The following is a 142,412-nucleotide window of genomic DNA, read 5'->3' as shown; positions in this document are numbered from 1 at the left end:
CAGCTGTCCTCAATGACACCTTCACACCTTCAAAACTAGTACTGTCTGTGTTACACATATGCACATTATCAATTCCAACCACAGCAAAAAAGTACTACTGTGGTTATCTCTGGAACACAGCCTCTGTACTCACAGAAAACACTTCCCAGAAGATTTCAGCTCAGTGGTGCTGGGCTCTTCTTAATCACTGCTAATTTCTTAGTTCCAGCGAAGGAGCCATGAATAGTCCAAGTAATGCAAAAGGTTTTCCTTTAATAGTTCTATTATCTTGTTAATCTCAGCTGATTCTTCAACCCCAGCTAACCAAAATCACAGAATCTTCACAATCAAAACAGCAAAAGCCCTGAAAAGAATCTTAAATTTTCCTTCTGAAATTTCACGACCATCATTTTCTGAACTGCTCTCAACATATTATCATACAAGCTCCTACAGAAAATTCCACAGAGCTCTTAACAACCAATGCCTCTTCTAACCCAAAGTTCCAAACTCTTTGCACAGTCCTGCCCAAAACAATGGCCCAGGTTGTTACAGGGATACCCCACTACACTGGTACAAATTTCTCTTAGTCAGGGTTTCTATTCCTGCACAAACATCATGGCGAAGAAGCAAGTTGGGGAGGAAAGGGTTTGTTGAGTGTATACTTCCATACATCGGTTCATTACCAAAGGAGGTCAGGATTGGTACTCAAGCAGGTCAGGATGCAGGAGCTGATGCAGAGGCCATGGAGGGATCTTTCTTTGTGGATTGTTTCCCCTGGCTTCCTCAGCCTGCTCTCTTATATAACCTAAGACTACCAGCCCAGGGATGGCACCACCCAAAATGGGCCCTCTCCCCTTGATCACTAATTGAGAAAATGCCCCACAGTTGGATCCCATGGATGCACTTCCCCAACTGAAGCACCTTTCTCTGTGATAACTCCAGTCTGTGTCATGTTGACACACAAAACCAGCCAGTACACTCTTTCACTCACTTGGCTGTCTTGTCTAAATTCAGTAAGAGAGCTATGCCTAACCATGCAGAGAGTTGAAATTTCATAGGTGTTTGATACACCAGTGGTACTCATGCTTCTTAAGAGATACAGGAGTTAGGGATGAAAGCCTGTGTAAGGTGGAAAAGAGAGATGGGAGAAAGTGGGATTTAAATCAAATGAATAAATAATAAATAAATAAATAAATAAATAAATAAATTAGTGGGGAAGTGACAATCAAATACATATAAATAGAATGAAAATTAAGAAATCAGCCCATTATTTTTAAAATTTACCCCACTCTATATTCATGTATAAGACAAGGAAAAAGGATTTTTGGCAAAATATCACACAAATGAACTCTCACTAAAATTTAAAGTTTCTGTAATTTTAGTTCCCTGTTTAGTTTTAGCCAGAGAACATAGATATGCTATGTTCTCAATTTTCTCTGGCTGCATACTGTCAAGACTTCCATCTTCCAGGTCCTATGAGAAAAAATTATTAAATAGCCTCTACAGATTTCTATGACTTTCACCATCTCAATTTCTGTTATATTCCATATTCCTTCAAAAGAGAACATAGATTCTGTCCAGCAGCAAAATCATATATTGATACCATTTGTTGTTGCTGTTCAAACTTGCTATTCTGCTTCTGTGATGGAATCCTGTGCGCAAAAGGATCTCAGGTAATAAATGGTTGTTGTGGATGCTTCTGTCAGACCACAGTTCACCACTTTGGGTGCTTAGTGTAGAAACTGAAGCTACAAGCTGAAGGTCAAAGCATGGACAAACATTGTCTCCTGGCTTGCTGTCCTGCTTGGTCAGTGTTCCATGCACAGGTAACTCTCTCATGCAGCCCAGACCCACTTGTTTATGAATATTGTCACCCTCAGTGGAAGAGCCTTCCCACATCAATCATCACCACTATCTCACACAGATAGAGGAACCAGCAATTATGACAAAGGCACATCTTCAACTGAGGCCCGTTCAGGTGACTGTAGCTCTGGAATATTGAAATGTTGGCAGCTTCACCTCTCTCCTGACTACATCTCCATGTGGATTGCTAAGATTATGTCTTATTGCCAACCTCCTATCCTAGCTTTCAACATTGGCCAGCATTCCCTCTTGAACATACCCAACAAACAGAGCAGTAAAAGGGGCAACACTCAGTCAACACTCTCTGATAATCTAGACAGCAAACTATAAACCAGGAATAACTTCTCATCCAAACTAGACAAACTGACAAACCTTACCTAACCTAAAATAACCATACATGCTGATGCCTAGACACCAGCACAGAAAGATAAGTTATTCCAGCCAGGAAAATAATTCAACATCCTCCGATTTTTAATACTCTGCCTTGCTTCATACAACCTCTTTTGCATCAGTTAGTTTAGTTTAGTTTCTCAAGAAATACTAGGGAAGGAGCAGGAGAAGGAGAAGGAGAAAGGAGATGAGGAGGAGGAGAAGGAGGAAGAGAAGAAGAAGAAGAAGAAGAAGAAGAAGAAGAAGAAGAAGAAGAAGAAGAAGAAGAAGAAGAAGAAGAAGAAGAAGAAGAAGAAGAAGAAGAAGAAGGGGAAGGAGGAGGAGGAGGAGTAGAAGGAGAAAGAGAAGAAGGAGAAGGAGAAGGAGAAGGAGAAGGAGAAGGAGAAGGAGAAGAAGAAGAAGAAGAAGAAGAAGAAGAAGAAGAAGAAGAAGAAGAAGAAGAAGAAGAAGAAGAAGAAGAAGAAGAAGAAAAGAAGGAGGAGGAGGAGGAGGAGGAGGAGAAGGAGAAGGAGAAGGAGAATGAGAAGAAGAAGAAGAAGAAGAAAAAGAAGAAGAAGAAGAAGAAGAAGAAGAAGAAGAAGAAGAAGAAGAAGAAGAAGAAGAAGATCAATAAACATAAAAGTCTAGAAAATAATTCCACAGAAATCATAAATGAAAACTTTCCTAAACTAAAGAAGATGACTGTTAATGTACAAGAAGCATTGAAAATACCAAACAGATTGGGAAAGTGTCTCTTTGCAACAATCAAAACACTAAAGAAAATTTAAAGAAATAAAAAAAAAAAAACTACAGGAGAAAAAAATAAACTAAAAAAAATAAAAATAATTAATGTATGAAATCAGAACTATTAGATTCATATCCATCTTCTTTTTTTAAGGATTGAATTCATTATTTATACAAAGTTGTCAGTACATGTATTCCTGCAGGCCAGAAGAGGGCACAAGACCCCATTACATATAGTTATGAGCCACCATGTGGTTGGTAAGAGTTGAACTCATGGCCTGTTTAAGAATAGCCAGAGATCTTAACCTTTGAGCCATCTCTCCAGCCCTAACCCTGTCTTCTTAATGTATATTATAAAAGACAAAAAGGTTTGGACCCAGGTCCTGCATAGTAACAGAAAGCACTCATGCTGCTACAGGAAAGCAACTGGTCCAGATGTTCTGGACAGAATTACAATCAACCATGATACTTAAGTTATTTATATTTCATGGCCTGAATTAGCAGCTAAGAAGCAGCAATAGAAACCTCACAGGAAGTCACATCTTATTGATGCTTCTGATCCAACCCCATAGAGGATCCACAACCCCAGCACCCACTGCTCAGCCGCCTGTCCCTACCCACTGTGGGCAGATATTGTGTACTCACCATGTCTTGATTTCAGAGCTTCCCTGAGGTCCCCTCACAGCACACAACAGCAGAACTCAGAGCAGGACACAGAGAAGCATTCAAGCTGCACAGCCACAGGGAACACCTCAGAAGGAGAAGATGAGGGCGAGAGTAAAGAAGATCAATCAGCATAAATGTCTAGAAAACATTTCCAATAAAATCCTAAATGAAAATTTCCTAAACTAAAGAAGGTGCCTGTGTAAGAATAGCCAGAGTTATTATAAATATATAGCCAGAGTTAATGTAAAAGCATGCAAAATACCAAAGAGATTGGGGAAAAGTCCCTTTACTGCACAATAATTGAAACACTAAGCATCTAAAGTAAAGCAATAAAAAAAACTACTACAGAAATTTAAAAAACTAACAAACAAAAAACAAACAAACAAACAAACAAAAATCAAGTTACCCTGGGTCTTAGCCCCGCCCATCCCACGGCCCTTCACCCCAGCCAGCTGCAACTTGATCATTAATGTTCCTTGGGAAAGCGCCAGCCCAGACCTCTGTAAACTCTACCAGGTCTTTGTCGTTTCACAGCCCAGCCTGTGTTATTAAGGATGAGGATGCAGTTTATTGGCCTTTAAATTCCCTTCTTGTCTCACCAGCTCACAGCCAGAAGCCAGGGCCGGGCACACAGCCCAGAGATCCATGGCAGCCAGGCTCAGCTCAATCTTCATTATTCACAATTAAAATAATAGATCATCAATAACCAAGAAACATTTCTTTCCTTTAGAAAAAAAAATAACAGTCTTACATATAGCTTCAAGAGCATAAACAGGAAGGCAAAGCCTGTTCCCCATGACATAAACAATCCATTGTCTGAACAGTCTAGTGTATCCTGGAGAGCTCTGGCATCCCCTGTGATGTCACCAGTGATGTCACAACACCCACTTCTCTCAGGGCCTTCAATTAGTCCCTAGAGAGTTCACCCATATTTATGTCTGCAAGATGGAGGAGGAGTGTACTTGAGAGTGAGAATGGGGAGCTTAGAGAAATGAGAGAGAGGCCAAAGGAAGCTGGATTTCCATCTCACTGTAAACCAGTGAGGAAGATGTGGTCCTGGAAAAGGCACAGTGAGTCATGGAAAGGTGATGTGAAAATTTCTCGAGTAGGCACAGTTGAGCTTGGCTTCCCAGGAGTGGCAATTGTGCCACTGTTAAGCTAATGAACTTTCCTGCTTAACATAATTCCTGAATGGTGAGGATTCTACTACATTTGTTTGTCCATCCCCAAAGACAGGAGATGGCTAGTCCAAAGCTATTCTGCAGTGAATTTTTGTGTTTCCCTGATAATGGCCATTGGGGTGTAACATGCGGACATAAGGAGACCATAAAGAGTCAGGTAGGAAATATTTCCCAGTTTATATCAGTTCAACACTTTACTCTCAGTTTGTTGTTCTAGGTACAGTGGCTATCAGACTATAGCAACTCAGAGCAAAATATTATTTTGACACCTTACATTCTCTTCTGAGAACCATGTCTGTGAGAATGATACCCTGTAAGCTTCCTGAATCAGCAGATTGGGTGTCAAACATATCTCTAATTCACCCAAACACTGTCAGGATCACGGACTGGGTATTTTTTCCAACTCAGGATTGTTTTAGTCTTTCAGTTGGATGAATTGTTCAGTCTTTTGATGATGGTTTGCAATAGACAACTATGTAATCCACAGTCATGAGCCTAGAATTCATGACAGGGCATCTGATTATGAACACTGCATATGAGTGCTTGGGGACTGTGCCATTTTTCCTGTTTTCTGTAGCTGCATGATTGGGGGCTCCTACGACACGTTGTACCCTGTGCAGTTGTTAACAAGCCTGGCCAGGCCATCTTTGATGTTACCATAAGCCTGTATAGGTAGGCAGACAAAATATCTAGCTGCTTACATGCCCAAATCTCTACAAGATAATGGGAGAGCTGAGATCCAGGGAGCAGAAATTTCAAGCATTTCCCAAAATCTTTGATGTCTCACTGGATTGAAGGCATTCTCTCTTTTTTTGGTCCTCAGCCTTGTCTGTGCATTCTTATGCCTTCTAACTCTGCCAGTTGACTTGTGTTCCTCTACCTACAGAGGCTGGGGTAGTCCCCTAACCTCCTCCCTCCAACTATTATATCAAGAAGTAGGAAAGAAATCAGAGAGTCTGCCCACTCACCTGATGCCCAGTGAGAGAAATGACCTGCAAGATTGACTGGTATTTATTACTGATGGATTATTGGAATATAGCTATTCATTGTTTCAAATCTTGACTTAAGAACAGGTGCCCCTTTAATTCAACATTCAGTGTTCTCATGAGGATTAGGTGTGCTGACACACCCATTAACACACTCTTTGATGCCTAGATTATTTTGGGTAAATTTTTCTTCTTTCCCTACATCGTTTCCTCACAAAATTCTGGTACATAGTACTTTATCGTTTCTATCATTTCCTTTTTTGTCCATATAGTGTTCCACGAACTTATTTGTAGAAGGTCTATATTGCTTAGGATCCTTGTCCACACACAATCTGAGTTGTTGCCAAGTGTGTTGCTTAACATGAATCTCTATATCTTGAATTCACTGTCCCAGGTACCCACATCTGCTCCAGTTTCTTTCCTTTTTGCCATCTGCTCCATATAACAGACCCACAAAACCTCACTGCACATCCACTGCTTCCAGACTTCTGGTGAGTGTGATCCATGGGGAACCTGAGAATGAGAGAAAAAAGGAAAGTCAGCTAAAGAAGGTGGTGTTTCTTCTGATTTCTTCCCAGCAAATGCATGCATGCTCACATGTGCACACACAAACACAAACTCACACACAAGCACACACAGAAACGCAGACACAAATGCACATACACACATACAAACACACATAAAAATACACACACAAACACACACAAACATACACACAAAAACACACACAAACACACACACACAAACACATACAAACACACACAAAAACACACACACAAACACATACAAACACATACTAACACACAAAAAACAACACACTCACACACAGACACACACACACGCGAGCAGGGAAGTCCCTTAGCTAAAGGTCCTTTCAGGTGGACTTCCCACAAGTATGCACTGAAAGCTTGCCATGATGATTGTGTTGTGAGGAACGGATCTGGTAACACAGCGGCTGCCCCTGAACCACAAATTATTGTTTCATCCTGTGTGGCCCCGATCCCACACCTTTCTAAACAGCCTCACTCGGGGGCGGGAAGGGGGGGGCCTCCTCAACAAATCTTCTCACAGCATCTGCTTTCTGTACACACCCCGATGGAAACGCAGGCACAAGGTGTGTCCTTGATAAATATTTGTCAGCAGAGAGGCCTCAAGATTCACACATCTCCTGAGTGTGAAGTCCCACAGCAAGACTGTGGTCAGAGTGCTTTGAGTGACAGTCATTCTGCACACACAATGTACACACATACACACTTGGAATGGGACTTACTCGTTACATTGTGACCACGTTCCCCTCCTGCAGAAGGAAGGTCCCTGCTGCCACACAGGCTTGACCCTTGGCCGACCTTAAAGCACAGTTCAGTCAGCAACACTGCCTGGTCTGCTCCAAGGTGGGAATAGAGTGCATCCCAGAACTCAAGGCCCTGGCATGATCAGTCGGACAGCTCTCAGTCAAGTGCTGCTTTGCTGAGGCTGTGTCCCAAGGCCGTCGCCAACACCTCCAACAACACCCATAAGTGTGGAGAAATCCTAGCAGGGCAGAGAGTGGCGGGAGACCAGTCCAAGCCTGTCGTCATGGTGACAGCCATGTCTGAAACACCACCAGTTCCGGAGCAACTCCTGGGACATAGGAGACCCTCACACAGTCTAGGAATGGATGGGTTGTTCTGGAACAGGAATAGACAGGCCAGGGATCGGGCCTGCTGAGCTTTTGAAATTAAAAACTGAGCTCTGGGTGGGAAGGCTTGAGTGTATAATAAACGTCTACGGCCAGGCCTGGTGGCGCTTGATTTTGATTTCCGCATTCTTGAGATAGAGGCAGATACATCTGTGGTCTACATAATGAGTTCTAGGACAGCCAGAGCCACATAGACACTGTCTCAAAAAATAAAATAAAATAAAATAAAAATACAATAAAATAAATAAAATAAAAATACAATAAAATAAATAAAATAAAATAAAATAATAAAATAAAATATCACACACACACACACACACACACACACACACACACACACACACAAGGAGAGTATAATAACCCTCTATGGCCAGGCCTGCTGGCACTTGCCTTTAATGTCAGCAATCTTGAGACAGAGGCAGATAGATCTGTGGTCTACATAATGAGTTCCAGGACAGCCACAGCCATTATAGACTCTGTATCAAAAATAAAATAAAATAAAATAAAATAAAATAAAATAAAATAAAATAAATAAAATAAAATAAAACAAAAAAAGTAACCTCTACAGCCCTAACAAATATTTTTGAACATTTACGGTAAACCAGATGTTAAAGTGTTCACCTAAGATTCCCATTTAATTAATATTTATGAATTCCCTACTGTTAGACAGGAATTATGTTTTTCCATACATTTTGATTTAGGGGATTCATGTTCCCTGAATCTGCTTTCCGATATGGTTCTTGAGGATACTTTATACACAGCCTCAAACCACAGAGACCATTCCTTCCATGAAACCATTTCAGCTCAGTGACAGAGGTGTGGACAGAGCAGGGTCAGAGGTCATGAGATTATAGTTAATGTTAATAACTGTAGAGAAGCAGAGTCCGGCCATGACAATGTGGAGAGAGGGGGGAGGGGAGAGGAAGGGAGGGGAGCCCAAGAAGGGACAAGAGAGAAGCTGAGAGTGAGGGAATAAGAGAGGGGGAGGGGCAGGCAGCCCCTTTTATAGTGCACCAGACCTACCTGGCTGTTGCCAGGTAACAGTGGGGAGGGGCATAGATGGCTGTTGCCAGGTAACTGTGGGGTAGAGCTTAGACAGAATCCTAACAAGGGGGAGGTGCCTCAGGGCGTGGCTGTAAGGGACAGCCTTGGTTATCTTAACTGGTGTGGGAAGCCCCACCCACTGTGGGCGGCACCATTCCCTAGCTAGGATCCCGGACATTATATTTTTATATATTTTATATTATATATTCATGTTTATATTTATATTTTATTTACATTTTAAATGCTGTCCCCTTTCCTTGTTCCCCCTCTGAAATCCCTCTATCCCATCCCTCTTCCCCGTGCTCACTCACCTACCCACTCCTGCTTCCCTGACCTGCTATTCCCCTACCCTGGGGCAATGAGCTTTCACGGGTCTAATGGCCTCTCCTCTCATGGATGTCCGACCAGGCCATCCTCTGCTACCCATGTGGCTGGAGCCATGGGTCCCTCCATATGTAATCTTTGGTTGGTGGTTTAGTCCCTGGGAGCTCTGAGGTTACTAATTGGTTAAAATTATTGATTCTCCGATACAAATGATGTGGGAAGATCCAGCCTTGATAGTAATGATATTCAGAGGTCACCATCTTAATTAGCAAGTAAGAAGCATCACTAGAAACCACACAGGTAGTCACATCTAGCTGATGTTTCCCATCCAACCACTGATAGGAGCCTGCACCTCAGCACCCTCTGATCAGCCACCTGTTCCTCCCCATTGTGGGAAGATATACTGTGCTTACCATGTTCAGATTTCAGGGCTTCCCCGACGTCCCCTCACAGCACAACACAGAACAGCAGAGCTCAGATCAGGAAACAGTGAACTATCCTGGTCTGCAAAGCCACTGGGAACTTGAAGAAAGGTACCCGGAAGGTCCCGCCTCTTTCTTTGAATGGCAGGTCTGGCTTGAGTTCTGGATTGGCCAGTAAGCCTTACCACTCCTTACAGTTAAATTGTGCCTCTAGTCCAGGGTGAATTTTTTACAGATCTTAGGAGTGGATTGCACTCACTTAGCATTTGTGCCCTGTCTTGCAAGAGGACTTTCACACCATCCAGCCCTATGGAAGGACCCCGCAATTCCACCTCAGGCTATTCAGCTGCCTGCTTCTCTTCTTGTTAGCAATGACCCTGCACTTGACAGGACCTAAATTCAGACCTTGCTTGAACTTTCCTCAGAGCACTTGCCTTCCCCTTCCTGTAATCAAGGTTAATAAGTTGCATAGCCCATTCCTCAGGTGCACTGAAGATATCAATCTGACTCACAAGGGGAAGGGTGCCCAGGCTATTAACTTTAAGTAGTGACTTTAGGAAACAAGAGTTTTCTTTTCTGGCTTCATGCTGGGCTCAGGGAAATTGCAGCTCCCTTTCACTGGAAGAAAAGTCCTTGATTTTGAAGTTTCCCTTGGCCTTGGCAGACAGTCATTGTTAGAAGAAGAGGACAACTGTCTCTGAGACTCATCTGCCTTCCTAGTCCTCTTTTTCATAATATCAAAATCTTCTTTCCAGCCCCCAGTGAAAGTAGAAAGTGAGTTATCCGCATAGGCAGAATTCCCAGATGGGAAATATCATTACGTCATCATGGGGCCCAGTTCACATACAACAGAAGAGTACGTATGACTCCCAACATCAGCTTTCCCAAGCTCACAGACACACTGCACCTAAAAAAATTATTATGTTTTTTTTGTTGTTGTTTGTTTTTTGTTTTTTTGTTTTTTGAGACAGGGTTTCTCTGTGTAGTCCTGGCTGTCCTGGAGCTCACTCTGTAGACCAGGCTGGCCTCAAACTCAGAAATCTGCCTGCCTCTGCCTCCCAAGTGCTGGGATTACAGGCGTGCGCCACCACGCCTGGCTAATTATTATGTTTTTTAAAGAATAGCAGTAAATGTCCTTGATATTAGTTAGTCATTGCAATCAATTTATTACCTACTCTGAGGTCAGGACACAGCTCATCCCTCCCCAGTCTCTGAAGAGCTTCTTTAAAAGCATCAACCTAGATAGGTGAGGCATGCATACACTGCCACCACGACACACACATCACTGGGCACTTGTAAACCAGGAGTCTGTAGTGAGCTCCAGCCAACCTAGAAGACGTAGTGAGTTCTAGGGCAGCCCTAGACTACACAGCAGGATCCTGTCTCAAAACTCTCAAGTTAATAAACATCACATACTACATGTGTGCTACTCAAACGACTCTAGTTTGAGAACAAAGATTGCAGGCAACATTTAGAAATTACAGCAAGTTACTTCAATGCAGCCACCTCTGGATCCAGGGCTTGGACACCTTTATCAGAGGGAATATTAAATAACACTGGGCGACATTACTGCTTTACACTGATAACTGCAAACACAGTCAATAAAAAATATGGGCAAAAAGTTTAGCCCCTGAGCTAATGGCTTGGGTGCTGAAGTTACCACCCTTCCAAACCCCTCTCGAATCCCTTCCTTTTCAACAAAACAGTAGGACAGCAAGAGCAGGTTTTGCACTTAGCAGTTGCCATGTATTCTCAGGTCTCAGGTGGCTCTCACTGTTGGTCTACATCATACCATATTTAAAAAGAACATGGACAACCAAGCAGTGGTGGAATACACCTTTAATCCGAGCACGTGGGGGGGGGGGGGGAAACAGGCAGATATCTTGTGAGTTCGAGTCCAGACTGGTCTACAAAACTATATCTAGGGACATCTAGGGCTACTGATGAAACCGTGTCTCAAAAAAAAAAAAAAATAAATAAAAATAAAAAACCAAGCAAACAATCCAAAACCCTTGGAAAGCATGCAAAATGTCCCACCTATCTCAAACGTGCTCCAAGTTCATCCCCTTACCCATCCATGGAGGACCCATCCAGATCATCTTCCCCCACAGCCTCATCTCACCCTGACAAGTCAACAGCACTTTAATTCCCAGCAAGCTCACTGCCTGATGCCTTAAGACTGAGCCTCAGGAGTCACGCTTCTGCATTTGATTGCAAGGTAAATCCCACTTCCAAATGTGTTTTTTTTTAATAAAAATTAAGGTTTTAGTTTGCAAATCAAAACCTATTTATTGCTTGTCTATTGCGGAGGGCTATAAGGGGGAAAATCAAAACTTATACATCATTGTCTTTTCTAGACATCTGAGACATTCACTTATTATTATTAATATTTTATGTTAGTTCTCAATGTTGAGAGGAGAGGCTCGCCTAATTCCTGTAAAAAATTTAATTTTGGGGTCTGTCTACATTTTAAACGCACTGCTGTTATTTTTAAAATATATGCATGCATACTTGAATAAGGCTCAGCCTAAGCTTTCCATATAACCATGCCATGAGCACTCCATAACTGATTAGATGCCAGGCTCCCTGTCGAACACATCAACTCCACTATCTCATTTGTTTAACAAATAAACTCTCATCATCTCTGCCACGCCAGGCATAAGCTGCAGCCATGACAGTTATCAAAGTGATATCTGTACTGGATACTGGTGCTGTGTGGAATCCCTAATGCCTAACACACACGTGTGATGCAGCTCAGCCCATGTTGCTGTCAGCACGGTCTCCATCAGCAATGTGGGGGGAGCTGCTGTGTCTGCCATCTGTGGTAGCACAACAGGGAAAGCCATGATTAAGTGAAGTCAACTCACATTCCTTTCTACAGGGAGATGAACAATATCTTAGCCACCCAGAGACTTAATTCCCATCATAAATGCAAATTAAATTTCCCCAAACATGATGATCAGCATGTCACCAAAAGAGTGACAACTCTACATAGAGATGTGAAGAAGTCAACAGTGGGAGTCACTGTGGGGGACAGAGTGGAGGTTGAGGCCATTTTTGCTCACAGTGGCAATGCCATCTGGGGAACCCAAGTCACCCACACAGTCCTTAGGGAGCCATGTTTCCCTAGCAGGGCTGCCCCCAGGTGCTCCCTCCACCCACGAGTCAGTTCTTGAGTCTTTGTCCTTGTTCTCATCTGTGGAGTGGGAGGGGTCATCCTAGGCTAACTAGCAATTTGCTCTTCGCAGACCAAGGGGTGAAACTGAGGTAAAGCTTATGAAGAGCTTTGATATATGTGGAACAAAGCCACTGGGCAGCCATATTAATTACAGTAATGAAGGAAAATACTACCCCTGGTGAGGAGGGAAATGAGAGGGGAGCAAGGGGCAGAATATGTAGGAGTCTCTAGCCCTGGTTTGTACCCACCCAGCCCCTTAACTTTTGAACTTCTATTTGGTCAGGCACAGTCACACAATACATGTAAGATCTGGTGGAAAAGCTAGTGCATGCACAAATTCCAATAAATAGATTTTAGAAATATAAAATATTTTAATATAAAATCTATTATTTATATTATTAATTATGTATATTATATATTATAATATATTATATATCATTATATATTATTATATATTATAATTAATCTGAGAAAATGATTTCATATACTCTTGCAAGGCAAGACAGAGGACCCCAGTGTCTAGATAAATAGACCAAGCTTCAAAGCCACCATGATGGTTAACCTCAATTGTCTACTTGATAAGATCTAGAGTGGTCAGGGTTATTGTGGTCATAAAAAGAGAAAGAGGTGAGAGACTATGTTCTAATGGTGGTGTGGGGGAAGGGCATGCCTCAGTGGGCCCATGCCAAGGCATTGCTTCCTCCTGAGGTTACCAGACACAAGACAAGTTATAGTACAGAATAGAGTTTATTCAGGACATGGAGAGGGGAGTTAAGAGGGAAGTAGAGGCAGAGAGAGGCAGAGAGAGGGAGAGAGTAGAGAAGCAGAGGCGGCCATGACCATGTGGAGAGATGGGGGAGGGGAGAGGAAGGGAGGGGACCCCAAGAAGGGACAAGAGAGAAGATGAGAATGAGAGAATAAAAGAGGGGGTAGGGGCAAGCAGCCCCTTTATAGTGCACCAGACCTATCTGGCTGTTGCTAGGTAACGGTGGGGGGGGGGAAAGCAGGCTGTTGCCAGGTAACTGTGGGTGGAGCTTAGACAGAATCCTAACAAGGGGGAGGAGCCTTGGGGCGTGGCTGTAAGGGACGGCCTTGGTTATCTTAACTGGTGTGGGAAGCCACACCCACTGTGGGCGGCACCATTCCCTGGCTAGGATCCCGGGCAGTGTGTGGAAAGGGGCTGAGCAGCAGCAGGCGTTCATTGCTCTTGGCGTCCTGATTATTTACACACCTGATGTGAGTGAGCAGCTGCTTCACACTTCAGAGTGGCATTGCCCACCATGAGGGACTATACTGTGAACCGTGAGCTGGAATAAACCAGTTCTCCTGACAGAGTGTTTTATCAAAGCAACAGCAGTGATTAAGATACTTGTGAATTGACCTTTATCCATTCAAGGTGGTCGCAATGAGAGGTAATGTTGTGATTTGTTTAAAGAATTTTTTATTCGATATTTTCTTATTTACATTTATTTTTTTGTTTTTCTTTTTTTTTTTTTTTTGAGACAGGGTTTCTCTGTGTAGTCCTGGCTGTCCTGGAACTTACTCTGTAGATCAGGCTGTCCTCAAACTCAGAAATCCACCTGCCTCTGCTTCCCAAGTGTTTTTTTTTTTTTTTTTTTTTTTTAATTTTTTTAAATTTTTATATTTATTTATATTTTTATATATTTTTATATTATATATTCATATGTTTATATTGATATTTTATTTACATTTCAAATGTTGTCCCCTTTCCTCATTTCCCCTCTGAAATCCCTCTAGCCCATCCCCCCTCCCCATGCTCATTCACCCACCCACTCCTGCTTCCCTGACCTGGTATTCCCTTACCCTGGGGCAATGAGCCTTCACGGGTCCAAGGGCCTCTCCTCTCATGGATATCTGACCAGGCCATCCTCTGCTACCCATGTGGCTGGTACCATGGGTCCCTCCATGTGTGCTCTTTGGTTGGTGGTTTAGTCCCTGGGAGCTCTGGGGGTACTGCTTGGTTCATATTGTTGCTCCTCCTGTGGCGCTGCAAACCCCTTCAGGTCCTTGGGTCCTTTCTCTAGTTCCTCAATTTATGACCCTGTGCTCAGTTCAATTGTTGACTGAATGCCAAACCTCCATGTTTTTCGGGTACTGGCAGTGACCCTCAGGTGACAGCTATATCAGGCTCCTGTCAGCAAACATTTGTTGGCATCCACAATAGTGTCTGGGTTTGGTACATGAGCTGGTTACTGGCCCCAATATGCTTGCTTTACCCTAACTCACCCAAACTGTTATTGCAACAACACTGAAGGTAAGAGGAGGCCCTTTGTCCGTAGGCCGGCTATGCTGGCAGGTCTCAAGGTAGCCACAAGATGGCTCACAAATTTGGCCAGAGTGTATGAAAAAATAAAAGAGAGAAAATAAAAGCCCTACAGCTTTTTTAGATTGTGTCATGGAGACATTTTTGACAATACACGCCCATGGACCCTGAATCACCAGAAGCAAAGACAGCAGTGGCTTGAGATTTTGTCAATCAGGGAACACCAGCTATGAAGACAAAGCCCCAGAGGGTGGAGTACTTAGGAAAGAGTTGTCTAAGAGATTTAAGGACAGTGGCAAAGAGAGTATTTAATGGAGGACAGACTGCAGAGGAGACGCAGATGAGAGGACAGAAGCTACAGACTGGAGCCTCAATAAAGGAGATGAGGGGGGCCCTGAGAATCAAAAGTGCCCCCACCACAAGATCAGGGTCACCCTAAAAGTGAAATGTAAACCCACCAGTTTTTGTTGATAAAATTCAACATTCCATTTTGCTAAAACAGACAGATAGAATTTCCTCACCAGTTTACAAGTGACTTCCCAGTGGCTACAGAAACAAAACAAGCATGGAATACTTCGTAGATGCCTTAAAAATTCAGACTATTTAAGACTCTGCTAAAAAAAAAAAAGCCTTACTCTGCCAACTTCAGGTGACCTTTGTAGACCTGTGGACTGCATACTCAGACCAGGGTCCTGGCATTAGACAATGTCCAATTTGTAACCAATGGCACAAGCTAACAACCACTCTATTTACACCTCAGTCACAATGGTTTCTGGGTAAAAATTATACCAGAAGGACTCATTACTAGCCACCCTTCTTGAATCTCCCCAGAGTATCTACTCAGCTGCCTTGCTGTCAGAACCTGACCTCACTGGATGGGCCTCTGTATGACGGCTCACATAGATGTAGGGGTAACGGGGTTCACCAATGGCAACTGTCTCTTTCAGGATGGACAGGGGTATGCTGGGGCAGCGGTGGTATCAAATACCGAAGGCACATGTGGAGGACCACACCTGGCAGGAATGACAGCCCAGGAAGTTAAACTGGCAGCTCTGAAATGTCATTTGAGCGAAGAAAGGACATTAAAGTCATTAGCGCCACTTCCTGTGGTGTAGCAACACTTCCTATTATGTTACAGTCACTTCGTATCAAGCCACAGCCACTTCCTGTGACAGTGACGTTCACTTCCGGTCATAGAATGGGCACTTTCTCTAAAACTTGAGATAATTCCTGTGATATACACTCACTTTCGGTTAGGGCCAGTCCATTCCTGTGACATCACAACCACTTCTGGGTGTGGCATGAACACTTCCTGTTCTTCAAATGGTCACTTCCGGTTCTGATGTGTCTACTTCCTGTGGGTTCATAGACTTAGGCATGCCTTTTTCACTGTGGTAAGGTTATCTTTTCCCCAGGGTCAAGACACAGAGGGCTGGTGTGCCATTGCTACCTCTCATTTCCATGGGACCATTTATAAGGAGAGGTGTTTTCTGATGAGCAAGGACTAAACTCCATCCCAGAGAGCAACAAGATAGCCCAGGGGGTGGCCCCCAGAAATTGAGTTCCTCATGTCCTTGATTGCACCAGACCCAGGAGACCACACACTCTCTGATGAGAAAAAAAATGTATGATCTGGGCCAAAAACCCGTTGATGTCTCAGTGTTGAAAGAGATGAGGGAGGACAGCTAACTGACTACAAACTAATGTTTGAGAGAAAATGGTTCTACACAGAAATAAAGGAAGAAATCAGAGACTTTCTAGAGTTCATGGGAAATGAATGTGCAACATGCATAATCTCAAAGAACACAAAGAAAATGAAAGTGGAGCTAAGAGAAAGTTCACAGCACAAAATGCCTACAAAAAAAATTGGAGAACTCCCATGCTGGCAATTTAACAGCATGCTTTAAAGGCTAAAAAAGAAAGAAGTGAGGGAGCAAAGAAAACGAGGAGGAGACATCAAGAAATTTTCAGGTTGGGGGATGAAATTGATAAAATAGAAAGAGAACAATTCAACTAATTAATGAGACATGGAGTTGGTCTTTTGATCCTTTTATTAGACAAGATAAACAAACCCCTATTAAAAGATAAAGAATATACAAATTAATGAAATCTAAAATGAAATGGGGGATTAATTAACAGGTAATGAAGAAATCCAGAGAGTCATAAAGACATAGTTTAAAAAGGGTGCATTCCACCAACTTGGAAATTCTAAAAGAAATAGCTAACTTCCTCAATAGATCCACATCCCAAAATTAAACTAGAGAAAAAGAACTTAAACTGACATAATCATGAAGGAAAACAGACTTCATTAAAAATATGTCCACAATATGAGCCCACGTCTATGCGTTTTAGGGTAGAGTCCTACCGAACTTTCAAAGAGGATTTAACAAGAATTCAGTGTGTTCAACAATATAGAAACAAAACAAATATTAGTCAATTTATTTTCTGAACCCCTGATTACTCATATATCCAGTCAGGAAAGGCTGAGTGATAAAAAGAGAATTACAGACCAATTATACCTAAAACCACAGATTCAAAAATACTTAAAAGATAAAACAAATAAAATAAATTATAAAACACATCAAAAGATCATCCACCATTAACAATGAGGAAGGCTTCATTCTAGAAAAAGTGATGGTTCAACAAAATGGGATTAAAGTGTAAGAAAAACCAAGAACTGATCATCTCATGAGGTAATGTAAAATTCTCTGACAATATTCAACACCACTTCATGATAAAATTCTCGGAGTTCTGATGCTTACTGGGGCTGGAAATACGGCTCCTTCTATTCCATTATCAGCAGCTTTCAATATGTCAAATATATCACTGCCTAATCTTGGCTTTCCTGGAACTTACTTAGAGATCTACCTTGATCTCAAAGATCTGCATGACTCTGACTCATGAATGGTGGGTTAAAAAGCATGTAACACCATGCCTTGAACTAAGCCTTTCTGCTTATATTTTAAATTCAGAACCCAGAATGCAAATCTATCTCTTGGCAATTTGTTACATAATTGTATCTTCATGTGTCTACATCAAAACAGTAACCAGGTAATAATAATTCCTAACATGATACAGTTCACTTTCATACAACTGCAAACCCATATGTTTAGCAGAATGTATTCTTGTCCTAATGTAACCATTCCTTTAATGCCATTGAATATCCTTGATCACAAGATTAAACTTCATTCAACTTCTTGATGATGCCTTGTATTTTGAACCTTTCTTTTTTTATTTTTCCTTTCTTAGTTTCTATGCTTGTTAAAAACTTTCAGGCCAAATTCTAGGCGGTGATTTTCATGATTTAGTTTGTCAATACAATTAATGTAAACATCTTTACCTTAACCTCAAAGAAACTCTTCAGATGAGGGCAGCAAACTTCTTTGCAAAAACATAAAAAAAAAAAAAATAAAAAAAAATAAAACATCTCCAGAGTGGAAACAATCCCAAGCACCCATGTCTATCATATCCTACTATGATACCCTCCTAATTCCCATTTAATTCATGATCATTTTCATTATGTTTCTATCCAGCACACAGAATTTGGAGACTTATCCCTAGTGAAAACACTTTACCACATTGATTACATTAATAAGTTTTCTGTCAGATGTGTGTTCTTTTATGATACTGGAGATAACTGGGTCTTGTAAAGGCTTTACCACATTGATTACATTCATAAGGTTTCTCTCCAGTATGTGTTCTTTTATGATATTGGAGATCACTGTGCTGTGCAAATGCTTTACCACATTGTTTACATTCATAAGGTTTCTCTCCAGTATGTGTTCTTTTATGATATTGGAGAGTACTGCGCTGTGCAAAGGCTATACCACATTGATGGCACTCATAAGGTTTCTCTCCAGTATGTGTTCTTTTATGATATTGAAAATTACTGCGCTGTGCAAAGGCTTTACCACATTGATTGCATTCATAAGGTTTCTCTCCAGTATGTGTTCTTTTATGAATTTGGAGATGACTGTGCTGTCCAAAGACTTTACCACATTGATTACATTTATAAGGTTTCTCTCCTGTATGTGTCATTTTATGTGTTTGGAGATGACTGGGTCTTGCAAAGGCTTTACCACATTGATTATATTCATGAGGTTTCTCTCCAGTATGTGTTGTTTTATGATATTGGAGATGACTTGATCTTGTAAAGGCTTTACCACATATATTACACTCATAGGGTTTCACTCCAGTATATCTTCTTACATGCCTGCAACGATAATTAGCACATGTGAAATCTTTACCACATTCATTACTCTGATCAATCATGTAATCAATATGAATTATGTTTACAATTTGTCTAATGGTAAAGAAACATCAGATCTTAAGGTTTTAGCACTTTATATGTTCATGTTGTTCTCCCTCACCATGAATTGTTCAAGACACCTGTGATGGTTATTACATGGCTCATATTTATAATACCCTCTTTTTATATGATGTATTTTAGCTATCTGAATAAAGTTAGAAAAACTCTGATCTGTATAACACTGATTGTATTCATATTTTTCCTCTAGTGTGAACTACAACACATGTGACTGGGAATCATGACACACAGAAGAATTTCCAAATTCCTAGTACTCATAAAGGTTTTTTACACAATGAGTTTTGGGATAGTCCCTGTAAAGCTAAAAAACCAACTAATTGCAAATGTATTTCATATTCCTAATTTCTTTCAAAGGTAGAATACTACATATATTCTTGTTTTAGAACAAAAATTTTATGTTTCTTCTTTCTATATCCCTATGCTCACATGATTACTATCTATTGTGACACATGATATACCTAATAAAAAGAATGATAAATGAAAGGTTTATGCATTGCATTCACACTGTTTTAATTTTTGTTTCTCATAACATGTGCAATATGGACTAATGTTTATCCACAACAATATTCTTGATTCACATAAAATTCCCTCTCACCAAACTGAACCGTATTTCTACAAGAATATGAGTATCACCAAATTTTTTATAGACTATTTGCTTATTAGAATGTTTTGGATATAAATTTATCACTATTCAATGTGCAATTTCTAAATACTATGAGACTATACAGATTGGCAGATCCACAGCACAAGTCTAATGGAGCTCCTTATCAAATGGATACACAAATCAGATATTGGATATTGATGTACATGGTTTTGTAAGAATATTATAATCATATCTACACTTAAAGGACTGTTATTTTGCACTTTTGCTTTTTGCTGGAGATTCCATAAGATATTAAAATTTCCTCAGAGACAAATTTGTAAGAGCTTGCACATGAAAATTACCTTTCATGACTTCTATTATTTTGAAAATGTTCTTCAAGATGATGCTCTTCGGAATTATAGCCTAAAACACAGTAATAGAAAATGAATGATATAGTATTGGAAAATAGGCAAAATTAAAGGTACTGTGAATTTTAACTGCACCGTGATAGTTACAGTGAAAATTCAGTGAAACTGAATTATTCAGCTCAATTTTTATACAATTAAAATAATAGAAGATCGTCAATAACCAAGAAACATTTGGTTCCTTCAGAAAAAAAATAACAGTCTTACCTATAGCTTTGAGGTTCAGGTAGGTTTCCAACATCACATTTTTGTAGAGACTCTTCTGGGAAGGATCCAGCAAATTCCACTCCTCCTCATTGAATTTCACATGCACATCATCAAAAGTCACGGCATCCTAAATATCCCATACATGTACAACACAAAGCATGATACTAACATCACCAGAAAATAAATTTATACTTTCTCAAATATATATTCACATAATTCTCGTGCTTGCTCTGCTTATTTTCTGACTCAGAATTTATAATCACTGTGTCATTTTAGAAGGATCTTTAATTATAAGTTACACCTCTGTCACTTTTGAACACTTTGAATAGGATACAGTCTTGCTAGAGAAATGCCAACTGAGATGGAGATGCAGGGGGAACAGATCCATAGTACTGAGCACACACCTGAAAAATTGTATGAAAATTTGCTAACTACAAACATGATGGGCAAGCTGGGTGTATTTGCTCATGTCTTTAATCACAGAGGCTCAGGCAGGTGTATGTCTAATAGCTTGACACTGGCATGACCTTTGTAATGTGTTCTAGGAGATTAAAAATTATATTTGAAAACCCTCAATCCATATAAAAATCAACAAGGAAATAAAAGTGATATAGAAATCACAGTTATTTGCTAAAGTTCCTGCAAAGAATTATACATTCACTGCACATCTGAATTCCTCTGGCAGAAACAGAAAGTGTAACAGTTTAAACTATAACATTAATAAAATTTTACTAAAAGAGAATACATGCTTAAGTTGTTACAAATGCACAGATGAAAATAATAGTAATATAAACGTTGATCATAAATAAGCAACTTAGGGTAGGAGAACGAGCTCAGCATTGGAAAGCACCTGCTGGTCTTCCACATAATGGTGGAAAATTCCTCGTAAACACATGGGGGACCAACAGTTACTCATTACTTCAAGTTCAGGAGTTCCGAGGCTATCCTCTGACAACACTAAAGATGAGACAGAGATGGTATTCATATTCATGCACACAGGCAAAATATTTCCATCTATTCAAACATTTGAGAACAAACACAAGACTGAGAAAGAAAAGAATTCATGTGAAACCTAATGAACCTGAATCCTCAGATAATATTGATGTCATGAATATATGCCATTCTGAGAAATAGAATATAGTCTATATATTTGGCCAAATTTCAACACTAAAGATTTGGAGGAAAAACCGCAGAAAAATATGCTTATATTACAACCACAAGACATGTGTCTTTTGCGGTTTCTCTTCCTACATTAAGGACAGACAAGGTTCAAAGAGAAATATGTTTTGGAAAAGAAAAGCAAAAAATAACATAAATTTAAAAATATAAAACAACCAGACTAATAAATAGATTATTATTGAATAGCAAATGTATCTATAGTATTTTATATAATTTAACAAAAGAGATTATAGTGAATATATGGGAGCATGAGAAGAAAGCTGAAGGGGCAGTTTCACCCACAACACAGTAGACACCAAGAAGACAATGCTTCCCCTCTAATAGAAATGCTGGGTTAAATCTGGAGCAGAGACTGAAGAAATGGCCAATGAAAATTTGCCCCACTTGAGAGTGCCATCCTATAGACAAGCACCAATCCATGACATTATTAACTACACTCTGTTATGCTCCCATACTGAATCCTTGAGCAATTTTCCATTGAGAGGATCCACCAAGTAGCTGACTGAAGAAGCTGCAGAGATCCAGAATCAAATATTGCATGGACCTTGGGGACTATTATGGAAGATTTGTTGGAAAGATTGTAATCCCTGAGGAGGATAGGAACTCCACAGGAAGACCAAGAGACTCAAGTAACAAGCACCCTTTGGGACACTCAGAGACTTAGCAACCAACCAAATAGCATACACAGGACAGACTAAGGCCCCTGGCACATATATAGCAGATGTGCAGCGCAGAGGCTCAGATGGTCATCTAATAACAACTGTAGCAAGGGCTTTCCCTATAGCTGTGGAGGGGGGCGAAATCTTTTGAATCTGTTTCCTTAACTGGGCTGCCATGTCTGGCCTCAGTGAGAGAGAATGTACTTAACTCACAAGAGAATTGATGCACCAATTTTTGGGATACCTGGGGGGCCCACAACCTCTCAAAGAAAAACGGAGTAGACTGGGGGAGGGACTCTGTCATAACAAGGGACATATAATGGGGATAGTGATAAGGGTGACAATGAATATATAAATTATTGGAAAAGCCAAAAAGTGGGAGAAAAAATAAAATTTTCATTCTATAAACACTATCCTGGAAGGCATCTGGAATAGCTCCTACCAGAAGATCTTCCACACGCTTCACAAAGAAAGCCAGACAGGACAGACAAGAAGCCAAAGACATGATCCTATCTAGAAGCTTTTTGTTTCAATCAACTGCATCCTGATCTTTGACACTATGGGCAAATATTCATCCTGTGATGAAAATGCATTCAGTCTTTCTTCAGGGATCCTAACAGTCTGCAGGAACTCCATCACTGTTCAAACATCTAAAGTCTCTTCGGACACACAAGGCAAAATCTTAAAGGTCACCTCTTGTAACAGTTTGGGTACATCCTCTCCTTGTATACATCTCTCCATGGAAGATTTACCAATGCTTTAGTTACCTCAACAAACTGTGGTCGCAAAATGAAATTAAAGAATCATCTTCATAATTTCAGTGCAATGTACTCTCATGGAGTCTTCCCTATGGCTATGAGTCTGCCAAAAGATATCTGGATTTGGGCCAAATTGAAACCATACTGGAAGAATCCGGGATCTTGAATTTATCATCTATCAGTTATCAGAAGCCACACCATATGAAAGATCCTCTTAAGTTTGGCTTCTAAGGGGATGGACTCTGCCTCACCTGGTCCACTTATAACAGCTAGAAAGTGAAAAAAATCAAGATGTCCCTCAACCAAAATTTGGATAAAGATTATGTGGTTCATTTACAAAATGGAATTCTATTCAGCTAGTAAAAACAAAAACATTATGAATCTTGCAGGCAAATGGATACAACTAAATACTATCATCCTAAGTGAACTATCCCAGACCCAAAGGGACATGCCTGTATGTACTCACTTCATCCTTCAGATGACTGCAGCTCTGAAAGTTTGAAATGCTATCAACTTCACCTCTCTCCTGATTATTTTCCTTATGGATTGCTAGGATTTTCTTACCCGGGCCACCTCCTCTCCTAGCTTCCAACATCAACAAGCAATCTCTCTTGAACATACCAAACAGGTCAGTAAAAGAGCCAGCACTCAGCCAACACTGTAAAAATCTACAAAGAAAACTGCAGCACAGGAATAACACCCCACAAAAACAAGACAAACTGAGAAACTAGTACCTAGACCAATAATCACCAAAACTGTAAATACCTAGGAACAGCATAGAATGATATGTAATACTAGCCAGGAAAATAAGTCACCAACCTCAGGCTCTCACTCCTCTCCTTTTCCACAAACAACCTCTTTTGTATCAGAGCTCTTGTGTGTTTTACTTTCTCAATATATGTTCAAGAAAGAGGAGGAAGAGGAGGAAGAGGAGAGGGAAGAGGAGGAGGAGGAGGAGGAGGAGGAGGAGGAGGAGGAGGAGGAGGAGGAGGAGAAGGAGAAGGAGAAGGAGAAGGAGGAGAAGGAGAAGAAGAAGGAGGAGGAGGAGGAGGAGGAGGAGGAGGAGGAGGAGGAGGAGGAGGAGGAGGAGGAGGAAATCAGCATAAAGAAGATATTTCCAAGAAAACTACAAATGAAAGCTTTCATTGACTAAAGGAAGGTGCCTGTTAATGTACAAGAAGCATCAAAAATACCAAACAGATTGGGAAAGAGACTTTTCCACATCATAATCAAAACACTAAACATATTAATTAAAAAAACAACAAAACATTACAGCAGAAAAAAATTAACAAACCAATCAAAACAAAAACTTGTAATGTTTGAAATTAGAACTATTAGATTCATATCTGTGTTCTTTTTTTAAAGGAATAAATTCATTACTTATATTATATTCTCCCTGCATGTATTACTGCAGTCCAGTAGAGGGCACCAGGTCCCATTACATAGGGTCATGAGACCATGTGGTTGCTAAGAATTGAACTCATGGCCTGTGTAAGAACAATCAGAAGTCTGAACCTCTGAGCCATCACTGCAGGCCTAATCCTGCCTTCTTAATATATATTGTAAAATACAAAAAGCTTTGGGCACAGGCACTACATAGTCAAAGAAATTACCCAAGCTTCTATGAAATAGCAACTGGTCCAGATATTTTGAACAGAATTACAATGATCCATAATGCTGATGTTATTGAGAGGTCATGGCCTGAACTAGCAAGTAAGAAGCACCACTAGAAACCTCATAGGTGGTCTCATCTAGCTGAAGCTTCTGATCCAACCCCATAGAGGACCCACCACCCCAGTGCATACAGCTCAGCCACAAGTTCCTCCTCATTGTAAGCAGATATCTTGTGCTCACCATGTCTTGATTTCAGCGCTTCCCTGAAGTCCCCTCACAGCAAACAACAGCAGAGCTCAGAGCAGGACAGAGAGTATCACTCAAGCTGCACAGCCACAGGGAACACACCCAAAGGCACTCGGAAGATCCCGCCTCTTTGTCTGACTGGCAGGTCTGTCTGGCACCCTTGATTGGTCAGTGACTCTTAGCCCTCCTCAGGTTAAAGTGTGCTTCCTATCTAGGGCCACACCTTTTCAACAACTCAGGAGTGGTTTGCACTCCATTAACATTTGAAATATGATTCAAAGAGGTCTCTTACCCCATCCAGCCCAGTGGGAGGAAACAACATTCCAGCTCAGGCTGGTCAACTGCCTGCTCCTCCCCTCTCTGAGCCAGGACCCTGCACTTTCCAGTACCCGTGCCTTAGCTTTCCTCAAAGCACTTGTCTTTTTACCATAATCATGATAATTAGTTTGCCTATGCCATTACTGAAGGTGCATTGGACATATCAATCTGACCCAGGGATTGATAACCAAATGTATCACCCAGGTTACTAACATTAAATATTGATATTTAGAAACAACAGTTTTAGCCAGGTACATGCCTGTAATCCTTGCACTTGGGTGGCAGGCAGATGAGTCTCTGAGTTCAAGGCTAGCCTGATCTACAGAGTGAGTTCCAGGTCAGCCTCTTCTATACAGAGATACCCTGTCTCAAAAAAAAGAAAGAAAGAAAGAAAGAAAGAAAGAAAGAAAGAAAGAAAGAAAGAAAGAAAGAAAGAAAGAAAGAAAGAAAGAAAAACTAACAAAAACAAACTCAGTGTTTTGTTTTTGTCTAAATCCTGGGCTCAGGGAAACTGAAGCTCCCTTCTCAAACAACCTCATAAGAAAAGCTAGAAACATAATGAAAACACTGTTGAGCACTATTACTAGTCAGCACATTTTCGACAGTGGCAAATTAAAAAAACAAAATACAGTTGGATTAGTACAGATTTTCTAAATAAGCCTATCTCAAATCATACAGAAAATGAATCTTTCTATGTATATAGAAAGGGTAGTTAACAGAATGTTCTGATAAAGGCTGTCAGCCAAGGGGAGTTAGAAAAATCAAGGACTGGTGGATTTCATGTGGCAGGATATTGTAGATGATCTTCAGTATATACCAGTATATTTAAGAAACAAGTACTTGTGAAAACCAGTTTAAAAAAACAAACAAACAAACAAATCACCTTTGTTTTATAAAATAAAATAGTACAAATACCAAAACAAAAGAACTGCTTTTTCATGACACTTCTATAGGTAGGTTGCAAAAAACACATATAGCCAAGATCAAAGGTGGATCAGAAAATCTCAAAAGATCAAGATTAAGAAAGGGTTTCTCACTTCAAAAGGTATAATTAAGAAATATCCCCCACAGTAAACAGGTCTATAGTTAGGGTTAGGGGAGTAGAGATTATGGTTAGGATCAGTATAAGGGTTTTTAGGATTAGGATGCTTAGGAAATTAAGGGGTTTAGATAGGATTAGAGATTTAGAGGAAGTCCCAGGGTTAGGGTCATGTTTGAGGTTAAGATGGCCACCATTATTCTTGATGGTCCCACTGAATCAATAGTATCCCTGTTACACAATGAAAAAATGTCAGGGTTTGGGTCAGTCTCAGGATTAGGTCAAAATATTTGTTTGCTGTGCTATGTGTACTCAGCTTCTATCTCTTCGGCCATCTGCCTTCCTAGTCCTCTTTTTCACAATATCAAAATCTTTCCTGCCCCAATGAAAGTGTAATGTGAGTTATCCAAGAATCTAAATTTCCCAGATGGGAAATATCTTTACATTATTATGGGTCCCAGTTCACATACAACAGAAGAGTAAATCTGACTCACAACATCACTTTTCCCAAGCTTACAAACACACTACACCTAAAGAAATTCTTAAGATTATTAAAGAATGGCAGTAAAATGTCCTTGTTATTAGTTAGTACTTGCTGATCAATTTATTACCTACTCCTAGGTCAGGACACACCTCATCGCTCCTCAGGCTCAGGGAGAGCTTCTTTAAAAATCATAAGCCTAGCCCGGTGAGGCACGCCTACACTGCCACCACCACACACACATCACTGGGCACTTGTAAACCAGGAGAGTGCAGTGAGTTCCAGCCAACCTGGAAGACACAGTGAGATCTAGGGCAGCTATAACGATGCTGCAAGATCCTGTATCAAAACTCTCAGGTTAATAAACATCACCCACTACATGTATGCACGCAAAGGACTTCAGTTTGAGAAAAATGTTGTTGGCAACATTTAAAAATTACGACAAGTCACTTCAACACAGCATCCTCTGATCACAGGACATGGACTCCTTTCTCAGAGGGAATATTAAATAACACTGACTAACCTTACAGCTTTACAGTGATAACTGCAAACACTGTCAAAAAAATATATGGGCCAAAAGTTTCGCCCCTGAGCTAATGGCTTGGCTGCTGATGTTTCCACCCTTCTAAACCCCTCATGTATCCCTACTGCTTCAACTACACAGTAGGACAGCAAGAACATATTTGGCACTTAGCAGTTTCCATGTGGTTTTAGGACTCAGATAGCTCTCACTGTTAGTCTATGTCCTCCCAGATTTATAAAGAACCTCGACAGCCAATCAGTAGTGGCACACACCTTTAATCCCAGAACTTGGGGGACAGAGGGAGGTGGATCTCTTGTGATTTTGAGGCCAGTCTGGTCCACAGAACAAGATCTACGGGCAGCTAGTCCTAATGATGAAACTCTTTCTAAAAAAAAAAAAAAAAAAAAAAAAGCAACCAAACCAAACAATCAAACAAAACACACTTGACAAACATGCAAAATATCCCACCTGTCTCAAACCTAATCCAAGGCTATCCCCCTTACCAATCCATTGAAGACCCTTCCAGATCATCTTCCCCCATAGTCTCATCTCACCATAACAAGTCAACATCACTTTAATTCCAAGCTAGCTCACTCCCTGATGGGTTAAGTCTGAGCCTCAGAAGTCACACTTCTGCATTTAATTGAAAGGTAAAGCCCACCTCCAAATATGTTTGTTTTTTAACTAAAAAATTATATGTTGTGGTTTTAGTTGTCTAATCAAATCCTATTCATAGCACGTCTATTACGGAGGCCTTTAAAGAGAAAAAAAATCAAAACATATATATCTCTGTCATTTCTAGACATCTGGGGACATTCATTCATTATTACTTTATGGTAGTTCTCAAAGTTAAAAAGAAAATCTGGCCCATTTCCTGTAAGAAATTTAATTTTAGAGTCTGTCAACCTTTTAAATGCACTGCTCTTATTTTTAAAATATATGCATGCATACTTGAATAAGGCTCAGCCAAAGTTTTCATATTTCCATTCCCTGGGCACTCGATAACTGATTAGATGCCAGGATCCCGAATTAACACATCAACTCCACGATCTCATTTGTTTAACAAATAAACTCTTGTCATCTCTGCCATCCTAAGCATAAGCAGCAGCCATGACAGTTGTCAAAGTGATACCTGTACCTGATACTGGTGCTGTGCAGAATGCCTAATGCCAAACACACACACATACACACACACACACACTCACACAAACACATACACACACGTGTTATCTAACTCAGCCCATGTTAATGTTAGCACGGTCTCCATCAGCAATGCTGTGGGAGCTGTAGGGTTCACCATCTGTGGTAGCACAACAGGGAAAGCCATTATTAAGTGATATCAACTCACATTCCTTTCTACAGTTAGATGAACATTATCTTAACCACCCAGATACTTAATTCCCCTCATAAATGCAAATTAAATTTCCGCAAACATGATAATCAGCATGTCGCCAAAAAACTGAAATGCCTTTCTCCTAAACTCTTAAGCATGTTGGTGGTGGCAAAAGCCTTTAGTCCCAGCACTCTGTAGGCAGACACAGGTGGATCCTCTTGTAAGTTCAAGGCCAGACTGTTCTACAGAGCAAGTTCAAGAACAGCCAGGGCTACATAGAAAAAAATTACTGTCTTGAAAATCCAAAATAAATACAAAAATGTTGATTAAGTGCTGTTATACATTTTTTTCCACTCTTTCGAATTTCAGACTCAACAGATGGGCAATTCTACTTTGGTTTTGATTTGTTTTTAAAGTAAAGTAACGAAGCTCTTCAAGGATCCGCTAAGTTACACCACCGCCTTCCCAATGGCAAAACTGTGTTTCCTAGTTTCTCCAAAAGCAATTAGGGGAAAGAAAGGAAGAATACACTCAGGATGTAAAGAATGGTGAACCTCCATGATAAGACAATAGAAAAAAGTTGGTAACCAGATCAGGACTAGCTTGTCCCTGCAACACACACATACACACACACACACACACACACACACACAAAGCTCTGCAAGACCCAGCTTCATTTCAAAATCTCTTCAGTCCTAAATCTTCAACTGCCCCTGTGTCTTCACCTCTCCACCGACCTTTCCTGGCCTCTCATACTGGCAAGGCTCAACTGCTACTCATTTTCATTACCCTTGTCTTAGTCAAGGTTCTATTCCTGCATCTTGACCAAGAAGCAAGTTCGGGAGGAAACAGTTTATTCAGCTTAAACTTCCACGCTGCTTTTCATCACTAAAGGAAGTCAGGACTGGAACTCGAGCAGGTCAGGAAGCAGGAGCTGATGCAGAGTCCATGGAGGGATGTTTCTTACTGGCTTGCTTCCCCTGGCTTGCTCAATCTGCTTTCTTATATAAACTAAGAATAACAATCCAGGGATGGTCCCAATCCACAAGAGACCTTCCCTCTTAATCACTAATTGAAAAATATGGCCCACAGTTGGATCTCTTGGAGGAAATTCCACAAGATAAGCTAATTTCTCTGTGATAACTCCAGCCTGTGTCAAGTTGACACACAAATCCAGCCAATATATTTGACCCCTTGTCACTTGACACACCAACATATCACTATTAATCCTATATCCCTACTTTCTTATTCATCTCTAAGATCTAAATAACTTTACAAGTCCCATACTCTTTACATGTTAAAAATTCAATTCCTTTAAAAGGTCCAATATCTATTAAAATTCAAAGTATTTTAAAAATTCAAATTCTCTTAACTGTGGGCTCCACTAAATACTTTCTTCCTTCAAGAGGGAAAAATATTAGGGCACAGTCACAATCAAAAGCAAAACTCAAACTTAAATGCTTCAATGTCTGGAATCCAACTCAAGAAGTTCCAGGCTCCTCTGAGGGCTGGGGTCATTTCTCCCACTCTGCCCTTTGTAGCACACAACTTTTCTTCTAGGTTCCAGCTGCCTGAACTCCACTCCTGCTGTTGTTCTTGGTGGTCAACTCATGGCACTGGCATCTCCAAAACACTGCTGTTTTCTGCCATAACTAGGCTTCACATATGAAGGCATTTTTCATGGTGCCAAGCCTCAGCTCCTAGGCATGACCCCCTTAAGTCCTGAGCCATCAATTGCAACTGAGATTGCACCTTCACCAAAGGGCTTACATGGCCGGCCTCTCACAGTGCTGAGCTTCAGGTGTTCTTCTTGACACCTTCACACCTTCAAAACTAGTACTTTCTGTGTTACACATATGCACATTATCAATTCCAACCACAGCACAAAGTACAACTGTGGTTATCTCTGGAACACAGCCTCTGTACTCTCAGAAAACACTTCCCAGAAGATTTCAGCTCAGTGGTGCTGGTCTCTTCTTAATCACTGCTAATTTCTTAGCTCCAGCGAAGGAGTCATCAATAGTCCCAGTAAAGCAAAAGGTTTTGCTTTAGTAGTTCTAATATCTTGTTAATCTCAGCTGATTCTTCAGCCCCAGCTAACCAAAATCACAGAATCTTCACAAGCAAAACAGCAACATCCCTGAAAAGAATCTTAAATTTTCCTTCTGAAATTTCACGAGCTAGGCTATCATTTTCTGTACTGTTCTCAACATATTATCATACAAGCTCCTACAGAAAATTCCAAGGAGCTCTTAACAACCAATGGCTCTTCTAAACCAAAGTTCCAAAATCTTTGTACAGGCCTGCCCAAAACAATGGCCCAGGTTGTCACAGAGATACCCCACTACGCTGGTACAAATTTCTCTTAGTCAGGGTTTCTATTCCTGCACAAACATCATGGCGAAGAAGCAATTTGGGGAGGAAAGGGTTTATTGAATGTATACTTCCATACATCTGTTCATTACCAGAGGAGGTCAGGATTGGAACTCAAGCAGGTCAGGATGCAGAAGCTGATGCAGAGGCCATTGAGGGATGTTTCTTAGTGGCTTGCTTCCCCTGGCTTCCTCAGCCTGCTCTCTTATATAACCTAAGACTACAAGCCCAGGGATGGCACCACCCAAAATGGGCCCTCTCCACTTGATCCCTAATTGAGAAAATGCCCCACAGTTGGATCCCATGGAAGCACTTCCCCAACTGAAGCACCTTTCTCTGTGATAACTCCAGTCTGTGCCAAGTTGACACACAAAACCAGCCAGTACACTCTTTCACTCACTTGGCTGTCTTGTCTAAATTCAGTAAGAGAGCTATGCCTAACCATGCAGAGAGTTGAAATTTCATAGGTGTTTGATACTCCAGTGGTGCTCATGCTTCTTAAGAGATAAAGGAGTTAGGGATGAAAGCCTGTGTAAGGTGGAAAAGAGAGATGGCAGAAAGTGGGATTTAAATCAAACGAATAAATAATAAATAAATAAATAAATAAATTAGTGGGGAAGTGACAATCAAGTACATATAAATAGAATGAAAATCAAGAAATCAGCCCATTATTTTTAAAATTTCCCCACTCTATATTCATGTATAAGACAAGGAAAAAGGATTTTTGGCAAAATATCACACAAATGACCTCTAACTAAAATTTACAGTTTCTGTAATTTTAGTTCCCTGTTTAGTTTTAGCCAGAGAACATATATATGCTATGTTCTCAATTTTCTCTGGCTGCATACTCTCAAGAATTCAATCTTCCAGGCCCTATGAGAAAAAATTATTAAATACCATCTACAGATTTCTAGGACTTTCACCATCTCAATTTCTGATATATTCCATATTCCTTCAAAAGAGAACATAGATTCTGTCCAGCAGCAAAATCATATATTGATACCATTTGTTGTTGCTGTTATAACTTGCTATTCTGCTTCTGTGATGGAATCCTGTGTGCAAAAGGATCTCAGGTAATAAAGGGTTGTTGTGAATGCTTCTGTCAGACCAGAGTTCACCACATTGGGAGCTTAGTGTAGAAACTGAGGCTAAAAACTGAAGGTAAAAGCATGGACAAACATTGTCTCCTGGCTTGCTGTCCTGCTTGGTTAGAGTCCCATGTGCAGGTAGCTCTCTCATGCATCCCAGACCCACTTGTTTATGAATATTGTCACCCTCAGTGGAAGAGCCTTCCCACATCAATCATCAAAACTATCTCACATAGATAGAGCAACCAGCAATTATGACAAAGTCACACCTTCAACTGAGGCCCGTTCAGGTGACTGTAGCTCTGGAATATTGAAATGTTTGCAGCTTCACCTCTCTCCTGTCTACATCTCTATGTGGATTGCTAAGATTATGTCTTCCTGCCAACCTCCTCTCCTAGCTTTCAACATTGGCCAGCATTCCCTCTTGAACATACCTAACAAACAGAGCAGTAAAAGGGGCAACACTCAGTCAGCACTCTCTGATAATCTAGACAGCAAACTATGACCCAGGAATAACTTCTCATCCAAACTAGACAAACTGAGAAACCTTACCTAACCTAAAATAACCACAAATGCAGATGCCTAGACACCAGCACAGAAAGATAAGGTATTCCAGCCAGGAAAATAATTCAACATACTCTGATTTTTAATACTCTGCCTCGCTTCATACAAACTCTTTTGCATCATTTAGTTTAGTTTCTCAAGAAATATTAGGGAAGGAGGAGGAGAAAGAGAAGGAGAAAGGAGATGAGGAGGAGGAGAAGGAGGAAGAGAAGAAGAAGAAGGAGAAGGAGAAGGAGAAGGAGAAGGAGAAGGAGAAGGAGAAGGAGAAGAAGAAGAAGAAGAAGAAGAAGAAGAAGAAGAAGAAGAAGAAGAAGAAGAAGAAGAAGAAGAGGAAGAGGAAGAGGAAGAGGAAGAGGAAGAGGAAGAGGAAGAGGAAGAGGAAGAGGAAGAGGAAGAGGAAGAGGAAGAGGAAGAGGAAGAGGAAGAGGAAGAGGAAGAGGAGAGGAAGAGGAAGAAGGAGAAGGAGAAGGAGAAGGAGAAGGAGAAGGAGAAGGAGAAGGAGAAGGAGAAGGAGAAGGAGAAGGAGAAGGAGGAGAAGGAGAAGGAGAAGGGGAAGAGGAAGAGGAAGAGGAAGAAGGAGGAGGAGGAGGAGGAGGAGGAGGAGGAGGAGGAGGAGGAGGAGGAGGAGGAGGAGGAGGAGGAGGAGGAGGAGAAGGAGAAGGAGAAGGAGAAGGAGAAGGAGAAGGAGAAGGAGAAGGAGAAGGAGAAGGAGAAGGAGAAGGAGAAGGAGAAGGAGAAGGAGAAGGAGAAGGAGAAGGAGAAGGAGAAGGAGAAGGAGAAGGAGAAGGAGAAGGAGAAGGAGAAGGAGAAGGAGAAGGAGAAGGAGAAGGAGAAGGAGAAGGAGAAGGAGAAGGAGAAGAAGAAGAAGAAGAAGAAGAAGAAGAAGAAGAAGAAGAAGAAGAAGAAGAAGAAGAAGAAGAAGAAGAAGAAGAAGAAGAAGATCAATAAACATAAAGGTCAAGAAAATATTTCCACAGAAAATAATAAATGAAAACTTTCCTAAACTAAAGAAGATGACTGTTAATGTACAAGAAACATCGAAAATACCAAACAGCTTGGGAAAATGTCTCTTTGCCACAATCAAAACACTAAAGATAATTTAAAGACATGTAAAAAAAATAAAACTACAGGAGTAAAAATAACAAACTAAACAAAATAAAAATAATTAATGTATGAAATCAGAACTATTAGATTCATATTCATCTTCTTTTTTTAAGGATTGAATTCATTATTTATACAAAGTTGTCAGTACATATATTCCTGCAGGCCAGAAGAGGCCACCAGACCCCATTACATATAGTTATGAGCCACCATGTGGTTGGTAGGAATTGAACTCATGGCCTGTGTAAGAATAGCCAGAGCACTTAACCTTTGCGCCATCTCTCCAGACCTAACCCTGCCTTCTTAATGTATATTATAAAAGACAAAAAGCTTTGGACCCAGGTGCTGCATAGTCACAGAAACCACCCAAGCTGCTACAGGAAAGCAACTAGTCCAGATGTTCTGGACAGAATTACAATCAACCATGAAACTTAAGGTATTTAGATTTCATGGCCTGAATTAGCAGGTAAGAAGCAGCAATAGAAACCTCACAGGTAGTCACATCTTTATGATGCTTCCGACCCAACACCATAGAGGATCCACAACACCAGCACCCACTGCTCAGCTGCATGTTCCTTCCCATTGTGGGCAGATATTGTGTACTCACCATGTCTTGATTTCAGAGCTTCCCTGAGGTCCCCTCACAGCACACAACAGCAGAGCTCAGAGAAGGACACAGAGAAGCATTCACGCTGCACAGCCACAGGGAACACCTCAGAAGGAGAAGATGAGGGTGAGAGTGAAGAAGATCAATCAGCATAAATGTCTAGAAAACATTTCCAATAAAATCCTAAATGAAAATTTCCTAAACTAAAGAAGGTACCTGTGTAAGAATAGCCAGAGTTATTATAAATATATAGCCAGAGTTAATGTAAAAGCATCCAAAATACCAGAGAGATTGGGGAAAGGTCCCTTTACTGCACAATAATCGAAACCTTAAGCATCAAAAGTAAAGCAATAAAAAAAAAAAAACTATTACAGAAATTAACAAAACTAAAAAACAAACAAACAAACAAACAAAAATCAAGTTACCCTGGGTCCTAGCCCCGCCCATTCCACGGCCCTTCACCCCAGTCAGCTGCAACTTGATCATTAATGTTCCTTGGGAAAGCGCCAGCCCAGACCTCTGTAAACTCTACCAGGTCTTTGTAATTTCACAGCCCAGCCTGTGTCATTAAGGATCAGGATGCAGTTTATTGGCCTGTGAATTCCCTTCCTGTCTCACCAGCTCACAGCCAGAAGCCAGGGCCGGGCCCACAGCCCAGTGATCCATGGCGGCCAGGCTTGGCTTCTGTTCCCACAGAAGGGTCATGCTAGGAGGCCACTGTCCCTGCCTGGAGGAGCACAGAGAGAGTTTGCTCTCTGCCCCACTGCCAACTTTCCAGAGCGGGAAGCCCGAGCCTTGCCCGGCGGCCACTGTCCCTGCCCAGAGCACAGAGAGAGTTTGCACTCTGCCCCCTGCAAACTTTTCAGAGCAGAGCAGGAAGCTCTCGCCTTGCCCAGCCATTGTCCCTGCCTGGAGGAGCACAGAGAGAATTTGCACTCCGTCCTGCTGCAAACTTTCCAGAGCAGAGCGGGAAGCCTGCGCCTTGCCCAGCCACTGTCCCTGCCCAGAACACCAAGAGGGTTTGCACTCCGTCCCCCTGCAAACTTTCCCGGGCGGGAAACCCAGGTCTTGCCAGTCCTCTCCAAACTCACAGACCACGTCTGCGGAGAAGACACGAGGATAGCCCAGAGTTACTCCAGAGCTCACAGACACCCGCAGCATGGAGCACTATCTTCATCTGAATGCGCATGCAAATGCGGTCCTGTTCCACAATTCCAGGCTGGGCTGCTCAGAGCCCAGGAAGCTCAGCAATCACAGCAGTCGCTAAATGCGCTTGCTGACCTCCTTCCCGCCTCTGCCAGACCTCTGACCAACGCGCACATTCAAACTCCCAGCCCACTTTCATTCATAAAAATTAAAGACAGGAAATGACATCATTTCAGGAGGCTGGATGCAGGGCAGGCGCCACAGTGACGTCTGCGGTGGTGCCAGCCGTTGCCTGGTGACAGATAGGGACGCCAACATGGCGCCCGCCAGGGGCTGAGGTGCATGGTCATGGGGGGGGCAAGGCTCGGGGGTCGTCAGGGGCGTGGCCAGCGGTTGCTGGGTGACAGTCAGGGAATCCAACATGGCTCCTGCCCAGGGCTGTGATAGATGGGCAAGGGGCGGGGTTGGCGAGACTTCAGAGGCAGGGCCAGCAATCTCTGAGTGACTGACAGTGATGCCAATGTGACATTTTCACTGAATTTGAAGAAATATATTAATACGTGTATTAAAATTGAAGAATTTTATGTAAAATAATACACATGAAAGTGTACACATAGATAATACATCAAAACTGACTGACAAACCATGTAAAAATATTCTAGTCAAATTGATGGATTTCATGGAAAATATTTCCTATAAAATTGAAGAAATATACAGAAAATTTATTTTGAATTGAGATTTGGCATTGAAAATAAATAGACATAAAAAGTTGACAAAGAGAACTAAATGTGTAGGCAAATTCAATTTTAGGAATAAATTGAAAAATAATGTGTTAAAATTGAAAAATCTGTTGGAAAATAATAATGGTAGAAAGATAAATTATCTTTACTAAATCAAGCACCTAGAAACATTTTCTCATAAAATTCATGATTTTCAAAGAATTTGTTCCTGATATAATTGAAACAATATATGGAAAAGAAGTGTTAAATTGAAGATTTTCACTGGAAATTATTCAGATAATTTTGTGTACATAAAAACATCTCTAAATAATTGAAAAATTCTATAGAAATATTTTCTGATAAAATTAAAGTTTATCTTAACTAATATCTGTAGTGATATTGACGATATATGTGTGTGTTCAAATTGAAGAATTAGTTGGAAAATAATAATAGTAAAATAATAAACATGGAAAATATACCTAGAACATTGTCTAATAACCTAGAAAAAATTTTTGATAAAATTGAAGATTTTGATGGAAAATATTTCTAATACAATTGAAGTAATATACAGGAATGTATTATAATTGATGATATCAGAAAAGATAATACAGATAAAATATTAGACATAGAAACTATTTCTAAACTAATTGAAAAAGGTAGTAGAAACAATCACTGAAAATATTTGTGAAAAAAAATGAAGTAGAACTTGAAATAGTGAAGGTTTTAATTGAAAAATAATACAGATAAACAGTAGACATAAAAATTCCTAAAATGATTGAAAAATAAACTAGAAACATTTTCTGATAAAATTGAGGGTTTACATGTAAAACATTTCTGATAAAATTAAAGTAATATATTGAAAAATGCGTTAAACTTGAAGAAATTTTTGGAAAATAATGTTAAAAAATGTAGATAATTTTATTTTTACTGAATGACCAAGGACATAGAAAAATTTGGGATGAAAGGGAAGATTTTCATGAAATATATTCCTGATAAAATTGAAGAAATACATAGAAAAAAGTGTGAAAGTTGAAGATTTACAAGGAAAGGGATGCTTCTAAAATGATAGAAATAAAAATATTTCTAAATTAAATAAAGAGAGAATTAGAAAATTTTGATAAAATTGGAGATTTACATGGAAAATAATCCTAATAAAATTGAGGTGCTGTAAGGGAACCTCAAGTAAGCTCCATTTTTGAGACATGTTGAACACAGAGTCACTGCCCATTGTAAGGAGGAGTAGACATATGAGCAGTGGGAGCAGTGGTGGTTGGTCCTCCCTAGAGCTGCATGGGAAGCGTCGGCCAGGTGTAGCCAGATGTTTGCACCCGTGAGGTCCCTTGTGGTGCTCCTCCCTTGCTAGATCAGGCCGTGACCTCTGAATAACTTCACTATCAGGGCTGAATCTGATCAAAATACTTGAACCAGGGCCTTGCTTGAAGAAATGTCATGGGCAGGATGCCAAACTTGGACAGCCTTAGTCTGTGTTTTGCTTGCTTGATTAAGCACGGCCACATTCTCTGTGACAATTATTTTTCCTTTTAAAGGTGCTTTTGGTAGTTCAATCATAAATACAAATTTACAATCACAAAAGAGATTTTTATGAACCATACCTGAAAGTGTGTCTGTATAATCATTGATAATTTAGACGTGAATTGTAACATCTCACTATTTTTCTTTTGTCTGGTGGGCATTAGTTTTTAGGAAATGATTTCTACATACAGGATGCCATCCTGGAGGATTTCATGAAGGGATTGATGCCGAGTTATGGTGTTGTCCTTAATGTCACAGAGCATTTTATTTGATTCATCACAGGAAGGGAGTGGTACAATGTTCATTGATGGTCTTCTCTTTTATCTCTCATTTTTCTATTATTGATCATAGATATCTTTCATGCACTATATTCTAATTACCTGTTTCCTCACCCAACTATTTCCAGATTTCCCTATCCCATGCCACTTGTTCAAATCCCTACTCTTCCTTTCTTTTCCCTGTTAATAAACTAAACATCTAAACTATTCTATTATTATTATTATTAATTATAAAAAACAAAACCTCTAATAAAATAAAATGAAAAATATACAGTTGAAAAGATAAATAAAAGAACTAAGAAACCTCAACATACACAAACTAATATTCATAAAATGAAATTATATAAAAACACAAGTATAAGCCACAATACACTTAAATAGGAAGGAACTTTGTGGCATAAAAAACAAAAACAAACAAACAAACAAAAACAAAAACAAAAAAAAACCCAAAGACATGTTGAGCACAGGGTCACTGAAGAAGAAGAGGAGCAAAAACAAAGTAATTACATTTCAATTAAAAATGCCATGATCTCAAAACTCAATCTTTTAAATTCAGAGTAAATCAGTGTGTGTGTGTGTGTGTGTGTGTGTGTGTGTGTGTGTGTGTGTGTGTTTGTGTGTGAGTGTGTCTGTGTGTGTGTGTTTCTGTCAGTTTGACCTCTCTTTCACCAGCCCCTCCTCCATTGCCACACTCTCTGACCAATCTGGCCTTGAATTCAAATTGATCTGCCTGACTCTGCATCCTGAATGCTGGGATATAAGGTTTGATTTCCCACACCTGGCTCAGAGTAACTCTTTAAGTAAAGTCAGTTCTTTAAGTAAATGATAGACGGTCTTCTTCAATGGGTTCATTGTTACAAGAGTCAGCTCTTTTGAGTAAAAAATCCAGCTAATAAACAAAATGCTATCATTACGCTCCTAATTTCATTGTTCAATTATGCATATTCTTTCAATAAACTATCGTTTTCATACAACATTTGCCTTTTGATAGTAGTCCATGTTGTGAAGAAAAGCTACTCTAAGAATGTCATACTAGGCTTATAATCCTTGACAAAATTTCCAGTCTGAATTTATTTGGCAAGCACAAAGGTGTCCTGGAATCTGATCAAGTTCTTGCTGCTTCATGTTTAGTTTTCCGTGCTTTCTCTGAAATAGAGCTACACTAGCCAAAGGCAAAATTTCTATTTGTTGTGAAACTGCAGAAATTAAACTATGCCAGCAAGAATTACTTAGCCTAGTACTTCCCCTTTGCAGAATGGACCACTGAGCCCTGCACAGCAAGGAGGCAGCCAGAGCTGGCTTCTGGACTTATCTGGGTGTTTTTTCCAGGGACCTGGCTATAGAGCAGAGGAACTAGGGTCCCTAAATCCAGATCAGCCCTGGGCCAATAGGAGGCCGGCATCACTCGGCAGTGTCTCAGTCCTTTCCACAGCCTTCCTTAACGTGGACCCTTCTAGGTGCTTTTGGGTTCGTAGAGCTCAGCTTTGCCTTTCCTTTCCTTGGTTGACAGGATCACTGATTCCTCTTTCAGGGCCAAGCTTCTTTTCATGTTTTTCGTAACAATATAAATTATGCCATTTTCTTTGTGCTCTTTGTGAAATTTTGTTTTTCCTCCTCTTAGCTGATCGGCTCCCTGTTTCCTTTTTGAGGCCAAATTTGTTTTCTGTAAAGACATAAAAATTATATCGTTTTTATTCTCTAAGAGTTCATCTCTGCACTTGGTTATTGCCCCCAACCATCTCTCTGCTTGGAACAGAGGATTATCATCTGCTCAGGTGTCCAGCCAAAGAAATGACACTTAACAGGATTTACAAGCAGGACACTGTGACATGTGCCTTTAATCTCAGTATGAAGGAGGCAGAGGCAAGGAGATCTTTGACTTGGTGGTCCACAAAGTGACTTTCAAAACAGCCAGGGTTGCAGAGAGTAAGACTCTGTGGTCGCTATTCTGTGTTGTTAACTTGATTAAATCTTGAATTAAGCAAAATCCAAAACATGAGGACACTCCATCACTGGGATTTTTCCTTACTTTGTAAAAAGCAATCAATGTCTTTGAGGTAGGAATGCTCCACTTTAATTCAGACTGTTTGAGCTTGAAAGATCCAGGCCTTTAATCTGTATATGGAGTAAGGAAGCCAACTAACTTTGTTATTGTGATTGTTGTTGTTGTTGTTGATATTCTGAGCCAGGGTTTATCTGTAATACCTCTGACTGTCCTAGAACTCACTTTGTAGACCAGGCTACTCACAAAGTCCCACCTGATTCACTTCCATACTGCTTGGATTAAAGGTCTGAATTGCCACACATAGTATTACACACTCATCCAGGGGCTTTAATCCAGGCTTTAATCCAGAGATCATATCTGGAACACACACCTTTATTTTGGGTTACATTAATCTTGAGGCCTACATAAGGACACAGAGGAAGAAAGTTTTCACATTACCTGCTTGCTCTCTCCTAGATAGCAAGTCTTATGACTTCCCTAAATTAGAGTCCACTTGTCTGTGATTCTATCTTCTATTGAAGACCAGCTGAGACTTTCAGCCTTGGGGACTGAGAACCTCTGGATTCTTGGACTTTGCTTCCTATCCAGCTGTTGTGGAATAAGGCAGACTGTATCCTGTTAGTCTTTCTAATATATCCCCTTTCAGGACAGAGAGAGGGAGTGAGAGATCATTCTATGTGATCTTTTACTCTCTGAAACAAGAACCTCAAGTAGACTCTCTGGCCCATGAGCACTTTCCTCATTGCCTGTCTAATCAGTTGCCTATAATGTTTAACTCTAGACAATTGCATGTCGTTGCAAGGTATTTCTCATGCATACACATTGAGGTGGTGAGAGGCTAGTGATTAGAAGGGAGTGAGGAGGAGGACTCGGGAGAGAGACACAGGAAGGTGCTTGCAGGAGCCACAAATGGGAGACAGGAGAGAGTCATAGCATACTAAGATGGAATCAGAGGTAAATATATCTAAAGGTTAGACTATTGGGATAGAACTTTTAATATAATAGATTTGGTTTCTTATTACCTTAGTGGCATCTTGTACTTGTGTTTTAAATATATTTAAATCTAATTGGCAAATTAACTACGTGTTGAGAGTCTGTCCTGGTTAATTTGGGGCACCTTGGTTGAGGGACCAAAGGCACTGGTGGCCCTCAAGTAGTGTGACATGTGTGAAATGTGGGTCTGCTGCCAATGGTGGAGAGAGAACTCAGCTGAGATGCTGAGAAAGCTATCTGGAAGAGATTTTCTCTGAAGTAACAGTGAGAGCCCAGCTGATTGAGACTCTGTGGAGACCTGGTGAGTGTCAGGTGAGGCAGAAGAGATGCTAAGAGTGGCCCAGACTGCTCTAGAGAGTCTGAGGCAGTGACCGGATTCTTGAGAGCATGGCTTGACCCTATCAAAGTGTTAGATTGCTGCCTCTACTAAGGACCTCACTGAGAGGGATGGTTGTTTGTCCTGCAGTTATAGTGGGTGAGGAACGTGTTCACTCATTTTTTTAATTAAATATTATTACAGCATCCAGAGTGATAGCATCTTATGTTGAGAAGCTTCACTCCTTTTTTGTTGGCATGTTTTGTTCTTTGAGCCTAGATTGTCCTGTATAGCCTAGCTGTCCTGAAACTAGGTCTGACTACCAGGCTGGCCTTGAGGTCAAAGATCCCTTTGCCTCTGATTCTTTTGTTCCAGATCTGCTTCTTTTCCTTGGGTTCTGGGATGAAAGGATGTTGCCACAAGACTGGGCAGAATCTTGCCTACATAGGCAATGCAAACAGATGCTAGGATTGTGGGCTTAAACCCAATTACCCACAGTGTAATGGTTGGGAAGGGACATGACGTATAGAGTATAATCCACTACCTAGTGTCTCCCTTAAATCAAAGGTCAAAGACTTACCCACAGAGTTCCATGGATAAAGCCAAGAAGATGATGGAGTCCTCTCCCAAGATTGTCAAAGATACATCAAATTCTCAAGAACATGCCCTGGTAAGTGCAGGTGTCTTGCCAGCGCTGAGTACAAGGTGTTCCACACCTGAGCCACATTGTTTCTGTGGAGTTTCAAGCCACTGCTCTGAGGATGACTGGTTTGCTGACTGGGACCTATATTCCTTTTGTGTATTTGAGAGCTTGGACTACCTGAGATACTACCAAAGATTGAATTTTGCCGTGAAAAAGGGCAGAGAGGTCTCCCAGAGTGAGAGTCAGAGGGAGCCACAAGTGTCTCCACGAAATGTGGATGACAACAAAGACAAAGGTGTAGAAGATTGTAGAAGATTCAGACCAATGCTCAACAAGCTTGTTCAGAGAAAAACGACTGGAACTTGAGACCTATGGTGGTGGAGACTGCCCTGACCAGCATCCTGCTTCTGACAGTTCCAGGAACCTAGAATGCTGGGCATGGCTTCAAAATGCTTTTGGCCAGAAGAAGAAGTGAACAAGCCACCCAGAACACTGTTTGGAGCCCAGGAGCCCTGATGCCTGCTAAGAGTTGCAATTAGGGGACTCTCTGTCAGCTCCTCTATTACAGCAAAGGCACACAAGGCAATTGTGTCTTTGCAGCCATCTGGTGTTTGTTTGTTTATCTCATTCTTAATAAAAGAGTTAAAAGCTGGAGATTTGTGTTCTTTTAGAAATGGCCCAAGGGAAAAAATGAAGGATGGAGTAGAGACAGATGAGGATAGTCTACTTTTTTTTTTCATACATTTGGTTACAGGAGTAACTGGTGGTTTGTTTAAAGGAAGTCCTTAGGAGAATTTGACATCCTGGTTTCATGCTTCCTACCCAGCTGTTGTGGAATAAGGCAGACTGCAGTCTGTAAGTCATTCTAATATAATCCCTTATCAGGAAAGAGAGAATGAGTGAGAGATCATTCTCTTTAAAACAGGCACCCCAAGTAAATTTACTGACCCATGAGCACTTCCCCCATTGCCTGTTTCATCAGTCCACTATAATTTTAACTCTAGACAATTGCATCCAGAGTGATAGGACGTTAATTTGAGAAGCTACACTCCTTTCTTGTTTGCTTTTTTGTTTTTTGAACCTAGGTTTTCCTGTGTAGCCCTAGCTGTCTTGAAACTAGTTCTCACTACCAGGTTGGCCTTGACATCAGAGATGCACCTGCTTCTGCTCCTATTCCCAATCTGTTTCATTCCTTTTAAGGGTGGAGATTAAAGTCTTTTATTTGAGGCAGGGTTTCTCTGTGTAGCACTGGCTGTGCTGGAACTCACTTTGTAGACTAGGCTAGCCTCAAACTCAGAAATCCCCCTGCCTTTGCCTCCCAGAGTGCTGGGATTAAAGGTGTGTACCACCAGTGCCTGGCTGAGAGTAAAGTCTTGCACCACTAGACTGGGCAGAATCTTGTCTCCTTAGGCAATGCAAATAGATGTTAGTATTGTGGGTTTAACACCCAATTTACCACAGTGCAATTCTTGGGAGGGTATAATTAACTAACTGGAGACTTCTCTATATCAGAATGTCAAGGACTTATCCTCAGCATTCCATGGGTAATCTGAAGATTCTGAGGGAGTACTGTCTTAGTTTTGTCAAAAATACAGTGGATTCCAAAGAGCATGGACTGTCGAGTGCACTTGATTTGCCAGCTGTGAGTTCAGGATCTTCCACGTCTCAGCCACTTTCTTTCTGTGGAGAGCCAAACCATAGCTTTGATGATGGCTGGATTGTAGATTGGGCTCCACACCCCTTTTATTATATATTTGAGAGCTTGGACAAACTGAGATACAGCAGCAGATCGAATTGTGCCAAGAAGGGCACAGAGGTCTTTCAGACTGAGAGTCAGAGGGTGCCACAAGTGTCCTCAAGAGATGTGGACAACGACAAAAACAAAGGTATAGAGGAGCCTGACCAATCCTCGCCACGTTTGCTCAGGGAGAAAGGCCTGGAATTTGAGACCTGTGTTAGTGGAGACTGCACTGACTAGGATCATGCTTTTGACAGTCCCAGGAACCTAGGATGCTGCATGTGGCTTCAAAGGACTCTCAGCCAGAAGAAGAAGAAGTGAAAAAATTCACCCAGGATTCTGTTTGAGGCCCAGGAATCCTGATACCTGCTAAGATTTGCAATTAGGAAATCTTCTGTCAGCTCCTGTATCACAAATAAAAGAACATAAAAAAGGAAGCCAGGTTTCTGCAGCCATCTACTTCATGTTTGGTTTTTTACAGCTTTCTTAATAAAAGTGTTGAAATGCTGGAAATTTGTGTCCTTCTTGAAATGGACTTAGGGAAAAGGTGAAGTGTAGAGTGGATACAGATCAGGATACACTGTTCTCTAAACCAGGCACCCCAAATAGATTTGTTGGCCCATTATCCCATTCCCTTTGCCTGTCTATTGAGTCACCTATTATGCTTAGCTCTAGACAATTGCATCCAGAGTAAGGGGTTTTTATTTTGAGAAGTGTCACATCCCATTTTTTCCTGCTTGTTTTTTTTTTTTTTTTTTTTTTTTTTTTATTTTGAGCCTAGGTCACAGGAATAATTGGTGGGTTTTTGTTTGTTTGTTTAAGAAGTCTTCAGGCAATCTTAGGAAACCTGGTTCTCATGTGTCCTGGGCCATAAGATAACCTGCACACCGGGAGTAAACTTGAGAGCTTTGAGAAACCCCTGTGCTGAATCAACGTGGATGACAACTGTATTGAGAGTGTAGAGATCCAACACAGCCCAGAGATACTGAGAAACAATGAAGCTGAGAGGACCGTAAAACAAAATGAAACTGGGTCAGTATCACATTTCTCATATAATCGTACATAGGCACCCAGGGATTTTGTCCAGTATTTCCTCCACTCTTTCTGGACTCTAGGTTTTTGCAAAAGATCCTGGTACGGCCTGGAAAAGTCTGGTTCCTTTGGAAAAAACTAAAGCACCTAGAAACAAAATCAACTATGCTGTTTGCAATCAAGGTGTGATTTAGGATCAGACTGCTGACAGCACAGCATCATATCTCCTGCACGCTCACACTCTAATGCCAAGCATTTTGGTTGGTGTCTAGGCACGTGGGGTCTAGATCTTGGGTTCACACACAATCCCACTGTAGCCTGCCTGGCAGTGTCTGATCCCGTCGGTATAATAAAAGCACAAAATCATGTATGAGGTCTGAAATCACTATTAGATTTCAGCTCAGAGTTTGTTGACAGCCTAGTGGAAATTGCATAAGCAGAAATTCTCAAGCACTCAGGGATAGGGCTGACCAGGGGGAACTGTCACAGTGCATTGTTAGCTCCTCAGCGCCCTCTACTGGAAGCAATCACAGGCTTGCAGCTGGGAGCCAAGAAACATTCATACTTCTGGCCAGACTTATTCATTGCCCAGGCTCCTTTTCTACCTACTGCAGGTGTGGCCTTGAGATGCCAAATCTTTTAAGTTCAGCTCCGTTTTAGAGAACCTGACCTATGTTTGAACACAGGTAAAGTAATCGGCTGGTACCTAACATTAGTTTCCACATTGCCCCACAGCAAAACTCTGTCTTGAGGCTAATCCCCAACAAGACCAGCATTTCTGGGTTACACCTTCGAAAAGACATCTGTCTCTAGGTCATTCCCCCAAGAAACACACACCCCCAGGATACAAGCCAACCCCTTGCCTAACCTTCACCAATTCAGAGGAGAACAGAAATTAAGTTTATAACTGCCAGCACCAGGCAACTTATTAAAGGCCACAGAAGCTTTCCAATTAGATGTTTACACATGGACTCCCTGCTTACAGCTTTCTATAAAGCCTTGCCCTGATGGACATATGGGGTTAGCCGCCCTATACACACACAAACTGTCCTGAGTGAATCTGGTGTGAGGCAGGGATGAATGCAATCTAGCTGGAGTAAATACCCTGCTGTGAGTTGCATCAATCGGCTCCTGTCTGTGTTTTGGAGCTCACTAACGTCTCCATGACACTACAGACAAAGGAGTAGGTACATTAATTATGGACTTCACCAGGATCACAAAGCTGGCCCCAAACCCTGCATGTGTGAGTGAGAATCCATCAGTTAGCATCTTCTGGCATGTTACACACTGGACAAGTGTTCACCAGGAAGATAGCCATGGAGTGACTGCAGAAACGAAGCCAAGCTCGAGAAAGTCATCTCAGAGAGCAGAGCTTTGGTGTCCTGGACCTTGCTGTCCTGGAAAAGCCTCTTCACAAACAACCAAAAAAGCAGCTACAGTTTAGATTCAGGCAGAGAGCAGTTTATAGACCTCCAGAGGTGGGATGGGATGGGGGAAGGCAGCTGACTCTGTACACGTGCAGGGCCTAAAGGGTGCCTTTGTCAAGACTGCCTCACCATGCATTCAACAATGGAAAGAAAGTGGACAGATTTTCAGCATTTAGAAACAACATGAGTGCAGAGAGAACATGAAACAAACTCAAATTGCAGATTCTGCAGCTCATCTCCTTTATTCTCCCACCCAGGCACCTGGCATTTCTGTCATCATTTAGTAGCACTACTTGGTTTCTAATGAAATCTGACCATAGACCATCAGTATAAAGAGAATACCTAGAAACAAAATCCTAAAAGTGTTTTGAAATCATCTTCAGATTGCAGGTCAGGCCTGCTGACTGCCTAGCAGAACTTGTTTAATTTTTTATTAGATATTTTCTTATTTACATTTATTTCTTTGTTTGGTAGAACTGTGGATCTGCAAATGGAGACTTTTGCCTTCTTGCCAGGACTCCATCCTTGGCTCTGGCTCCTACATTGCCCTCAATAACCACAACCACCTGATGTGAGTGAGCAGCTGCTTCACACTTCAGAGTGGCATTTCCCCACCATGAGGAACTTTACTGTGAACCGTGAGCTGGAATAAACCTGTTCTCCTGACAGAGTATTTTATCAAAGCAGCAGCAGTGATTAAGATACTTGTGAATTGACCTTTATCCATTCAAGGTAGTCACAATGAGAGGTAATGTTGTGTTTTGTTTAAAGAAAATTTTATTAGATATTTTCTTATTTACATTTATTTTTTTTGCTTTTGTTTTTTTGAGACAGGGTTTCTCTGTGTAGCCCTGGCTGTCCTAGAACTCACTCAGGCTGGCCTCAAACTCAGAAATCCACCTGCCTCTGCCTCCCAAATGCTTTTTTAAAATTATTTTTATTTTTATATTTATTTATATTTTTATATATTTTATATTATATATACATATGCTTATATTTATATTTTATTTACTTTCAAATCTTGTCCCCTTTCCTTGTTTTCCCTCTGAAAACCCTCTATTCCATCCCCCCTCCCCATGCTCACTAACCCACCCACTCCTGCTTCTCTGACCTGGTATTCCCCTACCCTGGGGCAATGAGCCTTCACGGGTCCAAGGGCCTCACCTCTCATGGATGTCCGACCAGGCCATCCTCTGCTACCCATGTGGCTGGAGCCAAGGGTCCCTCCATGTGTACTCTTCGGTTGGTGGTTTAGTCCCTGGGAGCTCTGGGGTTACTGGTTGGTTCATATTGTTGTTCCTCCTATGGGGCTGCAAACCCCTTCAGCTCCTTGGGTCCTTTCTCTAGCTCCTCCATTGGGGACCCTGTGCTCAGTTCAGTGGTTGATTGTGGGCCAAAACTCTCCGTCAGGCACTGGCAGAGACTCTCAGGACACAGCTTTATCCGGCTCCTGTCAGCCCACACCTGTTGGCATCCACAATAGTGTCTGGGTTTGGTATATGAGCTGGTTACTGGCCCCAATATGCTTGCATTACCCTAACTCACCTAGACTGGGATTGCAACACCATTGAAGGTAAGAGGAGGCCTTTTGTCCACCATCCATCTCTGCTGGCAGGTCTCAATGTGGCCACAAGATGGCTCACTCATTTGTCCAGAGTGAATAATATTAGGCAGAGAGAAAATAAAGACCTACAGATTTTTTAGACAGGGTCATGGAGACATGTTTGACAATACTCGCACATGAACCCCGAAACACCAGAAGCAAAGGCAGCAGTGGTTTGAGCTTTTGTCAGTCAGGGAACACCAGCTATGAAGACAAAGCCCCAGAGGGTGGAGTAGTTAGGAAAGAGTTGTTTAAGAGATTTAAGTACAGTGACAGAGTATTTAATGGAGGACAGACTGCAGAGAAGACGCAGATGAGAGGACAGAAGCATCAGACGTGGATGGGGGAGCAGGGGGAGGGAAGAGGGCTTATGGGACTTTCCAAGATGGCGATCCAGGGAAGGGGAAATCGTTTGAAATGTAAATAAAGAATATATCAAAAGGCCATCGATGGCCGCGGGGAGGGGGAGTCAGATTTTATGTATACATTATTATATATTATAAATATATGTTATATTATAATATTATTATTACATATTACACAAAGGACATCGATGGCTGTGGGAAGCAGTGGTCAGATTTATGTATAGGGAAGCGGGAAGGGGTGGATTGGGGAACAGGGGAGGAAAGAGGGCTTATGAGACTGTCGGGGAGGGAGGATCCAAAAAGGGGAAATCACTTGAAATGTAAATAAACAATATTTCTAATAAATAATAATAAAATGTTACTTTAAGTCAAAAATATAAATAAAGAATGCCCCGATTTTCCTTCCTTCATTACTCCATATGCGCTGTAGTTTGTATCACATGTACAGTGAGGTTTTTGGGTTAGTATCCACTGATTAGTGAGTGCCTGACACGTGTGTTGTTTTGTGTCTGGATTACCTCACTCAGGATGATACATATGTTCTTGTTTCATCCACTTGCCTGCAAATTTCAAGAATTCATTGTTTCTGATTGCTGAGTAGGACTCAGTTGTATGAATGTGACACATTTTCTGTATCCATTCCTCTGTTGAGGGACATCTGGGTTCTTTCCAGCCTCTGGATTGTATAATGTTTAACTCTTGCACGACAAGTCATAGCTACTAGAGAAAGGAGCGCACAGTGTGACCACTGAGGCCCACACCACCTGGACTGCCAGTGCCGCAGCGCCCCCTGTGGTGAAGACGTGTAAGGGCTGCAGCTCTGTAGGAGAACTGAGGATCTGAAAATGGAGACTTTAGCCTTCTTGCCAGGCCTCATTCGATGGCTCTGGCTCTTGCATTGCCCTCAACAACCACAACCATCCACATGACAGTGGTTCCTTGGAGGGGACCAAGCTAATTCAAATAGCATAAAATAATAAAATAACAACCCTACTATGAGTTACATCAGATCGGCTCCTATCTGTTATTTTGTAGATCACTAACATTTCCCTAGCACTACACTTTTCTTCTCAGCTTGTTGGAACTCACTTTGTAGACCATGCTACTAACAGAGATCCACCTGCTTGATTCACTCCCATAGTGTTTGGATTAAAGGTCTGAGTCGCCACACCCAGCAGAAGACACTCACCTTTAATCCAGAGATTGAATCTGGAACACACACCTTTAATTTGGGCCACACCTTCATCTTGGGGCCTATATAAGAACACAGAGGGAGTCAGTTTTCACATTGCCTGCTTTCCCTCTCCTAGATAGCAAGACTTAGGACTTCCCTGGCATTATTGCTTACTTGTCTGTGATTCCATCTTCTACTGAAGACCAGCTGAGACATCCAGCCTCAGGGACTGGGAACTTCTGGATTCTTGGACTTTGCTTCCCATCCAGCTGTTGTGGAATAAGGCAGCCTGTAGTCTGTAAGTCATTCTAATATAATCCCCTTTCAGGACAGAGAGAGTGAGTGAGAGATCATTCTATGTAATCTTTTACTCTTTAAAACAGGCACCCCGAATAGATTGACTGACCCATGAGCACTTCCCCCATTGCCTGTCTCATCAGTCCACTATAATTTTAACTCTAGACAATTGCATCCACAGTGATAGGGTCTTAATGTGAGAAGCTTCACTCCTTTCTTGTTTGCTTGTTTGGATATTTTAGCCTAGGTTTTAATCTGTAGCCCTAGCTGTCTCGAAACTAGGTCTGACTACCAGGTTGGCCTTGAGATCAGAGATCCACCTGCTTCTACTTCTATCCCCAATCTGCATCTTTCATATAGGTGCTGAGACTAAAGTATTGCATCGCCAGACTCGGCAGAATTTTGCCTCTATTAGGCAATGCAAATAGATGCTATTATTGTGTATTTAACACCCAATATTCCACAGTGTAATGCTCAGGAGGGTGTAATTAACTAACTGGAGATTTCTCTGTATTTGAAGGTCAAGGACTTGCCCTCAGCGTTCCATGGATAACCTGGAGGTTCTGAGGGAGTTCCGTCTAAGTTTTGTCAAAAACACAGCAGATTCCAAAAAGCATGGACTTCCGAGTGGATGTGATTTGCCAGCCCTGACTACAAGATTTTCCACGTCTGCGACATGTTGTTTCTCTGGAAAGTCAAGCCATTGCTCTGAAGATGGCTGTTTTGCAGATTGGGATCTATACACCTTTTGTGTATGTGAGAGCGTGGACTACCTGAATAACAACCAAAGATTCAATTGTGCCATGAAGAAGAGCACAGAGGTCTCCCATATTGAGAGTCAGAGGGAGACACGTGTGGCTCCAGGAGATGTAAACAACAACAACCTAGACAAAGATATAGAGGAGGTAAACCAACCCTCACCAAGCTTGCTGAGGGACAAAGGGCTAGAACTTGAGACCTATGATGGTGGAGATTGCCCTGAACAGCATCCTGCTTCTGAGAGTCCCAGGAACCTAGGATGCTGGACATGACTTCAAAGGGCTTTTGGCCAAAAGAAGAAAAAGAAGTGAAAAAGGCACCCAGAACTCTGTTTGGACTCCAGGAGCCCTGATGCCTGCTAAGACCTGAAATTAGGGAATTCTCTGTCAGCTCCTCTATTACAGCAAAGGCACACGCAAGGCAGTTGTGTCTTTGCAGCCATCTGGTGTTTGTTTGTTTATTTCATTCTTAATAAAAGAGGTAAAAGCTGGAGATTGTGTTCTGTTAGAAATGGCCCAAGGGAAAAATGAAGGATGGAGTAGAGACAGATGAGGATAGTCTACTTTTTCATACATTTGGTTGCAGGTGTAACTGGTGGTTTGTCTTAAAGGAAGTCCTTAGGAGAATTTGGCATCCTGGTTTTCATGGGTGTTGGGACATAAAAGAACCTGCACACAGGGAGTAACCTGGAGCACTTTTGGAAACCTCTCTGCTTAATCAACATGGTTGAGGAGTGATCCACCCATGTGCTTCCTTTACAAATTAATCTAGGGGCCACCTGCAACTTCCATTTTACCCCTTTTTCCTTCTGTGTAGACTAGACTAGCCTTGAACTCAGATTTACTTTTCTTTATCTCTCTAGTATGGGGATTAGTGGCCTGTGCCATCACTTCTGCACAGGAGAGTCTGTATTTTCAGCAATTTTCTTTGGAAATTTCTGCTTCACAATGGAGCTCACCTGGAGAAACAGTTGGAATAAGTTGGAAGGTCAGGGCTTTGTTGGCCCTGACACAGAAAGGCCAGCTCACTGGCCTTGAGAGGGTGCCTTTTAAGTGCTTCCACTCTTGGAAAAACTTCATATTTTACAAGCCTTACTTCTACTGTTGGTCTTCCTTACAGTTTAATCCCTCAGTAGGCTAAGCCATGTACCAGGCTAAAGAATGATTGCACAGCTCTCAGTGTCAAAAGGTCAATTATGTATCATTTCTTACATTTAGCTCTCTGAATTTCATTTCTCAGGAAGTGTATGTAGGAAATAAAATGAACACTGCACAGAAATACTGACCAGCATGGTTTCCTTTGAATATTCAGTATTTTCTTTCATTCACATAACCTAGAATGTACAACAGAGGTGGGAAATCTCAGGTAATACATCTTGCATTCACTGAGAGAATGACTCATCCCTGGGCACCAGGCTGTTCTGTCAGCATTTAGGAGCGCAACCTGGGTTCGAATCAAGTCCCATTGTAGCTTGCTGGGCATATTCTGATTTGGTGGTGAAAATGAAAGCACCAAGAAACAAAATCACAGCACAGTTTGAAATTATTTCAGCTCACACAAGCTAACAGCCAAGAAGAAATTGGCTGTGTGGGAAATTCGCAGTTAATAGAGCCCTGAGCTTCCAAAGATGTACGCAGACCATTGCCATTTCTCTATGGAAGAAGAGCAGCCTCATAGAAACCCCTGCTGTGAAGAAGTAGCAGCACCTGGAGCTCAGAGTCAGAGCTGTGCATCTATGGATCATTGCAGCTACTGGCTTCTTGGTCCCTACTCCAGCTGTGGCCTCTATAAGTGTAGACAAGCCGACAGGGGGACTAACTATGGACCTGCCCTGCCAGGATTGCAAGACTCTCCTAAAACTCGATGTGTATGAGTGAGTCCACTGGGTTCGTCCTGTGTTTTCCCTGTCTGTCAAGTGTACTCTTGGCCCATAGCCCCAAGGTAACAGGGGAACTACAGCTAGAAGAAAATACGAGCTGAGGCAGAATACCAGTTGAGCACTTGTCTGTGCCATCTGGAAAATCTTAGGCAAACAGAAAGGAAAGCAGCTGCAAGGAGATTTGTGTTTGCACGGAGTTTATTACATTGCGTGAGAGGGGGACAGCGTGGGAAGTCTTGGCACACTTGTAGGGTAGGGCTGAAGGTACCATTTACCTATGGTAGACAGAATAAAGTCTGCTTTTTGAAATGTCAGAAGGCTGAGCTCTAAGGAAAAATCTCAGCACCAACAATGAATCTCCATCCTCGAACCTTGGCACCATGCGTTTTGGCCTGCCTTTAGGAGCACAAGTTCCAAAACCAGAGCTCTCTGCAGAATTCCACCTCTGCCTGCCTGTCACAATCCAATCCTGTCATCACAGTGAATGCTCAGAGGAACAAAAACACATATGAGGTGTCAAATCACCTTCGAAAAACAACTCAGGCCTGCTGACAGCCTAGCCGAACTTGGCTTGGGGGACAAGTCATAGCTAGTAGAGAAGGTAATCCAAGGTGTGAGCACTGAGATCACCACCACCTGGAGCGCCAGTGCTGCAGCGCCCTCTGTGGTGAAGAATTCACTGGTCTGCAGCTCTGTAGGAGAACTGAGGATCTGCAAAAGTAGACTTTAAGCTTCTAGTCAGGCCTCATTCCATGGTTCTGGCTCTTGCATTGCCCTCAACCACCACAACAATCCTGCATGACAGTGGTTCCTTGGAGGGGACCAGCTAATTCAAATAATATAAAATAATAAAATATGAACTCTACTATGAGTTACATCAGATTGGCTCCTATCTGTTATTTTGTAGATCACTAACATTTCCCTAGCACTATACTGCTCTTTTCAAATCGTTGGAATTCATTTTGTAGAGCAGACTACTAACAGAGATCCACCTGCCTTATTCACTCCCATAGTGTTTGGATTAAAGGTCTGAGTTGCCACACCCTGCAGAAGAGACTCACCTTTAACCCAGAGATTGAATCTGGAACACACACCTTTAATTTGGGCCACACCTTCATCTTGAGGCCTATATAAGAACACAGAGGAAGTAAGTTTTCACATTGCCTGCTTTCTCTCTTCTAGATAGCAAGACTTAGGACTTCCCTGGCATTATTGATTACTTGTCTGTGATTCCATCTTCTACTGAAGACCTGCTGAGACATCCAGCATCGGGGACTGAGAACTTCTGGATTCTTGGACTTTGCTTCCCATCCAGCTGTTGTGGAATAAGGCAGACTGCATCCTGTAAGTCATTCTAATATAATCCACTTTCAGGACAGAGAGAGTGAGAGATCATTCTATGTGATCTTTTACTCTTTAAAACAGGCACCCCAAGTAGATTTACTGACCCATGAGCACTTCCCCCATTGCCTGTTTCATCAGTCCACTTTAATTTTAACTCTAGACAATTGCATCCAGAGTAATAGGATCTTCATTTGAGAAGCTTCCCTCCTTTCTTGTTTGCTTGTTTGGATATTTTAGCCTACGTTTTAATCTGTAGCCATAGCTGTCTTGAAACTAGGTCTGACTACCAGGTTGGCCTTGAGATCAGAGATCCAACTGCTTCTACTTCTATCCCCAATCTACGTCTTTCCTATAGGTGCTGAGACTAAAGTATTGCATCGCCAGACTGGGCAGAATTTTGCCTCCATTAGGCAATGCAAATAGAAGCTATTATTGTTGGTTTAACACCCAATATTCCAGTGTAATGCTCAGGAGAGTATAATTAACACACAGGAGATTTCTCTGTATTTGAAGGTCAAGGACTTGCCCTCAGTGTTCCATGGATAACCTGAGGGTTCTGAGGGAGAACCGTCTAAGTTTTGTCAAAACCACAGCAGATTCCAAAAAGCATGGACTGCCGAGTGGATGTGATTTGCCAGCCTTGACTACAAGATCTTCCATGTCTGCGACATGTTGTTTCTGTGGAGACTCAAGCCACTGCTCTGAGGATGGCTGGTTTGCATATTGGGATCTGTACTCCTTTTGTGTATTTGAGAGCTTGGACTACCTGAGATATGAACAAAGATTGAACTGTGCCATGAAGAAGAGCACAGAGGTCTCCCAGATTGAGAGTCAGAGGGAGACACGTATGGCTTCAGGAGATGTAAACAACAACAACCTAGACAAAGATATAGAGGAGGTAGACCAACCCTCACCAAGCTTGCTGAGGGACAAAGGGCTAGAACTTGAGACCTATGATGGTGGAGACTGCCCTGACCAGGATCCTGCTTCTGACATTCCCAGGAACCTAGGATGCTGGGCGTGGCTTCAAAAGGCTTTTGGCCAAAAGAATAAAAAGAAGTGAACAAGCCACCCAGAACTCTGGACTCCAGGAGCCCTGATGCCTGCTAAGACCTGAAATTAGGGGCTCTTCTGTCAGCTTTTCTACTAAAGCAAAGGCACACACAAGGCAGTTTTGTCTTTGCAGCCATCTGATGTTTGTTTGCTTGTTTCTTTACATCTTTCTTAATAAAAGTGTTAAAAAGCTTGAAATTTGTGTTCTTATTAAAATGACCCAAAGGAAAATATGGGGGCTAGAGTGGACCCAGATGAGGATATTCTATTCTTTCCTACCTTCAGTTATAATAGTAACTGGTGGTTTCTTTTTTTTAAAAAAAGTCCTTAGGAGACTTTGGCATCCTGGTTTTCATGTGTGCTGGGACACAAAAGAACCAGCACACAGGGAGTAACGTTGAGCACGTTGGGAAACCACTCTGCTTAATCAACATGGTTGAGGAGTGATCGACCCAGATGCTTCTATACAAATTAATCTAGGGGCCACCTGCAACTTCCATTTTACCCTTCTTCCTTCTGTGTAGACTAGGCTAGTCCTGAACTCAGATTTACTTTGCTTTTTCTCTCTAGTATATGGATTAGAGGCCTGTGCCACCACTTCTGCACAGGAGAATATTTCTATTTTCCGCAATTTCCTTTGGAAATTTCTGCTTCACAAGGGAACTCACCTGCAGAAACCCGACAGGCTAAGTTGGAAGCTCAGTGCTGGGCCTGACACAGAAAACCCAGCTCCGTGGCCTCGAGAGTGTGTCTTTTAAGTGCTTCCAGTCTTGGAAGAGCGTCACCTCTTACAAGCCTTACTTCTATGTTTGGTCTTCCTAGCAGTTGCATCCCTCAGTAGGCTAAGCCGTGTACCAGGCTAAAGAATGATTTCTTACATTTGACTCTCTGAACTTCATTTTTCAGGAAGTGTATGTAGCAAACAATAGACACTGCACAGAAATACTGACCAGCATGTTTTCCTTTGAATATTCAATATTTTCTGTAATTCACATTACCTAGAACTTTCAACAGAGGTGGGAAGACATCACTCAGGTAATACATCTTGCATTCACTGAGAGAATGACTCATCCCTGGGCACCAGGCTGTTCTGTCAGTATTTGGGATCACACCCTGTGTTCGAATCAAGTCCTATTGCAGCTTGCTGGGCATAATCTCATTTGGTTGACAAAATGAAAGCACCAAGAAACAAAATCATGCATGCAGTTGGAAATGATTTCAGCTTGCACAAGCCAACAGCCAAGAAAAACTTGGCTGTGTGGGAAATTCTCAGTTAGCAGAGCCCTGAGCTTCCAAAGATGTGCACTGACCATTAGCATCCCTCTATGGAAGAAGAGCAGCCCCACAGCGACCCCTGCTGTGAAGAAGTGGCAGCACCTGGAGCTCAGAGTCAGAGCTGGGGATCTAGGGAGCTTAGGATCTTCTGGCTCCTTCCTTGGTTCCTGCTCCAGCTGTGGCCTCTATAACTGTGGACAAGCCGACAGGGCGACTAACTATTGACCTGCCCTGCCAGGATTGCAAGACTCACACAAAACTCATGGTTTTTGAGTGAGTCAATTGTGGCTGTCCTGTGTTAACCCTGTCAAGTGTACTCATGGACCATGGCCCCAAGGCAACAGGGAAACTACAGCTTGATGGATAGTCCAGCTAAGAAGGATACCAGTTGAGTACTTGTCTGAGCCATCTGGAAAATCTTAGTAGAACAGAAAGGAAAACAGCTGTAAGGAGATTTATGTTTGCACTGAGTTTGTTGCATTGCATAAGGGGGGGTGTGTCACAAGTCTTAGCACACTTGTAGGGCCAAATGGGTCTTTACCTAAGGTAGACAGTATGAAGTCTGCTTTTCGAAATGTCAGGAGGTTGAGCAGGGCAGAAAACAATCTGAACCCGTGGCACCTGCAATGCATCACCATTCTTGATCAAACGTGCCAGGGGTTTTTGTTAGCCTTTTGGAGCACACCTTCCAGAACCAGAGCTCCGGCAGAATCGCACCTCTGTTCTCCTGGCAGAGCATAATCCTGTCAGCACAGTGAATGTTCGGAAGAACAAAAACACACATGGGGTTTCAAATCACCTTCGGACAACAACTCGGACCTGCTGACAGCCTAAGGAAGATGGCTTGAGGGACAAGTCATAGCTATTAGAGAAGCGGATTCATGTGAGGAGCACTGAGGTCCCCATCACCTGGAACTCCAGTGCCGCAGCACCCCCTGTGGTGAAGAACTTTCTGGACTGCAGCTCTGTAGGAGGACTGAGGGTCTGCACATGGAGACTTTAGCCTTCTTGCCAGGCCTCATTCCTTGGCTCTGCCTCCTGCATTGCCCTCAACCACCACAACCATCCTGCATGCGACTGGTTCCTTGGAAGGGACCAAGATAACTCGAATAAAATAAAATAATAAAATAAAATAAAATAAATAAAATAAAATAATATAAAATAAAATAGTATAAAATAAAATAACAACCATAATATAAATTACACCAGTTTGGCTCCTGTCTGTTATTTTGTAGATCACTAACATTTCCCTAGCACCACAAATCTCTTCTCACCTCGATGGAACTCACTTTGTAGAACAGGCTACTCACAAGTAGCTGTTTCATCCTGTGTGTCCCTGACCCCACACCTTTCTAAACAGTGTCACGGGGTCAGCGGAACCCTCCTCAACAAATCTTACGGCATCTGCTTTCTGTACACACCCCGATGGAAACACAAGGTGAGCTCTTGATGAATATTTGTCAGCAGAGAGGCCTCAAGAATCACACATCTCATGAGTGTGAAGTCCCACTCTGTAGTCAGAATGCTTTGAGTGAAAGCCATTCTGAATACACAATGAACACACAATGGGACTTACTCGTTACATTGTGACCAGGTTCCCTTTCTGCAGAAGAAAGGTCCCTGCGGCCACACAGGCCCATCCATTGGCCGACCTTAAAGCACAGTTCAGTCAGCAACACTGCCTGGTCTGTTCCAAGGTGGGAATAGAATGCATTCTAGAACTCATGGCCCTGGCATGATACGTTGACTGGATTTCAGTCAAGAGCTACTTTTCTGAGGCTGTGTTCCAAAGCCATTGCCAACACCTCCACACCAACCACACCTGTTGAGAGGTCCTAGCAGGGCAGAGAGGGGCGGAGACCAGTCCAAGATGTCGTCATGGTGACAGCCATGTCTGAAACTCCACCAGTTCCGATTGAGTGATTGGATGGGATGTCAATCCCTTAAGAAGGCCAACAGTATCAAGTACCCCAGACCCCTGGGAGTTCAGAGACTAAGCCATCAACCTAAAAGCATGGGCTGGCCATGACTGACGTAGCAGAGGAAGACATTATCTGTACTCAATGGGGCGCTATTTGTCTAATCTTGAATAGACAGGCTGTCCCAGGGAAGGAAAATGGAGGAGGTGAGCTGGTGGAGGATGGGTGGATGAGAGGAGTGGAGGTGGGGGTGATGATGGAGAACACTCTCAAAGGCAAAAGGGAGGGGCAGTAGAGTAAAGAACCCTGGGAGGGGGTACTGGATACTGAGGCTACATATGGAATATAAGTAAATAAAACAATTAAAGAGACAGACAGACAGACAGAGAGGCAGAGAGAGAATGTGAGAGAGTGAGAGAGAGAGAGGGGGGAGAGAGATAGAGATGTATGGAGGGCTAGCCTTATCCAGCAAGTCTTTCCATGAGACCCTCATATATGGAGAATGGCATAGCTCCTCTTCAAACCCAGGAACATATTTGGCAGAGACAATAACATCCTGGGGCCTAGCCCTTGGCATATTTGCTCTGGCTAGGATTTTGAGTACTATATTGAACAGATATAGACAGAGCAGGCAGCCTTGTCTGGTCTCTGATTTCACTGGGATTGTTTCAAGTTTCTCACCATTTATATTCGATGTAAGTTTTCTATTTTGTGAGAAAATATTTCTATTTAACATTTGAAATAGTTTTAGAAGTGCTTTCTGTGTCTACCATTTTTTATGTATTATTTTCCATGAAAATCTTTGCTTTTAATACATTTTCTATCATTCTTCAATTTAATCAGAAATATTTACCATCAAATTCTTCAATATATTAGAAATGTTTCCTATGTGTTTGGTCCATTAGTAAAGATATATATGAAAAAATGGAAAAAAGAGTTAAACTTGCAGAATTTATTGGAAAATACTAATGGTAAAATAATAAACATATATATATATATATATATATATATATATATATATATATATATATATATATATATATATATCATTAGTATCCCTATTAAACAAAGAAATGTCAGGGTTGGGTAAGTCTCAGGATTAGCTTAAAGAATTTGTGTGTTGTTTTTTGTTAACTCAGTTAATAACAATTTTTATGTATTATTTTCCATTAAAATCTTTGCTTTTAATACATTTTCTGTAATTCTTCAACTTTATCACAAATATTTACCATCAAATTCTTCAATATATTAGAAATGTTTCCTATGTGTTTGGTCCTTTAGTAAAGATATATTTGAAAAAATGGAAAAATGAGTTAAACTTGCAGAATTTATTGGAAAATATTAATGGTAAAATAATAAACATTATATATATAATATAAATATATATATATACACATACATATGCATACATACACACACACACACACACACACACACACACATATATATAAACAAAAAAAGTCAGGGTAGGGTAAGTCTCAGGATTAGGTTAAAGAATTTGTGTGTTGTTTAATGTGAACTCAGCTTCTATCTTTTCTCTCATATGCCTTCCTAGTGCTCGTTTTCATGATATCAAAATCTTCTTTCTTGTGCCCAAAGAAATTGGTCAGTGAGTCATCCATGAACCTAGAATTCCCAGATGGGAACTATCTTTACATTATTATGGGGCCCACTTCACATACAATAGAAGAATAAATATGACTCACAACATCATTGCTTTTCTGGTGTGTTGGGGTATCCAGGGCTTGCTGTGGTGGGAGAACTAGATTTTGATGATACCAATTTGCCTTGGTTTCTGTTGCTTTTGTTTTTGCCCTTGTGTCTCACTCTCTGGTTGTCTCTGGTGTCAGCTGATCTGTCTGTGACTGAGGTTTCTCTCTCCTGCAAGCCTGTGTGACAGTACTCCTGACAACAGTTCTCTCCAGGAGGAATTTTGGTATGGGGATAATTTGCACATAGTCCGCCAGCTCCTAGGTTGAGCTCCAGAAGGATCCTGTCCCCAGCTGTTACTTGGTTTCTGTGTCCTGATGGCTCTGGGTGGATCCCTCTTGGGCCTGGAATTTTAAGAAGAAGTGGAGTCTTACCTATGTTTGCAGGTGTGGTGTTACTCCTGGGAGATCAGCTCCTCCCCACAGTATTTGGATATGGAGCACTGTGGCACAGGATCAGCTCTAGGTGCAGGAGGACAATGGAAAGGTCATGTCCCAGGCTGCTCCTCAGTTTTTTGACCTGAGTTCTCTGCGGGGGTCCTTTTGTGCAGATTTAGTAGTCTTACCTGTACTCACAGGATTGCAGTCACTCTTGGAAGACCCTCTCTCACACTGCAATATTTGGGGATGGAGAACTGTGGCACAGATTTAGCTCTCACATTTAGTGTTTTGATTAAATGTGACAAGAGAATTTTATTTTTGGTCTAAATTATTTGGGGTGCTATAGGCTTCTTGGATATTTACAGCCATACTCTTATTTAGGTTTGAGAAGGTTTTTATTTAAATGATTTTATTGAAGATTTGTTTCTAGTAGTTTGAACTGGGTGTTGAGGTATTGAAACATGCTATTAGAGAGAGGGATAGAGGAATGGGATGGGCATTTTTTGGGATTGTGTACCATGACAGAGGTAAGAACTAGACTAAAATATGAAAGTAATAAAAGAGTTAAAAGGTAAAAAAACAAGACTGAAAGATTTCCCATGTTCAAGGATATAGAGATTTAACAATTTTTTCTCACATTTCAAGGACAAAGAATACAAATAGCATCAAGGAAAAGTGTTGAACAGCGCTGTGGATGCAGATCTCAGATGAACAGCTACATTCTGCTATTCTATTCTCAGAATATGTCTGGTTTTGACTCTAAGGAGGCTGGTTCCAAGGATGTCCACAGCTGCGCCTAAATCCAGACCAGAAGGAATCCATTTTAACTCGCCCTGACTGTGCTCTGTCTCGGGGCTAAGACAGGACTATAGTGAATTCATTTTTAGTGTCATTTTTTATATTATGTGCTTGGTTGTGTTGCCTGCGAATATCTTTGTGCAGTTCCTGCAAGGCCAGATGATCATCAGATCCTTTGGGACTGTATTTACAGGAGTGGATCACCTACCAAGTTGTTCTGGGAATGAAACATATTTTCTTTCAGTTCACAATGTTCTTCACTAGCATTCTGCCTGTCTACCTGCACTTTTATTGAAAAATTATTTGACCTTCTAATTAAAGTATATTTTGTTATGTCTTTGCTCTCCCATTGCCTTCACTACATCTACCAAGCCAATCATTTTAAGTATGTTTTAGAAAGTATGTACAAATATAAGAATACAATATGCTGAGTGCATTTCTGTTGGTTGTGTGTATATAATACAGGGATGAACAATTAGGTGAAGACATGCATAGGATAAGCAATTTGAAAAGTCTCTCTATCTCAGGCTGATTCTCCCACTTGCGAGACACTTGCTGTGTTTCTACTTTCAAGGTCAACCCATATCCCTCTGGAATAATAAAACAAATTAAAGTTTTTTACATGTGGCCTTAGACATTATATTTTATCTTTACTACATAAAAGGCACTAGTGCACAGCCATAGTTTTTAACACCTGCAAAAGTTCCTTCATGTAACTTAAGGGAATTGTGAAATACAAAAAGGATTCCTTCATGTGTCTTTTCTCAATGCATGTTTACAGGTGCAAATGAAATCGAGGGACATCATAAAGTCTAAATTGATTCTTGACACTTGTCACAGTTTTTTTTTAACAAAAATAAATAATCTTGAGTGAAACAATGTAAGTGTGTTGCTTCAGATCTGGCCAAATTCTTTGTAGTCACAGATTACATTTGGTATTCTTGATTGTTTTCAAAGACTACTTTAGCATGTAAGGGCTTTACTAGATTGATTGCATAGCAAAGAGTTTCCTCTTGTACAAGGATACCACAAAGTGCAAAATATTAACCCATCGTCTATGTTTATGGGGTTTATCTGAATTATGACTTTTTCTTATGACTTTTTCATAGTCTTTTTCTAAGACTACTGTTACATACTTTAACACATTGCTTAAGCCCAGCGTTTCTCTCCAGGATGTGTTCGTTTATATATTTATAGATAAATGTGTTGTGAAAATGTCTTATCACACTTATTGCATTTGTAAGATGTTTTCTGTTGTACATTTGATATGATGATTTACATATATATGTATGTGTATATATGACTTACGTATATATGTATGACTATAATATATAATTGTTGGGAACAAGCAAAAATAAATTTGTCCTAAGGACTGCCTTTTTGTTAACAACATTCATTTAAATGTAAGTTCAAACTAAATTTAAGTGCCAGGTTAAAGTTGACTTTAGTACTTAACAATATCTAGGTAGCTTTCATTATTCATGTTCTGTTCCCCAAAACATACAACTATTCATAACCATAATTTTCATTACTCCCGTTTTATTCCTCAAAATATAATGCCTGTTTCTATCCACAAAAGAACACATGGCTATGATAGGCGAGAACATAACATCTATATTCTATATCAGTTGAAATAGATTTAGAAGAGAAAAATGTAGTGATTGAGGGGAAAATGTAGATAAAACTTGTCACCGGTATTTGTGGATTCAAAAATTGAAGTTACATAACTTTCAGACTCTGGATAGGAGTAGGATATTTCATATAAGCATGGGAGTGTACTTTTCTCGCCCGGATTTATCAGTACTGTCATGATCACAATAATTTGTTATTATTTGCATTCTTATAATGGTTGAGTTGTGATGTACTTTAGTGGACCCACAAAATAAATGCTTTACCACATTGCTGTATTTCATATAATTTCTCTTCAGCATGCATAATTTCAAAATGATAAAGACTACAGATTTTTGAAAAGCCTTCACCATACCAAATATATTCACAAGATTATCTGCAGTACTAATTCTTACATGATGTAGAAGAATGCAGAATTGTGCAGAAGGTTCACCAACCTAAATTTGCTCACTTTATTTCTAAATTAGATTTTCAATTAATAAGAATACATGAAATGATCAATTCAACTTTTATAAAAGAAAACATTTAATTCGGGCCGTCTTTCAGTTTCAGAAGTTTAGAACATTTTCCTCATAGGAGGAAACATGGTACGCATACAGGTAAACATAATGCTGAGGAAGCATAGGAGAGTTCTGCATCTGATCCAAAGAAAGTTAGGAAGAGCCATCTTCCAGGGTGCTAAAAGGAGGGTTTCTCCAGCACTGGGATGATCCCCAAAGCCCACCCCAACACTGTTAAACTTTCTTCCAAAAAACCACATCTCCTATTATTTCCACTCCCTCCCCCACATAAATCATAACTACCACATTCCACTGCCTGGCCCATTATGATTGTTCAAACACAAGAGTGTATAGCAACCATACTTAAAGAAAGCATATTGCAAAACACATGATCTCCAATGTCAAAAGGCACCATCAACTATCAAAGTCTCAAAAATGTTAAAAGTCCAAACATCAAAGACTCTTCTGTGATTAATCCTATCATACAAGAGGAATCCGTTATATTTTTTTGGAAACAATAAAGCACACCATATAACTTGAAATTCACAGGATATACTTTATTATTCGTAAAGGTAATCATGAGGAAATACTGGACCTAAAGAAGACCAAAGCCAGCAGAACAATCTACAAACTCTGCATCTCCATGTCTGATGTCAAAGTGTTCTTCAGGTCTCCAAATCCTTTCTGCTTTGTTCACTGAAGCACAATTATATCCCTTTGACTGGTTTTATTCAATTCCTGAGCAGGTATTGTATAGTTCTAACATCTCAAAAACTTGGGGTATCTAAGATAACTTCAATTTCACGGGTTCTTGTTTCAGTATCCTGGATCCACACATGATCTTCTCTGCTCCTCCAAAGAGATTGGGACACTTTTCCAGCTCTGCCCTCTGTATCACTTTAAGCTCTGGTTGACTCCATTCTCCTGCTCCTGTTCTTGCTATTCATCCCATGGTACTTCCAGCTTCAAGATGCTGGGTTCTTCTGCTAGAACAAGTCTTGACCCATAGCCTCCCTTCTGCTTGCTCAATGGTGCCAAGCCTCAGCTGTTCTGCATGACAACTTCATGAATTAGAAGTCAGTACCACCTGGGTTATTCTTACACATAACCAAGCCAAGCTGCACCATGAGGTTCAACCTTGGTGAGCTCTAGAACACACCTTTTTTGTCACTCATAAAATACTAGTTTTCACCACAGTGATGCTGATTTCTTCTTTATCACCTCTAATTACTAGCTAGCCAGCATCAATTGTCTCTGTATTATTACCATTTAAGACTGAGCTGCTGAGTTCTGCTGCTTACTGGGGCTGGAACACAACTCCTTCTGTTACTTTATCAGCAGCTTTCAATTTTTCAAATATATCACTGCCTAATATTGGCTTTCCTGGAACTTGCTTAGAGATCTACCTTGATCTCAAAGATCTGCATGACTCTGTCTCGTGAATGGTGGGTTAAAAAGCATGTAGCACCATGACATGAACTAAGCCTTTCTGCTTATATTTTAAATTCAGAACCCAGAATCCAAATCTATCTCTTGGCAATTTGGCACATAATTGCATCTTCATATGTCTATATCAAAACAACAACCAGCTAATAAAAATTCCTAACATGATACAGTTCACTTTCATACAACTGCAAACCCATATATTTAGCTGAATGTAATCTTGTCCTAATGTAACCATTCCTTTAATGCCACTGAATATCCTTGATCACAAGATTAAACTTCATTCAACTTCCTGATGATTCCTTGCATTTTGAACCTTTCTTTTTTTTATTTTTCCTTTCTTAGTTTCTATGGTTGTTAAAAACTTTCAGGCCAAATTCTATGCGGTGATTTTCGTGACTTACTTTGTCAATACAATTAATGTAAACAGTTTTACCTTAACCTCAAGGAAACTCTTCATACAAGGGCAGGAAACTTCTTTGCAAAAGCATCAAAAAAAAAAAATCTCCAGAGTGGAAATAATCCCAAGCACCCATGTCTATCATATCCTACTATGATACCCTCCTATTTCCCACTTAATTCATGATCATATTCATTATGTTTCTCTCCAGCACAAAGAATTTGGAGACTTATCCCTGGTGAAAACAATTTACCACATTGATTACATTAATAAGTTTTCTGTCTGCTGTGTGTTCTTTGATGATACTGGAGATGACTGGGTCTTGTAAAGGCTTTACCACATTGATTACATTCATAAGGTTTCTCTCCGGTATGTGTTCTTTTATGATATTGGAAAGTACGGTGATGTGTAAAGGCTTTACCACATTGATTGCACTCATAAGATTTCTCTCCAGTATGTGTTCTTTTATGATATTGGAGAGTACTGTGCTGTGCAAAGGCTTTACCACATTGATTACATTCATAAGGTTTCTCTCCAGTATGTGTTCTTTTATGTCTTTGGAGATAACTGCGCTCTGCAAAGGCTTTACCACATTGATTACATTCATAAGGTTTCTCTCCCGTGTGTGTTCTTTTATGTCTTTGGAGATGACTGTGATAGGCAAAAGCTTTACCACATTGATTACATTCATAAGGTTTCTCTCCAGTATGTGTTCTTTTATGATATCGGAGATGACTGCGCTGTGCAAAGGTTTTACCACATTGATAACACTCATAAGGTTTCGCTCCAGTATGTATTCTTTTATGTATTTGAAGAGCAATGCGCTGTATAAAGGCTTTACCACACTGATTACATTCATAATCTTTCTCTTTAGTATGTGTTCTTTTATGATATTGAAGACTACTGTGATATGCAAAGGCTTTACCACATTGATTACATTCATAAGGTTTCTCTCCAGTATGTGTTTTTTTATGATATTGGAGATAACTGTGACATGCAAATGCTTTACTACATTGATTACATTTATAAGGTTTCTCTCCAGTATGTGTTCTTTTATGTCTTTGGAGATGACTGGGTCTTGCAAAGGCTTTACCACATTGATTACATTCATAAGGTTTCTCTCCAGTATGTGTTCTTTTATGTCTTTGGAGATGACTGGGTCTTGCAAAGGCTTTACCACATTGATTACATTCATAAGGTTTCTCTCCACTGTGTGCTCTTTTATGATATTGGAGATGACTGGATCTTGCAAAGACTTTACCACATTGATTACATTCATATGGTTTCTCTCCAGTATGTGTTCTTTTATGATATTGGAGATGACTGGGTCTTGCAAAGACTTTACCACATTGATTACATTCATATGGTTTCTCTCCAGTATGTGTTCTTTTATGTCTTTGAAGATGACTGGGTCTTGCAAAGAAATTACCACATTGATTACATTCATATGGTTTCTCTCCAGTATGTGTTCTTTTATGATATTGGAGATGACTGGGTCTTGCAAAGACTTTACATTCATATGGTTTCTCTCCACTATGACTTCTTAAAGGCCTGCAACAGTAATTAGCACATGTGAAACCTTTACTGTATTAATTACTCTTATGAATCATGTAATCAGCTTGAATTATGTTTACAATTTGGTATATGGTAGAAAAGCATCAGATCCTAAGGTTTTAGCCCTTTGCATGTTTATGGTGTTCTCCCTCATCATGAGTTGTTCAAGTCACTTGTGATCGTTATTACATGGCTCACATTTATAACATCCTCTTTATATAAGGGATTTTTATATAATATATTTCAGCTATCTGAAGAAAGTTTGAACAACTCTCATCTATGCAACACTAATTACATTCATAATTTTCCCTATAGAGTGAATTACAACACATTTTACTGTGAACCAGGATACACAGCAGAATTTCCAAATTTCTAGTACTCATAAAGATTTTCTACACTATGAGTTTGGGGATATTCCCCATAAAACTATAAAACTACTTAGTTGCAAATGTACATCATATTCCTAATGTCTATCAAAGGCAGAATGCTACATATCTTCTCATTTTTCTAGAACAAAAAAAAAAGTTGTCTCTTCCTTCAATATCCCTATAATCTTACTATGGACTATATGCTTATTAGGATGTTTTGGATATAAATTTTTCTCTATTCAATATACAATTTCTAAGTACTATGAGACTATACAGATTGACAGGTGCATAGCATAGTTCTAAAGGAGCTACATATCAAATGGATACACTAACCAGATATCAGATCTTAAGGTATATGGTTTTGTCAGAATATTATAATTAGACCTACTCTTAAAGGACTGTTATTTTACACTCTTGCTTTTCAATGGAGACCCCAGAACATATGGACACTTCCTCAGAGGCAAATTTGTATCAGCTTGCACATAAAAATTACCTTTCATGTCTTCTACTAATTTGACAATTTTCTTCAAGATGATGGTCTCCCCGATAATAGCCTAAAACACAGTACCAGAAAATCAATGATATTCTATTGGAAATTAAGCAAAATTCAAGGTACTGTGAATTATAACTGCATTATGAATGTTACAATTAAAATTCAGTAAAACTGAATTATTCAGCCCAATCTTCATTATTCACAATTAAAATAATAGAAGGTCATCAATAACCAAGAAACATTTCTTTCCTTTAGAGAAAAAATAACAGTCTTACCTATAGCTTCGAGGTTCAGGTAAGTTTCCAACATCACATCTTTGTAGAGATTTTTCTGTGAAGGATCCAGCAAATTCCACTCTTCCCCAGTGAAGTTCACATGTACATCATCAAAAGTCACGGCATCCTAAATATCCCAAACATGTGTATAACACAAAGGATCATATTAACATCACTGTAAAGGAAATATATGCTTCCTCAAAAACATATACATATAATTTTGGCACATGATGCACTTATATTCTGACTCAGAATTTATAATCACTGTGTCATTTTAGAGGGATCTTGATTTATAAGATTTAGGTGTGTCAATTTTCAACATGTTGAATAGGATACAGCCTTGCCAGAGAAATGCCAATTGAGAGGTTGATGGAGGGGAAACAGATCCACAATACTGAGCACACATCTGAAAAATTGTATGAACAATTACTAACTACAAAAGTCATGGGCAAGCTGGGTGTATTTGCTCATGTCTTTAATCACAGAGTTACAGGCAGGTATATGTCATTTAGCTTAATGGCAGCATGGCCTATGTAATGTGTTCTAGGAGACCAAAAGTTATATATTAAGAACATCAACACTCTACCAAAATCAACCAAGGAAACAAAAATGATAGAGAACTCACAATTCTTACTAAAAGTTCCTACAATGAATCATGCATTCATTTCAGATCTGTGTTAATGTTGCAGAATCATGAAGTGCAACAGTTTAAACTATAACATTAATAAAATTTTACTAAAAGAGAATGCATGATTAAATAGTTACAAATGAACAGATTAAAATAATAATAATATAAATGTTGAGGATAAATAAGCAATGTAGGTTTGGAGAGAGAATTCATCAGTGGCGAGCTCTTGCTTGTCTTTCACATAATGACGGTCAATTTCTCACAAACACACAGGACCAACAACTACTCATTACTTCAAAATCAAGAGTTCTGAGGTCATCTTCTGACAATAGTAAAGGTGAGAAACATGATATTCTTATTCATGCACACAGGTAAAAGTGTCGTATTAATACAAACATTTCAAAACAAACAGAAGACTGAGGCAGAATGGCATACACCAGGCACGCAATGACCCTGAAATTTCAGATAATATTGACATCATGAACATATGCCATCCCGAGAAATAGAAAAGAACCTATATATTTGGCTATATTTCAAAACTAAAGATATGAATATAAAACAGCTGAGAAAAAACTGAGAAACCTTACCTAGACCAATAATCACTACAAATGATGCTGCCCAGACAGCAGCATGGAAAGATAAGCAATACCAGGCAGGAATATAAATCACTATCCTCAGGTTCTCACTCCTCTCCTTTCCCACAAACAACCTCTTTCACATATGACTCTTACATGTTTCAGTTTAGTTTAGTTTCTCAGGACATTAAAGAGAGGGAGAAGGAAGAAGAAGAAGAAGAAGAAGAAGAAGAAGAAGAAGAAGAAGAAGAAGAAGAAGAAGAAGAAGAAGAAGAAGAAGAAGAAGAGGAAGAAGAGGAAGAAGAGGAAGAAGAGGAAGAAGAGGAAGAAGAGGAAGAAGAGGAAGAAGAGGAAGAAGAGGAAGAAGAGGAAGAAGAGGAAGAAGAGGAAGAAGAGGAAGAAGAGGAAGAAGAGGAAGAAGAGGAAGAAGAAGAAGAAGAAGAAGAAGAAGAAGAAGAAGAAGAAGAAGAAGAAGAAGAAGAAGAAGAAGAAGAAGAAGAAGAAGAAGAGGAGGAGGAAGAGGAGGAGGAGGAGGAGGAGGAGGAGGAGGAGGAGGAGGAGGAAGATGAAAAAGGTCAATCAGCATAAAGGTCTCAAAAATGTTTCAAATGAAATAGTGAATGGAAAATTTTTCTAAAGCAAAAAAGGTGCCCGTTAATGTACAAGAAACATCAAAAATACCAAACAATGGGAAAAAAGTCACTTTGCTACGTAATAATCACAACACTAAACATATTAAATAAGTATTAAAAAAGCAATAGCCAAAAATCATTGTAAACAAAAGAATGAGTAATGTATGAAATTAGAACTTTTAGATTCATATCTGTCTTCTATTTTTTAAGGCATTAATTCATTACTTATACAATGTTCTCCCTGCATGTATTCCTGCAGGCCAGAAGAGGGCACCAGACCCCATCCCATATAGTTATGAGCCACCATGTGGTTGCTAAGAATTAAACTAATGGCCTGTGTAAGAACAACCAGAGCTGTTAACCTTTGAGCTATCTCTCCAGCCTTAACCTTGACTTCTTAATGTATATTATAAAAGACAAAAAGTTTTGGACCCAGGTGATGCATAGTCATAGAAACCACCCATGCTTCTACAAAAAAGCAACTGGTCCAGATGTTTTGGACAGAATTACAATCAGCCATGATACTGAAATTATTCAGAGATCATGGCCTGAACTATGAAGTAAGTAGCACCCCTAGAAACCTCACAGGTCGTCATATCTGGCTGATGCTTCCGACCCAACACCATAGAGGACCCACAACCCCAGAACCCACTGCTCAGCTGCATGTTCCTCCCTATTGTGGGCAGATATTGTGTACTCACCATGTCTTGATTTCAGCACTTCCCTGAGGTCCCCTAACAGCGCACAACAGCAGAGCTCAGAGCAGGACACAGAGAACCATTCAAGCTGCACACCCACAGGAAACACCTCAGAAGGAGAAGGTGAGGGTGAGAGTGAAGAAAATCAATCAGCATAAATGTCTAGAAAACATTTCCAATAAAATCATAAATGAAAACTTTCTTAAACTAAAGAAGGTGCCTGTGTAAGAATAGCCAGAGTTATTATAAATATATAGCCAGAGTTAATGTAAAAGCATGCAAAATACCAAAGAGATTGCGGAAAACTCCCTTTACTGCACAATAATTGAAACACTAAGCAACTAAATTAAAGCAATTAAAAAAAAAATACTACTACAGAAATAATTAACAAAACTAAAAAAAAAAAAAAAAAAAAAAAAAAAAAAAAAAAAAAAAACAAGTTACCCTGGGATCTAGCCCCGCCCAACCTAAAGCCCTTCACCCCAGCCAGCTCCAACCTAATCATTAATGTTCCTTGGGAAAGCGCCAGCCCAGACCTGTGTAAACTCTACCAGGTCTTTGTCTTTTCTCAGCCCAGCCTGTCTCGTTAAGGAACCGGACTCAGTTTATTGGCCTGTGAATTCTCTACCTGTCTCACCAGCTCACAGCCAGAAGCCAGGGCCGGGCGCAAAGGCCAGCGATCCAGGGCGGCCAGGCTCGGCTTCTGTTCCCACAGGAGGGTCGTGCTAGGAGGCCACTGTGCCTGCCTGGAGGAGCACAGAGAGGGTTTGCACTCCGCCCCGCTGCAAACTTTCCGGAGCAGAGCTGGAAGCCTGCGCCTTGCCCGGCCATTGTCCCTGCCCGGAGGCGCACAGAGAGGATTTGCACTCCACCCCCTGCAAATTTTCCAGAGCGGGAAGCCTGCGCCTTGCCTGGCCACTGTCCCTGCCTGGAGCACAGAGAGGGTTTGCAATCTGCCCCGCTGCAAACTTTCCAAAGCGGGAAGCCTGTGCCTTGCCCAGCCACTGTCCCCGCCTGGAGCACAGAGAGAGTTTGCACTCTGTACCCCTGCAAACTTTCCAGAGCAGAGCGGGAAGCCCGCGCCTTGCCTGGCCATTGTTCCTGCCAGGAGGAGCACAGAGAGGGTTTGCACTCCGCCCCGCTGCAAACTTTCCTGAGCGGGAAGCCCGCGCCTTGCCCAGCCACTGTCCCAGCCTGGAGCACAGAGAGGGTTTGGACTCCGCGCCACTGTAAACTTTCCAGAGCAGGAAGCCCGCGTCTTGCCCGGCCTCTCCAAACTTACAGACGACAGGAGGATAGCGCGGTGTGACTTGAGAGCTCACAGCCACCCACAGCATGGAGCACTATCTTCATCCAGATGCGCATGGGAATGCGGTCCCGTTCCACAATTCCAGGCCAGGCTGCTCACAGCCGAGGAAGCTCAGCAATCACAGCAGTAGCTAAATGCGTGCACTCACCTCCTTCCAGCCTCTGCCAGACCTCTGACCAATGTGCACATTCAAACTCCCAGCCCACTTTCATTCATAAAATAGAAGACAGGAAATGACTACATTCCAGGAGGCTGGATGCAGGGCGGGCACTGCGGTGACGTCAGGGGTGGGGCCAGCTGTTGCCACGTGAGGGACAGGGACGCCAACATGGCGCCCTCCAGGGGCTGAGGTGCAAGGTCACTGGCCAGGGGAGAGGCTCAGGGGACGTCAGGGGGCGAGGCCAGCGGTTGCTGGGTGACAGTCAGGGAATCCAACATGGCTCCCGCCCGGGGCTGAGATAGATGGGCAAGGGGCGGGGTTGGCGTGACATCAGGGGCAGGGCCAGCAGTCTCTGAGTGACTGACAGTGATGCCAATGTGACATTTTCACTGAATTTGAAGAAATATATAAATATGTGTGTTAAAATTGAAGAATTTGATGTACAATAATACACATGAAATTGTCCACATAGATAATACTTCAAAACTGCTTGACAAACCATGTAAAAAAATTCTAATCAAATTGATGGCTTTCATGGAAAATACTTCTTATAAAATTGAAGAAATATACAGAAAATTTATTTAAAATTAAGATTTGGCATTGAAAATAAATACACATAAAAAGTTGACAAAGAAAACTAAATGTGTAGGCAAACTCAATTTTAGGAAAAAATTGAAAAATAATGTGTTAAAATTGAAAAATCTGTTGGAAAATAATAATGGTAAAAAGATAAATTATCTTTATTAAATCAAGCACCTAGAAAGATTTTCTCATAAAATTCATGATTTTCAAGGAAATTGTTTCTGATATAATTGAAACAATATATGGAAAAGTAGTGTTAAATTGAAGATTTTCACTGGAAATTATTGAGATAATTTTGTGTACATGAAAACATCTCTAAATAATTGAAAAATTAAATAGAAATATTTTCTGATAAAATGAAGGTTTATCTTAACTAATATCTGTAGTGATATTGAAGATATGTGTGTTCAAATTGAAGAATTAATTGGAAAATAATAATAGTAAAATAGTAAACATAGAAAATATACCTAGAACATTGTCCAAGAACCTAGAAAAAAATTTTGATAAAATTGAAGAGTTTGATGGAAAATATTTCTAATACAATTGAAGTAATATACAGGAAATGTATTATAATTGAAGATATCAGAAGAGTTAATACAGATAAAATATTATTAGACATATAAACTATTTCTAAACTAATTGAAAAAGGTAGTAGAAACATTCACTGAAAATATTTGTGAAAAAAATGAAGTAGAAATTGAAATAATGATGGTTTTAATTGAAAAATAATACAGATAAACAGTAGACATAAAAATTCCTAAAATGATTGAAAAATAAACTAGAAATATTTTCTGATAAAATTGAGGGTTTACATGTAAAACATTTCCGAGAAACTTGAAGTAATATATAGAAAAATGTGTTAAAATTGAAGAATTTCTTGGAAAATAATGTTAAAAAATGTAGATAATTTTATTTTTACTGAATGACCAAGGACATAGAAAAATTTGGGATGAAAGGGAAGATTTTCATGGAATATATTCCTGATAAAATTGAAGAAATACATAGAAAAAAGTGTGAAAGTTGAAGATTTACAAGGAAAGGGATGATTCTAAAATGATAGAAATAAAAATATTTCTAAATTAAATAAAGAGAGAATTAGAAAATTTTGATAAAATTGGAGATTTACATGGAAAATAATCCTAGCACTGGGCCTTTTTCTAGTTCCATTTAGCTTTGAATTTCATAATTTATTCATGTAAATGTCTATAGTAAGCTCCGTTTTTGAGACATGTTGAGCACAGAGTCACTGCCCATAGTGAGGAGGAGCAGACATATGAGCAGTGGGAGCAGTGGTGGTTGGTCCTCCCTAGAGCTGCATGGGAAGCGTCGGCCAGGTGTAGCCAGATGTTTGCACCTGTGAGGTCCCTTGTGGTGCTCCTCCCTTGCTAGATCAGGCCGTGACCTCTGAATAACTTCACTATCAGGGCTGAATCTGCTCAAAATACTTGGACCAGGGGCTTGCTTGAAGAAATGCAATGGGCAGGATGCCAAACTTTGACAGCCCTGGCCTGTGGTTTGCTTGCTTGATTAAGCACGGCCACATTCTCTGTGACAATTATTTTTTTCCTTTTAAAGGTGCTTTTGGTAGTTCAATCATAAATACAAATTTACAATCATAAAAGAGATTTTTATGAACCATACCTGAAAGTGTGTCTATTTAATCATTGATAATTTAGACGTGAATTGTAACATGTCACTATTTTTCATTTGTCTGGTGGGCATTAGTTTTTAGGAAATGATTTCTACATACCGGGTGCTATCCTGGAGGATTTCATGAAGGGATTGATGCCGAGATATGGTGTTGTCCTTAATGTCACAGAGCATTTTATTTGATTCATCACAGGAAAGGAGTGGTACAATGTTCATTGATGGTCCTCTCTTTTATCTCTCATTTTTCTATTATTGAACATAGATATCTTTCATACACTATATTCTAATTACCTTTTTCCTCACCCAACTATTTCCAGATTTCTATATCCCATGACATTTGTTCAAATCCCTACTCTTCCTTTCTTTCCCCTGTTAATAAACTAAACATCTAAACTATTCTATTATTATTATTATTATTAATTATAAAAAACAAAACCTCTAATAAAACAAAATGAAAAATAAACAGATGAAAAGATAAATAAAACAACTAAGAAACCTCAACATACACAAACTAAAATTCACAAAATGAAATTACATAAAAACACAAAAATTTGAGCCACAATACACTTAAATAGGAAGGAACATTGTGGCATTAAAAAAAAAAAAAAAAAAAAACAAAAAAAAAAAAAAAAAAAAAAACAGAAAAACAAAGAACAGAAAACAACAAATCAAATGAACACAAAAACCAATCAAATATTAAAGTCCTGGCATATAAAAGTGTAATGAGACAAAGAACAACCAACAATGACTTTGAGTTTGTTTTCTGTTTTCCATCTGATTCTGGGCAAAAGGTTTGCCATTCAGATAGTTTGGATACCCCATGAATGTACTATTATTGAGCACACCTTTTGAAAAAAGAGCTTCTTGTAAATCATACCTGAAACCAAGTCTGTTACTTCATTTTTCATATAGACATGGATTTTAATGTCTCCTTTCTCCTTCATCTGGTGGCCATTATGTTTCTAGAAAATGATTTCTACATATATGAAGCGATCCTCAACTTCATGTAATATATGCCGATGTACGGTGTCATCCTTCCTTTCATAAAGCGTTTTATATCATAAAAACAATTAATATTGATTTGGTAAATGGATGTCAACTGGATTGGAATGGGGGTGCAGTTCTATCCTCCTCTCAATATTGAGACCCCATATTGAACAGAACCATGCAGGCCCTGTGCGTGTAAACTTCACTGCAGAAGAATGGAATTTACTTGATTCTTCCCAGAAAAATCTCTACAAAGATTTGATGCTGGACACCTACTGGAACCTCGCTGTTATAGGTAAGACTCTAAGATTTCTTTTGCTTTTCAAAATAAGCTATAGATGTTTCTTGCTTATTGATGATCTCCTTTATTTTTTTTCTTTTATTTCTGAGCAGAACTGTGCAAAAAGTTCAAAGCCTTATTGTTCCTTGTATGAGTCATTCACATCTCTTTCTCAAGAACAACTGGATCTTAAAAAATGGAAGGCACTGCTGGGAGATCTGAGATGAATAGGATTAAGTATCAGCTGTCATGTGACTGCATCTGCAGGAGGGGTTTGAGAGGCAGGGAGGCTAAAATAAAGAGATTCTTGTGAACCATACCTGAAAGCAAGTCTGTTTAGTCATTGATAATTTAGCCTTGACCTTTAATGTCTCATGTGTTTTTTATTCATCTGGTGGCCATTATGTTTCTAGGAAATGATTTCTACATACAGGACGCCATCCTGGAGAACTTAATGAAGGGATTGATGCCAAGGTGTGCTGTCATCCTTAATGTCACAGAGCATTTTCATTGATTCATCACAGGCTTGGAGTGGGGAAATATTCATTAATGGACTTCTCTTTTATCTGTCATTTTTCTATTATTGAACATAGATAATTTTCATAGAGTATATTCTGATTACCTCTTTCCTTACCCAACTCTTTACAGATTTTCTTGTCCCATGCAACTTTTTAAAATCCATAATCTCTCTTTCTTTTCCATGTTATACAGCAAACATATTATTATTATTATTATTATTATTAAAAACAAAATTTGTAATAGGAAAAATGACAAATAAACAGATAAAAAGACAAAGGAAAACTCTAAGAAAGCTAAAAATACACCAACTCAAATTGACAAAAAAATTTACACAAAACCACAGTAGTATAAGCCACAGTATACTTAAAAAGAAACTTTGAAGTAAAAACAAAAAAAAATAATATACAGCAAAACAAATGAACACAAAAACCAAACAAATTTAAAAGTCTTAGAAAACCATTGTGAGACAAATGCCTGCCAACAATGTCTTTGAGATTGTTTGGTATTTCCCATCGGATGCTAGAATAAAGGTTTGCCCTTAAAATAGTTTGAATACCCCGTGAACGTCGTATCATTGAGTACATCCCCTGAAAATGATTCTTGTAAATCTTACCTAAAAGCAAGTATGTTGTAACAATTTTAATTTAGACAAAAACATTAATGTTTCCTTTTTGATTTTTCTGCCATTATATTTTCAGAAAATGATTTCTACATATATGATGTCATCCTCAACTTCATGGGATAGATACCAAAGTACGGTGTTATCCTTCAGTTCATAATTTATATGTGTATATATATATAAATTGTAAATGGATATCAACCGGATGGGAATGGCGTGCAGTTCCGTTCCCCTCTCAATATTGAGACCCCATTTTGAACAGAACCATGCAGGCCCTGTGCGTGCTGCCACGGTCTCTGTAACTTCACAAGTGCATCCATCTTTCTTGTTTTAGAAATCCTGTTTTCCATGGTCGGTGTCGTCAATCCCCTCTGGCATGGACAATACTTTTACCTACACTTCCACAGTATTTCCTGAGTCCTGAGGCAGGGGATTTTATGGAAACATCCCAGTTATGAATATGTGTCCCAAATTCTTTCACATTCCGAACATTGTCTGCCTAAGGGTGTTTATGTTTGTTCCTATCTATTACAGGAGGAAAGCTGTCTGATGATGGCTGATCAAGACCCTGATTTTTAAGTATAGCAGAATGTCATTAAGAGTGAATTTACTGCTATGTGACCTTATGAGAACATAAATATATGCAATTTCACACAGTCTCCATAATACATATATTTACAAATATATACACAGTCAGTCAGAATCTGTGAGATAAGAGGCCATGTGCATTTTAGGAGTGAAGGGAGTGGTACAAGAGTGTTTTGACCATTTTCCCTTACTGCTTTAAATATTCTTTCTTTGAATTGTGCATTTGGTGCATAGATCACGTGAGAGTAGAAATTTCTTTTCTAGTCCAGTCTATTTGGAGTTCTTTAGTCATCTGGTATATTCATGGGCATCTCTTTCTTAAGGTTAGGGAAGTTTTTCCTCTGTAATTTTGTTGAACATATTTACTGGCCCTTTAGTTTGGGAATTTTTGCTCTCTTCTGTCTCTGTTAACTTAGATTTGGCCTTCTCGTTTTGTCCTGGATTTTCTGGATATTTTTGGTTAAGAAATTTTTGCATTACATTTTCATTGACTTTTCTGTGAGTATTTTCTACGGCATCTTCTACACCTGAGATTCTTCTCTTTCTTGCATTTTATTGATGTTTGCATCTATGATTACTGATTTCTTTCCTAGGTATTCTATCTCCAGGGTTGACTCCCTTTATGAATTCTTTATTGTATCTATTTCCATTTTTAGATCCCAGATGGTTTGGTTCAATTCCTTCCCCTTTTTATTTGCCTTTTTCTGAAAACCATTAAGGGATTTTTATGTGCCTTCATTAAGGGATACTGGATGATTTCCTGTGTTCTGTATTTCTTTAAGAGAGTTATTTATGCTCTTCTTAAAGTCCTCTATCGTCATCATGAGATATGATTTTAAATCAGAGACTTCCTTTTCTTGTGTGTTGGGGTATCCAGGGCTTGTTCTGGTGGGAGAACTTGATGTTGATGATACCAATTTGCCATGGGTTCTGTTGCTTATGATCTTGCCCTTGTGTCCTGCTCTCTGGTTATCTCTGATGTTAGCTGATCTGTCTCTGATTGAGGCTTGTCTCTCCAGCGAGTCTGTGAGACAGTACTCCTGAGAGAACAGTTCTCTAAAGGAGAAATTTTTGTATGGAAATAATTGGCACATAATCATCTACCTCCAAGGAGCAGAAAGAATCCAGAAGGATCCTGTCCCCAGCTGTCCCTTGCTTCCTGGGTTCTGATGGCTCTGCGTGGACCTCTCATTGTCCGGGGATTTGAGCAGAAGTGGAGCTTACAGGTATGATGGAATTTCTGGGAGATCAACTCTCTCCACAAAGAATTTGGATGTGGAGCACTGAGGCAGGGGATCAGCTCTGGGTTCAGGCAGAGAATAAAAGGATCATGTCCCAGGCTGCTGCTCAGTTCTTTCAAACTGAGTGCTCTGTCGGGGTCCCTTTGAGCAGAAGTGGTATTCCTACCTCTACACACAGGCTTGTCAGCACTCCTGGGAGACCCACTTTCTCACTGCAGTATTTGGGTATGGAGAACTGTGGCACAGGATCAGCTCTCACTTTCCGTGTTTTGAATATTGTATGGCAAGAAAATTTTATTTTTTTTTTTGTCTAAATTCATTGGAGAATATAGGCTTCTTGTATATTTATGGCCAGCAACTTTTTAAGTTTGAGAAGGATTTTTTTTAATGATTTTATTGATGACCTTTTTCTAGTACTTTGATCTGTGTGTTGGAGGATTGAGACATGCTATTGGAGACAGGGGGTAAGAAGAATGCGATGGGTAATTCTGGGATGGTGTGCCAGGAGAGAGCTAAGAACTGGACTGAAAAAAAATGAAAGTAATAAAAATGAAAATAAATAAATAAATAGATAAATACATAAATAAGACTGAAAGATCTCCCATGTTCAAGAATATGTAAACTTAACATAATATGAGGACAATAAACTAAGAGCAATCATCTGATTTAATACAAGCCCCCTCACATTTTCAGCTTAATTTTTTTGCAGATACTTCAAGGACAGTACTCAATTTTGTAGGGAGAAAAAACCTCTAAGATATCTAAAACATTCTTGGACAATAATTGAATTCTTGGAAATCAGACCATCCTTTATTTTAAGTTTTCTTTTTTAAAAGATTTATTTATTTATTGTATGTAAATATCCAGTAGATGTCTTTAAGAAACTCCAGAAGAAGTCGTCAGATCTCATTTTAGATGGTTGTGAGCCACAATGGAGTTGCTGGGATTTAATCTGCATAGAGTAGTGGGGTGTTGTTAGATTTGAGGCATTTAGACCACACTTGGAGGCAGTCGAGTGTGGCATACTGTGGTTAATTCAGTAATAGAATAGGTTGGAAATGGTTGAGGGACAGATGAGAGCTGTTCAGGAAATGGGGAATTTGGAAATGTGTTGACAAATTTGGATACACAACTGTTGGGGAGTGTTTGGGTAGATGGGTCTCTCACAGCCTGACTTACAGAGCATGGAATACAGAGATATATACTATACAATATAATATATAATATATAATATATAAAAGATTACTCAGATTTGACACTCTGACCGAAGAGAACAAAACAGAATAATCTTGTTTTCCTGATCGCTGTCCGCAGCCATCATCTCCAAGCAAGACCGTCCTGAGAACGTCCCTCCCATCCTGAATCTCCACATGCTGAAGGTGACCCTGGAACTGCCTTCTAACAAGTTCATGCGGCCAAAGCCTAGGAAGAAAGTGGACATCTCAAGTCTTCTGCTGCCAACGTGATGGGCTGACTCTTCTCTCCATCCTGACCCAGGTCTCCGCATCTAACACATTTGGAAATAAAGCACAGCACTTTCCCATTGCTCTGACACTGACTAATCTCAGTGACTGAGACCTCTGACTTTTGAAATGGAGGTGATCAACATTTGTGTCCCAGGAGAGTCTCCCGGGATGGGCACCTCAGCTTCTGTTCAGTAGAGGGAGAGCATTAACAGGAAGGCAAAGCCTGTTCCCCATGACATAACAATCCCCTGTCTGAACATTCTAGTGTATCCTGGAGAGTTCTAGGCATCCCTGTGATGTCACCAGTGATGTCACAACACCCACTGCTCTCAGATCTTTCAATTAGTCCCTAGAGAGTTCACCCATATTTATGTTTGCAAGATGGAGGAGGAGTGTGCTTGAGAGTGAGAATGGGGAGCTTAGAGAAATGAGAAAGTGAGGCCAAAGGAAGATGGATTTCCATCTCACTATAAACCACTGAGGAAGATGTGGTCCTGGGAAAGTCACAGGGAGTCATGGAACAGTGATGTGAAAAATTGCTGGATTAGGCCCACTTTAGCCTGGCTTTCCAGTAATGCATAAACATACCTGTTTGTTTTGTGTTTTCTTTTTTTGTGTTTTCTTTTCTTTTTCTACTGTGTCCTTTGTCAGTGTCAGCTCGAAAATGATGAGGTGACTAAAGGCAGAGAGTTACAAAATCTTCTGCCCAGATTCTCTGGATCTTGATCTTTTAAAAGCCCTGGTTTGTCTGGAACTGTTTGGGGTCCCATTAGATCACTTCCTCCACTTTTTACTCTCTGACTTGCATCCGGTCTCAGTAAGTCAGTGACGCTCCATAAATTATGAATCAGTTGTAGGAGCAGATATAGCTTGGAGATAGATTTTAAGGAAGAAGTATCTGATAGTAGAAAAACAAATGACTAGAATTGTGGGGCAAGTTGGTGTCCTATATTCTCCTCAAGAAAACTTTACAACCAGATTTCTCTTTGTTCAATCATCTTTATTTTTGATCAGTTTTCGCTGAAGATCTCCAGGCCGCTCTCTTTCTCTCTATGTCCTGCCTGTGACAGTTCTCCAAGCAATTCACTCTTGCTATTCTGAAAACTTTACCTTGATAGTTTTTTTTTCTTGCAGCCCATAGGCCCAGTCACTTATATTATATATAAATGCAGTAAATGACTTCTGCTCTCCTTTTGATTATCATATAAATCAGAATCCTGTGAACCTAGCCCCTTGCTACTTAGGAGAAAACAATTACTTATTTCCCTTAAACTCAGCAAAATAATTTAGATATCTGCTTGCCTCTGTTATGCACAAATGTTAAGCATGCTGTGGGTACCCTTTCTATAAATTACAAGTTCTACAGGACCTGGATCTTCCCTTGCTCTGTGCCAGGCTGATCCTGAACTCAGTATATATATATATATATATATATATATATATATATATATATATATATATATATATATATCTCCAGAACTTGCAATGTAGCTTTACACAGACCAGTGATGAAGAATATCAAAGTCATGTTTGGTAAAAGATAAGTATTCATGTGGATCTCATCAATAACAAAAAGCAATACCAGAAAAAAACTCATATCTTCTTGATGGTATTCTAAAACAAGGCATAGTGATGAATAAGGGAGATGCTGGAAACATAATATATCAATTGCAGTAAAGTTTGTACTATGGGACATGCTAAACTTCTAAATAAATGTCTTGATATAAGCCTCATAAATGAGGGATCTGTAGGGCTGAATAAAATTTAATAATTTCTAGACATAGGGCACTATGATATGCTAGGATAGATAGGATATGATGGGATATGATGTGATATGATATATTTTTGTATTTTTGTAAATCAATAAGGAGCTTGATCTACCTCTTAATGCCATCCTTGAACCATATTGTAGTCCTATTTAATAAGACACTATAAAATAATATTGGAGATGTAATCCAGCAGATACATTTTTTCTTAAACTACATATAAAATATACAACATATTCTCCTTATTTTTATTATTTAAAACCAGTTTATGCATCAATCATCTTAATAATATCGTGTACTTTGAGAAGAAAATAATACATCAAAAATTTTGTTTAACTTTTATACTTATATCTTTTCATACCCTGAAATTATCATTAATGAATACTTAACCATGTCTGTAGCTGATGATTCTTTATCTAATGTTGAGAATTAAAATATTTTAAAACATATATGATTTTTTTTGTTTTCTTTTCAAGACAGGATCTCTCTGTATAGCACTGGCTGTCCTGGAACTCAGCCTGTAGAAGAGTTTGGCCATGAGCTCAGAAACTCACCTGCCTCTGCCTCCCAAGTGCTGGTATTAAAGGTGTGTGCTACCATTACCCAGCAACATATATGGTATTATTTGTGAATTAGGCATAGAAATCAAGCATAAAATGTTAATACCTGAACCCTTAAGGATTATGTAGTTACATTCTCAAAAATTGACCATATTATTGGACACAAAACAAACTTCAGTAGATACAAGGACTTTGCATTAATCCCTATGGGACTACCATGGATTTAGGCTGGTATTCAATAATGAAAATAACAACAGAAATCCCACATATACTTGGAAGCTTAACAACTATCTCCTCTATAAAAACTTGGTCAGAAAATAAATACAGAAATAAATCAAAGGTTTTTTTTTTAATTCAATGAATATAAAGGTGTGGCAGATCCAAAGTATAGTACAACATGAAAGCAGTGCTAAGAGAAAAGCCATAGCTCTGAGTGCCTCCATAAAGAAAGTGGTGAGAACATACACTAGTACCTTAACAGCTCATCTGAAAGCTGTAGAAGAAAAAGAAGCAAATATACACAAGAGGAATAGACAGCAAGAAATATTCACACTCAGGGATGAAATCAACCAAGTAGAAACAAAAAGAAATATACAAAGAACCAAGAAAACCAGGAGCTGGTGCTTTGAGAAACTCAGCAAGATAAACACTTAGCCAGACTAACCACACGGGACAGAGATAATATTCAAATTAACACAGTAACAAATGAAAATGGAGGCATAACGACAGAAAGTGAGGACATTAAAAATAATTTCTTAAGATCCTACTATAAATGCCTATATTAAAAGAATTCACAGAGAAAAAGGAGAGAGGTGATTGGAGAAGTGTGGAGAGAAGAAGGTTTACGGGACATATGGAGAGGGGGATCTGGGCAAGGGGAAACCATTTGGAATGTAAACAAAGAACATAGAAAATAAAAATATTAAAAAAAAAAAACTCAAAGTAGTGGAGTAAATAGATTAATTTCCTAGACAGAAAACTGGTGACAAAGATAATCAGGATGAGGTAAAACATCTAAAGAGTCCCAGAATATTTAAGGAAATAGAAGCAGTCATTAGAAACTTCTCTATCAAAAAACAAAGTCAAGGTCCAGATGATTTTAGTTCAGAAATGTATCAGACCTTCAAAGGAGATCTAATAGCATTTTACACTATTCCATAAAATAGAAACAGAAGGAATACTACCCAATTCTTTCTATGAAGTTAAAGTTACACTGATACTTAAACCACAAAAAGACACGGTAATAAAGAAAAGTACTCACCATTTTCCCTTGTGAATGTCTATGCAAAATTACACAATAGTATACCCACAAACCGAATCCAAGAACACATTTAAATGATGAACAAGTAGGCTTAATCTCAGGGATTCATGGATGGTTCAATATGGAAATGCATCAACATAATACAAAATATAATCAAATTAAAAAATAAACAACCAACATGACCATCTTATTAAATGGTGATAAATCATTTGACACCACCTGCATGGTAAAAGTGGTACAAAGATGAAAAATTCAGGGTCCATACCCAAACATAGTAAAAGTAATATTCAACAAATAAATAGCCAATATCAAACTAAGTGGAGAGAAAACTGAAGCAATTCTACTAAAATCAGGCACTAAATTAGACTGCCTTCTCGCTCCTTATCTATTCAATATAGTACTAAAAGTTCTATCCAAAGCAATTAAGCAACAAAAGGAGGTGAAAGGGATAAAATTTAGTAAGGAAGAAGTCAAAGTATCACTATTTGCAGATGATATGATAGTATAGTTACGTGACTCCAAAAATATCACCAGAGAACTCCTTAACCTGATAAACAACTTCAGAAAAATGTCTGGATAGAAAATTAACTAAAATAAATCAGTAGCCTTCCTCTACACAAGGATAAAAAGGCTGAGAAAGAAATTAGTGAATAACAGCCTTCACAATATTATCAAAAATATATATAATGCCTTGGTGTTACTCTAACAGAGAAAGTGAATGATCTGTATGACAAGACTTCAAGTCCCAGGAAAAGAAATCAAAGAAGACCTCAAAAGGTGGAATGGTTTCCCATGCTCATGGATTGACAGGATTAATATATTAAAAATGGCCATCTTGAAGAAAGCAACATATGGATTTGGTGTAATCCCCATCAAAATTCCAAATCAATTCATAAGAGTTAAAAAGAGTAATGTGCTAATTCATCTGGAATAACTAAAAACCCAGGATAGTGAAAACTATTCTCAGCAGTAAAAGAACATGTGCGGGAGTCGTGGTCTCTGACCTTACACTGTATTACAGAGCATTAGCGATGAAATCTGTTGGTTATTGGTAAGAGTGAGGAAGATTGTTCGATGGAACAGAATTGAAGTCCCAGAAATTAAGACACACACACCTATGGTCGTTCGATCTTTGATAAAGGAGCTAAAATCATCCAGTGGAGTAAAACAAACAAACAAACAAAAAAAACCAAAAAACAAAAAACAAACAAAAAAACCTCAGCATTTTCAAGATATGATGCTGTTTCAACTGGTGGTCAGTATGTAGAAGAATGCAAATTGATTTATTCTTTTCTCCCTGCACAAGGGCTAAGTTCTAATGGATCAAGGATCTCTGCATAAAGCCAGATACACTGAATCTAATGGAAGAGAAACTAGGGAAGAGCCTCAAATACATACGCACAGGGAAATTTTTCCTGAGCAGAACACCAATGGCTTTAGCTCAAAGATTACAAATAGAAAAATGTGTTCTCATAAACCTGCTGACAATAGAACAAAACAGCAGCCAACAGATTTAGAAAAGATCTTATGAATCATACAAACGATAGAGGGCTAATATCCAATATATACAAAGACTTAGGCAAATGGATGGAGCTAGAGAACATCATACTAAGTGAGGTAACCCAGACTCAAAAGGTAAATCATGGTATGCACTCACTAATAAGTGGATATTAACCTAGAAAACTGGAATACCCAAATCATAATCCACACATCAAATGAGGTACAAGAAGAACGGAGTAGTGGCCCCTGGTTCTGGAAAGACTCAGTGAAGCAGTATAGGGCAAAACTAGAACAGGGAAGTGGGAAGATGTGGGTGGGAGGACAGGGGGAAAGAAGGGGGCTTATGGGACTTTCGGGGAGTGGGGGACTAGAAAAGGGGAAATCATTTGAAATGTAAATAAAAAATATATCGTATTAAAAAAAATAAGGCTGCTATGAACATAGTGGAGCATGTGTCCTTATTACATGCTGGGGTGTAATGTGGGCATATGCTCAGGAGTGGTTTAGTAGGGTCCTCTGGTAGTATTATGCCCAGTTTTCTGAGGATCTGCCAGACTGATTTCCAGAGTGCTTGCACCAGCTTGCAATCCCACCAGCAGTGCAGGAGTGTTTCTCTTTCTCCACATCCTCTCCAGCATCTGCTGTCACCTGAGTTTTTGATCTTAGCCTAACCAGGTGTCCTTCAACAGACGAATGTATACAGAAAAGGATTTACATTTTCACAATGGAGTTGTATTCATGTATAAAAAAGGCTGAATTCATGAAATTTGCAGGTACATGGATGGAACTAGAAAATAGCATCCTGAGTGAGGTAACATAGACACAAAATTACACACATGGTATTCACTCACTGGTAAATGGATATTAGCCCAATAGCTCACTCTATCCAAGATACTACTCCCAGCCCAAATGAAGTTTCAGAAGAAGGAAGACCAAGGTATGAATGCCTCAGACCAGAGAATGAATGAAAGGCCATTCAGAGACTGCCTCATGATCCATTCCGTATACAGTCATCCAAGCCAGACACTATTGCATATACAAAGAACGGGTTGTTGACAGAAACCTGATCTAACTGTCTGATGAGAGGCCCTGCCTGAGTCTGAAAAACACAGACAAACATTGGATTCAGCATGGGTTTCCTAATCGAAGTTTTAGAAAAAGGACTGAAGGTGCTGAAGGGCTTTGCAACCTGCAATGCACCATACAATGGAAATATGAAAGCGCCCTCGAATGGTGCTGGACTAACTGGATGTCTCCATGTAGAGGAATAAAAATAGATCCATACTTATCATGCACAAAACTAAAGTCCAAGTATATCAAGAAACTCAATATGAAACCGGATGCACTAAATCTCATGGAAGAGAAGGTGGGAAATACCCTTGATTGTAGGCAAAGCAAAAGCGCTGAGAAAGAAAATCACATACCCAGTTTTAAATCGGTGTAGGATTTCAGCCCGGCATTGTTGACATCTGAGCAGAAATTTGCTTGGCTGCAGGTAGCAAACTCTTGCAAACAGGGATGCTCAGAAAGGACTCTGGCCATCAGAAGTTGGCTCAGAGCACAGCGCCCTCTACTGTGAAGAAGTCACTGGCCTGCAGCTCTGAGCTGAGAACAGCTTATGCTTCTGGACAGACTCATGCATTGGCCAGGCTCCCTTTGTGGGATCAACAGTGTGGACAAGCAAGCTGGCAACTACGGGCTTGGCCAGGATCAAAAACCTGGCCCCAAACCATGGAAGTGCAAATGAGAAGCAATTGGTTAGTGTCTTCTGTCGTCTTGCACACTGGACGAGTGCACAGCAGGGCCATAGGCATGGGACAACTGCAGAAGGGAAGGGGTGTGGGAGAAAGAGAGCTCAGAGAGCTGAGCTTTATGGTCCTGGACTGTGCTGTCCTGAAGAACAAACAAACAAAGAAACAAAATATCCAAACCAAAACAAAACAAAACAAAAATGATGGGTGGTGCTGGCTCATGCCTTTAATCCCAAGCACTTGGGAGGCAGAGGCAGGTGGATTTCTGAGTTTGAGGCCAGCCTGACCTACAGAGTGAGTTCCAGGATAGCCAGGGCTATACAGAGAAACCCTGTCTCAAATAAACAAACAAACAAAAAAACAAAAACAAAAACAAAAGAAATAAAACCAAAACCAAACAAAACAAAAACAATAACAATAAAAATAACAAAAATAAAAACACCCTTCACAACAAAGGAATGCAGCTTCAATTGTGATTCTGGCAGATACCAATCTTGTAAGCCTCCAGAGTTGGGCAGTGGTGGGGTGAGGCAGATGCCTCGATACCCTTGTAGGGTCAAAAGCGTGTCTTTACCAATGACAGTTTCGCCATTCTTCTAGTAAATGGAAAGAAACTGGACAGATTTTCAGTGTTTAGAAATGAGAGGGAACTGAGTGGACAGAAAACACGGGTGTCTGCATCACATCTACTGCATACTCATAGCTGAGCACCAGGCTTTTCTGTCATCATTTAGTAATGCGCCCTGGGTTCAAATCAAATCCCACCTCATCCTGCCAGGAACAATTCGATCTGGTTAACAAGACAAAAGCACCAAAACAAAATCCCCCACGAGGTTGGAAATGACCTTCAGGGCCTGCTGACAGCCATGAAGAACTTGGCTTTGTGGGAAAGTCATAGTTATTTGCACCCTGAGAATGTAAAGGGTGGGCGCTCACCACAGTCATTCCTTTGTACAGGAAGAGCTGCCCCACGGCAACCCCTGCTGTGAAGAAGTGGCAGTGCATGGAACTCAGAGTCAGAGCTGTGGATCTAGGGAGCTTTGGAGCTTCTGCCTCCTTCCTTGGTCCCTGCACCAGCTGTGACCTCTACAAGTCTGGACAAGCAGACAGGGGGACTAACTATGGACTTGCCCAGGATTGCACGATTTGCCTAAAACTCAGGGTATGCAAATGAGTCATAAGGGGCCATCTTCCCTGTCAATCAAGTGTATTCTTGGGTCTTGCCTCCAAGGCAACAGAGCAAAATACAGTGTAATGGAAAAGACCAGCTAAAAGGTAAGAGAAATAGAGCCCTAATCAGTGCCATCCAGAAAACCTTAGGTGAACAGAAATGAAAGCGGCGGCAATGAGATTTGTGTTTGCACCGAGTTTGTCATGTTCCTGGAGAAGGAGGTGGTATCCTGAGTCTTGTTAAACTCATAGGTCATTTACCTCAGCTACACCAAAGGAAGTGCACCTTCAACTGAGATCCAAGCAAATACTAAGTTTGTAGACCTCCAGTATTGGGTGGTGGTGGGGTGGGGCAGATGCTTTGCTACCCTCGCCTGGCTCAAAGCTTGGCTTTACCAACTACAACATCAGCATGAATTTCTTAATAGAAAAAACAAAGAGCAGAGGGGACGCTCAAAGAAGTAGTCCCTGGGTTTTCTATTCTGTGTTGTCAACTCGATTACATCATCACAAATTATGCAAAATCCAAAACTTAAGGACACACCTTCAAAGGATTTGTTGTTTAGTTGATAGAAGGTAATCAGGGTCTTTGAAATAGGAGCACACCAATTAAATTGAGATCTCATTGTGCTGTCACCCTTTTCCCATCACCAGCTTTCCTTCCAGGTGATCCAGTAAACCATTCGAATGTAGTGATGAAAATATATTTATTCAATAAATCCAAACTCGTAAAATAAATATCAAATAATAATATGGGTTTGAATCTTTCTTTAGAATACATAATATAAGAATATATTTTTAAATTTTAATGTCTACTTTTAAGGACATGATATATATACATGATATATATATATATATGAACATACAATTCTGGTCCAAATGGTATCTCCCTTATCCCTATCCAAATTCTAGTACATAACACAGTCTGTATCCCTTAAGGTTCTAAATTAATTTAAAAGGGTTTCTAACTCCTAGACCAGGAGATGTTATTCATAATGGACATAGTCCTCACTCATAGAAGAAAAACTTATCTGTTCTTTAAATTATGACATATACATATTGCTATTATTATTCAGACCAAACATGTTAATTTAAAAATATATTTATCTTTTAAAGTGTTTCATTCAGTGATCTCTTCTAGTGAAGATCCTTAGAAAGAATCTGATTCCTGAGATTGACAGTGAATCAGAGTCAATGTGTGAGATGAGAGAAGTTATGTGTCTCCAGAATGGTGCTGTAAAATCGTGGATAACAGGAATCTACTGTCACCTGATTTCATGTGAGTCAGGGCTTGGCCTACAGAGGCTAAAACATTTGCTTTGCCATTCCTCACTGAGATGCCATAAATTTTCATGTCAGACTCCATTTTAGAGAACAACACATAACTTTGAACTCAGGTAAACTCACAGGCTGATACCTAGCACTTGTTTCCATGTTGCCCCCAACAAAGCCTGAGCCTAAATCCAGTCTCTAGGTTAATCCCCCAATAAGATCAGAGTTTCCAGGTTACACCCTCAGCAAAACCAGTGTCTCAGAGTATCCCTCCCAACAATCCTGCATCCCCAGGTTACAGTCCCATCCCTTGTCTACTGACCATCAATGCAGAAGGGAGCAGGAGTTTAAGTTTATGATATGACGTCCAGCAACAGTCAATTATGTTAAAGGCCACGTTAGCTTTCCAATTAGGTGCTTGTACATGTATTCCTGCTTGATGCTTACCATAAAGCCTTGCATCTATAGACATTAGCGGCTCCCCCACCATCAAAATCATTATGAATGATGGTGGTGCATTGGGGGAGAGGGCCTGGAGCTATCTCTAATAGAATAAAGATCCTGCTTTGAGTTGCATCTGATCGGCTGCTGTGTGTGCCTTCTTTTAGGATCAGTAACATTCCCCTGACTCAACCTGCTAAATTTCCACTAACACAGAATATCACGCCAAGACCTGTCTTTAAAAGGGAAAATAGAGAGATTGAGGTGATGATGGTAGAGCATTGGTCCAATATTCAAAACCATGGTTCACAATAAGGGCCTAACACAGGCTCCAAACAACACACCTATCGGACCATGAGAGTGGTAGAGCAGCCTTCACAGCAGCCTGGTCCTTTTACAGAACCTTCTCCTGTTTTAAGACCCCAACAGAAAACTTGCAGCTGTGGGCTACTTGGGATACTGGCCGGGGTAACAAATCCAAGTAAGGAGTGTGGTGTTTCCAGAGTCCTGATATACATACTAACTCTTGTGCTTCTTTCTTTGTGGTGGGAGTGGCCAAGTTCAATGACTTCTCTTTCCTTTTGGGATTAATGTCTCTGTGTACCCTACATGCCTAGATTCCTATGCACTGTAATGAATTAGAAGACTACTAAACTTTGGTTGGATTTATTTTCAGTCCCCTGGTGCACATATGAGTTACCAATGAGTCAAAATTAATTGACACCTTGTACTCTCCAGGTAATTTTTACATAACATACATTTAGATCAGTAACATGACATTAATTGGAAGACACAGATGATCAAGATCCCTTGTAACTTGTTATTACACAGGGCTGAAAACATAATATATATTCTCAAGGCAAAATTATAAAGGTATACCACTGTCAATGTCAAGTCAAATTGCTTCTGGTGATGATAATGGAGATATAGTGGCAAAAAGGTATTTACTAGATCAGTAGCTGCACACCACGTACCAAGAGCTGTGCTTATCTTCTGAAGTAAAGATGGCACTAAGTCACGTTGCTGGACCTAGGAAATAATTTTCTCACTCCTTCCAATAAATTATACTTAGCAGGAGGAAGAATTTCACTTAGGGTTCCTGCTCAGGCATATACACAACAGAACATTTGTCCTTTAAGTTCATTTCTGTTTTATTTATAACAGCTAGAAACTTGAAAATGTCCAGATGTTCCTCAACTGAAATATGGATACAGAAAACATGTTTTATTTTCAAATTTGAATACAACTCAGCTATTAAAAACAAGGGCATCACAATTTTACAGGTAAATTTTTACAACTAGAAACTACCATCCGGTCCAAGATAACCCAGACACAAATGGAAATGCAAGTATGTACAGAATTACAAGTGAATATTGAATATAAAGTACAGGATATCCACTCTGCTCTCCATAAATCAAAAGAGGCTAAACAAAAAAGACGTCCCAAATGAACATGGTTCAATCTCAGAAGGGGAAAAAGAAACAGTCATTAGCGGCAGAAGGAAAGGAGAAAACTGGACAAGAGAGCAGATAAGAAAGGGGAAGGGGGAGAGAACAGGAACAGGTGAGGTGAGAGACAGGAGAGGACCAGAGGGCCAGGAAAATAAATTGAAATCTGTAGCAGGTGGTGGTCGAAGTGTGGGGTAGATTAAAGATGCGCCAGAGATGACAAATTGGAGGGCACCACGGAGTCTATGGCGGTCATCTTAGCTGAAATACATGGAAATGAGATATGGACCCTGAAGAGGGCCACATCCTGCACCCAGGCAGGGACCCCATGGAGAGTTAAGGACACCACCTGAACCCAAACCATTTCCACCCCAAATTTGTCCTGTCTACAAGAAATTTAATCAAAATGATGGAGCAGAGACTGAGGGAATGCCCTAACGATCGATACCCTGCCCAACCCATGGGCAAACAACAAACCCTGACTTTACTGAGGATACTGTGTTATACTTGCAGGCAGTAGTTTAGCATCATTGTCCTCTGAGATCCTGAATCCAGAACCAGACTATAACAGGTGCAGAGACACCCAGCCTAACATTGGACAGGGCTCAGGGTGCCTTTGGGGAGAGGGTTGAAGGCAACTGAAGGAACAGGAAGTCCATACAAAGACCCTCAGAATCATCTAACCTGGACATTAGAAGACTGAGCCACCAACCAAAGAGAACACACAGGATGGACTGAGAATCCCACCATATATGCAACACATGTGCTGCACATTCTTCACATGGGTCACACAAAACTTGGAGAGGGAGCTGCCCCTTATGCTGTTGTCTGTCTGTCCAAACTGTTCCCTTAACTTGGCTACCTTCTCTGAACTCAGTAGGAGAGGATGAGCTTAACCATGCAGAGACTTGAAATTCTGTGCTTGGTGAATGCTCAAGTGGACTGCACCTTCCTTGGAGGAGTGAGGGTTGAATAACTGTTTAAGGTGAATGAAGAGATTGTAGAAAGTGGAATTTAAATTAAATAAATAAATGATAAATACATGAATGGGGAAAATGAACAAATATATATTACTAGAATGAAAATATAGAGGTTGAGCACTCTTACTAGTCAGCACATTTTCATCAGTGCAAAGTGGAGAAAAAGCACATTTGGATTAGTACAGATTTTCTACATCTGTACTTTTACATGAATCTTTCTATGTATATAGAAAGGGTAGATAATAGAATGTCCCAATAAAGGCTGTCCGTCCTGGGAAGTTAGAAAAATCAAGGACTGGTTAATTTCATGTTGCAGGATATTACAGCTGATCTTCAGTGTATACCCATATACTTAAGAAATAAGTACTTCCTAATACTAGTGTTAAAAAAATTCACCTTTGTTCAGGAAATTTAAGTAGTACAAGTACAAAAAACAAAGAACTACATTTCCGTGACCTTTCTATATGTAGGCTGCAAAAAGCAACTATAGCCTAGGTCAAAGGTGGATCCGAACATCTCAACAGATCCCAATTAAGAAAGAGTTTCTCATTTCAAAAGATATAATTAAGAAATATCTCCCACAGTAACCAGGGTTAGAGTTAGTGTTAGGGGATTAGAGGGTTATGGTTAGGATCTAGATGACGGTTTTTAGAATTTGGTTGCTTAGGAATTTAAGGGGTTAAGATAGGATTAGATATTTAGGATAAGTCCCAGGATTAGGGTCAGGTTTAGGTGGCCATCATTAATCTTGATGGCCTCACTGAATCAATAGTATCCCTATTACAAAAGAAAAAATGTCAGGGTTAGGGTCAGTCTCAGGGTTAGGTCAAAGGAGTTGTTTGTTGTACTAAGTGAACACAGCTTCTATCTTTTCACTCATCTGCCTTCCTAGTCCTCTGTTTCATAATATCAAAATCTTCTTTCCTGCCCCAATCAAAGTGGAAAGTGAGTTATCCAAGAACCTAGAATTCCCAGATGGGAAATATCTTTACATTATTATGGGGCACAGTTCACATACAACAGAAAACCAATACTGCTTTAGTTGTTCTAACTTTCACCTGGGGATCCTCATAAGATAGACAAAATCATGGGATTTGGTGCCCATCTTTATAATAATGTCATAAATATTGCATGGGCCATGTGTCTTCACCACAGTTTTAATAAATATAACCAGGTGGTACAAGATAAAATGGTGGCCATCATTATTCTTGATGGTCTCAGTGAATCAACAGTATCCCTATTATAACAAGTATCAGAATTATTTGTTATTCATTTTCCATCTTTTTTTTTTGGGGGGGGGTTGTTTGGATTTGTTTTTTTTTTTTGTTTGTTTGGTTTTTTGGTTTTGTTTTGTTTTTGATTTTTTTTTCAAGACAGGGTTTCTCTGTGTAGCCCTGGCTGTCCTGTAACTCATTCTGTAGACCAGGCTGGCCTCGAACTCAGAAATCCGCCCGCCTCTGACTCCCAGAGTGTTGGGATTACAGGTATGCACCACCACCACCCGGCTACATTTTACATCTTCTTTTAAAAGATATTTATTTATTTATTTATTTATTTACTTATTTATTTATTTATATATTTATATATTTATTTATCATATGTAAGTATAATGTAGCTGTCTTCAGACACTGGAAGAGAGCATCAGATCTCTTTATGGATGGTTGTGAACCACCATATGGGTGCTGGGATTTGAAATCATGACGTTTGGAAGAGCAGTCGGTGCTCTTACCTGCTGAGCCATCTCTCCAGGCCTACATTGTACATCTTAATGTTTTGATTTATTCTTATTCTAATAGTTTTTATCTTACTTATAATTAAACACAAATGCATGGCTTACTAAAATAGGCCATTTTATTACCTGTGTATAGACTATACACATGAGATCATGGTTTGTATTTAATATCAAGTACGTAATAGCAAATGGATTGCCACTAAATTAAACTTGCTAACATGGCCCTATTTCATTTTGATTCTTATGACATTAAAGTTAAATATTTATATGAACGTGTGCCCTACCACCAGCCTTTTTGAGCAGGAGTTTCAAAACTCCGCTAGCCACTGCTGCCCACCTAGCATGGAGTGCTCAGACCAAGGTGAAGCCCATTGTTCTCCAAGGGCACTGGTCTCCACCTGATGCCAGCCTCCTGCAGAGCAAGCACAACCAGTTCTGCAGACTTGTTTCCAGCTTTTGGGGGAGGGCTCTTGCCCCTCCTATGTGTATTTGGAGACCTTTATAAAACTTGGAGCCTTGAGCGGGAAATCCTTTCTCGGTTCCATGTTTCTCCAAAGGGAACTAGGAAGAGATTGTCTTCCAGGAATCTAAGGAGAGGATCTCTTCAGCACTTGTAGTAATATCAAAGCCCACTAACACAGTGATGCACTTCCTCCAACAAGGCCACACCACTTCATAATATGACTCACTTACTGTGGCATATTTAAATTATTACATTCCACTTCCTGGCCTCCTTTTGATTGTCCAAACAAATTAGAATATAGGAATCATACTTAAACAAGTAGAATACATGAGCTGCTACTTCAAAAACTGTATATAGCAGTCTCAAAGATGCCCAAAGGTCAAAGACTCTTCTGAAATTAATCCTATCATGTAATCATGTTTTTTAAAAAAGCACACCATGTACCTCCAAATCCACAGTTTATACTTCACCATTCCTAAAGGCAGCATAAGGAAATACTGGAGCAAAACACATATGAGGTGTAAAATCACCTTCGAAAAACAACTCAGGCCTGCTGACAGCCTGGAAGAACTTGGCTTGGGGGACAAGTCATAGCTACTAGAGAAGGGAGTGCACAGTGTGACCACTGAGATCACCACCACCTGGAGCGCCAGTGCCTCAGCACCCTCTGTGGTGAAGAAGTGTAAGGGCTGCAGCTCTGTAGGAGAACTGTGGAGACTTTAGGCTTCTAGCCAGGCCTCATTTCATGGTTCTGACTCTTGCATTGCCCTCAACGACCACACTCATCCTGCATGATAGTGGTTCCTTGGGGGGGACCAAGCTAATTCAAATAATATAAAATAATAAAATAACAACCCTACTATGAGTTACATCAGATCAGCTCCTATATGTTATTTTGTAGATCACTAACATTTCCCTAGCACTATACTTTTCTTCTCAAATCGTTGAAATTCACCTTGTAGACCAGGCTACTCAGAGAGATCCACCTGCTTGATTCACTCTCACAGTGCTTGGATTAAAGGTCTGAATCGCCACACCCAGCAGAAGACACTCACCTTTAATGCATAGATTGAATCTAGAAAACACACCTTTGATTTGGGCCACACCTTCATCTTGAGGCCTGTATAAGAACAATGAAGAAGTCAGTTTTCACATTGCCTGCTTGCTCTCTCCTGGATAGCAAGACTTAGCACTTCCGTGGCATTATTGATTACTTGTCTGTGATTCTATCTTCTACTGAAGACCAGCTGAGACATCCAGCCTCACGGACTGAGAACTTCTGGATTCTTGGACTTTGCTTCCCATCCAGCTGTTGTGGAATAAGGCAGACTGCATCATGTAAGTCATTCTAATATAATCCCCTATCAGGACAGAGAGAGTGAGTGAGAGATCATTCTATGTGATCTTTTACTCTTTAAAACAGGGAACCCGAGTAGATTTACTGACCCATGAGCACTTCCCCCACTGCCTGTCTCATCCGTCCACTATAATTTTAACTCTAGACAATTGCATCCAGAGTGATAGGATCTTAATTTGAGAAGCTTCACTCCTTTCTTGTTTGCTTGTTTGGATATTTTAGACTACGTTTTACTCTGTATCCCTAGCTGTCTTGAAACTAGGTCTGACTATCAGGTTGGCCTTGAGATCAGAGATCCAAATGCTCCTACTTCTATCCCCAATCTGCGTCTTGGAGAGCTCATCTATTGGCAATTTAGCAGCACAATTTAAAGTCCAGAACAGAAAGAAGCAAATGAGAAATTATAAAATGGAGTACACATTGAAAAATTATCCAACTAGAGTGCTGAAATCAATAAAATAGAAAAAGATGTAAGCAAGGAATTAATGAAACATGAAGTTAGTATTTTGAGCATGTTATTAGACAAGACAGGAAGTCCCTTATTGAAAGACAGAGAATACCAAAATTACTGAAATCTAAAATGAAAATGGAGAAAAAATATCAGAAAGTGAAGAAATTCCAAGATTGATAAAAACTGAAATTTAAAAGATTTGTCCTCCACCGAATTGCATATTCTAAAAGGAATAGGTAATTTCCTGGATAGGATCCACATTTCATAATTAAATCAAACCAAGATAAACAACCTCTTAAAAATATTTATTTACTTATTTATCCATGTTACAAAAATTAGTACACTATCACTGTCTTCAGACACACCAGAAGACGACATTAAATAAAATTATGGTTGGTTGTTAGTTACTATGTGATGTTTGGGCATTGAACTCATGACCTTTGCATGAGAAGTCAGTGCTCTTATCCACTGAACTCTCTCCATCCCTAACATAAACAACTTAGAGCTAAACATACAGCAAAAGAGAAGCCAATATTAATCTTCCACCAAAGAGAGCCCAGGACCATGTGTTTTAGGGTAGACATCCAGAGAGGAGTTAATGAGAATACTCCTCAAAATATTCAACAATGTAGGCAGAAGAAACAACCATGGTTGCTCAAATATCCAATCAAAAAAGTATAAGCAACAAAAGAGAATAACAGACCAATGTTCCTTAAAACCAAAAAAGCAAAAATACTTAATAAAACAAAACAGATAATAAGAACAATCTTTACACATTACCTAGGTCCAATATTGGCAATTTCTGGAACACACATTCTTTGTCTCTCAGAAAACACTACCCAGACGATTTCACCTCAGTGATGCTAATTTCTTCTTCATCACCTCTAATTCATTAGCTAGCCAGCATCAATTATGTCAGTGGTTCCTTCTATTCTTACCTCTTAAGACAGCCACATGGAAAAAGCAGCTGTGTTCTGCTCCTTGCTGAGGCTGGAACCTGGTTGGCCACATTGACTACATTTGTAAGGTTTCTGTAGTGGCTATTCCTGGTTGTCAACTTGACTATATCTTGAATGAACTACAATCTAGAATTGGAACACTCACCTATGATCCTAATTTGGAGGTTCAGAGATATAAGTTTCTGACCTGGATCTTGGTATGGAGATCTTGAAGCATAGCAACTATGAATTCCAGGAGATAAAGACAAGGAGATTTCTGAGTTCCAGATCATCTAGGATTAAAGGCATGGAGGCACACACCTTTAATCTGGACCACACCCTCTGCTGGAGACCCACACACCTTTAATCTGGGCCACACCCTCTGTTGGAGACCTACAGCCTTTAATGTGGGCTACACCGTCTGCTGGAGATATATAAGGACATTGGAAGAAGGAAGATTTACTCACTCTTCCTTGCCTGCTTGCCTTGTGGGACTGAGCAACTGCTAGATCCTTGGACTTCCATCCACAGCTGCTGCTGACCATTGTTGGGGAGTTGGACTATAGATTGTAACTCATTGACAAATTGCCTAACTATATAAAGACTATCCATACGTTCTGTTATTCTAGAGAACCCAAACTAATACAGAAGTTAGTACTGGGAGTGGTTCTATAGGAGCAGAGGTATAAGGATGAATGTTTCAAAATTTTGTAGTTGGTTGGTTGACCCAATAGCACCTTCAACTACTGAAACTTATCCAGATTCTCTCCCTCCTGGGAGCTCAGAGAATATTGAAGACCAGTGGATGAAACTCTATCTCAAGCTTAAGGAAGCTAATGTCTTTGATTATCTTGATGAATTAGGTGATTCGGTGGTAAACAATACTTTCTCCAAGTTGGGGAAATAATCGGAAAATTATTTTGCTGGCTGGTTGCTCTTAGCACCTCGGGGGAAAAACAATGAAGGAAAGGAAGGAGTTGTGTGATAAAATTGAAGAACTCCAGACTCAAGTAAACAATCTAAAAGTTGCTAAGTGTGCCCTTGAAGAGAATCTACTCTCTAGCATCCATAGAGCTCAAGTAGCAGAAAATCAAAATGAAGCCCTCATCATAAGGTTGGCTGAATTACAACGAAAATTTAAGTCTCAACCTGAGAGGGTGTCAGCAGTTAAATAAGGGCATTAATTGGCAAAGAATGGGATCCTATAACTTGGGATGGGGACGTGTGGGAAGACCCTGTTGAAATTGAGAATTTTGAATCTTCAGATCTTCAAGGATTTGCTCCACCTGAAGAAGTAGTACCCTCAACCCCACCCCTTGAAATAATGCCTTCTCCACTTGAGGAAATTAATCCCTCAGAGCCTGATAAACTAGCAGTGACTTTTGCTGACAATACTGATGTTTCTCAGGGCCCACCTATGATTTCTTCTAGACCTATAACCAGACTCAAGACAAAGCAGGCTCCTAAAGGGGACGAAGAAAGTGTAGTCCATGTGGAAATACACTATACTAATAAGGAGCTTAATGAGTTTGCTAATTCATTCAAGCAGAAGTCTGGGGAATATGCGTGGGAATGGATTTTAAGGGTGTGGGATAATGGTAGAAGGAACATAAAACTAGAGCAGGCTGAGTTTATTGGCATGGGCCCTCTGAGTGGAGATTCTAGGTTTAACATGGAAGGTCGCACAGTTAAAAAAGGTGTCAAAAGTTTGTTTGATTGGTTGACTGAAGTATTTATCAAAAGATGACCTACAGAAAAGGAGTTGGAGATGCCTGATATCCCTTGGTTTAGTGTTGATGAAGGGATTTTAAGGCTTAGGGAAGTTGCAATGTTAGAGTGGATACGTTGTGTAAAGCCCAATCTCCACAATGGGAAGGTCCTGAAGATATGCCCTTCACCAGTCCTATAAGACGCAAACTGGTGAGAGGAGCACCAGCACATTTAAAGAGTTTTGTTCTTGCCCTTTTCCTTGTGCCAGAACTTAGGGTTGGAGATGCTGCTGCTCAATTGGATGAACTAAATTCAATGGGTTTAATTAGGCCCCGAATAAACAAGGGCCAGGTGGCAGCATTGAATTGCCAGAGACAAGGTGATCGTAGTTATTATAATGAACAGTATAAACAAAACAATGTTTATAATGACATACCCCGTAATTGGCAGAGAGGTGGAATTTATAATGATATAAGTCTTTTGAACCTTTGGTGCTGGCTAATCAATAATGGTGTTTCCAGGGATGAAATACATAGGAAACCTACTGCATATCCCACAGAGTCCAGAAGCAGGCATCAGACTCCTCCAGAATTCAAATTAAAGAGGTTTGTAGCTGTCAGGTGAGTCCTCTGGGACGGCAACAAATGTTCTTAATGGAGAACACATCTCTCCTGCCCACACTACACTTGACTTTTGTCCTTCCAAGTAAGTGTGCTAGATCACTCCCAATCAAAGAGAGAAAATTCTGGAAATCTGTAGTGACAGGAACATGAGGTAGCCATGCTAATTGTGTTAGGCTGTTACACATACATGCTAGGATCTTTTGAGTTCAGGAACCAGCAGCAGGATCAGTGATTGTCAGTTTACAACAGATTTGTCACCTCTCATCTAGGATATCAGTGCAGATTAGGCCCATCAGATGACAGATACATCCTTTTTGTCAACTTGACTATATCTGGAATGAACTACAATTTAGAATCAGAAGGCTTAACTATGATCCTAATCTGGAGGCTCAGAGATACAAGTTTCTGACCTGGATCTTGGCATGGAGATCTTGAAGCATAGTGGCTATGAATTCCAGAAGATTCAGACAAGGAGATCTCTGAGTTCAAGACCATCTGGGATTAAAGACATGGAGGCGCACACCTTTAATCTGTGCTTTCGGGATGCTGTGTGTCTGGGTGCCACTCCGTTCCCCCCCCCCGCGCCCTCTTCCACCAGGACCCCTTTGTCTCTGAGGAAGCCTGGCGTGGCCCCCATCACCCGCGGCCTCACTTTCTGTTGCTCCTGCTGCCCCACTGACCCTGCCCCTCATTCCTGTCTGGCTTTCAGGATGGTGGTGCGGGCCCACCCCAGTGTTTTGAGCAGTGGTTGGCCTGCCTGTGGGATTCGGCCTGATGTCTGAGTGCTTATACAGCACAGGGCTCGTGGACTGGATGCATCCTCTGGGTCAGGGCCCTCATCTGTAGCTCCAGCCTGGCTCCACTGTGTCCTATTGTGGGAACAGTGCCTCACTGGAAGCCACTGCTTTGAATACGCAGCTGCCTGAGGCTGACACAGAGCGGTCACCCCGCTCAGAAGGGGACCTGTCACAGCCACTAGTAGAGCTCATGGCTTCCCTCCTGGCCTACTTGGCTAGCAGGTGAATAACAGGGTTTGGTGCTCAAGGCTTTCTTCTAGGGGAGCTCCCAGGATTCCCTCTGACGTACATGTCTTTGAATTAAGGCAATTGCACAGAGGTGCGGCCTGTCCAGTCTCACTTAGCAGAGCCTGAGAGCCATCATCTGCCTGCTGTTGCTGGCTTGGGGCAGCCCTGGCTTCTGGGCATGGGGTAGTCCTTGCTATCGGAGACCAGACCTGGCTGCAGGGGCACAGCCCTAGCTGCAGAGGCCCAGTCCTGGCTGCAGGAGTCCAGCCCTGGCTGCAGGGGTCCAGCCCTGGCTACAGGGGTCCAGACCTGGCTGCAGGGGCCCAGTCCTGGCGGCAGGGGTACAGCCCTGTCTGCAGGGGCCCAGTCCTGGCTGCAGGGGTCCATCCCTGGCTGCAGGGGTACAGCCCTGTATGCAGGGGCCCAGTCCTGGCTGCAGGGCCCCAGCCCTGGCTGCAGGGGTCCAGCCCTGGCTGCAGGGGCCCAGCCATGGCTGCAGGGGCCCAGCCCTGGCTGTAGGGTCTCAGCCCTGGCTGCAGGGGCCCAGCCCTGGCTGCAGGGGCCCAGCCCTGGCTGCAGGGGCCCAGCCCTGGCTGTAGGGGCCCAGCCCTTGCTGCAGGGGCCCAGCCCTGACTGTAGGGTCTCAGCCCTGGCTGCAGGGGCCCAGCCCTGGCTGCAGGGGCCCAGCCCTGGCTGTAAGGTCTCAGCCCTGGCTGCAGGGGCCCAGTCCTGGCTTCAGGGGCCTAGCCCTGGCTGTAGAGTCTCAGCCCTGCCTGCAGGGGACCAGTCCTAGCTGCAGGGGTACAGCCTTAGTTGCAGGGCCCCAGCCCTGGCTGCAGGGGTACAGGCCTGGCTGCAGGGGTCCAGCCCTGGCTGCAGGGGCCCAGCCCTGGCTGCAGGGGCCCAGCCATGGCTCTAGGGTCTCAGGCCTGGCTGCAGGGTCTTAGCCCTGGGGCCCAGCCCTGGCTGCAGGGGTCTAGCCCTGGCTGCAGGGGCCCAGCCCTGGCTGTAGGGTCTCAGCCCTGGGGCCAAGCCCTGGCTGCAGGGGCCCAGTCCTGGCTGTAGGGTCTCAGCCCTGGGGCCAAGCCCTGGCTGCAGGGGCCCAGCCCTGGCTGTAGGGTATCAGCCCTGGCTGCAGGGGTCCAGCCCTGGCTACAGTCCAGCCCTAACTGCTTCTGTATGCTCCCTTGTCTGCACCTTTCACAGCACTGTGGCACACTACACGGCAGGCAGGCTGCTCTCCTGGTGTCGGGGTTCTTCTCTCTGCTGGGCTCCAGCCTTGCTTTCATAGAACCCAAAGGGGCCGACCCAGCTGCCTCCCTCTGTAGAGGCCGCTCCAGCCTTCTTGCCCCTCCCTTTCCTGAGAGGGCATGAGGCTGTTCCCAGGCTGGTCCTAGCTCTAGGAAAGGGGCTGTGGGATGAAAGGTGATATATAAATGTAAGGTGATGATTATTTATTTGACAGGGACAGCTGCCTGTGGTGAAAAATGTAATCTAGTAATCCTTGTGTGAAAATCGGGTCTGTGCCTCAGTGAGCTGCCTGAAGCAGAAAGGAAGGACCATTTTCCCTCTCTCTCCCCACTTCCTTACCCCGCCCCATCCCTGCCAGCTCTGCTCACATCCAAAGTTCCCAAGCTCTTGTAGCCTGGTAGGATGTCTGCAGATGCATGTAGCATACCTATGTATACATACATTATGCATCCTGCTGCATGAGTATTGCATACATGTGGCACATACTCCATGTGTCTTGCTTCTTTTGATTGTGGTTAGCGGGCTATCACGGATTTTTAAGCTTTCCCACTTATAACCTCTTTCCATCAGGGACATTTTTACATGGTCCTGGAAGTATAGTATATAAATCAACCATTTCCTAACAATGAATGATAAATTTGTTTAAAGATGATTTTTTAATATGCATATTTTATCATTTATTAAAGAGAGTAGCAAATTTGCATACTAATGGGGTGGACGAGCTTGTAAGTTTTCACAGAAAGATTTAGTTCTTGGTGGAATATTTGATGCAGCAAGACACAGAGCGTCTTCAGTGTTTCTCAGAGTTGATCGATATTTTGATTTAATGATCGCCAACGCTGAGGCTGCTGCTTCACACAAACACATAGCACAAAACCAGCAGAAGTCTGTTGAGGCCTATTCGAGAAACTGTTGGAAATTCTAACCCAAAATCTGCTTCACAATTTTTTATGACACCCAAGGCAGCAACTCCAAGAATATTTTTTAAAAACCAAACATTTGTAATGTAACACAATCCAAAAGATGCGCTGATTTGATTCTTAGGCGCTAGGAGTGACTGAAGGAAAACACGCAAAGCCTTTGTTTTCCGTAATCAAACCATTCTGTTTGTGTAAGCACACACAGTGTGCTAAGCGCTCGAGAACACTGCTGTTCATAGCACGCAGGGGTCTCTGCTCGCAGCAGAGATGCTGCAGGCTGCGTTCATCGGCGGTGTGTGGTGTGGCGGGTCACATCCCACATCCCTCCATCAGAACCCAGGCTGCGGGGAAGTCACATGATGCAGCACAAGTGAGCTCCTGCAGGATCAACTTGGGCTCACTACAGATTTCACTTTGAGTCAGTTTTCAGTCCTTGTGAATTTTGATAATTTTCCAGCCCCCCGTAATGTTCATTTACAGGTGGGATTCGGCCACAGCCCGCTGCTTTAGATACCTGACTTTCTATGACTTTGAAAGCCAAGGCGTTAATGGTGCAATATGGCTAACCGACCTCAGCCTGATTTGAACAGACATCCTTTCTTGCTCAAGCTTGCGCATTGCACTTAGTTGTTGGGTCTTCTTTGGTCCCAGCCTGCATCAGGTTTTCCTTGTCTCCATCACTATGGTAGGCTGCAAGGCCTGGTCAGCCCACTAGACCCTGTCACTCTGGGTGCTTCCTTATGATGATATTAAAATAATACATTTTGGGCACATCCCCACAACCCTGACGCTGTCCTCCTTGGAACAGTGTCGGGACCATGAAGCCCGCGTGTGTAATTACTGGTGATGTCACCCTTGATCACAAGGAGGAGGCACTGCCATGCAGTGCCGTGCTGTAGAGCTATAATTTCTTCTCTGAAATTAATAAGTGTGTGGAGAAGTGGATACTTCTGACATTAGTGAAATGCCCAGTTGTTCCTTGGACCTTCACCCACTGATTTTAGCTAATCCGTCGGCCGTGCTGTCTGCTACAGCAATGTTTGCATAAGTGTGATTTTCTCTTTACCTCATTGTTCTGCCTTTATTAGTTGTAATTCTGGAAGGAACTGCCTCCTCCCACTTATTTCTTTATTCACTTAGTTATTCTTATCATTGCAGGCTCATAAATCCATAACACAATAAAAAGCACGGACAAACGACACGTAATAAAAATGACATTTATTCTGTGGATTCTGGCTGAATAGATGTTTACTTTGTTCCAGTCGTTCTTGCTAGAGTGACTGAGGCATCATTTAGTTGGTGCCTGTGACCTTTTGAACCAGCAAGGCGCTTACCTTTTTATTTTTACAGTATTGTTTATATTCAGGCATCACAGAAAACCCTAGATTCATGCCCTGTCCCTGGAACCGGTCACTGCTGTAAGGATCCCCATTTCTGCTAGAGACCAGGTTTTGGAACCCTGACTTAGTTGCTGCTCTAAAGAGCCCTGGCTCCCGTTAGAGAATGTTTAGAAAGCAGGATGCAGGCCTGAGCTTGCTTATTGATGCCAGGGTCGCACGGCTTCCAGGGCTCCCCAGAGATCAGCGCTGGGAGACACATGGCTGCCAACAAGGCCACGTGCCTATGTATATTTATTTCTATTTATATTGTTAAAATTGTGAGTTTGTGCTGATTTTTAATTGCTTTTTGTTTGGCAGCATTGCAGTTGGCAAGGACTTGGGAAATCAAATCCAAGCTGTCCCCTCTCAGAGGAGAGTGACTGAGGGGACCCAGGCAGGCGGTCAGAGGTAGGTCTGCGGCTGGGGCTTTGGTTTCTGGATACCTGACATATTAGGTACATTTCTGTTTTTGTGATAAAACACCACAACCATGGCAACTCATAGAAGGAAGGGTTTGGCTTATTGTTTCATGGGGATGAGAGTCCATCACCATCGTGCCTCAGCAGGAAGGGCCGAGAGCTCACATCACATTCTAAGCAAAGAGAGAGAAAATGTGTCATGGTGCAAGGTTTTAAACTCTTAAAACCTACACCCAGTGACATATTTCCTCTAGCAACCCCACATCTATACCTGACCAAGTAGGGCCACTAAGTAGGGAGCCAAGTATTCAAATGGCTGAGAATATGGGGGACACGTTATTCATACTAACGGTACCGGACATCTTTAGACAGCAGAGGAATATGGTGTACTGAGCAGTGTCTGTCTGCATTGATATCTGCTTGGAGAGCCTGTGCTCTTCTAGTTTGGAATAAAGATCTTTACTGACATAATCAAGCTAAGATGAGATCCTCTGGGGTTGGTCATATTGGGCTAGCTGATGATTGGTGTTCATCTAAGAGAGAAATTTGGACACTGAGACAAAGGGAGAATGCCATTTGATGATGGAGGCCGAGAGGATTGATTTGTCTGCTGAGGACTGACAGCTACACCCACATCCGAGAGAACAAGGAAGGAGGCTCTCCCAGCAGCCTCACAGAGGCCTGGCTCTGTGGACAGACATCTTGGCTGTCTAGAACTCTGGGGCGTGAATTCTGTTGTTTCAGGTGTTATGTGATGTTTCTATTGTTGTGATAAAACACCACAACCATGACAACTCTACACAGTGAAGCATCTGATGGGTATTGCTGTCCATCTTCTGCAGATGGGAATATTCACTTTCTGTCAAAAGATGGTGGGTGTGGTGCCCCATATTCTTGGGCAAATGAATTCTTAGATGGCTGGATCCCCAAGTCCTCTCAGTGACTGTCCTATGTGAAATTTGTCGCCCAGGGGTGCCCTGGATTGTGCTCTGAGAACAAGACATTGTGAGTGTGTGGTTCTATGCTAGGGCACCCCTTCAGTCACATTTGCATTTGGGCAAGATGAGGACCCAGAGGGCTTCGACTGTGAACGGTGCCTTCTGATGGTCCTCACCCCCTTCCCTCTTCCCCAGACCTTAGCGCTCTGAGGCTGGTCTCCTGCAGCTTGGGTCCTGCCTTGCACAGCTCGAGGGCACCTTGTAGCGCTGGGCCTCACTTCACACATCCACTTCCTTCCTGAGGTTCACTCTGTGCCCTTTCATGAGCACGGGCAGCTCGGGGAAGCCCGGAGCATCCTGTGCTGTGTGGCGCGTAGTCACTCTGGGCTCAGGGCCTCTGGCCACACTCTCCTCCAGGCTGCGTGTGGCTCCAGGCGCTCCTGTCATGACTACATTAACTCTTTCTTCCACGATGCCACGATTCTGACCTGCGTGGCTCACCTGACAGTTCGCTTACTTGGAAGAAGTGGCCTTTTAATGTCAGCTTGTATTCACTCGTAGATTTGATTGAGCACTTCTGCAGAATAGAGGCCATGGTTTACCTCAAAGATGCTCTACTTGGTTGGTATGTGTTGCCTTTATACCGGGGGGGGGGCGGTGGGGAGAGGGGTGGGGTAGAGGAACACCCACGTCAGCATATCTTGTTGCCTTTGGGGTAGAAGATTCAAAGCTATGTAAGGGGAAGGTGAGACCTTTTTTTGGTTTTCTTTTAAATTTTTTTTATTTTCTATATTCTTTGTTTAAATTCCAAATGATTTTCTATTTCCCAGTTGCCCTCTCCCCAAAAGTCCCATAAGCCCTCTTCCCTCTGCCCATTCTCTGATCAAACCCCCTCCTACTTGCCTGTCCTGGTACTCCCTTACAATGCTGCATCAAGCCTTTCCAGGACCAGGGACCTCTCCTTCCTACTTCTTGGGAATCATTTGATATGTGAATTGTGTCTTGGGTATTCAGAGCTTCTGAGCTAATATCCACTTATCACTGACTGCATTCCATGTCTGTTCTTTTGTGAATGTCAGCCCAGGAAGCTGAAATGGCAGCTCTGAAAATGTCATTAGATATAAGAAAGGACATTAAAGTCATTAGAGCCACTTCCTGTGGTGTAACAACACTTCTTATTATGTTACAGTCACTTCGTATCAAGCCACAGCCACTTCCTGTGACAGTGACGTTCACTTCCAGTCATAAAATAGACACTTTCTCTAAAACTTGAGACAATTCCTGTGATATACACTCACTTTAGGTTAGGGCCAGGCCCTTCCTGTGGCATCACAACCACTTCTGGGTGTGGCATGGACACTTCCTGTTCTTCAAATAGTCACTTCCAGTGCTGATGTGTCTCTCTGCTTCCTCTGGGTTCATAGACTTAGGCATGCCTTTCTCACTGTGGTAAGGTTATCTTTTCCCCAGGGTCAAGACACAGAGGGCTGGTGTGCCATTGCTAGTTCTCATTTCCATGGGACCATTTATAAGGCGAGGAGCCTTCTGATGAGCAAGGACTAAACTCCATCCCAGAGTGCAACAAGACAGCCCAGGGTGTGGCCCCTAGAAATCGGGTTCCTCATGTCCTTGATTGCACCAGACCCAGGAGTCCCCACACTCTCTGATGAGAAAAAATATATGATCTGGGCCAAAAACCTGTTGATGTCTCAGTGTTGTAAAAGATGAGGGAGGACAGCTAACTGACTACAAACTAATGTTTGAGAGAAAATGGGTCTACACAGAAATAAAGGAAGAAATGAGAGACTTTCTAGAGTTCATTGGAAATGAATATGCAACATGCACAATCTCATGGAACACAAAGAAAATGAAAGTGGAGCTAAAAGAAAGTTCACAGCACAAAATGCCTACATGAAAAAATTGGAGAACTCCCATGCTGGCAATTTAGCAACACGTTTTAAAAGCTCCAACAAAAAGAAGTGAGGGAGCAAAGAAAATGAGGAAGAGACATCAAGAAATTATCAAGTTGGGGGATGAAATTGATAAAATAGGAAGAGAACAATTCAAAGAATTAATGAAACATGGACTTGGCCTTTTGATCCTTTTATTAGACAAGATAAACAAACCCCTATTAAAAGATAAAGAATTTACAAAATAATGAAATCTAAAATGAAATGGGGGATTACATAACAGGTAATGAAATCCAGAGAGTAGTAAAGACATAGTTTAAAAAGGGTGCATTCCACCAACTTGGAAATTCTAAAAGAAATAGTTAACTTCCTCAATATATTCCACATCCCAAAATTAAACTAGAGAAAAACAACTTAAACTGACATAAACATGAAGGAAAACATAATTCATTAAAAATATGTCCCCAATATGAGCCCACATCCATGAGTTTAAGGGTAGAGTCCTACCAGACTTTCAAAGAGGATTGAACAAGAATTCAGTGTTTTCAACAATATAGAAACAAAATAAATATCAGTCAATTTATTTTCTCAACCCCTGATTACTCATATATCCAGTCAGGAAAGACTGAGCAATTAAAGATAATTACAGACAAATTATCCCTAAAACCACAGGTTCAAAAATACTTAAAAGATAAAACAAATAAAATAAAATATAAAACACATCAAAAGATCATCCACCATTAACAATGAGGAAGGCTTCATTCTAGAAACAGTGACGGTTCAACAAAATGGGATTAAAGTGTAAGAAAAACCAAGAATCGATCATTTCATGAGGTAAGGTAAAATTCTCTGAAAATATTCAACACCACTTTATGATAAATTTCTCAGAGTTCTGGTGCTTACTGGGGCTGGAACATGGCACCCTCTATTCCATTATCAGCAGCTTTCAATATTTCAAATACATCACGGCCTAATCTTGGTTTTCCTGGAACTTGCTTAGAGATCTACCTTGATCTCAAAGATCTGCTTGACTCTGTCTCGTGAATGGTGGGTTAAAAAGAATGTAACACCATGACATGAACTAAGCTTTTCTGTTTATATTTTAAACTCAGAACCCAGAATCCAAATCTATCTCTTGGCAATTTGACACATAATTGTATCTTCATGTGTCTACATCAAAACAGTATCCAGGTAATAATAATTCCTAACATGATACAGTTCTCTTTCATACAACTGCAAATCCATATGTTTAGCTGAATGTAATCTTGTCCTAATGTAACCATTCCTTTAATGCCATTGAATATCCTTGATCAGACAATTAAACTTCATTCAACTTCCTGATAAAGCCTTGTATTTTGAACCTTTCTTTTTTTTATTTTTCCTTTCTTAGTTTCTATGGTATTTAAAAACTTTCAGGCCAAATTCTATGCGGTGATTTTCATGACTTACTTTGTCAATACAATTAATGTAATCATCTTTACCTTAACCTCAAAGAAACTCTTCAGATGAGGGTAGCGAACTTCTTTGCAAAAACATAAAAAAAAAAAAAATCTCCAGAATGGAAATAATCCCAAGCACCCATGTCTATCATATCCTACTTTATGATACCCTCCTAATTCCCAGTTAATTCATGATCATTTTCATTATGTTTCTCTCCAGCACACAGAATTTGGAGACTTATCCCTGGTGAAAACACTTTACCACATTGATTACATTAATAAGTTTTCTGTCCAGTGTGTGTTCTTTTATGATACTGGAGACAACTGGGTCTTGCAAAGGCTTTACCACATTGATTACATTCATAAGGTTTCTCTCCAGTATGTGTTCTTTTATGATTTTGGAGATTACTGTGATAGGCAAAGGCTTTACCACATTGATTACATTCATAAGGTTTCTCTCCAGTATGTGTTCTTTTATGTCTTTGGAGATCACTGGGTCTTGCAAAGGCTTTACCACATTGATTACATTCATAAAGTTTCTCTCCAGTATGTGTTCTTTTATTATATTGGAGATTACTGGGCTGTGCAAAGGCTTTACCACATTGATTACATTCATAAGGTTTCTCTCCAGTATGTGTTCTTTTATGATTTTGGAGATTACTGGGTCTTGCAAAGGCTTTACCACATTGATTACATTCATATGGTTTCTCTCCAGTATGTGTTGTTTTATGATATTGGAGATTTTTGCATCTTGTAAAGGCTTTACCACATTGATTACACTCATAGAGTTTCACTCCAGTATATCTTCTTACATGCCTGCAACGATAATTAGCACATGTGAAAACTTTACGGCATTCATTACTCTGATCAATCATGTAATCAATATGAATTATGTTTACGATTTGTCTAATTGTTAAAAAAAAGCATCTTGAGGATTTAGCACTTTATATGTTCATGGTGTTCTCACTCATCATGAGTTGTTCAAGACATCTGTAATGGTTATTACATGGCTCATATTTATAGTACCCTCTTTTTGTATGATGTATTTTAGCTATCTGAAGAAAGTTATAAAAACTCTGATCTTTATAACACTGATTGTATTCATATTTTCCTCTACTGTGAATTACAACATTTTTGACTGCAAACCAGGACCCAAAGAAAAATTTCCAAATTCCTAAGTGCCCAGAAAGGTTTTCTACACTTTCAGTTTAGGGATATTCCCTGTAAAACTAAAAAAAAAACAAGTAATTGCAAATGTCTTTCATATTCCTAATTACTTTCAAAGGCAGAATACTACATATCTTCTTCTTTCAGAACAAAAAAATTATGTTTCATTTTTCAATATCCCAATGCTCACATAATTATTATCCATTATGACACATGATATACCTAATAAAAAGAATGATAAATGAAAGGTTTACTCATTACATTCACACTGTTTGAATTTTTGTTTGTCATAACATGTGCAATATGGACTAATGTTTCTCCACAACAATATTCTTAGTTCTCATAAAATTCCCTCTCACCAAACTGAACCATATTTCTACAAGAATATGAGTATCACCAAATTTTCTATGGACTATTTGCTTATTAGAATGTTTTGGGTATAAATTTATCACTATTCAATGTGCAATTTCGAAATACTATGAGACTATACAGATGGGCAGATCCACAGCACAGGTCTAATGGAGCTACTTATCAAATGGAGACACAAATCAGATATTGGATCTTGAGGTACATGGTTTTGTAAGAATATTATAATCATATCTACACTTAAGGGACTGTTATTTTACACTTTTGCTTTCTGCTGGAGATTCCATAAGATATTAAAATTTCCTCAGAGACAAATTTGTAACAGCTTGCACATGAAAATTACCTTTCATGACTTCTATTATTTTGACAATGTTATTCAAGATGATGCTCTACACAATTATAGCCTAAAACACAGTAATAGAAAATGAATGATATATTATTGGAAAATAGGCAAAAATTAATGGTACTGTGAATTTTAACTGCACCGTGATAGTTACAGTGAAAATTCAGTGAAACTGAATTATTCAGCTCAATTTTTATACAATTAAAATAATAGAAGATCGTCTATAACCAAGAAACATTTGGTTCCTTCAGAAAAAAAAATAGTCTTACCTATAGCTTTGAGGTTCAGGTAGGTTTCAAACATCACATTTTTGTAGAGACGCTTCTGGGAAGGATCCAGCAAATTCCACTCCTCCTCAGTGAATTTCACATGCACATCATCAAAAGTCACTGCATCCTAAATATCAAATACATATACAACACAAAGCATGATACTAACATCTCCAGAAAATAAATATATGCTTTCTCAAATATATATTCACATCATTCTCATGCTTGCTCTGCTTATTTTCTGACTCAGAATTTATAATCACTGTGTGAGTTTAGAAGGAGCTTTAATTATAAGATACACCTCTGTTACTTTTGAACACTTTGAATTAGATACAGCCTCGACAGAGAAATGCCAGCTTAGAGGGACATGCAGGGGAAACAGATCCACAGTACTGAGAACACATCTGAAAAATTGTAGGAACATTTACTAACTATAAACATGATGGGCAAGCTGGGTGTATTTTCTCATGTCCTTAATCACAGAGGCACAGGCAGATGTATGTCCAACAGCTTGACACTGTCATGGCCTTTGTAATGTGTTCTAGGAGACCAATAGTTATCTTTTAAGACCCTCAATCCCTACAAAAGTCAACCAAGGAAACAAAAATGATAGATAACTCACAGTTCATTAGTAAAGTTTCTACAAAGAATTATAAATTCACTGCACATCTGTATTCATCTGGCAGAACATGAAGTGTAACAGTTTAAACTATAACATTAATAAAACTTTACTAACAGAGAATATATGCTTAAATTGTTATAAGTGTACAGATGAAAATAATATCAATATAAATGTTTATTATTATAAGAAACGTAGGGCAGGAGAGAGAGCTCAGCAATGGAAAACTCTTGTTAGTCTTCCGCATAATTGTGGTCAATTTCTTGCATACACATGGGGACGAACAACTACTCATTACTTCAAGATCAGCAGTTCTGAGGCTATCTTCTGACAACAGTAAAGATGAGACACACATGATATTCTTACTCATGCACAGAGGCAAAATATTCCTAGTTATTCAATCATTTCATAACAAACATAAGACTGAGGCAGAATTTAATATACCTGGCACACAATGACACTAAAACCTCAGATAATATTGATATCATGAGCATATGCTATCCTGAGAAATAGAATATATTCTATATAGTTGTCCAAAATTCAAAACTACAGATGTGGATGTAAAACATGTTTATTTAAAAAATCTAGAAAAATGGATACAACTTGATATTATCATCCTGAGTGAGGTATCTGAGACCTAAATAGACATACATGTATGTAATCATTTACAAATGAATAATAACCACAAAGTACAGGATAGCCATACTACATGTCTTGACCCTGAAGAAGATAAACAAGAAGGAAGGCTAAGGGGCTGAATCTATGGCTCAGCTGATAAGATCACTGACTGCTCTAATGAAAGTCCAGAGTTCAAATCCCAGCACCCACATGGTGGCTGAGAACTACCCATAATGAGATCCAACATCCTATTCTGGTGTGTCTGAAGACAGCTACAGTGTGCTTATATATAATAAATAAATAAATCTTTAAAAAGAAGAAGGAAGACTAAAATAAACCTGGTTGAATCTCATTCAGAAGTAGAAATAAAACAGTCATTTGAGGCAGATGAAAGAGAGAGAACTGGAAGGATCAGTAGATAAGAAAGGGGAAGAGAGGTAAGGAACAGGTGTGGTGAGAGAAATGGAAGGGCCATAGGGTGAGGAATATTAATTGAAGGCTGCAGCTGTCAGGGGTAGAAGGGTGCAGGCATCATTAGGCTGTGCCACAGACCAGAAAAGGGAGGGCAACAGGAGTCAGTGGGGGTGATCATAGCTGAGATGCATAGCAGTGAGAATTGGACCCTGAAGAGGGACACATCCTAAAGCCAGGCAGGACCACCAGTGGAGAGTTTATTACACAAACCAAACCAAAAACTTTTCCACCCCAAAGTTGTCATTTCTACAAAAAAAAAATGTAGGCACATAGATGGAGCAAAGAATGAGGGATTGGACAAATCGTACCCTGCCCAACTAGAGACCCACCCCACGGGCAAGATCCAATCCCTGACATTACTGAGGGTATACTTTGTTATACTTCCAGAGAGTAGCTTAGCATAATTGTCCTCTGACAGTATCCATCCAGGATCTGTCTGAAACAGATGCAGAAACCCACAGCCTAAAATTGAACAGAGCCTAGGGGATCTTTGGGAAGACTTGTGGAAAGGATTGAGGACCCCCAAAGGAACAGGAAGTCTATAAGACGTCCCTCAGGGTCAATTAACCTGGACACTAGGAGACTCCCAGAGACTGAGTCACCAAGTTCAGAGCATGCAAAGGATGGACTGAGTACCCCATCATAGATGTAGTATGCTAGGTACTCAGTATTCATGCTGTTTCCCAACAAATGGAGCGGGAGATGTCCCTTATGCTGTTGCCTGTCTGTCCAAATGGTTCCCCTAACTTAGTTGCTTTGTCTGACTTCAGTAAGAGAGGATGTGCCGAACCATGCAGAGACTTGAAATGTCATGGTTGGTGAATACTCAAGTGGACCCCACCCTCCTTGAAGAGATAATAGCAGTTATGTGTGAAGGTCTGTATAAGGTATAATGGAGAGATGGTAACAACTGGAATTTAAATTAAATAAATAAATGAACGTTAAACAAATAATTCAAAAAAATGAACAAATACATATTAATAGAATGAAAATATGGAAATCAGCCCATTATTTTAAAATTTTATCTCACTCAATATTTCAGGTAATAAGCTAAGTTGGAAAGATGTTTGGCCAAAATGTCACACGAATGACCTCTTGACAAAGGTTACACAGATTCTAATTTGCATGGTTATATAGTTTAAAAAATATATATAGTTTAAAATATATGGTTTAAAATGCATGGTTAAATAGTTACTAATGGACAGATGAAAATAGTAATAATATAATTGTTGATCATAAATAAGCAATGTAGGGTAGCAGAGCTCAGCATTAGAAAGCTATTGCTGGTCTTTCACATAATGTTGGTCAATTTCTTGCAAACACATAGGGACCAACAGCTGCACATTATTTCAAGATCAGGAGTTCTACGGCCATCTTCTGACAGCAGGAAAGAAGAGACACACATTATATTCATATTCATTCACACAGGCAAAATATTCATGTTTATTCAAACATTTCAGAACAAGCACAAGACCGAGGTAGAATGCCATATATATAGCACTCAATGACGCTGAAACCTCAGATAATATTGATGTCATGAACATGTGCCATCCTGAGAAATAGAATATAACCTATATATTTGGAAAAATTCCAAAACTAAAGATGTGGACCTAAAACAGCATAAAATCCTATGTTTATTTTACAAAAATTGCAGACAAGTGCATACAACTAGATACTATCATACTAAATGAGATATCTTACACCTGAAAGGACATGCATGTAGGTACTCATTTACAAATGAATGATAACCATAAAGGGCAGGATATCCACACTGCATTTCTTGGCCCTGAAGAAGATAAACAAGAAGGAAGGCTAAGGGTCTGAAAAGATGTCTCAGCTGGTAACAGCAGAGACTGCTCTTTAAAAGTCCAGATTTCAAGTCCCAGCACACACTTGGTGGCTCACAACCACCCATAATGAGATCCAACACCCTCTTCTGGTGTGTCTGAAGACAGCTACAGTGTGCAGTGTGCTTACATATAATAAAAAAAAAATCCTTAAAAAGATGAATGAACACTAAAATGAGCATGGGTGAATCTCACTCAGAAGTGGAAATAAAACAGTCATTTGAGGCAGATGAAAGTACAAACTGGAAACACCAATAGTTAAGAAAGGGGACCGGAGGTAATGAAAAGGTGTGGTGAGAGAAATGAAAGGGCCATATGGTCAGGATAATGAATTAAATCTGCAGCTGTCAGGAGTTGAATGGTGCAGACAACTTTAGCATGTGGGAGTCTATGGGGGTGATCATAATTGAAAGGCATAGCAGTGAAAATTGGGCACTAAAGAGGCCACATCCTGCAGCCAGGCAGGACCCACAGTGGAGAGATAATTACACCAACCAAACCAAAAAACTTTCCACCCAAAATTTGTTGTGTCTACTAGAAATGCAGACAAAAATATGGAGCATAGAATGAGAGAATGGCCAGACTACACCCTGCCAAACTTGATACCTATCCCTTGGGCAACACCAATTCCTGATATTACTGAGGATATGTATTGTTAAACTAAAGAAGATGACTGTTAATGTACAAGAAGCATCAAAAATACCAAACAGATTGTGGAAGTGTCTCTTTGCCACATAACAATCAAAACACTAAACATATAATTTAAAGAAATATAAAAAAACTACAGGAGAAAAAATAACAAACTAAACAAAACAAAAATTATTAATATATGAATTTAGAACTATTAGATTCATATCCATCTTCTTTTTTTAAGGATTGAATTCATTATTTATACAAAGTTGTCAGTACATGTATTCCTGCAGGCCAGAAGAGGGCACCAGACCCCATTACATATAGTTATGAGCCACCATGTGGTTGGTAAGAATTGAACTCGTGGCCTGTGTAAGAATGGCCAGAGCACTTAACCTTTGAGCCATCTCTCCAGGCCTAACCCTGCCTTCTTAATGTATATTATAAAAGACAAAAACCTTTGGACCCAGGTCCTGCATAGTCACAAAAAGCACTGATGCTGCTACTGAAAGCAACTGGTCCAGATGTTCTGGACAGAATTACAATCAGCCATGAAACTTAAGGTATTTAGATGTCATGGCCTGAATTAGCAGCTAAGAAGCAGCAATAGAAACCTCACAGGAAGTCACATCTTAATGATGCTTCCGACCCAACACCATAGAGGATCCACAACCCCAGCACCCACTGCTCAGTCCCATGTTCCTTCCCATTGTGGGCAGATATTGTGTACTCACCATGTCTTGATTTCAGAGCTTCCCTGAGGTCCCCTCACAGCACACAACAGCAGAACTCAGAGCAGGACACAGAGAAGCATTCAAGCTGCACACCCACAGGGAACACCTCAGAAGGAGAAGGTGAGGGTGAGAGTGAAGAAGATCAATCAGCATAAATGTCTAGAAAACATTTCCAATAAAATCCTAAATGAAAATTTCCTAAACTAAAGAAGGTGCCTGTGTAAGAATAGCCAGAGTTATTATAAATATATAGCCAGAGTTAATGTAAAAGCATGCAAAATACCAAAGAGATTGGGGAAAAGTCCCTTTACTGCACAATAATTTAAACAATAAGCATCTAAAGTAAAGCAATAAAAAAAAAAAAACTACTACAGAAATTAACAAAACTAACAAACAAAAAACAAACAAACAAACAAACAAAAATCAAGTTACCCTGGGTCCTAGCCCCGCCCATCCTACGGCCCTTCACCCCAGCCAGCTGCAACTTGATCATTAATGTTCCTTGGGAAAGGGCCAGCCCCGACCTCTGTAAACTCTACCAGGTCTTTGTCGTTTCACAGCCTAGCCTGTTCCATTAAGGATCAGGATGCAGTTTATTGGCCTGTGAATTCCCTACCTGTCTCACCAGCTCACAGCCAGAAGCCAGGGCCGGGCGCACAGCCCAGCGATCCAGGGCGGCCACAGGAGGGTCGTGCCAGGAGGCCACTGTGCCCGCCTGGAGGAGCACAGAGCGGGTTTGCTCTCTGCCCCACTGCAAACTTTCCAGAGCGGGAAGCCCGCGTCTTGCCCGGCCACTGTCCCTGCCCAGAGCACAGAGAGGGTTTGGACTCCGCCCCACTGTAAACTTTACAGAGCGGGAAGACCGCGTCTTGCCCGGCCTCTCCAAACTTACAGGCCACTTCTGTGGAAACAACAGGAGGATAGCACGGTGTGACTTGAGAGCTCACAGACACCCGCAGCACGGAGCACTATCTTCATCCAGATGCGCACAGGAATGCGGTCCCGTTCCACAATTCCAGGCCTGGCTGCTCAGCCCGGGAAGCTCAGCAATAGCAGCAGTTGCTAAATGTGCGCACTCACCTCCTTCCCGCCTCTGCCAGACCTCAGACCAACATGCACATTCAAACTCCCAGCCCACTTTCATTCATAAAAATTAAAGACAGGAAATGACGACATTCCAGGAGGCTGGATGCAGGGCGGGCGCTGTGGTGACAGACAGGGACACCAACATGGCGCCTGCCAGGTGCTGAGGTGCAAGGTCACGGGGCGGGGGCGAGTTTCAGGGGACGTCAGGGGGCGCGGCCAGCATTTGCTGGGTGACAGTCAGGGAATCCAACATGGCTCCTGCCCAGGACTGAGATAGATGGGCGAGGGGCTGTGTTGGCGTGATGTCGGGCGCAGGGCCACCAGTCTCTGAGTGACTGACAGTGATGCCAATGTGACATTTTCACTGAATTTGAAGAAATATATAAATATGTGTGTTAAATGTGAAGAATCTGATGTACAATAATCCACATGAAAGTGTACACATAGATAATACATCAAAACTGATTGACAAACCATGTAAAAAATTCTAATCAAATTGATGGCTTTCATGGAAAATACTTCTTATAAAATTGAAGAAATATACAGAAAATTTATTTAAAATTAAGATTTGGCATTGAAAATAAATACACATAAAAAGTTGACAAAGAAAACTAAATGTGTAAGCAAATGCAATTTTAGGAAAATATTGAAAAATAATTGTTAAAATTGAAGAATATGTTGGAAAATAATAATGGTAAAAGATAAATCATCTTTACTAAATCAAGCACTTACAGACATTTTCTTATTAAATTGATGATTTTCATGGAAAATATTTCTGATAAAATTGAAGCAGTGTATAGAAAAGTAGTGCTAAGGATTTTTCATGGGAAATTATTGAGATAGTATTGTGTACTTAAAAACATCTCTAAATAATTGAAAAATTAAATAGAAATATTTTCTGTTAAAATTAAAGTTTCTCTTAACTAATATTCAAGAAATATTGAAGAAATATATATAAATATGTGTTAAAATTGAAGAATTAGTTGGAAAATAATAATAGTAAAATAGTAAACATAGAAAATATACTTAGAACATTGTCCAAAAACCTAGAAACAATTTTAATAAAATTGAAGATTTTGATGGAAAATATTTCTAATACAATTGAAGTAATATACAGGAAATACAGTATAATTTAAGACATCAGAAAAGATAATACAGATAAAATATTAGACATATAAAATATTTCTAAACTAATTGAAAAAGGTAGTAGAAACATTTACTGAAAATATTTGTGAAAAATTAAGTAGAACTTGAAACAGTGAAGGTTTTAATTGAAAAATAATACAGATATATGGTAGATGTCGGCCTGGAGATCTGATAATAAACTGCCTCGTGTGTTTCCATCAAGTTGTTCTCTCATGTTTCCTTGGGTGTACACTATCCCGAGAATGGAGTGGGGGACTCCCCAAAAAGGAGGTCCTACATTTGGTGGCCCGTACGGGGATATAGGTGGCACCCAGGAACCTCGAAGACCCCTTGTAGGTATGCTTGTGTGTGTGTGTGTGTGTGTGTGTGTGTGCTGGCAATGTTTTTGTTCTAAATGTCCTGAGTGTCTGAGTGCGGCACCTCTGTGTATGTGTTTTGGTTTCAGTTTGTTAATAGATAGGAGTGGAAGCAGAATTCCACTCCTCAGTTTGTTTGCAGCTGCCGCTGCGGGCCATAAGGACCCAGCTGCTGCAGAGGGAGACATCCTAGAGTCCCAGAGGCTGCAACCTTGGAGGACTCTCCAAGGGTGAGGGACAGTCAGGGGGACCTGACTGTGGTTTTCAGAAACGAAGGGGACAGAGTGCTTCTTCTACTGAGAAGGGAGTGGAAGCAGAATCCCACCCCGTCAGAAGTTGCTGTTTAAGTCCAGACATGGGCGAGTGTGCTTGGATGTGCTAGTGTTTATTGTTTGTGTTTTGTTCTTGTACCTTTTGTTTTTTGTTTTTGACATGGGGCAGACAGTGACAACCCCTTTGTCTTGGACTAAGAACCATTGGATGGCAATTAGGGCAAGAGGACGGAATTTATCAGTAGACATTAAAAAAACAGTGTCAGAACTTTTGTGCCTCGGAATGACCTGATTTTGGAGTAGGATGGCCGCCCATAGGAACTTTTGGTTTGCCTACCATTAGGGCCGTGAAGGCAGTTGTTTTTCAAGAAGGACCGGGATCACCTCCAGACCAACAGCTGTATATCACGGTATGGGAGGGACTTGGCACGATCCCCACCTCAGTGGGTCCAACCATTCCTCCCACCCCGTCGTTCCGGATCCAGGATCCTGGCTGCCAGAGGAGATGCTGCAGATAACTAAATGAAACTGAAGCTTAAGCAGGGGGGCAAGTGCAGCACTCCACTAGCACCTGTTCCTAAGATCTACCCTGAAATAGAAGAACCCCCTGAGTGGACGGCTCCTCCACCCCCACTTTACCTTGCAGCCCCACTACCAGAACCCCAAACCTCAGCTCCGCTGGCCCCCCTTCTAGCTCCAGTCCCTGGGGCCGGACGATGGGGTCCCGCTGGGATTACAGATCTAATAGAGTCCCTGATGTTTTCGCATCAGCCTACCTGGGATGACTGCCAACAACTTCTTAAAGTCCTCTATCGTCCTCATGAGATATGATTTTAAATCAGAGACTTCCTTTTCTTGTGTGTTGTGGTATCCAGGGCTTGCTCTGGTGGGAGAACTAGATGTTGATGATACCAATTTGCCATGGGTTCTGTTGCTTATGATCTTGCCATTGTGTCCTGCTCTCTGGTTATCTCTGATGTTAGCTGATCTGTCTCTGATTGAGGCTTGTCTCTCCTGTTAGTCTGTGTATCAGTACTCCTGAGAGAACAGTTCTCTCCAGGAGAAATTTTTGTGTGGAAATAATTGGCACATAATCAGCTACCTCCAAGGTACAGACAGAATCCAGAAGGATCCTGTTCCCAGCTGTCCCTTGCTTCCTGGGTTCTGATGGCTCTGTGTGGATCTCTCATGGTCCAGGGATTTGAGCAGAAGTGGAGCTTACAGGTGTGATGGAATTTCTGGGGGATCAACTCTCTCCACAAAGAATTTGGATGTGGAGCACTGAGGCAGGGGATCAGCTCTGGGTGCAGGCAGAGAATAAAAGGATCATGACCCAGGTTGCTGCTCAGGTCTTTTGAATTGAGTGGTCTGTCGGGGTCCCCTTGAGCAGAAGTGGTATTCTTACCTCTACTCACAGGCTTGTCAGCACTCCTGGGAGACCCGCTCTCTCACTGCAGTATTTGGGTATGGAGAATTGTGGCACAGGATCAGCTCTCACATTTCGTGTTTTGAATATTGTATGGCAAGAAAATTTTATTTTTTTTTTGTCTAAATTGTTTGGAGATTTATAGGCTTCTTGTATATTTATGGCCAGCACCATTTTAAGTTGGAGAAGGATTTTTTTTTTTAATGATTTTATTGATGATCTTTTTCTAGTACTTTGAGCTGTGTGTTGGAGGATTGAGACATGCTATTGGAGACAGGGGGTAAGAGGAATGGGATGGGTAATTCTGGGATGGTGTGTCAGGAGAGAGCTAAGAACTGGACTGAAAAAATGAAAGTAATAAAAACGAAAATAAATAAATAAATAAATAAATAAATAAATAAATAAATAAAACTGAAAGATCTCCCATGTTCAAGAATATGTAAACTTAACATAATATGAGGACTATAAACTAAAAGCAATCATCAGATTTAACACATGCCCCCTCACCTTTTCAGCTTAATTTTTTTGCAGATACTTCAAGGACAGTACTCAATTCTGTAGGGGGAAAAACCTCTAAGATATCTAAAACATTCTTGGACAATAAATGAATTCTTGGAAATAAGACCATCCTTCATTTTAAGTTTTCTTTTTTAAAAGATTTATTTATTTATTGTATGTAAATATCCTGTAGATGTCTTTAAGAAACTCCAGAGGGAGTCATCAGATCTCATTTTAGATGGTTGTGAGCTACCATGTAGTTGCTGGGATTTGATCTGCATAGAGTAGTGGGGTGTTGTTAGATTTGAGGCATTTAGACCACACTTGGAGGCAGTCGGGTGTGGCATACTGTGGTTAATTCAGTAATAGAATAGGTTGGAAGTGGTTGAGGGACAGATGAGAGCTGTTTAGGAAATGGGGAATTTGGAAATGTGTTGACAAATTTGGATACACAACTGTTGTGGAGTGTCTGGGTAGATGGGTAGCCTGACTTAAAGATCATGGAATACAGAGATATATACTATACAATATACTATATAATATATACAAGATTACTCAGATCTGACACTCTGACTGAAGAGAACAAAACAGAATAATCCTGTTTTCCTGATCGCTGTCCGCAGCCATCATCTCCAAGCAAGACCGTCCTGAGAAAGTCCCTCCCGTCCTGAATCTCCACATGCTGAAGGTGACCCTGGAACTGCCTTCTAACAAGTTCATGCGGCCAAAGCCTAGGAAGAAAGTGGACATCTCAAGTCTTCTGCTACCAACGTGATGGGCTGGCTCTTCTCTCCATCCTGACCCAGGTCTCCACAGTTAACACATTTGGAAATAAAGCACAGCACTTTCCCATTGTTCAGACACTGACAAATCTCAGTGGCTGAGACCTCTGGCTTTTGAAAGGGAGGTGATCAACATTTGTGTCCCAGGAGAGTCTCCCGGGATGGACTCCTCAGCTTCTGTTCAGTAGAGGAAGAGCATTAACCGGAAGAAAAAGCCTGTTCCTCATGACATAGACAATCCTTTGTCTGAACATTCTAGTGAATCCTGGAGAGCTCTAGACATCCCCTGTGATGTCACCAGTGATGTCACAACACCCACTGCTCTCAGGGCTTTCAATTAGTCCCTAGAGAGTTCACCCATATGTCTGCAAGATGGAGGAGGAATCTACTTGAGAGTGAGAATGGGGAGCTTAGAGAAGTGAGAGAGAGGCCAAAGGAAGCTGACTTTCCATCTCACTGTAAACCAGGAAGGAAGACGTGGTCCTGGGAAAGGCACAGGGAGTCATGGATCAGTGAGGTGAAAATTCCTGAAGTAGGCATCTGTGAGCCTCTCCTCCCAGGAATGTGTAACAGGAAATGGTGCCACTGTGAAGCTCGTGAACTTTCCTGATTATCATAATTACTGAATGGCAAGTATTCTAGTACATTTGATTGTCCATTCCCAAAGACAGGAGCAGGCTATTCCACAGGTATTCTAGCTGTGAATTTTTATATTTTCCCCTTACTGGTCATTCGGGTGTAACCTCGGACATAAGTAGACCATAAAGAGTCAGGTGGGAAATGATATGTCTGAGTTCAAATCAGTTCAACACTTTACTCGCAGCTTATTTTTCTAGGTACAGTGGCTATTAAAATACAGTAACTCATAGCAAAATATTCTTTTGAGGCCTTACATTCTAAGACCTCCTCTGACAAACTTATCCCTGAGAATGACACCCTGAGTTTCCTGAATCAGCAGATTGACTGCCTGAAAATCTCTAGCGCAACCAAACAACTGTCAGAATCCAAGACTGGATACTTTTTCCAGCTCAGGAAAAACTTTAGTCTTTCAGTTGGATACTAACATAAGATGGAGAAACTTTGATATTCAGAGAACCCAACTGATAATCAAATAGTTAGTTGCCTAGTGCCAGACAGACTGCTTCCAGCAATGAACACTTTCACTACTCTATGCTGGATCTTACTGTCAGCTACTTCTGCAGCTAATTTTTGTCTGAGATAAAATGCCCTTTAGTATGCTTCTGTTCTAGAGATGTCGAGTTAACTTTCTGCCCTGACTAACAATGTGTTTACTAAAGGAAAGTATGTGAAATTTTCAATTGTCACTAAAAATTATGGAAAGTGAATTCCAACAAGCAATAAACATAAATTCATGGCTTACTAAAATATGTCATTTTATTAATTATGTAGAGAGTTTAAACATGAGATCATGTTTGTATTTAATATAATGTACATAATAGCAAATGGATTACAAGTAAATTAAGCTTGCTCATGTAGCCCTATTTCATTTTGTTCCCTATCACATTAAAATTATAAATTTATATGAAAAGAAGAAAACATATTTAATAAATAAATCAACATAGGTAAAATAATATGGTCCTGAGTTTTTGAATAGGTAACATAAGGATATATTTTTAAATTTTAATGTCTACTTTACATATATTTATATATAAACATATAAATATCACATTTATGTGTCCATACCACAGTCTGTATTGCTTAAGGTTCTAAATTAATTTTAAAAAGTTGACACCTCCTAGACCAGGAGATGTTATTCATATCGGACATATCCTCACTCATAACATATCTGTGGTTTAAATTATGACATATACATTTATGAATTTTTATACAGACAAAATATGTTCATATAAAATATCTCTATCTTTTTAACTGTTTATTCCAGTGATCTCTTCTTGTGAAGATCCTTAGAAAGAATCTAATTGCTGAGACTGACAGTGAATCAGAGAGTCAATGCACAGGAAAAGATATCTTGTGTGTCTCCAGACTGGTGTTGTAAAATCACGGATAACAAGAATCTATTGTCACATGATTTAATGTGAGGCAAGTGTGGTACCAGTTCTTGGCCTACAGTAGCTAAAACATTTGCTATTCTATTCCTCACTAAAATATTTTCAATATTTCAAATATTTTCATGTCAGAATTCATTTTAGAGAACCACATATAAGTTTGAACTCAGGTAAACTCAGAGACTGATATCTAGCACTAGTTTCCAAGTTGCCCCCAACAAAGCCTGAGCTGTAGGTTAATCCCCATCAAGACCAGAGTTTCCAGGTCACACCCTCAACAGGACCGGTGGTCTCAGTATATTCCCCACAACAAACCTACATCCCCAGGTTACAGGCCCATACCTTGCCTAAAGACTCTCAATGCAGATGGGAACAGAAGTCAAGTTTATGATATGACTCCCAGCACTGGTCAGTTATGTTAAAGGCCACAGTAGCTTTCCAATTAGATGCTTGCAAATGTACTCCCTGCTTGATGCTTACCATAAAGCCTTGCCCCTATAGACATTAGGGACACCCCCACAAAACCATAATGTGCAAAGGTGGTGCATAGGAGGAGGGGTCCCAAGCTAGCTCTAATAGAATAAGGACCCTGTTTTGAGTTCCATCAGATCATCTCCAGAGTGATATTTCAGGGGTGGGGGGTGGTGGTATTACTAGCATTCCCCTGGCTCAATGTACTCAATTTCCACTAAGATGGAATAGCAGGCTAAGACATGTCTTTAAAATGGAAAATGGTTGGATTGAGGCAATGATGATAGAGCATTGGTCCAATATTCAAAACATGTGGTTTACAATAAGGTCCCGACAAAGGCTCCAAACAACATTTCTAACTGACAATGAAACTGGTAGGGCAGCTTGCACAGCAGACTGGTCCTTTTACTGTGCCTTCTCCTATGTTTAGACCACAACAGAAAGCCAGAAGCTTTCTGGGCTTCTTGTAATACTGGCTGGGGTAACAAATCCAAGTGAGGAGTGTGGTGTCTCCAGAGTCCTGATAAGCACACTACCTGTTGTGCTTCTTTCATTGTTGTTGGAGTGGCCAAGTGCAATGATTTATCTTTCACCTTCTAAATGTCCCTGTGTACCCTACACCACTATATTCTTAAGCATTTTACTCAATTAGAAGACTGATAAATTTTAGTTGATTTTTTTTTTTACTTTTGATGCACTTATTGGTTTCCAATGAATCCAAATTAATCGACACCTCATGCTCTCTAGGTAATTTCTACATAATGTGTGCTTTAGATCACTAATATCATATTTATTGGCAGGAATAGATGATCAAGATCCCTTCTACCTTGGTTATGTCTCAGGGCTGCAAACATATCTTCAAGGCAAAACTGTAAAGTTATTCTAAGGCAATGCCAAATAAAGCAAATTGCTTCTGGTGATATTAATGGTGATATAGTGGCGAAAAGGCATTTACTAGATCAGTAACTGCACACCATGTTCCACAGATGTGCTCATCTGCTGAGGTAAGGATGGCACTAAGTCACCTTTATATCTAGCTGCCTCCTCTCTTCACTGTTCACACCACTGCTGACATGTCATCTATGAACTGCTCTACAGGCTTCTGATTCCTTTCTCATATTCAGATGTTTTTTCTCTAGCTCTCAAGCTCTGCTTTCACCTTACTAAGCTTTTCTTCCGAGAAGCAAAGTCAGTGTCTTGTTATGATGCAGGCTTTGCTGCTGCTTAATGAAAAAACTAAAAATCTCATGCTGGCCATTGTGTGAGTTCTCTTTTACAATGCAGATTTTCTTGGTGTTCTCCTACTAGAGACCCTCCAGATCCATATGTGACTTCTGCAGCTGGACCACAAATGCGTATTTAGTAAATAATGTTTTAAAAATGCATTGGGATAAGAATGAAATTATAACACATTTTAGGCACTCAAGTTGTGTAGACTATTTGTCACAGTTTGTGCCTTTGATTAAACTGCACAAGGAGTCCATGCTTGATACAGAAAATGAATAAATACAGATGAAAAAGAGAAAACCCAAAAGGGGAACTTAAATTCCCCTCTGAAATTCATTTTAATATTCTATTATTGGATCCACTTGCTTTCCCAATGCTGTTACACATATATAAAAATGTAAGGTAGAAAGGGATATGTATCTATTCATGTGATATTTTTTTCTATCTACTTTCAAATTTGACAACTAACCATATCAGTTACAGGTTGCCCTGCTAACACAAGAGAGGTGCCATGATTTCATTCATATGCATTGCATAACTCACAAGGACTCTTGGGCAGATTGGACCAGAATACATGTCAACAGCCATATGGAAAAACACAATGAATTTCAACAGAACTTTCATAGACAAGAGTTTAGAAGATAATAAAAGTTCAATATCATTCACACTCTGAGAAGAATTATGGGACATTGTGTCTTACACTATCTAGTGTAGGGAAGCACAGCCTCACATGAAACATTGAGCAAGGAGTTGAACATTCTCTCTGTTGTTCATATACTATCATAATCTAATCATGTTTACAAAATATCTTCAAACTTACTGTGATTCCTGTCATGTGGAGAGTATATGATTATGCAAAATCCAAAATGACTCCATTATAAATATTCAACACCCATTCTGTCCAATATCAGTACCTGTGCAGACATTCACTTAGATATTATGCTGATCTTTTGCCTGGTAATCAGTCCCTGGCAATAAATGGCATTTGATGCAACATTGCTGATTGCTGATTGCGAAGAATTTCATACATTTTACTCAAAGGAATGAAAGAATTTAGGTGTCATTTATGAGAGAGAATTTTATTGCTAATATTAGTATATAAATTCTATTCTATTTTCAATTCATGTTTAGTTGGTCTTTGTTTTGAAACAGTCCTGTCTTCTGTGACATCGCAACAACACACAAGTATGTCTGTTATGCTAATTTATGTAACTTGGTTAGGCTACAATGAGTGACACAGATGGAACATTGAATTTAATTTTGTAAATTTTTGAACTACCTTATATTTTTCCTCAAAAATATCCACACTGAATGCAGTGGATTCTTTTTTCTTCTTCTTTTTTTAAATGTATTTTTAATCTATTTTTACAGTCCATTTTTATCACCCTCATGTTCCATCCACTGACAGTTCCATATTCCACACCTCCCCTGTGACAACCCATAGCGATAGGATCTTAATTTGAGAAGCTTCACTTCTTTCTTGTTTGCTTGTTTTGATTTTTGAGCCTAGGTTTCCTCTGTAGGCCTAGCTGGCTTGAAACTAGGTCTGACTACCAGGTTGGCCTTGAGATCAGAGATCCAACTGCTTCTGCTTCTATCCCCATACTGCTTCTTTCCTATAGTTGCTGAGACTAAAGTCTTGCACCACCAGACATGGCAGAATCTTGACTAATTAGTCAATACAAATAGAAGCTAGTATTTTGGGTTTACCACCCAATTTTCCACAGTGTAATGCTTGGGAGGGTATAATTAACTAACTGGAGATTTCTCTGTATCAGGTCAAAGACTTGCCCTCAGCATTCCATGGATAACCTGAAGGTTCAGAGGGAGTACTGTCTCAATTTTTCAAAACTTCAGCAGATTCTAAAGATCGTGGACTACTGAGTGCATTTACAAATCCTGAGTACAGGATCTTCCATGTCTCAGCCACTTTCTTTCTGTGGAGAGCCAAAACACAGCTTTAAGGATGGCTGGATTGTTGATTGGGATCTATACTCATTTTACTATGTATTTGACAGCTTGGACAACCTGAGACACAGCAGAAGATTGAATTGCGCCATGAAGGGCTCAGAGGTCTTCCAGACTAAGAGTCAGAGGAGCCACAAGTGTCCTCAAGAAATTTGGACAACAACAAAAACAAAGGTATAGCAGAGCCAGACCAACCCTCGACAAGTTTGCTCAGGGAGAAAGGCCTGGAACTTGAGACCTGTGATGGTGGAGGCTGCACTGACCAGGATCCTGCTTCTGACATTTACAGGAATCTAGGCTGCTGGGCATGGTATCAAAGGGCTTTTGGCCAGAAGAAGAAGTGAAAAAATCCACCAAGAACTCTGTTTGGGGCCCAGGAACCCTGATGCCTGCTAAGACTTGCAATTAGGGATCTTCTGTCAGTTCCTTTATTACAGCAAAGGAACTCACAAGACAGCTGTGACAGCTGTGTCTTTGCAGCCATCTACTTCATGTTTGTTTTTTTTGTTTGTTTGGTTTTTTTTTTGTTTTTTTTTTTTTTACAGCTTTCTTAATAAAAGTCTTGAAATGCTGGAAATTTGTATTCTTGAAATGGACCTATGTAAAAGGTGAAGTGTGGAGTGGATACATATCAGGATACACTGTTCTCTAAACTACACTCCCCAAATAGATTTGTTGGCCAATTGTCCCTTTTCTTTTGCATCTAATCAGTTTCCTATTATGTTTTACTCTAGACATCTGCATCCAGAGTGATAGGATCTTACTTTGAGAAGTGTCACATACCTTTTTCCTGCTTGTTTTATCTTTTAAGCCTAGGTCACAGGACTAAATGGTGATTCTTTTAAACAGAAGTTTTCAGGTAGTCTTAGGAAACCTAGTTCTCATGTGCCCTGGAACATAAGATAACCAGCACACAGGGAGAAACCTTGAGAACTTTGAGAAACCCCTGTGCTGAATCAACATGGATGACAACTGTTCTGAGAGTGTAGAGATTCAGCACACCCCAGAGATATCTAGAAATGATGGCAAACAGAGAGGACCTGAAAACAAAATAAAATTATGTCTTGATCACATTTCTTGTATAGTGGCACATGGGCGCCAGGGGTTTCATCCAGGGTTTCCTCCACACCTTGTAAACCCTGGAAATGGGTTTACAAGGGATCTCATTAGAGCCTCCCTAGCAAAGTCTGGATCCATTTGAAGAGTAAAGCACATAGAAACAAAATCAACTATGTTGTCTGAGCCACCAACCAAAGAGCATACACAGTATGGATTGAGGTGCCCTCCATATACGTAGTAAATGAGCTAATCAGTCTTCATGTGGTTCCCACACATGTGGATTAGGAGATGGCCGTTATGCTGTTGCATGTCTGTCCAAACTGTTTTTCTTAATCAGGGCTCCTATTCCAGGACAAAGATCACGACCAAGGAGCAACTTGAGGAGGCAAGGGTTTATTCAGCTTACACTTCCACGTTGTTGTTCATCACTAAAGAAAGTCAGGACTAGAACTCAGGCAGGTCAGGAAGCAGGAGCTGATGCAGAGGCCATGGAGGGATGTTTCTTACTGGCTTGCTTCCCCTGGCTTGCTCAGCCTGCTCTCTTATATAACCCAAGAACACCTGCCCAGGGATGGCACCACCCACAAGGGTCCCTCCCCACTTGATCACTAATTGAGAAAATGCCCCACAGCTGGATCTCATGGAGGCACTTCCCCAACTGAAGCTCCTTTCTCTGTGATAACTCCAGCCTGTGTCAAGTAGACACAAAACCCAGCAAGTACACCTTCTAAGTCAAGCATCTCTGAACTGTCAAACCCCAGAGGCTGCTGTTGTTGATGGATTAGCCATGTCTACATCCAATCTGATAATTACCCTAAGCTGTTTCACTCCTATGTATGTGGAACTCAAGGGTTTCCTAGAGTGGGACAGGATGATTAGCTGTCTCATTTGCTGCTTTACATTGTATCCAATTCCTGCTCTGATCTGCCCAGTTCTGAGACCTTTCCACTAAGTCTATTAGCATAAGAGACTCATTTTCTTGTTGTGAGTGTTGCTGTTTACGTTTACCTTCTCTCCACACAGAGTCCCCCTCCCTCCAGCCATGCAGGTGCTTGGATTATTAAAAAACAAACAAAAAACAAACAAAAAAAAACCTGACCAACTGAAATTCTTATCTGAGATTCTGTCTCTCCAACATGAAAGGAATCCTTCCCACTTGAAACAAAATAACACAGTGCAATACTTGCTGACCTGGAATTTACTCCATGGATCAGACTGTCCTTGAACTCAGAGACCTGTCTGCCTCTAGTGTGCTAGGATGAAATGTGTGCACTACCGTGCCAAGCTCTAGAAATCCTTGTTATTTGATTACAAACCTTAAGGTCCGTTGCTGTTCCTTGGACCACATCCATGAACCCCATTTGTTAGATGTGGCAGTCAAACTTACACATTAAAGGCATGGATTATATGCAAGTGTTTTGTGCTTGCCTGGACCTGATAACGTGTCACCTCTTGGTTGCCTCTTTGTCTGACTGGCAGGTCTGCCTGGTGGCCTTGATTGGCCAGTGAGTCTACTCCTTCCTAAAGGCAAAAGTGTGCTTCCTGTCCAGAGCCAGTCCCTTTCCAGATCTCAGGACTGGTTTACTCTTAATTAGCATTTAAGCCCAAGCTCCAGGAGATCTCACCCCACCCATCCCTGGGGGAGGACTTACCATTCCTGCTGCCTGCTCCTCCCATCTGTTAGCAATAATCCTGACTTTAGACATTTAGACATTTCCTGAATTTCCCCCACAGCACTTGCCTGCTTCTTCCAGAAATCAAGGTGAACAGCTTGCATAGCCGAATATTCAAGGTACAGTGGAACTGTCAATCTGACTCAGTAGGGGAAAGTTAACCAGTCTATGAGCATTAAAGAGGGATTTTTGGAAGCAAGAATTGTTTAGGCCTGGTGGTGGTGGTACACACCTTTAATCCTAGCACATGGGAGGCGGAGGCCGGTGGATTTCTGAATTCAAGGTCAGCTTTGTCTACAGAGTGATTTCCAGGAGAGCCAGGGATATACAGAGAAACAGTGTCTCGAAAAACCAAAACAAAAAATAATAATAATAAAGTTTTTTTAAAGGGGCTGGTGAGATGGCTCAGCTGTTAAGAGCACTGTCTGCTCTTCCAAAGGTCCTGAGTTCAAATCCCAGCAAGCACATGGTGGCTCACAACCATCCGTAAAGAAATCTGACATCCTCTTCTGGGGTCTCTGAAGACAGCTACAGTGTACTTAAACATAATAAATAAATAAACTTAAAAAATAGAATTTTGTTTCCTGGCTTCATTCTGGCCTCAGGGAAATTGCAGCTCCCTTTCACCAGATGATAGGAATCAAACAGCCCTGGGAGAAAAGCCAGAAACATAAGGGAAACCCTGTTGAGCATTATTATTATCCAGCACATCTTCATCAGTGGCTCAGTGGAGATAAACACAGTTGAATTGGTATAGTTTCTCTAGATAAACATGTCTGAAATCATAAAGGAAATAAATCTAACTATATAGAAAGGCTAGTTAATAGAATGTCCCAATAAAGGCTGCCAGCCAAAGAGAATTAGAAAAAGCAAGGACTGGTTGATTTCATGTTGCAGGATATTAAAACTGATATTCAGTATATACAAGAATTTTGTTGAAATAATTACATACTAATGCCAGTTTAAAAAATAAAAACAAAAACCAAAAACAAACAAAGAAAAACAAAGAAATCAACTATTTTTGTTAAAAAAATATTGTGTCAGACCCCCCCCCCGCACAAAAAAACAACAAAACAAAAAAAAAACACTGTGTTCAATATTCTTTATATGTATATAGGTTGCCAAGAGAATCTATAACCTAGATCAAAGGTGGATCTAAACATCTCAAAAGATCAAGATCAAGAAAGGGTTTCTTACTTCAAAAGATATAATTAAGAAATATCCCACCAAGCAGTGGTGGCACACTCCTTTAATCCCAGCACTTAGGAGGCAGAGGCAGGCGAATTCCTGACTATGAGGCCAGCCTGGTCTACAGAGTGAATTCCAGGACAGCCAGGGCTACACAGAAAAACGCTGTCTCAAAACAAAAATAAAAACAAAAATAAAAACAAAAAAAAACAAAAACAAAAAATAAATCCCATCAGTGATTACAGTGTTAAAGTGAGGAACAGGGTAAGGTTGCTAAGGTTAATGTGATTAGGAAATTTAGGGGTTAAGATAGGATTAGAGCTTTATATTAAGTCCCATGGTGAGGGTCAGGGTGAGGGTTAAGGTGGTCTCCATCATTCTTGATGGTCTCACTGAGTCTCTAGTATACATATCACACAAAGATAAAATATCAAGTTTAGGGTTTGGCTCAGGGTTAGTGCAAAGGATTTGTTGTGGTTTGTGAAATCAGCTTCTATCTTTTCTCTCCTCTGCCTTCCTTGTCCTCATTTTCATAATCATATCAACATCTGTTTTCCTTCCCCAAAGAAAGTGGAAAGTAAATTATCCAAGAATCTGAGATTTCCTTATAAAAGAATTTGGGATTTCCTGACAGGAAACATCTTTACTACTGTGGTGACCAGGTCACATAAAATAGAAAACCATAGCGGCATTTGTTGTTCCACATTTCACTAGGGGATCTTCCCTCATAAGATGGAAGCAATCATGGAACTTGGTGCTCTTCTTTGATAAAGACCTTGCCCCGCCCTTCCCACAGCCCTTGACCCCAGCCAGCTCCAACCTGATTATTTATGTTCCTTGGGAAAGCACCAGCCCAGACCTCTGTAAACTCTACCAGTCTTTGTTGTTTCTCAGCCCAGCCTGTGTCATTAAGGAACAGAATGCAGTTTATTGGCCTGTGAATTCCCTACCTGTCTCACCAGCTCACACGCAGAAGCCAGGGCCGGGCGCATAGCCCAGCGATCCATGGAGGCCAGGCTTGGCTTCCGTTCCCACAGGAGGGTCATGCCAGGAAGCCATTGTGCCGGCCTGGAGCACAGAGAGGGTTTGCACTCCACCCTGCTGCAAACTTTCCAGGGCGAGAAGCCCACGTTTTGCCAGGCCTCTCCAAACTCATGGAACATGTCTGTGGAGACAGCAGGAGGATAGCGCGGAGTGACTCCAGAGCTCACAGACACCTTCAGCGTGGAGCACTATCTTCATCTGAAAGCGCATGCGAATGTGGTCCCGTCACCCCATTCCCCGCCTGGCCATTCTGTGCCCGCACTTGAAATTTGGCAAACCCAACAGTCAATAAAAGCATGGGCTCACCTACCTCCCCCCTCTGCCACACCACGAACCGATACTCACGTTCAAACTCCCGGCCCACTTTCATTCATAAAAATGAAAGACAAAAAATGACGTTCCAGGAGGCTAGAAAACTGGCAGGGCCAGGGTGACATCAGGGGCGGGGACAGCCATCTCCAGGTGACGGACAGGAACACCAACACTGCACCCACAAGGGGCTGAGATTGACAGAAGCAGGAAGGTGGTGGGGTGACATCAGGGTGGGGACAGCAGTTGCCAGGTGACTGACAGGGGTACCAACAGATCACCTGCCTAGGGCTGAGGTGGATGGACACGGGCCATGGGCGGGGCTATGGGTGACATCAGGGGTTTGTGCCTGCGGTCACCAGGTGACAGGGATGGTAACACAGCTCCATCCTGGGGCTGAGGTATGGATTCAGTGGTGACACACAGAAACACACACAGGGGCAGTTTGAATCTGAGTGTATTTCGCTGCTCTCAAGCAATGGTTTTTATACATAAAGAAACTGCAGGGGCCAACCCTAACCCCTCACCAACAAATTCAATTTTAACACATTTACTACATGTTTACTATTATACAATTATTATTTTCGAAGAAATTCTTTAGTGTTAACACATTTTCTATATATTTCTTTAATTTGATCAGAAATATTTTCTGTGTAACTCTTCAATTTTACCAGAAAAGGTTTCTACTTACCACTCAATTAATTCAGAAATGTTTAATATATCTAACATTTTACCTGTATTATTTTCCGTGAAAATCTTCATTTTTGTTTATATTTCTTCAAATTTATCAAAAATATATTGAATCAAAATCTACAATTTTCTTTTCTTTCTTTCTTTCTTTCTTTCTTTCTTTCTTTCTTTCTTTCTTTCTTTCTTTCTTTTATTTCTTTTTTTTTTCTTTTTTTGGTTATTCAGATTTGGTTTTCTCGAGACAGGGTTTCTCTGTATAGGCTTGGCTGCCCTGGAACTCACTCTGTAGACCAGGCTGGCCTCGAACTCAGAAATCCACCTGCCTCTGCCTCCCAAGTGCTGGGATTACAGGCTTGTGTCACCACCACTCACCTTACAGCTTTCTTAATAAAACTGCTAAAAGCTGGAAATTTGTATTCTTATTGAATAGCCCAAGGGAAAATACGGAGGTAGAGTGGACCCAGATGAGGATATTCTATTCTTTCCTACCTTCGGTTACAGGAGTAAGTGGTGGTTTGTTTTTTAAAAAAAAGTCCTTAGGAGACTTTGACATCCTGGTTTTCATGTGTGCTGGGACACAAAAGAACCAGCACACAGGGAGTAACCTTGAGCACTTTGGGAAACCACTCTGCTTAATCAACATGGTTGAGGAGTGATCTACCCAGTGCTTCCTTTACAAATTAATCTAGGGTCCACCTGCAACTTCCATTTTACCCCTTCTTCCTTCTGTGTAGACTAGACTAGCTCTGAACTCAGGTTTACTTTGCCTTGTCTCTCTAGTATGGGGATTAGAGGCCTGTGCCATGACTTCTGCACAGGGGATTCTTTCTATTTTCAGCAATTTCCTTTGGAAATTTCTGCTTCACAAGGGAACTCACCTGCAGAAACCGGACAGGCTAAGTTGGAAGCTCAGGGCAGTGCTGGCCCTGACACAGAAAACCCAGCTCCTTGGCCTCGAGAGTGTGTCTTTTAAGTGCTTCCAGTCTTGGAAGAGCTTCACGTCTTACAAGTCTTACTTCTATTGTTGGTCTTCCTAGCAGTTGAATCCCTCAGTCGGCTAAGCCATGTACCAGGCTAAAGAATGATTTCTTACATTTGACTCTCTGAACTTCATTTCTCAGGAAGTGTATGTAGGAAAAAATAGATACTGCACAGAAATACTGACCAGCATGTTTTCCTTTAAATATTCAATATTTTTTTTTCATTCACATCACCTAGAACTTTCAACAGAGGTGGGAAGGCTCAGGTAATACATCTTGGATTCACTGAGAGAATGACTCATCCCTGTGCACCAGGCTGTTCTGTCAGCATTTAGGAGCGCACCCTGGGTTCGAACCAAGTCCCATTGCAGCTTGCTGGGCATAATCTGATTTGGTTGACAAAATGAAAGCACCAAGATACAAACTCATGGACGCTGTTGGAAATGATTTCAGCTCACGTAAGCCAACAGCCAAGAAGAACTTGGCTGCGTGGGAAATTCGCAGTTAGTAGAGCCCTGAGCTTCCAAAGATGTGCACTGACCATTGGCATTCCTCTATGGAGGAAGAGCAGCCCCACAGCGACCCCTGCTGTGAAGAAGTGGAAGCACCTGGAGCTCAGAGTCAGAGCTGTGGATCTATGGATCATTGCAGCTACTGGCTTCTTGGTCTCAGTCGAGCTGTGGCCTCTACAAGTGTAGACAAGGTGACAGGGGGACTAATTATGGACCTGCCCCGCCAGGATTCCAAGACTCTCCTAAAACTCAATGTGTATGAGTGAGTCAACTGGGTTTGTCCTGTGTTTTCCATTTCTGTCAAGTGTACTCTTGGACCATGGCCCAAGGCAACAGGGAAACTACAGCTAGATGAAATGACCAGCTGAGACAGAATACCAGTTGAGCACTTGTCTGTGCCATCTGGAAAAACTTAAGCAAACAGAAAGGAAGGCAGCTGCAAGGAGATCTGTGTTTGCAATGAATATTTTACATTGCATGAGAGGGCAACAGTGTCGGAAGTCTTGGCACACTTGTAGAGCTGAAGGTGTCATTTACCTATGGTAGACAGAATAAAGTCTGTTTTTTGAAATGTCAGGAGGCTGAGCTGTCAGGAAAAAAATCTCAGCAGCTGCAATGAATCTCCATCCTTGAACCTGGGCACCAAAACCATGCGTTTTGGTCAGTCTTTAGGAGCACAAGTTCCAGAACCAGAGCTCTCTGCGTAATTCCACCTCTGCCTGCCTGTCACAATCCAATCCTATCAGAACAGCAAATGCTCAGAGGAACAAAAACACATATGAGGTTTCAAATCACCTTCGAAAAACAACTCAGGCCTGCTGACAGCCTAGCAGAACTTGGCTTGGGGGACAATTCAAAGCTACTAGAGAAGGGGATCCAAATTGTGAGCACTGAGATAATCACCACCTGGAGCGCCAGTGCCTCAGCGCCCTCTGTGGTGAAGAAGTCGCTGGGCTGCAGCTCTGTAGGAGAACTGAGGATCTGCAAAATGAGACTTGAAAAAAAAAACATGAAAGAATTTTTAATTATCTGTAATTTTTGAGGAATAATCTCAAGCAAGAGATTACAGCAGTGATGCATTTGAAATTAATTATTGACTTACTAAACAAATAAAGATAGAATGGATTAGGTAGTATTCATTCTGTTTCTATCATGGTTTCTTAGGTGGTCCCCACAACAAATTTCTTTGTATGGAAACAAACAGAGTATCAATTTTATCCACATGAAAAGGAACTTTTCATTTCGAGAAGTGATAACACCATTCCATTCCACGATGTTGGCAAAAGATGATGTAATAAGGACCAACATTGATCCCTCTCTGGTTAATGACTGTGAGTCCATTTATATTACCAAAGAAGCTCTTAAATATCCCAACATTGCTGCATTATAAGACAAAGGCTTTGAGGCCAACTATAAGAAGTTCCTGCAAGTCCTTAAAGAGGAAATGGATAAGTCACTTACAGAAATCCAGGAAAACACAAACAATTGGAGGGAATCAATAAATACCTAAAAGACACCCAGGAAAACAGAAACAAAAAAGTGGATGAAACCAATAAATTCTATAAATAAAGAAATCGTAAACCAAGTGTTGAAGGAAACAAACTATTAGAGACCAAGAAATACAAAAAAAAAAAAAATGAAGCAAACACAAACTGAGTGAATACTGGAAACAAAAATTTAGGCATGCGCATTGTAACTAGAGGCAAGGTTCAGTGAGAGAATACAGAGATGGAAGACAAATCTCAAGCATTGAAAATAAAATAGAAGGGATGGACGCATCAGGAAATAAATGTTGTATCTAATATTTCCTGACATAATATCCACAAAATCCAGGACATTGTGTAAGATCAAAGCAGTAGAAGACTAGCAATAGAGGAAGAACACTCGATCAAAGTCTCAGAAAGTATTGACAACAAAATCATACAAGAGAAATTTCCTAACCTAAAGAGTGAGGTACGTATCAAAGTACAAGAATCATCAAAACACCAGACAGATTGGACCATAAAATGAAGTCTCTTCCCTGAATAATCATCAAAACATACAATAAAAAGAACAAATACTAAATGATACAATGGTATAAAAGCCAAAAAAAACATATAAAGGAAGATCTGTTGAAATCACAGATGACTTCTCATTGGAGTCTGTTAATGCCAAAAGGGTGTTGCAGAATGTATACATGCCTAGATTATTATATGTAGAATCTATATGTAGAAAATATTTAATTACCACAAATGAAAAATAAGATAGTCTATGATAAAGTTAAATTTGAACAATATCTGTCTACAAATACAAACCTTCACAAAGTAATCGAAGAAGAATCTAACCCAAAGAAGTTAATGATACACAGGTAGTCAAAAGTCTTGTGTTATCTACAAAAGAAGGGAAAGCACACACACACACACACACACACACAAACACACACACCAATACCAAAATACCCTGCAGTATCAAGAAGAAGAAGAAGAAGAAGAAGAAGAAGAAGAAGAAGAAGAAGAAGAAGAAGAAGAAGAAGAAGAAGAAGAAGAAGAAGAAGAAGAAGAAGAAGAAGAACAAGAAGAACAAGAAGAAGAAGAACAAGAACAAGAACAAGAAGAACAAGAAGGAGAAGAAGGAGAAGAAGAAGAAGAAGAAGAAGAAGAAGAAGAAGAGGAAGAAGAAGAAGAAGAAGAAGAAGAAGAAGAAGAAGAAGAAGAAGAAGAAGAAGAAGAAGAAGAAGAAGAAGAAGAAGAAGAACAAGAACAAGAAGAACAAGAACAAGAAGAACAAGAAGAACAAGAAGAAGAAGAACAAGAAAAAGAACAAGAAGAACAAGAACAAGAAGAACAAGAAGAACAAGAAGAAGAACAAGAACAAGAAGAACAAGAACAGAAGAAGAAGAAGAAGAAGAAGAAGAAGAAGAAGAAGAAGAAGAAGAAGAAGAAGAAGAAGAAGAAGAAGAAGAAGAAGAACAACAACAACAACAACAACAAAAACAACAACAACAACAGCAACAACAACATTATTCCAGGTGTTAAATATCCCTGTTCATGAACCATTCCAATAACCATAATCTCAGTGCATCAATGAAAAGACACAGGCTAACAGAATGGATATTAACACAAACCTATCCTTCTATTACATACACGAATTAAAGCTCAACAGCAACAATAGGGATTGCTTCAAGATAAAGGTGAGTAAATATATATTCTAATCAAATGGACAAAGAACCAGGTTGGTGTAGCCATTTTAAAAATGAGCAAAATAGATTTTGATCAAAGTATAATCAAAATAATTCAAGTAGACTACATATTCCTCAAAGGAATAAATATTACTATAGATGGCATCGTAATTTTTTTTAATATTTGCCTTAAAAATATGGTCACCAAGCTATGCAAAAGAAACATTTTAAGGCCAAAATGATGTATTAAACCTCATACACTTAGAATTATTGATTTCAATACCCCTCCCTGACCAAAGGACACATTCTCCAGACCAAAACTAAACAGAGAAATATTCCAACTAACTGAGAGCAAGGACATGAATCCAGCTGATATTTTGAAAACATTGTACTGAAATATAAGATAATATACCTTCTGTTCACCACCTCACAAAACTTACTCATAAACTGACCACATATTCAGACACATTGAAAGTCTTTACACATACAAGGAAATTGAAACAACACCATGTGTCCCATCAAACCACCAAGAATTACAGCTGCATATCAACAAAACAAGAGAGAACACAAGGTTTACAAACTCATGGGAACTGCACACCACACAACTGAATGAAAAATAGGTTAAAGCAGAAATAGAGGAAGAAATAAGAGATTTTCAGGAATTCAATGAATATGAATATGCAACATGCACAGTCCTATTTAAAACAAAGAAAAATAAAAGTGGTGCTTAGAAGAAAGTTCATTGCACAAATGACTACATTAAAAAAATGGGAGAACTCACACCTACTGGCAATTTAAGATCACAAATTTAAGTCTAGAACAGAAAATAGTGAATGAACTATTTTAAAATGGAGTACACATCAAGAAATTATCCAACTGGGGGGAGGTTGAAATCAATAAAATAGAAAGAGAGGAAAACAAGGAAACAATGAAACATGGAGTTGATCCTTTGAACTTTTTATTAGAAAAGACAGGCAATCCCTTATTGACAGATAGAGAATAACAAAATTACTGAAATCTAAAATAAAAATGGTGAAAAAATAAAAGACAATAAAGAAATTGAGAGAATGATAAAAACCTAGACTTGAAAAAAAAAAAAAACCTGTCTTCCACTGAGTTGGATATTCTAAAAGAAATGAGAAATTTCCTGGATAGCATCCATTTACCATAATTAAGTCAAACTATAACAAACAATTTTTATAAAGATATAATTTTTTATTTATCTATTTATCTATCTATCTATCTATCTATCTATCTATCTATCGATCTATCTATCTATCTATTTAATGTATATGAGTACACTATCACAGACTTCAGACACACCAGAAGAGGGCATTAAATCCAATTATGGATGGTTGCTAGTGATCATGTGTTATCTGGGTATATAACACAATACCTTTGGAAGAGCAGTCAGTGCTCTTATCCACTGAACTATCTCTCCAGCCCTAAGATAAACAACTTAGACGTAAACATCTAGAAAAAGAGAAGGCACTACAAATCTGCCACCAAAAGGCTCCCCGGACCATGAGTTTCTGGGTAGAATTCTACCAGACTTCCAAAGAAGAGTTAATGAGAATACTCCTTAAAGTATTTAACAATATAAACACAGAACAAACATTAACTGGTTTATTTTGTGAACCCATGGTTGCTCAAGTAGCCAGTCAAAAAAGACTAAGCAACAAAAGAGAATTACAGAGCAATTTTCTTTAAATCCACAAATGCAAAAATACTTAATAAAACAAAACAAATAAAAAAGCAATCTTTACACATTACCTAGGTCAAATATGGGCAATTTCTGGAACACATGTTCTTTGCCACTAAGAAAACACTACCCAGAAGATTTAACCTCAGAAATGCTGATTTCTTCATCATCACCTCTAATTACTTAGCTGTAGCTAGCTTGTATCTATTGTTCCATTAGTTCCTTCTATTCTTACAACTAAGACAAAGCCACATGGACAAAGCTTCTGAGTTCTGCTACTTCCTGAGGCTGGAATATAGATGGCCCCTTCTATTACATTATCATCAGCTTTTTTCTCCCAAAACTTCACTGCCTAAGCTTGGGTGTCTTGAAACTTGCTCAGAAATCTAACTTGACCTCAGAGATCTGTATGGCTCTGTCTCATGAATGCTGGAATAAAAAGCATATAACAAAATGGCTGAACCTAAGCTTTTCCTTTTAGAACTTAAATTGAAAACACAGAATAGCAATCAAACCCATCCCTTTTCACTTTGACACAAATTTGTATCAACATATGTCGACATGAAAACTATAACCAGGTAATAATAATTCCTAACATGACACATTTCTCTTTCATACAACTGCAAATCTGTAAGATTAGATGGATGGAATCAGGCCCTAATATAACCATTCCTTTAGTATCTTTGAATATCCTTGATTACAAGATTTACCTTCATTCAACTTCCTGGTGATGCTTTGCTTTTTGAACCTTAAATTTTGTGTTACTGCGTTGGGAGATTGCTATGCTTGATCAAAACAGTCAGGCCAAATTCTATGCGGGGATTTTTGAGACTTCCTTTGTCAATGCAATCAATGTAAACCTCTTTACCATAACCTCAAGAAGACTGTTCAGACTAGGGTAATAGGCAGCAACATTCTTTACCAAAACATCCTAAGAAACAAATAAAGGTAATCATGAGGAAATACTGGACCTAAAGAAGACCAAAGCCAGCAGAACAATCTCCAGACTCTGCATCTCCGTGTCTGATGTCAAAGTGTTCTTCAGGTCTCCAACTCCTTTCTGCTTTGTTCACTGAAGCACAATTTGTTCTCTTTGACTGGTTTGATTCAATTCCTGAGCAGGTATCATACAGTTCTAACATCTCAAAAACTTGGGGTCTCTAAGATAACTTCAATTTCACAGGTTCTTGTTTCAATGTCCTGGATCCACACATGATCTTCTCTGCTCCTCCACTGGGTCACTTTTCCAGCTCTGCCCTCTGTATCACTTTAAGCTCTGGTTGACTCCATTCTCCTGCTCCTGTTGTTCTTGCTGTTCATCCCATGGTACTTCCATCTTCAAGATGCTGGGTTCTTCTGCTAGAACAAGTCGTGACCCATAGCCTCCCTTATGCTTGCTCAATGGTGCCAAGCCTCAGCTGTTCTGCATGACAACTTCATGAACTCAAATTTAATACCACCTGGGATATTCTTACATATAACCAAGCCGAGCTGTACCATGAGGTCCAACCTTGGTGAGCTCTAGAACACACCTTTTCTGTCACTCAGAAAATACCAGTCAGTTTTCACCACAGTGATGCTGATTTCTTCTTCATCACCCGTAATTACTAGCTAGCCAGAATCAATTGTCTCAGTATTATTACCATTTAATACCGAGCTGCTTAGTTCTGCTGCTTACTGGGGCTGGAACACAGCCCCTTCTGTTACTTTATCAGCAGCTTTAATATTTCAAATATATCACTGCCTAATCTTGGCTTTCTTGGAACTTGCTTAGAGATCTACCTTGATCTCAAAGGTCTTCATGACTCTGTCTCATGAATGGTGGGTTAAAAAGCATGTAACACCATGCCTTGAACTAAGATTTTCTGTTTATATTTTAAAATCAGAACCCAGAATCCAAATCTATCCCTTGGCAATTTGACACATACTTATATGTTCAGATGTCTACATCAAAACAATAACCAGGTAATAATAATTCCTAACATGATACAGTTCTCTTTCATAAAACTACCAATCCATATGTTTAGCTGAATGTAATCTTGTCCTAATGTAGCCATTCTTTAATGCCATTGAATATCCTTGATCACAAGATTAAACTTCATTCAACTTCCTGATGATGCCTTGTATTTTGAACCGTTCTTTTTTTATTTTTCCTTTCTTAGTTTCTATGCTTGTTAAAACCTTTCAGGCCAAATTCTATGTGCTGATTTTCGTGACTTACTTTGTCAATACAATTAATGTAAACAGTTTTACCTTAACCTCAAGGAAACTCTTCAGACAAGGGCAGCAAACTTCTTTGCAAAAACATCAAAAAAAAATCTCCAGAGTGGAAATAATCCCAAGCACCCATGTCTATCATATCCTACTATGATACCTTCCTAATTCCCACTTAATTCATGATCATTTTCATTATGTTTCTCTCCAGCACACAGAATTTGGAGGCTTATTCCTAGTGAAAACACTTTACCACATTGATTACATTAATAAGTTTTCTGTCTGGTGTGTGTTCTTTTATGATACTGGAGATGACTGGGTCTTGTAAAGGCTTTACCACATTGATTACATTCATAAGGTTTCTCTCCGGTATGTGTTCTTTTATGATATTGCAGAGTACTGTGATGTGTAAAGGCTTTATCACATTGATTGCACTCATAAGGTTTCTCTCCAGTATGTGTTCTTTTATGTATTTGGAGATGACTGGGTCTTGCAAAGGCTTTACCACATTGAATACATTCATAAGGTTTCTCTCCAGTATGTGTTCTTTTATGATATTGGAGATTACTGCGCTGTGCAAAGGCTTTACCACATTGATCGCATTCATAAGGTTTCTCTCCAGTATGTGTTCTTTTATGATATTGGAGATGACTGCGCTGTGCAAAGGCTTTACCACATTGATCGCATTCATAAGGTTTCTCTACAGTATGTGTTCTTTTATGATTTTGGAGATGACTGCACTGTGCAAAGGCTTTACCACATTGATCGCATTCATAAGGTTTCTCTCTAGTGTGTGTCATTTTATGTTTTTGGAGATAAATGGGTCTTGCAAAGGCTTTACCACATTGATTGCATTTATAAAGTTTCTCTCCAGTATGTGTTGTTTTATGATATTGGAGATTACTGCATCTTGTAAAGGCTTTACCACAAATATTACACTCATACAGTTTCACTCCAGTATATCTTCTTACATGCCTGCAATGATAATTAGCACATGTGAAATCTTTACCACATTCATTACTCTGATCAATCATGTAATCAATATGAATTATGTTTACAATTTGTCTAATGGTAAAAAAAACATCAGATCTTAAGAATTTAGCCCTTCATATGTTCATGGTGTTCTCACTCATCATGAGTTGTTCAAGACACCTGTGATAGTTATTACATGGCTCATACTTGTAATACCCTCTTTTATATGATGTATTTTAGCTATCTGAAGAAAGTTATAAAAACTCTGATCTTTATAACACTGATTGTATTCATATTTTTCCTCTACTGTGAATTACAACACTTTTGACTGGGAACCAGGACACAAAGAAAAATTTCCGAATTCCTATTGACCCTAAAGATTTTCTACATTTTCAGTTTAGGGGTATTCCATGTAAAACTAAAAAAACATGTAATTGCAAATGTCTTTCATATTTCTAATTACTTTCAAAGGCAGAATACTACATATCTTCTTATTTCAGAACAAAATTTTATGTTTCCTCTTTCAATATGCCTATGCTCACATGATTATTATTCATTATGACACAAGATATACCTAATAAAAAGAATAATAAGTGAAAGGTTTACACATTACATTCACACTGTTTGAATTTTTATTTCTTATAACATGTGCAATATGGACTAATGTTTCTCCACAACAACATTCTTGATTCTCATAAAATGCCCTCTCACCAAACTTAACCATATTACTACAAGAATATGAGTATCACCAAGTTTT

At 40.3% G+C, this 142,412-nt stretch overlaps 1 protein-coding gene and 1 pseudogene across 1 annotated transcript in view; both read right to left on the bottom strand.

Moving 5' to 3' along the window:
- Positions 1-64,782: 64,782 nt before the first annotated feature.
- LOC127672662 (zinc finger protein 431-like) lies at positions 64,783-110,095 on the bottom strand (annotated as a pseudogene).
- Positions 110,096-140,964: 30,869 nt separating this feature from the next.
- The window catches only part of LOC127673209 (zinc finger protein 431-like), a gene marked incomplete at its 3' end in the record, with an annotated part of 61,765 nt that continues 60,317 nt past the window's right edge, over positions 140,965-142,412 (bottom strand). The window contains exon 7 of the mRNA XM_052168815.1: positions 140,965-141,704. Coding sequence (XP_052024775.1) covers positions 140,965-141,704 — 740 coding nt within the window. The remainder of the gene's footprint in view (positions 141,705-142,412) is intronic.

The sequence above is a fragment of the Apodemus sylvaticus genome, chromosome 22, assembly GCF_947179515.1.
Source record: "Apodemus sylvaticus chromosome 22, mApoSyl1.1, whole genome shotgun sequence".
In the NCBI taxonomy this organism is placed as follows: domain Eukaryota; kingdom Metazoa; phylum Chordata; class Mammalia; order Rodentia; family Muridae; genus Apodemus; species Apodemus sylvaticus.
This window is presented reverse-complemented; position numbering and strand designations above follow the sequence as displayed.